This window comes from Balaenoptera musculus, chromosome 10, assembly GCF_009873245.2.
Source record: "Balaenoptera musculus isolate JJ_BM4_2016_0621 chromosome 10, mBalMus1.pri.v3, whole genome shotgun sequence".
Taxonomy (NCBI): Eukaryota; Metazoa; Chordata; class Mammalia; order Artiodactyla; family Balaenopteridae; genus Balaenoptera; species Balaenoptera musculus.
In genome coordinates this window covers 39,354,071-39,482,589 of record NC_045794.1, presented here as the reverse complement: position 1 = coordinate 39,482,589, position 128,519 = coordinate 39,354,071, and the positions used below count along the sequence as shown (strand labels likewise).

At 52.0% G+C, this 128,519-nt stretch overlaps 7 protein-coding genes and 1 non-coding gene across 16 annotated transcripts in view; 6 read left to right on the top strand and 2 right to left on the bottom strand.

The window, feature by feature from the left end:
* The first annotated feature begins 11,497 nt into the window (after positions 1-11,497).
* RHEBL1 (RHEB like 1) lies at positions 11,498-14,347 on the top strand. Of its 2 annotated transcripts, XM_036866728.1 has the most exons (8): positions 11,498-11,694; positions 12,308-12,379; positions 12,711-12,778; positions 13,055-13,137; positions 13,227-13,283; positions 13,486-13,533; positions 13,796-13,877; positions 14,037-14,347. In XM_036866728.1, exons 1-8 carry the CDS (start codon positions 11,643-11,645, stop codon positions 14,124-14,126), a joined length of 552 nt encoding a protein of 183 aa, XP_036722623.1. In that variant the 5' UTR covers positions 11,498-11,642; the 3' UTR covers positions 14,127-14,347. The 2 variants fall into 2 exon arrangements, with proteins under 2 accessions (XP_036722623.1, XP_036722624.1); XM_036866729.1 differs by lacking the exon at positions 13,227-13,283.
* Positions 14,348-18,644: 4,297 nt separating this feature from the next.
* KMT2D (lysine methyltransferase 2D) lies at positions 18,645-57,126 on the top strand. Of its 4 annotated transcripts, none has more exons than XM_036866802.1 (55): positions 18,645-18,775; positions 23,009-23,094; positions 23,364-23,490; positions 23,671-23,894; positions 24,009-24,118; positions 24,294-24,456; positions 24,787-24,952; positions 25,052-25,166; positions 25,313-25,470; positions 25,678-25,823; positions 25,962-27,419; positions 27,514-28,622; positions 29,095-29,208; positions 29,559-29,669; positions 30,204-30,308; positions 31,056-31,237; positions 31,387-31,551; positions 31,647-31,756; positions 31,856-31,903; positions 32,580-32,801; positions 33,031-33,150; positions 33,240-33,353; positions 33,542-33,702; positions 33,787-33,934; positions 34,134-34,199; positions 34,375-34,485; positions 34,687-34,824; positions 34,929-35,013; positions 35,244-35,485; positions 35,583-35,656; positions 35,866-35,916; positions 36,043-37,854; positions 37,961-38,140; positions 38,218-38,354; positions 38,587-40,460; positions 42,001-42,124; positions 42,271-42,355; positions 42,465-42,531; positions 42,632-42,864; positions 42,965-45,811; positions 45,945-46,085; positions 46,209-46,376; positions 46,536-46,695; positions 47,321-47,396; positions 47,568-47,743; positions 47,852-47,982; positions 48,671-48,803; positions 48,882-49,009; positions 49,156-50,296; positions 51,432-51,568; positions 51,667-51,797; positions 53,475-53,760; positions 54,000-54,073; positions 54,201-54,309; positions 54,449-57,126. In XM_036866802.1, the coding sequence occupies exons 2-55, from the start codon at positions 23,046-23,048 to the stop codon at positions 54,539-54,541; spliced, it is 16,635 nt and encodes a 5,544-aa protein (XP_036722697.1). In that variant the 5' UTR covers positions 18,645-18,775; positions 23,009-23,045; the 3' UTR covers positions 54,542-57,126. The 4 variants fall into 4 exon arrangements, with proteins under 4 accessions (XP_036722697.1, XP_036722696.1, XP_036722699.1 ...); XM_036866801.1 differs by having other exon boundaries at positions 42,450-42,531; XM_036866804.1 differs by lacking the exon at positions 18,645-18,775 and having other exon boundaries at positions 23,046-23,094; positions 29,095-29,205; positions 33,240-33,344; positions 33,572-33,702.
* On the bottom strand, positions 50,697-50,822 carry LOC118902938. Its single transcript, XR_005021648.1, has one exon. It is a non-coding gene; the product is annotated as a U6atac minor spliceosomal RNA (small nuclear RNA).
* A 393-nt stretch (positions 57,127-57,519) lies between the features above and the next one.
* PRKAG1 (protein kinase AMP-activated non-catalytic subunit gamma 1) lies at positions 57,520-71,267 on the top strand. Of its 4 annotated transcripts, none has more exons than XM_036866809.1 (13): positions 57,563-57,646; positions 61,617-61,665; positions 63,568-63,659; positions 68,252-68,361; positions 68,561-68,642; positions 68,741-68,799; positions 68,939-68,984; positions 69,087-69,141; positions 69,418-69,544; positions 69,653-69,818; positions 69,977-70,014; positions 70,283-70,429; positions 70,560-71,249. In XM_036866809.1, the coding sequence occupies exons 4-13, from the start codon at positions 68,290-68,292 to the stop codon at positions 70,662-70,664; spliced, it is 897 nt and encodes a 298-aa protein (XP_036722704.1). In that variant the 5' UTR covers positions 57,563-57,646; positions 61,617-61,665; positions 63,568-63,659; positions 68,252-68,289; the 3' UTR covers positions 70,665-71,249. The 4 variants fall into 4 exon arrangements, with proteins under 4 accessions (XP_036722702.1, XP_036722704.1, XP_036722703.1 ...); XM_036866808.1 differs by lacking the exon at positions 63,568-63,659 and adding an exon at positions 66,526-66,708 and having other exon boundaries at positions 57,567-57,646; positions 70,560-71,260; XM_036866807.1 differs by lacking the exon at positions 63,568-63,659 and having other exon boundaries at positions 57,520-57,646; positions 70,560-71,267.
* A 2,935-nt stretch (positions 71,268-74,202) lies between these two features.
* On the top strand, positions 74,203-78,212 carry DDN (dendrin). The gene is made up of 2 exons (XM_036864806.1): positions 74,203-74,411; positions 74,819-78,212. The coding sequence occupies exons 1-2, from the start codon at positions 74,203-74,205 to the stop codon at positions 76,692-76,694; spliced, it is 2,085 nt and encodes a 694-aa protein (XP_036720701.1). The 3' UTR covers positions 76,695-78,212.
* Positions 78,213-88,509: 10,297 nt separating this feature from the next.
* On the bottom strand, positions 88,510-91,587 carry WNT1 (Wnt family member 1). Its single transcript, XM_036867330.1, has 4 exons — positions 91,454-91,587; positions 90,470-90,723; positions 89,518-89,783; positions 88,510-89,032 (listed from the first exon to the last, which is right to left on the bottom strand). The coding sequence occupies exons 1-4, from the start codon at positions 91,555-91,557 to the stop codon at positions 88,544-88,546; spliced, it is 1,113 nt and encodes a 370-aa protein (XP_036723225.1). The 5' UTR covers positions 91,558-91,587; the 3' UTR covers positions 88,510-88,543.
* A 7,324-nt stretch (positions 91,588-98,911) lies between these two features.
* On the top strand, positions 98,912-104,509 carry WNT10B (Wnt family member 10B). The gene is made up of 5 exons (XM_036866404.1): positions 98,912-99,126; positions 100,046-100,165; positions 100,289-100,551; positions 102,321-102,694; positions 103,319-104,509. The coding sequence occupies exons 2-5, from the start codon at positions 100,092-100,094 to the stop codon at positions 103,775-103,777; spliced, it is 1,170 nt and encodes a 389-aa protein (XP_036722299.1). The 5' UTR covers positions 98,912-99,126; positions 100,046-100,091; the 3' UTR covers positions 103,778-104,509.
* A 5,843-nt stretch (positions 104,510-110,352) lies between these two features.
* Positions 110,353-128,519, top strand: part of ARF3 (ADP ribosylation factor 3) — a 20,622-nt gene continuing 2,455 nt past the window's right edge. The window contains exons 1-5 of one of the 2 annotated variants that reach the window (XM_036866296.1): positions 110,360-110,575; positions 125,966-126,205; positions 127,022-127,132; positions 127,368-127,492; positions 128,058-128,519. The exon at positions 128,058-128,519 is cut by the window's right edge and continues 2,455 nt beyond it. In XM_036866296.1, coding sequence (XP_036722191.1) covers positions 126,058-126,205; positions 127,022-127,132; positions 127,368-127,492; positions 128,058-128,219 — 546 coding nt within the window. In that variant the 5' untranslated portion in view covers positions 110,360-110,575; positions 125,966-126,057 and the 3' untranslated portion in view covers positions 128,220-128,519. Of the gene's footprint in view, positions 110,576-125,965; positions 126,206-127,021; positions 127,133-127,347; positions 127,493-128,057 lie in introns of those variants that run through there. The other variant, XM_036866297.1, reaches the window with a different exon arrangement.

Genomic DNA, 128,519 nt, shown 5'->3' with positions numbered 1-128,519 from the left:
CAAGCCAGAAAGCATGAGAAGACTCTCAGCTCTTTTTGAATTAGAGGAGGGGAATGTTGTGCTTTGTTATGGACTGAATGCATGTGTCTCCCCCCAAATTCATATGTTGAAGCCCTCATGCCCATGTGGCTGTATTTGGAGATGGGGCCTCTAAGGAAGTAATTAAGGTTAAATGAGGTCATAAGAGTGGGCCTTGATCTGACAGGATTAGTGTCCTTACAAGAAGACATAGGAGAGAGCTTGCTTTCTCTCCCTTCACATATGCAACGAAAGGCCATGTGAGTCCATAGTGAGAAGGCAGCCGTCTGCAGGCCAGGAAGAGAGCTCTCACCAGAAACCAAATTGGCTGGAACCTTGATCTTGGATTTTTCTAGCTTCCAAAACTATGAGAAAATAAATGTTTGATGTCTAAGCCACCCAGTCTGTGATATTTTGTTATGGCAGCTCTAGCAGAATAATATAAGCTTCCAGAAATCTTTGAAATAAGAAGAGGCCAGTGCTAAGATGGGGTCCTTAGTGAAAATAATCAACTCTGCTTGAAAAATTAGCATTTCTGACCTAGAGCCTTGAGATGTTTATCCCTGACTGTGCTTTTGTGGTCCCTGCTGTATTGGAGGAAGCTTTCTTCGCTGTCTGGGTGACTGAGGCAGCTGTCTATGGGAAGCAGCCTATGGCTGGTTAGGGTATTTTCCTGTGGGGGATTTTGTGGCCAATTAGCACATTCAAACCTTCCTCTCCCTGTTACTGTCTCTATATGTGACTTGGTTAATGATGAACATCTCCCATGAGAAAGTGGTATCTTTAATAAGGGTTTACTGAGTGCCTACTATTTGTCAAATATTGTGTTGTGCCTTGGGCATAGGACAATAAAGTCAGGCATCGCTCTTACAGGTCATCTGGTGAGACAGGCATAAGTGGTTAGAAGGTTGTTGAGTGTGGTAAAGAGATGAGAATTGGCATTTAAGCTGAGACCTGTAAGACAGGTAAGAGTTGTTCAAGCAGAGGGAACAGCATGTGCAAAGTCCTGGAGTTGGGGAGCAACAGTAAGATGAATCTGAGGACCATCGACAAGTTCAGTATAGTGAGAGGGAGATGGGATCGACTTTAAGGATTTTCAGTCCTGTCTGGAAGTTGGAAAGCAATTGCAGGACTTGAAGCAGGTGAGGGGAAAAGTCAAACTTGCATTTTAAAAAAAGGAAATTGCCGGGACTTCCCTGATGGCCCAGTGGTTAGGACTCCGCGCTTCCACTGCAGAGGGCAAGGGTTCCATCCCTGGTCGGGGAAGTAAGATTCCCACATGCCATAAATAAATAAAAAAGGAAATTGCCAATTGGATGGGCTTTTTGGGTCATCTTTATCCCTAAGTAGGTTGGTTCTCATCTGAGCATATGAGTATCGCTAATTCTGATCACAAGTAGGAAATGCCCCCGTCCCCACACAGAGCGTGTTATGGGAACAGATGGTGGTGGGGGCAGCGTAGGGAAACTGGAGCAGGACAGGATAAGATAGGAACAGAACTGAAGGTGGTACCTCCAGCCCTGGCTTTGCTTCTCTCTGAAACCTGAACCCAAACTGTCTCTCAACTTCCCTCCTTGAGGCCACATAACCTAAGAACACAGTGGTCTGCTTTCAAACCACATGGTGTCCAAACAGGATTTATTGGAACTAGGGACTCTTTTTCTGCTATTCTCTTGCTTTCCAGCGATTCTTTCCACGGAGCCTTGACTTTGCTTGGAGCTGATGGCCCTAAGCTGAGACGGAGCTACCACCCCGAGAGCCAGGTCTGGGCTGAACATTGCAGCTGCCCAGGGAACAGCTGGTTAAGCCCTCAGCAGCTGCAGCAGCTGGGATTCCACCCAACATGTGAGCTGGGATTAATCCCATTTCCTCCACACACATCCTTTCCTTGTTCTAGTCCCTGGCTAGTCTATAGTAGCTCGTAGAATCTTTGAGGCTAGATCTCATGAATCTCTCCCTGAACTAAGCTGGAGTCAAAGTCACCCACCTTCCTCTTCTCTTGGAGGCAGCTGGCCCAAAGCACCTTAGCACCACCACACGAGGGAGGATGTGGGTCTCTCTCTCACACACAACCTCCTTTCCCTCATTATCTCTATCCTTTGATAAACTGGCTAGGATGGAGTCTTCTTTGAAAAGTCTCATTTTCAATAACTTGTAGAATTGTCTAAAGATGAAGGGGCTTCTTTGGTGGGGTAAGAAGGTGGATTTCCTTTATCTTTGAAAGACTCTATACCGAGGCCTGGAAACTTGGTGGGAGTGTTGCAGGAGGATCAAGCATCCTACTGGTGGTTGTCACTTTTGAACTGTGATTGCTTCTCACATAACGGTGGCTCCACAGTGAAGAATAATAGGGCTGTATATTCTATTTGGTGCCTATGCACCAGCTGTGTGACCTTGAGGAAAATCACTTTGTGAGAGATGCCAGAGGCTACTACAATGAGGTGTTTCCAAGAGGTTGGAAATAAGGAGGTGCTCTGAGATTTAAACAAGTCAAATTAACACACAAAGGGACAAGACAGTTCCTCTCAGGTACAGAGACTTGACTCCCTCCCTTCAACAAATATTTATTAAAGCCCCTGCAAATACTATTAGGCATTGTACTATGCTGGGGATTTTTGACAGTTTTCTAAACAGGCAGTTATTTTAATGGATTAAATTAATTAAGTTTTAGCTTAGAGGAGTGGCCTGATCAAATTTGGGTTTTAAAAAGATCACTCTAGCTCCTAAGTGGAGAATGGAGTTAGAAGGGAGTTGGCCCAGGGAGGAGAGCAAGCAAAAAGGATAATGAGATAATGAGAGATGATGTTGGTTGAGATAAAGAGGTGGCAATGGAGATGGAAAGGACAGTTTCAGGAAATATTTGTATTTGCGGGATTGATAGGACTTGGTGGTTGATTGGACAAAGAGGAAGTGAAGAGTAAGGTAGAAGAAGAAAACGATTTCTCTCAACTTTATCGGCTTGCTATTAATGTATCTAAAATGATAGAAAAAGTCATTGATCAACCAGTATCAATCTATTGATCCAAAATGGAATGTGGCAAATGGGCAACTCAGTCAATCAGAATTGTTACCATGTGCCCAGAATTATCTTGGGGAGAGAGGTGCCGAATGTGGTCACTGGTGGGGCAGGGATGGTTCTTTGGGCCTCCACGTGTCCTGGCCAAAATACCTTCACAGAGTTAGTCCTCTTCTTTTATCCTAATGTTCTGCTCATCAGGCAACAAATTGGTACCTCGCTGAAAAGGGAGTGCCCTAGATAGAGGATGCGCCGACTTCCTCGGTAGTGGAAAGGGAAAGCAACGGATACATACATTGGCGTGGTGGGAACCCAAATCAGGCGTTCATGAATTATTGTGAGGCTTCCCTAGCACATGAGCGTTTGGAGGTCCTGAGCAAGTCCAGTTCCCAAGTTGGCTAGACTGAGTGCTCTTCCCAGCATCATCTTTCTCAGTGATGTCCAGGGAGGGAGCCAGACCATCTGCCTCTGGGCATACCTCTCTGGACAAACTGCGAATTCATTTTCAAACTAATAACGATAATTACTGTGATGGCTTCAATATAATGAGTACCAACTATTTTTTAACAGAGTGATAGGGATATCACATACATTATCTCATTTACTTCTCATAACAGTTGTGCAAAATAAGTATTTGGTTCCAGAAAGATTTAAGCAGGTCACAGGAGGGCTGGGGGTCTGGATTCCAAGGTTGTGCAGCCAGAAACAATGCCTCAAATCATAGAACCAAGCCAACAGGGGCACTGTGGCAACTGCCACTAAACACTAGACAGTGCAATTTGCAGACCAATGCCCTGACTGGATGCTGGAAGGCACTGCTGACACCACGGCCACTATCCACCCTGGAACTCAATCTTTCTGTGGCAGCCAGAAAGAATGACAAACATCTACTATCTTGTTGTTCTAACCATTTCATAGAAGAGAAACTGAGGCTCAGAGCAGTTAAGTACCTGACTGAGCTCACATAGTGAGTCAGCCAGGATTTGAAACCAGGTCTGATTGACTGCAAAGTCCATGTTCTTTCCAATATGTTTTGCTGCTAGGATGCACTTTACCTCTCCAGGCTGCAGTTTCTCAGCCTGTAGTCTGGAGAAGTTGTGTTACATCAGTGGTTCTCAAAGTGGAGTCCCCAGACTAGCAACCTCAGTATCACCTGGAAACTTGTTCAAAATGCAAATTCTTGGACCATACCCAGACCTACTGAATCAAAAACTCTGGTGTAGGTCCCAGCAATCTGTGCATTAACAAACCCTCCAGGTGACTCTTATGTGTCCTGACCCTTCAGAATAACTGTACCAGATGATCACCAAGGTCCTCCAGCTCTAATATGTTATCATTCACTTATTTTGGAAGTTGCTGGTTGTGATCCCTGGATCGAGCAAGGTCCCCTGAGAGGAGCTAAGTACTTCTCATTTTCCTGAAATGGGTTGGTGTTTATCAAACTCCATGATAGCAGAATTCAAGAATAAGTGTGAGAGTGAGGAAAGAACTAGACATATGGAACATGTAGGGAACATGCTTGCACGTGTATCCTGGCTATTTTTCTGGGCAGTGCCTAGAGACACATATCCTTAAGTGGCCCATCGACATGTGAATATCTGGGAGGTGCCCCAAAATCCACATGTCAAAAATAAGTGCATTAATTCAATACTCTCCCCATGCCCCCACTAAGCAATTCCTGTTCTTCCCCTGTCCTCTAAATCTATAAATGGCATTTTGCCTCTATTAATCAGGTCATCAACTTTTTAACTTGAATCTGGAGTGCACTTTGTGTGAGTCTTCACCATCCTCTCTGTTGCTACTGTGGTCCAGGCCCTCATCTTTCTCCTCCTGGGTATCAGCTTCCTAACAGTGCTCCTGCCTCCAGCCCCAGTCTCTCTCGGTACATCCTCCTCCACAGGGTCGCCAGCATGATCCTTACAAAGCACAGCTGTCTTCATGGTACTGCCCTCCCCATAACACTCCCACCAAGGAAACATCAAAGGTCCCATTGCTTATTGCAGTGCTTCCCAAACCTTGTACTATTTTCATGACTATGTCCATAGACCCAGTCCACCCATACAATTGTTTAATATTTTTCTCTAATTTCACTGCCTTCTCTTTCTATCAATTTCAGCCTCTTCTAAGCAACAATATTTGTGAACTCAGAGTTTTGGCATTATAGCTCTTGTTTTTCCTACCACATATTAAAAATTACATAGCAAAAAGAAATTTCTGGGGCTTCCCTGGTGGCGCAGTGGTTGAGAATCTGCCTGCCAATGCAGGCGACACGGGTTCGAGCCCTGGTCTGGGAAGATCCCACGTGCCGCGGAGCAACTAAGCCCGTGGGCCACAACTACTGAGCCTGCGCGTCTGGAGCCTGTGCTCTGCAACAAGGGAGGCCGCGATAGTGAGAGGCCCGCGCACCGCGATGAAGAGTGGCCCCCGCTTGCCGCAACTAGAGAAAGCCCTCGCGCAGAAACGAAGACCCAACACAGCCAAAAATAAAAATAAACAAATAAATTTTTTTTAAAAATTTCTTTTGTGTATTACCTAAGTCATCTTACATAGCACTAGTTGTATATTTTGAAAACCCTGCGGTACAGAATAAAGACCAAATTCTTTTTATTTATTTATGTATTTATTTATTTTTGGCTTTGTCGGGTCTTCATTGCTGCGCGCGGGCTTTCTCTAGTTGCGGCGAGCGGGGGACCACTCTTCATCGCGGTGCGCGGGCCTCTCACTATCGCGGCCTCTCTTGTTGCGGAGCACGGGCTCTAGGCACGCGGGCTTCAGTAGTTGTGACACACAGGCTCAGTAGTTGTGGCACACGGGCTTAGCCGCTCCGTGGCATGTGGATCTTCCTGGACCAGGGCTCGAACCTGTGTTCCCTGCACTGGCAGGCGGATTCTTAACCATTTTGCCACCAGGGAAGTCCCGAGACCAAATTCTTAAAGCTAGCATTCAGAGCCCTCCCTGATCTGATCCCAGTCAAATTTCCAGCCTTAATTTCCACACATAGTCCCCCCACACAGAATGCTCCAGGTACAGGGTCCACTCTGTATTTCCAGACACACTGTGCTTTCACTCTTCTCTTAGCATTTTGCCTTAAAAAATTTTTTTTATTGAACTATAGTTGATTTACAATGTTGTGTTAGTTTCAGGAAATCACAGCAAAGTGATTCAGTTGTGTGTGTATATACATACATATATATATATACATATATATATACTGATTCACTTTTTCAGATTCTTTTCCATTATAGGTTACTACAAGATACTGAGTATAGGGATTTCCCTGGTGGCGCAGTGGTTAAGAATCCGCCTGCCAATGGCGGGGACACGGGCTCGGCCCTGGTCCGGGAAGATCCCACATGCTGCAGAGCAACTAAGCCCGTGCGCCACAACTACTGAGCTTGCGCTCTAGAGCCCACGAGCCACAACTACTGAGCCCACGCACCACAACTACTGAAACCCACGCGCCTAGAGCCCGTGCTCCGCAACAAGAGAAGCCACCGCAATGAAAAGCCCGCGCACCACAACGAAGAGTAGCCCCCGCTCGCCGCAAATAGAGAAAGCCCGCAGGCAGCAATGAAGACCCAACACAGCCAAAAAATAAATAAATAAATTTATAAAAAGAAACACACAAGTTATTGAGTATAGTTCCCTGTGCTATACTGTAGGTCCTTGTTGGTTATCTATTTTATATATAGTAGTGTGTATATGTTAATCCCAAACTCCTAATTTATTCCTCACCATCCCAGCATTTTGCTTTTTTGCTTAGGGCCTTCTTGAGCTTTAAGGCTCAGCTCAATTATCATGTGGAATCTCTGATCCTTCCAGACAGAATCAATCAACTTTTCTTTTCTTTCTTTCTTCCTTCCTTTCTTCCTCTCTCTCTCTCTCTCTCTTCTTTTTTGAAGAAAAATTTCTTCCATGCTTCTAGCTACTTATACTGTAATGTGAGATGATATAATTTTGCCTTCTAATCTTTTGCCTGATAATTTTCCCTACTATAACATTCAGAGGTGTATCATTCAGAATCCTTGGAGGAAACAGATTGCATACTCAAATGGGAAACTCAAGATAATATAATGAAAGGGATATTCATAAAGGTGTGGACAGAGTAATGAAGTATCTACAAGCGTGGTGAAGCATTCAGTCTGGCATCAGTGGGGAGTCATCAGAGGTGCTAACCCCTAGGCCTGAAGGGGCAAGGGAAGGAAGGATTACAAGAACTCAAAAGAGCTGCAACTGTATCTAGTTGAAAGAGAGGGCTACCCAACAGGGTCTGTGGCCTCTGGTAGCCCCATGAGTGAGTCCAGGAGAGACGACAGAAGAACTGCCAAGTTAATCCACAAAATCATGAGAAATAATACATTGTTATTGTTTTAAACCACCAAGTTTTGATATAGTTTGTTATGCAACAATCGATAACATACATCAGCAGGGAGGTGAAGCCTTTCTCCACCAAAACCGTGGAAAACCAAGAATCTCTGAAGACCTGTAAAATGGAACCCATCATTTCAATGGAAACATAGTAAAAATGTTTTCACTTTTTTTTTTTTTAAATTTATTTATTTATTTATTTATGGCTGTGTTGGGTCTTTGCTTCTGTGCGAGGGCTTTCTCTACTTGTGGCAAGTGGGAGCCATTCTTCATTGCTGTGCGCGGGCCTCTCACTGTCACGGCCTCTCTTGTTGCGGAGCACAGGCTCCAGACACGCAGGCTCAGTAGTTGTGGCTCACGGGCCCAGTTGCTCCGCGGCATGTGGGATCTTCCCAGACCAGGGCTCGAACCCGCGTCCCCCGCATTGGCAGGCGGACTCCCAACCACTGCACCACCAGGGAAGCCCTTCACTTTTCATAGAGATACTTAAAACAGTTTTCTGGGAGCATTTCATCTTTATTTTATCTCAGTTGTTTGAGACAGAGCAATGTATGATGCTGTCACTAGAAATTTTATTCTAAGCTTATTTACCTAACAAACATTAGGATAGTTTGCTTCCTTTATTTTATCCTATATTGGTGATCTTTGCATATCTGTGATTTTTTAAAATTAATTTATTTTTTATTTATTTATTTTTGGCTGCGTTGGGTCTTCGTTGCTGCGCGCAGGCTTTCTCTAGTTGTGGCTAACAGGGGCTACTCTTCGTTGTGGTGCGCGGGCTTCTCATTGCGGTGGCTTTTCTTGTTGTGGAGCATGGGCTCTAGGCACACAGGCTTCAGTGGTTGTGGCACACGGGCTCAGTAGTTGTGGCTCGCAGGCTCTAGGACTCAGTCTCAGTAGTTGTGGTGCACGGGTTTAGTTTCTCTGTGGCATGTGGCATCTTCCCAGGCCAGGGCTCCAACCCGTGTCCCCTGCATTGGCAGGGGGATTCTTAACCACTGCGCCACCGGGGAAGTCCCTACCTCTGACCTTTACAAAGTAACCGTTTATGCCCTACCTTTTACGGCGACTGATATTTAACAAACAAATATCTTGGTCCCAAGATATGCAGGTCTTGTAGAATGGCTCACTAAACATTTGTTCCTATTCTCTTTTACCTTCCTATACTATAGAGGGTGGAAAAGAAAATGCTAAAATTTCCAGGCTCTTTTGCAGGTAGAGATGATCATATGACACAGTTCTGTTCAAGAAGATATAGGTGAAAATCTTCTGTGAGATCTTCTCATCCAGAAAAAACCACAAGAAAAAGCCCTTTGCCTTAGTCCTTTTGCCTTCTTCTTGATTGAAAACAAGAGAGTTTGAGGATGATTTAATAAAGAGATTATTTACAAAGGTGTGGGCAAGGTGTAGGGAAGCAAAAGGGATAGAACAACACCTCCGGGTGAGTATCAGAGAGGCTGTTATTACTGTAGGCCTGAAGGGTAAGGGGAGGGAATTACTGGAAACAGAACACTGAGAGCTGTCTGTGCTAGGGTTGGGGGAGTGCTTTGAGAGGTGCTGTGACCTTCAGTGTGGGAACAGACCTTCTCTTCCTTCCATTTGATCTTCTGTGAGTATTCCTCTTTGGCTGAACCCCACTGGAATCCAAGGGGCAAGGTCTACCTCCTGGACACAGATCTGGGTGGAAAAGAGTAGAGAGTTGATGTGGAAAGACAAACAGCATAAAAGGCATCTATCAATATTATTTATCTTTATATCCCTAGTGTGCAAAACATGGTAAGACTGCCTGGTACAAAGTAGGAGATGAATAAATTTTTATTGAATTGAATCCAGTTCTTTGTTTTATCCTACAGTGCTTGAAACCTAACCTGGAACTACCGCCAACCTCATTCAAGCCCAATAATCCAGCATAAAATTGCTGGTCTGCAAGGAACTTCCTTTATCCAGTAGAAAAGGTATTTGGGTTCCTTTCTGAGGGCAGATTAAGAAGTGGCTCTTTGGGGACTTCACTGGTGGCGCAGTGGTTAAGAATCCACCTGCCAATGCAGGGGACATCAGGGCCTTCCAAAAGAAACAACTTCTGTGTGCTACCTGTATGACTCTCAGTTTCCACAACTGAAAGAGAACCGTGATAATAGCTACCCACTACTCAAGTCTCAGGCACAAATATTACCTCCTCAGCTTCCTAGGATATCATATAAAAAAAGAGGAGTAACACCCCAGGTTACTCTCTAGCCCACTAATGTCTTGTTTATTTTTTCTCATTGTAGTTATTACTTTTTTTCTTTCTTTCTCTCTGTCTTTCGCTGCGCCAGGTCTTAGTTGCAGCACGCAGGATCTTCATTGCGGCACGCGGGGTCTTTTTTAGTTGCGGCATGCGGGATCTAGTTCCCTGACCAGGGATCAAACTGGGGCCCCCTGCATTGGGAGCATGGAGTCTTAACCACTGGACCACCAGGGAGGTCCCTGCAGTTATTACTTTTTAACTGTAACTCATTTATTGTTTGCTTGTAGATTGTTGGTCTTCTCCCCAAAAATACTTGCTCCTTGTAAGCAAAGACCTTGTCCCTGTTGTTCATGGCTCTATTTTAAGCACCTGGAAGGGTGCCTGGGCCATGGTGGTTGTGCGATATTTGTTGATGAATGAATGAATAATGCCAATTAACAACCTCAGGCCGTGGAGAATATTAAATGAGATGACAATGAAATGCACCTGGCACAAAGTAGCACTCTAAATCTAGGTTTCTTTCCTCTTTATCCTCCCTCACCTCCTGTATCCAATCCTTCAGCAAGCAAGCCAGCTTAACCTCAGCCTCAAAACATACACTGAATTCTCAGCTTCATTCATCTCTACCACTCTAGTCAAGCCACCCTCACCTCTCACCTGGACTACAAGTAACAGCCTCCTAGCTGATCTTCCTGCTTGCTCCACTTGCTCCTGTTTCTCTCAAACCCCCATCCATTCTCCACAGCCAGGGAGATCTTTTAGAAACACAATTCAGATCATGTCATGACCCAACTTACTTAGTAACATAATCAACAGCTTTCTAGGTACTTAGAATTAGTCCAAACTACTCTACATGGCCTGGCCCCTGCCATCCTCTTAAATTTCATCTGCTTTAGGCTAACTGGCTTTCTCTCTCTCTCTCTTTTCTGGATTTTAACAAATTTATTTCCACCCTAGCGCCATAGCACTGATGGATTCTTCTGTCTGAATCTTTTGCTAGCTGGCTCCTTACTGTCATTCAGACTTGAGCTTAAATGGGGCTTCTTTTGAAAGGAAGTGTCACTGATCTAAACTGGTTATTTCTTATCACACTGCTATATATAGCACTTAATACTATCTAATACTTACTTGTTTAAGTTTGTTTCTTCCCAACTAGGTTTTAAGCTTTGTGAGTTCAGAGACCTTATCTGTCATGTTCTTCGCTCTATCTTCAAAGATAGAGAAATGCCTAAAACATATAGTATACGCTTAATAATATTTGTTGAATAAATAAAACACTGTGATAATGATGACAGCTAAACCTCAGAGGACTTGGCCACAAATTCTAACAATTTTCCCAGGAATAAGATTTGCAGTTCCGAAGTTAAATCCTGGAAGACTGTGGAAACCCGACAATAAATATCTGGGGCTGAAGTCTGGGGGAATCGGAGGGAATATATTGCAACTTTGGCCTTTTTTTCCCTACCCAAGGACGCCGGAGACCTTGCAAAAGGGAGGCCTAGAATCTTTTGACCAGAAATTCCAGCCCAGCCACAACGGATATTATCCATCCATGATTCTTTGCAGCCGCTTTTACTAGGTTGCAAAGGCGCAAACACCTCTAGGACCCCGGGTTCCTTTCTGTTTCTTTATGAATGAACCGGGTCTAGTCTGCGCACGCGCAGCTCCTAGTTCTCCCGCTCCACGTGAGGCCCGCCCTTTGCTTCTGCCAACGGCCCCGCCCCTATCGTTTCTAGTGGACCAATGGCGAGCGGCCTGGGGGGCGGAGCCCTGAGCAGCGCGGCAGTGTAGTTCCCCAGTCGGCCGGCTCCCTCGCCTTAGACTTGCTGTGTTGTGATCACGTGGCCAGCTCCGGGCGCGGCGCTTGTTTTGGTTTCCGTCTATCTTGCCCCTGGCAGCTTCAGGGTGAGCGGCTTTCCAGTGCCGGTTGCTACACCTGCCTGCACTCGACTTTCTCTTCTTGGGGCTCTCTCAGCCCCAAGTTCTGCAAGCCCCTCGGGGCCGGCTCCTGCCATGCCGTTAGTTCGCTACAGGAAGGTGGTCATCCTCGGATACCGCTCCGTAGGTGAGTCTCGGTCTTGGGGAGAGCACGGATGCACCGCGGCTTTTTGGCCAGAGGAGGCGCACTGCCGCGGGTACGCGACCCAGGGAGGAATGGTGGCATCCTTAGAACCAGCTTGTAGAGCGAGGATTGAAAGGTTGGAGTTGGAAAGGCTGGGGTGGTGGTAGTGTGGAAGGCTGCAGGAAGCTGGAGCATGTAAGAGTTAACGTGGGCTTTACTGCTGGATCACCGCGGTGGTCCTCAGCGTTACTCTGGGGGGTGGAGGTAGGGTCAGGATTTGATGGCGGGGGCGCGGTCTGGGTGGGGCAAGTCTCAGGTGTCCGGTGCAGGACTGACTGGGTCCTAAGGAATCCTGGATCTTCCCAGGGGTGGGGTGGGGTGGGGAAAGGCGGCGGGAAAGGCTTCCTGCGGCGCTACTGTATGCATCCGGTGGCCAAGGTGCAGAGACCCAGGGCGAAAAGAGGGTGAAGGTAGCCTAAGGGAAAGCATTGCATGGAGCATTCCCAGGCTATGATGCTAATTTGGGGTCCCCTTTAGTCCAGGGCCACAGCCCGAAAGGACAGAGGATGTGAATATGGATGGGTGATTTGGATAAAATTACCTCTGCTTCCCACAGGGAAGACATCTTTAGCACATCAATTTGTGGAGGGCGAGTTCCTGGAAGGCTATGATCCTACTGTGGAGAATAGTGAGTAGACTTCTCCCCTAGGGATTGGGTAGGGAAGGCTTGGGTGCCCCATCCAAGTCCATAGTTTGGGATTTTCCTGGTGCCAGAGGGATGATTTAATTAGACATTAAATCTAATCTCCCCTAGCAATCCTGTTCTGAGTGGAGCTAGAGTGTGGATTTTCCAAGATACTGAGTCCAGGATGGTGTATATGTAGACAATAAGAAGCCTAACATTGTCTCTCCAGTTTCCTGGAGAGCTCTCTAGACCTGGCCCATCTATGTCAATATATAGGGGCACAGATTGCTAGTCCTACAAGGCACCTCACAGTCAAGTTTTCTTTTCTTTTCAGCTTACAGCAAGATAGTGACTCTTGGCAAAGATGAGTTTCACCTACACCTGGTGGACACAGCAGGGCAGGTACCAGTTTGGGGTAGGGTATCTAAATGTGGCAGTTCAGTCCTGGGAGATGAAGTCTGGTAGCCTCTGAGGCTCATCTGTAAAGTAGGATTAAAAGAAAAGCATTTTAGCAGCATTTCAGTGTGCAGTGCTGATTGGAGCTACTCTATTAATACTTGTTGAATAGAAGTGACTGGAGTAGGGAGTGCCACAGGGAGGGTCCCCAGGATACAGCCCACCAACCTTGGCCGTCTGAGTGCTGTGGATCTAGGTATTGATGTTTCTATTTCTTGTCAGGATGAGTACAGCATTCTGCCCTATTCATTCATCATTGGGGTCCATGGTTATGTGCTTGTGTATTCTGTCACCTCTCTGCACAGGTAAGTGACCAAGGTTGTGAGTGGGGGACTTGGGAGGATCTGAGGGCTGTCCCAGAATAAAGTTATAGATTCATTTCTTGTGTTTAAAGTTTCCAAGTCATTGAGAGTCTGTACCAAAAGCTACATGAAGGCCACGGGAAAACCCGGTATGTGGCTCTGGGGGAATAAAGACATAGTGTGGACCCGAGGGGAGAGGGAGGACAGAGGGGAGTATTGATCCAAATTAAGGAGAAAGTCAGGACATAGATCCTGTCTGGTTTGATGGGGAGTTGTCCAGCTCTGATGTGAAGGAGGTTGGGGTCCATGGGGAACAGAGGGGATCCTGTAGTAACTGCTGTTTCCTCCCAGGCTGCCAGTGGTGCTGGTGGGGAACAAGGCAGATCTCTCTCCAGACAGGTATGGAAATCTCTGTAGCTTAAGGCGAAGGAAAGTGAGCTGGACTAGGAATGAGCCAGGCTCTTGTCGTGGCTCTGCCACTGATTTGAACCAGTCATTTTACCTCTTCATTTCTAACTTGAAGGGTAAGATAAAACAACCCTTCTATTTCAAAAACTATCATTTCATATTTCAAGCCTCAGTCCTAGGCTCCTATAAAGATTTTGCAGAGAACATGGGGCCATTGCTGTCCTTCATTTTCATGTCCCAAATTTGCTTCTAGGGAGGTCCAGGCTGTCGAGGGGAAGAAGCTGGCAGAGTCCTGGGGTGCGACATTTATGGAGTCATCTGCTCGAGATAAGCAGGTGCTGGGCCTGAAGATTAGGAAGGTGGTGGGGGTAGCAGTGTTATGGCACTGCTTGGTGGTGGGGATGGTGAGGGAATGGGGTATTCACCTCAGAGTTGGGTGGTATTGGCAGTGAACTAAACAATTTTTTTTTGCCCTGAATCCTTATCCCTTGCAGCTGACTCAAGGCATCTTCACCAAAGTCATCCAGGAGATTGCTCGGGTAGAGAATTCATATGGGCAAGAGCGCCGCTGCCATCTCATGTGAGCCCTTGAGCATGGGGTAGCTGCCTTGATTCTGCCCCTGGCACTTGCCAGGCTCCAGTGGGGGCTTGGGGGGGCAGGCCCTCAGGACTTCACGGGTTTGTTTGGTTGCCAGCTGTGTCCCTGGCCCTCTGGGCACACAGTGTGGTACCCTCATGTTTGCACACTTACCCGGGCTCCAGTGGCCTGGTTCTCGATGTTTACAAAGAGGCAAGGATGTCTCATGGGCACTGTCCTCTAGCTCTGTTTTTGCTAAATAAATGAATTGTTATAACCTATGGAGTTGGGATATGAGTCCTGGGCATTGTTTATTCAGGACCCAGTCTCCTATGTAGGTTTTGGGTGTTGGCTGGGTGAGGGGAGCTGGGGACTCCTGGAGTGGAGCTGGCTCCCTGGAGTGACAATGTATATATGCAAATAAACTGATTAATCTTTTTGTAGTTGACTTCTCTGTATCTGGGGAGAGCTCAGGGCCAATATCTCCTTTTCTAAGGAGTGATGACTATGGCCTTTGGTAGAGAATCAGGGTTAACTCTTTCCTCCTACCTTGTTCCTATTCCTTACCCCTCACTCATTCAGGACCATTACCCTAAGACTTACTACTTATCTTTCCCATCTTTCTTTTCCACTCTTCTCCTATACAGGTAACCTATTGACTGCCACTCCCATCCAAATTTGTAGGCTCTCACAATCCCCTTAACTACAGAAACACCACCCTCTAGTGGCCAGCTGCCACATGCTGACCTAGCTTCCCTTGCGGAGCCTTGGCATTTGCTGGAACTCAGAGAGGATAGGGTTTGGGTGGAGGAAGAAAGACCCTTGTTCCTAATGATGTAAGAATTGTGAAGTAGTGTGAAGGCAGGGACTAAAGTGTTATGATGATTTCAGCTTTATAAGAGTTGAATAAAGTAAGAAATAATGCCCCTGGTCAATCCCCACTCCCCGCTCTCCATCTCCCCAAGTGCCTTCCATTAAAATGGATGTTCTTTGCTCCTTTCATACCTTTCACACCTTTGGAGTTGTGCTACCTTTCTTAGGTGTCAAAGGCTATGGCTTCTGCTCTTTCTTATTGACCTGCCAGCTCGGTAGGAGGATGAGTTTGGCTAGGAAAATTTGGTCCTACCTGCCTCTACGCCCCACCCCTCCCCAGCAGCCCTAGGGCCTAACTGGCCTAATACCTCCTCCAAGGACTTATAAGGGTTACCTGAATGGTATCCTTCACAGGAAGGGCATAGAGTTCTCCTGCCAGCTGGGGATGCACTCCTGCCAACTCTGTCAATGCACTTAGTTGGGGAAAATGGACAAAATTTAGGTGTGATTTTCAGCTGTGACCTTGTTATTGCCTGGCTCCAGGCTAGCTGGGCTTACAGTTGGGGATGACGGTTTGTCATGCTGGTTTTCAAAAGTCCTGCCAGCTGCTTTTGCATCTCTGATCTAGACTCTAAAAAGAAAGAAAGGCTGCAGTAAGGAGCATATTCCAAAGAGCAATCTCTCGGGGGCTTAGGAGTCTCTTTAGGGTTGTAAACACCCTCTCTCCCTACACTAAAATTAGGTCCTTTTGTATATCTGACTTGGAATTCTCATTAAGGGTACCTACACTCCTGCTGTTATTTCCATGAGGTCTGAGATAGATTAACAAATGTCTGAGGTTTTCTAGAAGTGTATCAAACAATCTCAAGCCCTGATAGTAGTAAAGAATAGTGGTTAATGGCTGGGTTAAAAGAGTTACTCTTCCACTTAGCTGTGTGACCTTGGGCAGACACTTAACCTCTCTGAGCCTCTGAACCTCTCTCAGTTTCTCATTTATGAAGTGTAGTTAAACCTTCCTCATAGGACTGATGTGAGAATTAAACTGAAGTGATTTATGAAATGCTTAGCATAGGTCCTCATACATAATAAACCCTTAAGAAATAGTGGCTATTGTGTTATTTGAGGTCTCTCTGGTGAGGGTCTGCCTCTGCCTCTGGGTGCAGAGTAGGGAGAGGCCTTCCATTTTCCAACTTCTGACTCTTGGTGAACTTATTCCACTATAGCTGGGACAGGTGTGGGGTCACTGCTGGACTTTTTTGCTGAAATAGACCTGAATGGTCAGTGAAGAGCATATGTCAGTGTGTGGCTAGCACAGGACATATCTGATCCCTCCTATGACTCTGGCCAGTAGGGATTTAGGTCTCCTGCACTATCCAATATGAAAGCCACAACTCACATATTACTATTTAATTTAGTTTTAAAATTAACTAAAATTAAAAGTTCCTCAGTTGCACCACCTACATTTCAAAGTGCTCAATAGCTACGTGTGGCTAAACCATATTAGATAGTGTATAGTGCATTTCTATCATTGCAGAAAGTTCTATTGGACAGCACTGTAAACCCTTTCCCACAAAACCAGCCCTGCACCTGATTTGCCTGCCTCTTTCTCCACATCTTAAAAATAATAATAATAATAAAATAAATACATATATATGAATACACACACATATCCCAGGAAAAACATGGCCATTGTTTTGCATCATGCATGGCTCAACTTCTCACTTCATGTGGTTTGTTGAGCAATTTTACCTATTTCAGTCTCAATCTTTTCATCTGTAATATGGACATAATTACACGTAATTCATAACGAGGGTGAAGAATAACTAAGAATATATAAAGTATCTAGCACATTTGTTAATTTTTCTCCTCCTGTCCATCCCGTGGATAGAGTTAATGCAGAGAAGTCATTTCCAATCCCTTCTCATCCAGACTAATGGGGGGTGGGGTGCCTGCATGCTGGGATCTTGTCTAGAATAACAGTACTCCGGCCAGGTAGCAGCAAGGCTACAAGTTACATGCTCTCTAAAAAGGGGTTACATGTTTACTAAGAAGGGGGACACAGGCCCTGAAGATTAGGAAAGAAGGACTGGGGCTGGGGGTGGGAGCACCCGGCAAAGGAGGGGAAACTCTACATTTATGTTTTGATGGGGGAGGTGATTGTGGGGGCACTAACAGTCCTCTTTCCTCTCGAGGGGATTTGAGAGCCAGAAGGAACGACTAGGGACTCGTTCCGTTTTTCTTCAGGCCCCCGAACGTGGCAGGAACCCACCCTTTGCAGCGCCAGGCGCCGTGCCTCACTTTCTCCATTTGCGGACTCCAGTTCCCAGGATGCAGAGCAGCGGCCAACCTCCTGGCTCTTCTTCCATCCCCCTCCCGGGAAAGACTGCTGCTGGTCAAGGCAAGGGGCAGCTGGAGTTTCAGGGGCCGATAACTCTAGGGAAACGGAATTAGAAAGTGCCCGGAGTCCTAGTTTTACTAGCCGGGCGGTAAAGGAGGCAGTTCTAGGGCCGGGGCGAAGAGAAGGGGGGCTTCTTTCCCACGTGTCTGCACAGCGGCTGGCCCGGCGCAGTCGGGGTTAACCCGTGGCGGAGGGATCCCTCAGCGTGTGCGTAGAACTGCAAAGTCACAGCCTTTCCTCCGAGAGGGCCGGATCCCTCCGCCGCTCCGCTCCAACACAAAATAGGGCCGCGTCTTCTCCTTTCTCCCCCTTCTGGAGTGGGGTTCACCAGGCAAAAGGGCCACCCGGATCTCGCGCCGGAGGCTTCCTGAATCTCCACGACCATTGCCGAGATCTCGGGCCAGGAAATAGCCCCTTCGCAGGAACCACCCTACCGGCCGAACAGGAGGCGGAGGGGGGGGAGGCGGAGCGGCGCCGCGCTGCACTACTTTCCTCTCCGGTTGCAAATGGCTGCCTCGTTCCCCACTTTCCGCTCAGTTTCCTGACCCCCCGGCGCCGGGAGCCGGGGTTGGGCCATGCACCTCTAAGCCCCCCGCGATCGCAGCCAGCCGGGGGTCGAGGGGGTGCCGCCGATCAGAGCCGGCCAGGCCGGGGGCGGGGCAGCTCCCGAGGCCAGAGGGGAAGGGAGGCGAGCGCAGGGCCTGGAGCGGCCGGAGGGGAGCGGGCAGAGGGCTCGCACCGCCCGCCCCTTCCTCTTCCTCGCCCACCTACCCTCCTCCCTTCCCCGGGGGGAGCAGAAGGTGGGGGGCTCGAAGCCGCCGAGGGCGAGCGCTTGGGGTCGAGGAGCCCGGCGCTGGGGTGTGTGTCAGGTTCAGCTTCGCGGCCCCGCCGGCTCCGTGTCGCCGTAGCTCGCGCGGCCCCGGGGCGCCGGCCCGAGCGGGGAGAGGGGCTCGGCGCTCCTGCGAGGGTCTCACGTTCCATCCGGGCCCGGCGCGGGGCGGCGCGGCATTCCTTCCGGGCTGCTGGGGAGGCGCCTCGACGTTCCATCTGGAGAGCCTCGACGTTCCGCCCGAGCCCGGTGCGGGCGGCCGGGGCGCTGGCCCGGCCCTAGGACTGAGAGGCCGCCCGGCGACGCGGATGCGGATCCTGCTCGCCCAAGATCAAAGCCACCGGTGCTCTCTTTGTGTCCGCTCGGGATTCGCCGCCCAGGGGCTGTCCATGGAAACCTAAACTGCTGGAACCCGAGGCAGAGAACCTTTCTTTGGCTTCTTGCTTTTTTTGGGCGGGGGAGGGTGGCCACTCCGACCTGGATTTACCGTTCTTGGCCCCCCTAAGCCCCCCCGTGCGGGGGGCGGCTGTGATCGCTCTGGCGGTTGGAGGTCGGGGAGCGGCCCGGGCTCTGGCCATGTTCTCGGATGAGGATTTCTGGATCGCCCTGTGAAGAGGTGAGTGAAGTCCGCCCGGCCAGGGCCCAGAAAGGGTTGGACTGGGGGCATAGCCAGATGGACTGTCTTGGCCGGAGCTGGCCTGTAGGTTGGAGAAAGGGGTGCCAGACCTGAAGAGGGTTCCTTTGGCAGGGTCTGTCAAGGGAACCCGAGCCAGTCGCCAGAGCACAACCGAGGCCTGGTGTCCTGGGGTGTGCCTCTTTAAAGACTGGGGGGTTCAGGGAACCACGGGAGTTTGGGAACCTGGCCAGAAAGCCTCTCTGCCTGTTTATTTTTGTGTTGGGGGGAGCTCTACCAAACTAGGACCCAAGCCCTGATGCCAGCACCAATCCCAGTCAGCTGCTTCTCCTTCAGGGTTCCTTGTGGGCCTTGGGAATAGAACAACTTGGGAGCGGGGGTAGGGTGGCACTGCCAGGTCCGATTTACTGCCAGGTTGGACTTTAAGGTTGCTCTTGCCCATCCGGGCACCCAGAGCAGTCTTTGGGAGACTCAGGGAACCCTAGATCCTTCACTAGGCCTTATTTCACTGTGCAAAGGGGAGAGTGTGTGGAAACTGACCATTGTGATGAAGGGGTGGCCGGGGCAAGAAGGAGGCGGGGCTGGGGGCAGCTGTGGCCTTGCTGTTCAACTTTCAACTACCCCTGCCTGGCAGAGTGACCCCAGCGAGGCCTAGTGCCATCTTAGCCTGCTTTGCCTTCCCTCCTCTCCGGATGGACATAATCTCTAGGGGATTATAGAGGAGGCCGTTGAGATTTGCTCCCTGCGAATGTGGGCTGCAAAAAAATGGCTTTTGTCTCCCGCTTTCTCTGGGCCTGGTGTGGAGAGCTGGTTGCCCATAAGTCCCTGGCCAATCTTGCAGGCCCCTCCCAGACCTCTCCAACCTTTTTCAATCAGGGAATGTTAACTGGTCCTCTGATCCTGTCCCAACTCTGCAGAATAGGGGGGCCTATATCTCTTTGGAGGAGAAGTGACTTGATCAGAGCTGTGTCTGCTGAAGCCAGTGTTTTCAGCCCTGGCAGGAGGTGTTGGGGAGAAGTGGTGTGTATGTGACTGCATGAAGGGTGCAGCATGAGCCTCATGCCTCTGACCCTGGGCTGGGACAGCCCCTCTCACAGCTGTCATGCTGCCCAGCAGGGATTTGGCTGGTGTATTTTGCTCCCTCACTCTACTCCCTCCACCATACATAGGCTAGACCTCTTTGAGCCTGGTCTTGGAAAGGAGAAAATAGGGGTTTGCCCTTGAAAGATTTCTGGGTGGTAATCCTGAGGTGAGAGGTGGCACAGGGGCGCCGGAATGAGGCTAGCTGTCGCCCATGCTGTCTGCCCTTGCCTCCTGTGGAGGGCCTCTCCTGTTGTCTGTCCCTGAAGAACTTCCTTAGGAGAGACCTCTCCTTGTTAGCTGTGGCTGACCCTAGCATGACCCAGGGGGTAGTCCGGAGGGTCTACAGGGCCACTGTTGCCATTTGGATTCTTCCCTGGAGGGCCAACCCAAAATGGGGGTGGGGAGAGGTGTGGTTTGAGTCTCAGGCTGGGAACCAGGAAGTCCTGAGTCCTACAGAAGAGCTGTTCACTCAAGGGCCTGCTTCAGCCTTTCACCTCTCCAAGCCTCCATTTCCCCTTTGGCTGGGAAAATGGAGTTAAAGCTTTTGGTCTGGGATGGAGGCAGGGAGGAAAGTGGGTTGAGATGAATCCCTGCTTTTTTCCTTGCTGTTCTGGGCCTCTTCGGCCTAGGATTAAGGGGACCCACCACAGTTTTACTCCCTAGATCTGTATTTCTCTGGGATCCCTAGTTCCCCTGAGGAAGCCTGGCCAGGCATTACCCCAGTTTAGATCCAGGGAAAAAACCCTTGGTGTGTATGTGTGGTTTCTGGCTGTGAATGATGGGACAGGGGAACCTATGGTCTTTATTTGTTTAGATCTGTTTAAGGAGGGGCCTGACAACTGGCACTCAGCATTGGGGTGCAGGCGCTAGACTGCAGGGGAGTGAAATGGGGCTTCTTGGAAGTGCCTCTAGATTCTTTTTCCTCAGCTTGGAGGACACTCAACCCTTTGCTTATCTCTCATCTTCCATGGTGCCATGAATGAGGCTGCAGCTTTGGAGGATGTTGGTACTGTTTCCCAAGGCTAGACGAAGGTGGTTTCTGTAGCTCCCCAAGCAGTGCCAGCACCAGCTTGAGAGGGCTGCGCTTGGGGGAGGGCGGAGGAATTTGTCCCTCTGGCCTTGTGTGAGGCAGTCCTCCTCCCACCCACTGTACTATCACTGTTGCTTTTCATTTCTTGCTGTTTGTGACTCCTTTAGCCTTAACTTTGAGAGCACAACAGTTGGAAGATCTTGGCGGCATTTAGTGGTAAGGTACAGCAAAAGTTGCACACATTTAGGAAACTTTGAAGCCTTCTGGGTGTGGTCAGGCCTTGAATGACTGAATGGTAAGAGGAGCCTGGCTGGTGCCCTGGCCTCCAACCCCTAATTCACATAGGAGGCTTCTAGGTGGCCCCTTGGAGTTCCAGAGCAGCTTTTCTGTGGGCTGGCTAGATGACCACCCTGCTTTCCTTTCAGGTGTGATTGTGTGGGTGGCAGGTTTGGGAAAGAGGTGATCTGGGAATAGAGGTAACAGGTATCAGGTGATATTTCACTTTCCCAATCTAGTAGAATCTAATAGTGTGAGAGGAAAAAAGTGAAATAAAATTTCCCTTCCTGTGACATGCTACATGAGGCCCAATGCCAGTCTCTGGAAATGGAGTGTTGGCTCAGGGAAAGAGGACTGATAATGTGGTTCTTAGGTAATTGATTTATGGATCCTGGGCACCTTTGAGGGATCCCCCCTGTCTCATCTGCCCCAGTCACTCAACCCCAAGTGGCTGACTGGGGTATTTGGTTTGGGAAGAGAGGCTTGTCCTTACTAAGGTTGGTGTGGTCCCTCTGGTTAAACAAGAGGAGTGGAGAAGGTGAGAGATACAGTTCTCAAACTTTTATTTAGAGTTTTGTTTTAGGGATTCCCCTCTACCTTCTGTAGGAAAACTATACTCTGTTTCTCTGCTTAAGCCCCTACCCTTCCCACTAAGAGCTGTTTACACCTGTCCTTTTCTCCCTTCTTCTATAGGACCTCTTTCCTCTTCCTCAGCTCTGTAATTCTTATTCTTTACTTCTCTCTTTTTTGTACTGTGTTTAGTTTTATCTGAGGTTTAGGAAAATATACCCAAAGGCGTGGGTCTTGACCTTCTTAGGTATAACTTTAATATGTTTCATTTGGCTCTGGGATAGGCAGGCATATCTTAGAAGAGGGGACCGTTACCCGCCACCCCCATAGTGTGTGTGGAAACCCTGCTTGACGGAAGAGGAAGGAAGCTACTTTGCTCTGTCCTGCCCTGTTTAGAACAGCTCCAAGTGGTGGTGTGCTTCCTGAGACTACAACTCCCAGCATGCCTAGCCTCAGGCCTGGCTACACATGCTCAGTAACTCTTAAGGCCCACTTCTGTTAACTACTAGGGACATCTGAGGAGGAAGGGCTGTTGGCGTTGCTAAGGGCAACGACCTGAGGCCTTCAGGCTGGGTGAGATCCTGAGCTCAGTCATGGCAGGGGCCAGGGGGTGGGCCTGAGCTGGATTTAGATGGGCAGTGGGTGGAAATTGGGGAGTTTCTTCTGTTGTGATTGGGATGTTCTGGTTGAAACCAGTGGAGATGGGGGAGATCCATTCGGAGATGGGCTTTAGTTCCAGTTATGTGTTCTACGTCCTGCACGACCCCAGGGAGAGGGATTTCGGCTGGACTCAGGCTTCTTGTTATGACTGCCCCTGGGTTGGCTCTGAAAGGCCTCTAGGATGGTAGCTGACTTAAGACCTGAGGAAAAAGTCCAAGGGATAGGTCCCACCAGAAGCCAAGAACTCAGTCATGAGGCAAAGAGTGATACTAGATGTAGATTGTATGTGCTTCTAGTTGGATGCTATTGTCCTGGGAACTCTTGGACAGGAGGTGGGAAGTGGGAAAGGGGAGTGGATCCTCTCAGAATTCAGAGTAGGAGAAGATGGTATGTGTTTATCTGGGGAGGAAGTAGGCAGTGGGACAACTGTTGGGGAGAGGGACTTTCCTTGTCATTAGTGCAGGAATTTGTAGGTATGGCTTTACTCTGATTTCTGTAGGGTCTAGATAACATTAGCTGCCTTCTTCCTAGGATTTGGGGGAAAGTGTTTAGTGGGAAGACTTACTAGACAAATAGATATCTCTTGGGTCTGACAGGTCTCCCCGAGAGGGCCCTGCCCAGTCGGAGAGAGGGATGGACAGCCCGAAGCCGCCTGGTGAGGATAAAGATTCAGAACCAGCAGGTGAGTAGGGCACATTCTGGGTTTGCTTGGCAGCTTTCTGTTCTACCCAGACAATCTTAGGACCAGACAATTTCTGGTCCTAGCACAAGGACAGGAGCTAAGTCCATCTAATAGAAAGGTAATGGAAGGACTTTGTTCTTTGGGACAAAAGTTGAAATGCCGTCACTGTTATCCACCAAGGGTTTTGGATAATCTCTTGGGTCTGATGAGTGGACTAGTATTAAATGGAGGATAATGGCTGATGCACACTTCTCTGTCTGTTCATTCAGCTGATGGACCTGCAGCCTCCGAAGAGTCAGGTGCCACTGAGCCAGACCTTCCCAAACCACATGTGGGGGAGGGCTCTGTGCCCAGTTCTGGGGGTCCCAGGCTTCAGGAGCCTCCCCAGGACTGCAGGTAACTAGTTTGGGGAAATGAGGATGTAAGGACATACGAGGATTTGATTTGAGAGTCTGGGGCTTTCAAGGTGGAAAATTTAGGAAAATGAGTGGGAAGCATAGGTGTGCAAGTCATGGGGTTGTTTAGGGGTACCTGTGGGCAGGGGCCAGCGTGGTGCTGATGCTTGTGTGTTCACAGTGGGGGTCCAATGCGGCGTTGTGCTCTCTGTAACTGCGGGGAGCCCAGTCTACATGGGCAGCGGGAGCTACGGCGCTTTGAGTTGCCATTTGACTGGCCCCGGTGTCCAGTGGTATCCCCTGGGGGGAACCCAGGGCCCAGTGAGGCAGCGCTGCCCAGTGAGGACCTATCACAGATTGGTTTCCCTGAGGGCCTGACACCTGCCCACCTGGGAGAACCTGGAGGTAAGTGAAGAGAAGTGGGGTAGCTGACTTGAGCAGGAAACGGGGAAGGGGCTGAGTGGTCCTGAAGCAGTGATCACGTTCTTGTTAACTCTTTCCCCCTTTCCCCTTATGCAGGGTCCTGCTGGGCTCACCACTGGTGTGCTGCGTGGTCGGCAGGCGTGTGGGGGCAGGAGGGCCCAGAACTATGTGGTGTGGACAAGGCCATCTTCTCAGGGATCTCACAGGTGGGGCCGGGCCAGGGGATTGTGTAGGCCCAGGGCAGGGTGGGCAGGGCTGGTGGGCTTCCTAGAGTCAGGGTGGAATGAGAAGGGCAGGGGGCATACTGGGACAGAGCCAGTGCCTGACGCGTTGCTCTGGAGAGAGCTGGCTAGCACTGAGCCTTTGTCTCCACCCTGGCAGCGCTGTTCCCACTGCACCAGACTCGGTGCCTCCATCCCTTGCCGCTCACCTGGATGTCCACGTCTTTACCACTTCCCTTGTGCAACTGCCAGCGGTTCCTTCTTATCCATGAAAACACTGCAGCTGCTATGCCCGGAGCACAGTGAGGGGGCCACACATCTGGGTGAGAAGTCCTGCCCTTTGGACGTAGGGCAAATGAGGGTCCAGGGGTGCTGGGGGTTTTGTACTCTGCAGAGCACTCAGAAGTCATACTGTCAGTCTGCCCCACTAAAATACGTGTGGACTTTGTGAGTGCCGGGGCTTTGCCTGTCTTGTTTAGCATGGTGTCTGCAGTGCCTAGAGCAGTGCCTGGCATATATTAGGCAGACACCTAGTAACTATTTGTTATTCGTTCATTCTGTGTCTGTGGAATGCCTGTTATGTAGACAGCACTGTGCCGAGTCCTGTAAGGAATCCATAGCTGACCTGTGTCCTCTGTCCCTTCCCACTGCAGAGGAGGCTCGCTGTGCAGTATGTGAGGGGCCAGGGGAATTGTGTGACCTGTTCTTCTGTACCAGCTGTGGGCATCACTATCACGGGGCCTGCCTGGACACTGCTCTGACTGCCCGCAAGCGTGCTGGCTGGCAGTGCCCTGAGTGCAAAGTGTGCCAAGCTTGCAGGTAAGAGTGGGAGGGCAGGAGAGAACCTTAGGCGAAGCACAGGTTAAGATTGAAAATGAGGGCAAGGAGGACCCTGTTATGTGCCCTGTGCCCCTGCAGGAAACCTGGGAATGACTCTAAGATGTTGGTCTGTGAGACGTGTGACAAAGGATACCATACCTTCTGCCTGAAACCACCTATGGAGGAACTGCCTGCTCACTCTTGGAAGTGCAAGGTGAGTGTCCCCTCATCCTCCTGCCTTACTCTCCCTAAGTCTGCCTCCTACAGCATCCCGAGTTTCTCTGTTGTGACGAGTCCCGTGCTCTCCTCCAGTCTCTGGCTGTCTGACAAGTGCCCGTTTTGCCCGTTCCCTTCCCCTAGGCATGCCGGGTATGCCGGGCCTGTGGGGCAGGCTCAGCAGAGCTGAACCCCAACTCTGAGTGGTTTGAGAACTACTCGCTCTGTCACCGCTGTCACAAAGCCCAGGGAGGACAGCCTGTCAGTTCTGTTGCTGAGCAGCACCCCCCGGTCTGTGGCAGGTAAGTGGTGTGGACTGGCAGAGATCGGGCTGGGGGATCGGAAGTACTGAGATTGGCAGGGCTCGTGTTAAAGCAAGCTGACTTTGAGAGGAGGGCCCTCAGGCGGGCACTACAATCCGTAGCATTCGTGCCTCGCCCCAGTGTGCTCTCGTGAGGAGCTGATAGCTGATGAGAGCCGTGGTGCCTGCTCCCCTGTACCCTCTGCAGATTCTCATCCCCAGAGCCCGGCGATACCCCCACTGATGAGCCCGATGCTCTGTACGTTGCATGCCAAGGGCAGCCAAAGGGTGGGCACGTGACCTCTATGCAACCCAAGGAACCGGGGCCCCTGCAATGTGAAGCCAAACCACTAGGTGAGTAGGGTGTGAGGGTCCCTGAAAGTAATCCCCTTCTATCGTGTGGCAAGGGACAGTTTCTGCTTTGCCCCAGACCCTGTACTTTCTGTGGAGTGCATCTGAACTAGGTAGGAGCATGGTGTGTTATGTCTGCAGGTAGAGAAGGGGCCCAACTTGAGCCCCAGTTGGAGGCCTCCCTAAATGAGGAGATGCCACTGCTGCCCCCACCTGAGGAGTCGCCCCTGTCCCCACCGCCTGAGGAATCACCCACATCCCCGCCGCCTGAGGCATCGCGCCTGTCCCCACCGCCTGAGGACTCACCCCTCTCTCCACCGCCTGAGGAGTCTCCTCTGTCTCCCCCACCTGAGGCATCACCTTTTTCTCCACTGGAGGAGTCACCCTTCTCTCCCCCAGAGGAGTCCCCCCCATCTCCCCCGCTTGAGACACCCTTATCCCCACCGCCTGAAGCATCACCTCTGTCACCGCCATTTGAGGAGTCTCCCCTGTCCCCCCCACCGGAGGAATTGCCTACCTCCCCACCACCCGAAGCATCGCGCCTGTTCCCACCGCCTGAGGAGTCACCCATGTCCCCTCCACCTGAAGAGTCACCCATGTCTCCACCACCTGAGGCATCTTGTCTGTTCCCACCATTTGAAGAATCGCCCCTGTCCCCTCCACCAGAGGAGTCTCCTCTCTCCCCACCACCTGAGGCGTCACGCCTGTCCCCACCGCCTGAGGACTCACCCATGTCCCCGCCACCTGAAGACTCGCCCATGTCCCCCCCGCCTGAGGTATCACGCCTGTCTCCCCTGCCTGAGGTGTCACGCCTGTCCCCACCACCTGAGGAATCTCCCCTGTCCCCACCACCTGAGGAGTCTCCCACATCCCCGCCACCTGAGGCTTCACGCCTGTCCCCACCGCCTGAGGACTCACCCGCGTCCCCGCCACCTGAAGACTCACCTGCTTCCCCGCCACCGGAGGACTTGCTTATGTCCCTACCCCTGGAGGAGTCACCCCTGTCGCCACTGCCTGAGGAACTGCGACCCTGCCCCCGGCCCGAGGAGCCACATCTGTCCCCTGCGCCCCAGGAGCCTCGTTTGTCCCCTGTGCCCGAGGAGCCTCGCTTGTCTCCTGCGCCCGAGGAGCCGCGCCTGTCCCCTGTGTCCGAGGAGCCGTGCCTGTCCCCTGCGCCCCAGGAGCCGCGCCCGTCCCCTGTGTCCGAGGAGCCTCGTCTGTCCCCTGCGCCCCAGGAGCCGCGCCCGTCCCCTGCACCTGAGGAGCTGCATCTGTCCTCCCAGCCTGAGGAGCCACGCCTGTCCCCCACGGCCGAGGAGCCGCAGTTGTCCCCAGTCCCCGAGGAGCCGCGCCTGTCCCCTCGACCTGAGGAGCCGCACCTGTCCCCTCGCCCTGAAGAGCACCCTGAGGAGCCAGGCCTGTGCCCTGCACCTGAGGAATTGCCCTCGTTCCTCCCACCTGGGGAGCCACCCTTATCCCCTTTGCTTGGAGAGCCGGCCCTGTCTGAGCCTGGGGAGCCACCTCTGTCCCCTCTGCCGGAGGAGCTGCCGTTGTCCCCATCTGGGGAGCCATCTTTGTCACCTCAGCTGATGCCACCAGGTACGGGGATGTTAGTACCCTCTTACTCTGGGACAGTCTTAACTCTTTATGGCACATCTAATCTAAGAGCCTCTCTTTTTTTCTTTCTCTCCAGATCCTCTTCCTCCTCCGCTCTCACCCATTATCACAGCTGTGGCCCCGCCGGCCCTGTCTCCTTTGGGAGAGTTAGAGTACCCCTTTGGTGCCAAAGGGGACAGTGACCCTGAGTCGCCATTGGCTGCCCCCATCCTAGAGACACCTATCAGCCCTCCACCAGAAGCTAACTGCACTGACCCTGAGCCTGTACCCCCTATGATCCTTCCCCCATCTCCAGGCTCCCCGGTAGGACCGGCCTCTCCCATGCTGATGGAGCCCCTTCCCCCTCGTTGTTCCCCACTCCTCCAGCATTCCCTGCCTCCCCCAAACTCCCCTCCTTCCCATTGCTCTCCCCCTGCTCTGCCACTGTCTATTCCTTCCCCACTGAGTCCCATGCAGAAGGCAGTGCAGGTCTCAGATGAGGCTGAGCCACATGAGATGGAGACTGAGAAAGCCCCAGAACCTGAGTGCCCAGCCTTGGAACCCAGCCCTACTAGTCCTCTCCCCTCTCCCATGGGGAACCTTTCCTGCCCTGCACCCAGCCCTGCCCCAGCCCTGGATGACTTCTCTGGCCTGGGGGAAGATACAGCCCCTCTGGATGGGACTGACACTCCTGGATCACAGCCAGAGGCCGGACAGACCCCTGGCAGTTTGGCTAGTGAACTTAAGGGTTCCCCTGTGCTCCTGGACCCCGAGGAGCTGGCCCCTGTGACCCCTATGGAGGTCTATGGCCCAGAATGCAAGCAGGCAGAGCAGGGCTCACCCTGTGAAGAGCAAGAGGAGCCACGTGCACCAGTGGCTCCTACCCCACCTACTCTCATCAAATCTGACATCGTTAATGAGATCTCCAATCTGAGCCAGGGCGATGCCAGTGCCAGTTTTCCTGGTTCAGAGCCCCTGCTGGGCTCTCCCGACCCCGAGGGGGGTGGCTCCTTGTCCATGGAGCTGGGGGTATCTACAGACGTTAGTCCAGCCCGAGATGAGGGCTCCCTGCGGCTTTGTACGGATTCGCTGCCAGAGACAGATGACTCGCTGTTGTGTGATGCCGGGACGGCTATCGGAGGAGGCAAAGCGGAGGGGGACAAGGGGAGGCGGCGCAGCTCCCCGGCTCGTTCCCGCATCAAACAGGTAAGGGGCTATCCAGCCACTGGATGTGCTTGGTGTCATGCCACTGTCAGAGGTATAGTCCTGTGTCACTGATACCTTCCTACCTGGCTTATTGAATCCTGGACTGTCAGAGATCCTTGAGTGCATCTTCTTATTTTATCAAGGAGAATACTGATTCACAGGGGGACGTGACTTGCCCAGGTTCATGGTAACTCAGCCATAGAATCGGGACTAGAAACTCAGGTCTCTCAAGCCAGTATTTTTTCTTGTTGTACCACGTTGACCACTCTTCTTGGAAGATGGTGAGTGGTTTGGACCAGTTACCTACCTGTTGCTATATGAGAGCTTGGCTTTTTCCCTGGCCCTGACTGGGACTTTTGGGCTTTGGTACCTGCCATACTCTGTCCCTTCGTCTCTTCTCTTCCCTCCAAGCCTGTGGATCCAGCATATTAGCCCTCGACTTTTCCTGTAATCGTCCCCTTTCCTCACTCAGGGTCGCAGCAGTAGTTTCCCAGGAAGACGCCGGCCACGCGGAGGAGCACACGGAGGACGTGGCAGAGGACGGGCCCGGCTAAAATCAACTACTTCTTCCATTGAGACTCTGGTAGTAAGGAGAGGCCTCCCATCCCCCAAACATGCTTCAGCTGGCCCCTTCAAGATTAAACACCCTTTAAATCTTGCCAGTCCCCTGCACGCTCACCTGCCTGCCTGCTAGCCTAGGGCCTGTCCAGCTATGTCTGTGCTCCTTCTGTCCTCTTGGCCCTCAGGCTTCTCTGAAATCTGATGTCGGGCTGAGGCCCAGTTTGGGAGCTGGGGTGTTCTTCTGCTTCTTAGTCCTGGCTCCTGGCTTTCATCTTAGCCAGAGGTTTATGCCGCCTTCCCCCAACACCAAAGAGGAAAGCAGCTTAGTTGGGGCAGATTTAGCTGCCTCACTTTCCACAACTCTCTGCCTATAAGGTTGCTGATATCGATAGCTCTCCCAGCAAGGAGGAAGAAGATGATGATGATGACACCATGCAAAATACTGTGGTTCTCTTCTCCAACACAGACAAGTTTGTCCTAATGCAGGTACCATACTTGACTTTTGTAGTCCCATCTTCAGCAGTGAGATCTGGCAGACTGAACAGTTGGATATGTGTGTTTTGGTGGGAGGGTAAATGGGGAGAACCAGGGACCTACTTCTGGCATTCCAGAGAATGAGCTTGACACTGAGCTAGCAGCTAGGGGTGTAGCAGTGAAAAAGGCAGAAATGGTTTCTGCCCTATTGAGGCTTAGAGTCTAGGGAACACGAGTAATCTCAAAGCTGTAGAATTTTGTCGCATATATTACTGTCTCATCCTGACCAGTCTTTACCCATCTTATCTTTTACTTCTCATTACCGTTACCCATGTCAGGCTGTATCATTTCAAATTACCTGATCAGATGAGCAAGGCATGCTAGGAAGGAACGGGGTCCCGTGATGGCTCACCGTGTCCTAATGCTGGGGATAGGCTTCTGGTTCTTTGACTCCCTCCTCTCAGATTAGTGGTGTAGTCAGTTACTGGGACTGAGTGGTACTGAGGATGTGAGGTTGGACATTTGGGTTTCTGTGTGTTTCCCCAGGACATGTGTGTGGTATGTGGCAGCTTTGGCCGGGGGGCAGAGGGCCACCTCCTTGCCTGTTCCCAGTGCTCTCAGTGCTATCACCCTTACTGTGTCAACAGCAAGGTGAGTTCAGGGCCCAAGAGGTCTGGCCTGGGGGATGGGGTCATTACTGCTTATCCTAGTTCCCTGTCCTGGCCACTCTACTTAAAGTGGCCATTGGTCATGGGTGTTGTTCATCAGTTTCCAGTGGTTGTCAAATTCATCTCGGGGAAAAAATACTTTGGAAACCATAGTGGTCTTTACGAGTTTCTTTGTGGTAGACCATGACTTGCTGGTATAATTCAGTCCATCATATAAACTATGAGAACTTTACTAGTAGAAAGCATGATATGGTCTGGATATAAAATGTAAAATCAGAATCAAACACATGTCCACAAAGAGAAAGCAGTGTTTTTTGACTCAAGTATGATCAGTCATTTTGGGGTTTTCATTAATGTTAATTTAGAACTTGTCCACTGCTAACACTCACTAACTTGCAGCAGTAGCAGGTTCTGCATGTTCAGGAAAAACTGGGGGAAATACGACCTAATTCTATCCACGGTCTTTTTGGAGACTTCCCTAGTGAAAGGTCGTAATGAGGCAGTGGCCGGGTGAGGCTGTTCTCTGATCAGCAGAGATCCCTGGAAGCCTAAGTTTAAGATCCACTATTTTTGGGGTGAGGGTGCTCTGTGTCGCTTCCCTGTGCTCAAATGGAGGTCTGGCCTGGGTACTGGGGTCCTCCAGCCTCACCTGTGTAAGTCCCACCCTCCCCTGAGAGGTCTGCCCTGCCCCCCGCATCACCTCCTGAGGAATTGCCATCTTCTGCACCAGATCACCAAGGTGATGCTGCTGAAGGGCTGGCGTTGCGTGGAGTGCATCGTGTGTGAGGTATGCGGCCAGGCCTCAGACCCCTCCCGCCTGCTGCTCTGCGATGACTGTGACATTAGCTACCACACGTACTGCCTGGACCCCCCACTGCTCACCGTGCCCAAGGGTGGCTGGAAGTGCAAGTGGTAAGGAGACTGGGATCTTCAGAGGGGTCTGAAATGTTTGAGTGGGTGTCATGTTGAATACATGGCAGAGGCGGGGTTTAGAAGGCCGGGAGGCTTTGGGTGCTTTGGGTAGGTTAGGTGCTGAGGGTCTGTCTTTCTGCCCCCACCAGGTGTGTGTCCTGTATGCAGTGTGGGGCCGCCTCCCCTGGCTTCCACTGTGAATGGCAGAATAGTTACACGCACTGCGGGCCCTGCGCCAGCCTGGTGACCTGCCCGATCTGTCATGCCCCGTATGTGGAAGAGGACCTCCTGATCCAGTGCCGTCACTGTGAACGGTGAGGGTGCCCCTTGCCCCTCATGTAAGCCCCCTCTTCCCTGTTCTCAGCCTTGCGTTGTCTCAGTTTATCCCCTCCTGTCTCCCTTCTCCCAGGTGGATGCATGCTGGTTGCGAGAGCCTCTTCACAGAGGATGACGTGGAGCAGGCGGCTGACGAGGGCTTTGACTGTGTCTCCTGCCAGCCTTACGTGGTAAAGCCTGCTGGTGAGTACCAGGAGCTGGGGAGAGGGGAGGAGGAGTCGGGGCAGGGGTGCCTTGCTTTGGGACAGGGCCTCTAGCTGCCTTGGTTTGTCCTCTCCGCAGCGCCTGTTGCGCCTCCAGAGTTGGTGCCTATGAAGGCGAAAGAGCCGGGTGAGTCACAGAAATTCTGAACGCCAAAGCCAGAGGAGACCTTAGACACTTAGTCCAGCTCCAGCCCCCCAACTTTATCTCGTTATTTTCAGAGAAGGAAACTAAGACCCAGGGGGGTTGAGTGGCCTGCCCAAGGTCACCCCATAGGTCAGTGATGAAGTTATGACGAGAACCAAGGCATCCAGTTTCCCAGGCAGAGTTCCTTCCGCCAGGCAACACGGCCTTTGTACGGCTAGAATCTCATCTCCAGAGAGCACAGAACACAGCTCTTTCTCCTTAGTGAAGGAGCTGGGGCTCTCCCACCTCCATTGTAATGTGGGCACTGCTCCTGGCATCTGGGGCACTGTGAGCTGGCATTCGGCAAGGAGGGGCCTTCCTGGCCCCAGACAGTTAGAGAATATATTTGGTGAACTGAGGGTTAATCGTGAGCAAAGTCTGGCTTCAGCAGGAGCGGTCTCTCTGATCCCCCTGGTTAACTGAGGGAGCACTCGGGCCTTAGCTGGCGCCCATTGGTGGTCTCTCCTCTCCAGCCCTCAGACCCCAGTCTGGACTTCAGTCTGTCTCTCTCTCGCTCTTCACAGAGCTTTTGTCCCAGCTAGGGACTTAGGCCGAAACTTGGAGTTCTGCCCTCCTTGGGGCCTCCATCAGGGGTCACACGCTCTTCCCCCTTGTGCAGAGCCCCAGTACTTCCGCTTCGAGGGTGTGTGGCTGACAGAAACTGGCATGGCTGTGCTGCGTAACCTGACCATGTCGCCCCTGCACAAGCGGCGCCAGCGGCGAGGACGGCTTGGCCTCCCAGGCGAGGCAGGGCTGGAGGGTTCTGAGCCTTCAGATGCCCTTGGCCCTGATGACAAGAAGGATGGAGACCTGGACACTGATGAGCTGCTCAAGGGTGAAGGTCAGGCTGAGGAATCTCAGGGAGTGCCAGAGTAATGGGAGCATGCCTGTGAGAGTTGAATGTTGGGTAGGAGCTGCATTATCACTCCCAGTCACCCTCAAGCCACTGTTGGTCTTGTCCAGATGGCTCTGTGGCAGGGCACTCAGCTCTGTTCTTAGGTGGCAGGATGACAGGGTTAAAAGGGTCCATGCCTCTGACCTGCTTCCATCTCGTCTGTCCCCGTACACAGGTGGTGTGGAGCACATGGAATGCGAAATTAAACTAGAGGGCCCCGTCAGCCCTGATGGAGAGCCTGGCAAAGAGGAGACCGAGGAAAGCAAAAAACGCAAACGCAAACCCTATCGGCCTGGTGAGGCCCTGGGATGCAGAGGTGGGGTGGTGAAGGGCAGCTCACCAGGTCCCCAGCGGCTTCTCAGCCTCAGCTCTGTCTCCTTATAGGCATCGGTGGTTTCATGGTGCGACAGCGGAAATCCCACACACGTGTGAAAAAGGGGCCTGCTGCACAGGCGGAGGTGTTGAGTGGGGATGGGCAGCCCGACGAGGGTGAGACGGGTGAGGGCTCCAGTGGGGCCTGGGAGAAGGTGGGGATCACAGGACCTGTGGGACACTGCCAGGGAGGCCTGGGGCAGGGGAGTTCACTCAGAGGGCGAAGAGAGTAGTGGGCCCAACTGGTGCTGGGGAGAGAGTAGGCAGAAAGCATCCCCAGGCCAAGTTGGGAGCAGCATGCCCGCTGTCCCCAGAGAGGCAGACACCTCCCATTCGGTCCCCAGTGTTGCCTGCCGACCTGCCTGCAGAGGGCTCTGTGGACCAGAGCTTAGCTGATGGGGATGAGAAGAAGAAGCAGCAGCGGCGAGGGCGCAAGAAGAGCAAACTAGAGGACATGTTCCCTGCTTATCTGCAGGTGGGTCTTAGGCTCCGAGGGGCAAGGGCAGTGTCGGTCCTGCAGGGCATGAAGAAGCCTGTTTCTCCCTGACTCCTCCCACAGGAAGCCTTCTTTGGGAAGGAGCTGCTGGACCTGAGCCGGAAGGCCCTTTTTGCAGTTGGGGTGGGCCGGCCAAGCTTTGGACTAGGAACCCCAAAAGCCAAGGGGGATGGAGGCTCAGATAGGAAGGAGCTCCCGACCTCACAGAAAGGTCAGTCGTGTGGGGGTAAGGTGGTCTGAAGGGGTCCAACTTCACTCTGTGCTTAGAAGCTGGTAAGAGATTTTAGTGGGAAATGGGCTGGTCTCCAGGAGTTGAGGGTGGGCCAAGGGCCCTGGCCTTGGAGCTGGGGTCCTATTCGGGGCATCACATGTAGGGCATCTCTGATTGGAATGGCGACTGTTGCTCGTAGGAGATGATGGTCCGGATGTTGCAGATGAAGAATCCCGTGGTCCTGAGGGCAAGGCTGATACGTCAGGTGAGGGCTGCTGGGACTGTGTGCCATCTTGGTTTTGCTTCTGTCAACCTGTTCTGGCCCTGAGCACTATCAGGGTTGGAGGCTAGAAAGTGTTCAATGCCTTCTGTGGTTCAGGGTGGCCAGTGTGGTACCTCCATACTGGCCTTGGCTGATGGGTTTCTCCTGGCAATTGCAGGACCTGAGGATGGCGGCGTAAAGGCATCCCCAGTGCCTAGTGACCCTGAGAAGCCAGGCACCCCGGGTGAAGGGATGCTTAGCTCTGACTTAGACAGGATTCCCACAGAAGGTGAGGCTGTGACCCGCACTCCTTGCGTATAGGGGTCCTCTGTGGGAGAAGCAGAGCATCCTACCTTTGAGACTCTCATCCGTACAGCTTCTCTAGTGGGGAGTCGTGGGCCCCTTCCCTGGCCGTGACCGTTTGTAGCCCTGTGGTGTCCCTTCAACTCCCCAGTCTTCCTCAGCAGCATCCTTCATCGATCCCTCACAGAACTGCCCAAGATGGAATCCAAGGACCTGCAGCAGCTTTTCAAGGATGTTCTGGGTTCTGAACGAGAGCAACATCTGGGTTGTGGAACCCCTGGCCTCGACGGCAGCCGTACACCGCTACAGAGGCCCTTTCTTCAAGGTGATCCGGATAGGAGTGGTTTGAAAACTGGGTGGGCAGGTATGGCCAAGCCTGCCTCCAGGATGGGCCACTTACTCCTTTCGCTGATCCTGTGCCTCTTGTAGGTGGACTCCCTTTGGGCAGTCTCCCCTCCAGCAGCCCAATGGACTCCTACCCGGGCCTTTGCCAGTCCCCATTCCTGGATTCTAGGTTGGTATTTATGCTTAACCCCTGTGGGCAGTCCCTTCCCTCCAACTGGGGCCATGCCAAGGGAGGGAACCTTGGACTCTTGGGTGCTGCTGTAGCAACACCTCCCTCTGCTCCTTTGTTAGTGACTGTCCTCTGTTGGGGCAGGGCAGTGGCCTGGGGACTCTGGGCAGTTTGTCTGGGGTGGGGCTTGGCGTCCCTGCCCTCTGTGACTCTCCGCCCCTGCGCCCCAGGGAGCGCGGGGGCTTCTTTAGCCCGGAGCCCGGTGAGCCAGACAGCCCCTGGACAGGCTCGGGGGGCACCACGCCCTCCACCCCGACCACGCCCACCACAGAGGGTGAGGGCGACGGGCTCTCCTACAACCAGCGGAGTCTTCAGCGCTGGGAGAAGGACGAGGAGTTGGGCCAGCTCTCTACCATCTCACCTGTGCTCTATGCCAACATTAACTTTCCCAATCTCAAGCAAGATTACCCAGGTACCCGTGGGATGAGGGCAAGGGAGACAACCTGTAACATGGCACGTGCAGGGGTCACCTGCCAGGTCTCCTCTAACACATTCTCTCTGCCCTCCAGACTGGTCTAGCCGCTGCAAACAAATCATGAAGCTCTGGAGAAAAGTTCCAGCTGCTGATAAAGCCCCCTACCTGGTGAGACAGAGGGAGCCTGGGTCAGCATGGGAACTGAGGGTGCGGGGTGACTTTGGGAAGGTCGCCTCAGTTCTTTCCATTCCCCACTCCCAAAGCAGCTGGGCCAGTAGGGATCGGCTTCTGGGTAGGCAGTGTGAGTGACATTGCGAGGGCTGGGGGCTGAGCGTGAGATTGCGTCCTAGCCTAAGGTTGTGTCCTCTATTCCTCAGCAAAAGGCCAAAGATAACCGGGCAGCTCACCGCATCAGCAAGGTGCAAAAGGTGAGTGGGGGCCAGGCTGGGTTGTGCCATCCAAGGCCTGTAGTGGGGCGGGCTCTCTAAGGGTAGGGGGGACATAGGGCCTGCCCACAGCAGCCTGACTGCTCTGTGCCTGGTCTCCCCCTGTAGCAGGCTGAGAGCCAGATCAACAAGCAGACCAAGGTGGGCGACATGGCCCGTAAGACTGACCGACCGGCCCTTCATCTCCGCATTCCCCCCCAGCCAGGGGCACTGGGCAGCCCGCCTCCTGCTGCTGCCCCCACCATTTTCATTGGCAGCCCCACTCCCCCCGCCGGCTTGTCTACCTCTGCGGATGGGTTCCTGAAGCCGCCGGCGGGCACGGTGCCCGGCCCCGACTCGCCCGGTGAGCTCTTCCTCAAGCTCCCACCCCAGGTGCCCGCCCAAGTGCCTTCGCAGGACCCCTTTGGACTGGCCCCCGCCTACGCTCTGGAGCCCCGCTTCCCCACGGCACCACCCACCTATCCTCCCTATCCTAGTCCGACCGGGGCCCCCGCGCAGCCCGCGACGCTGGGCGCCTCATCTCGTCCTGGGACCGGCCAGCCAGGGGAGTTCCACACCACCCCACCTGGCACCCCCCGACACCAGCCCTCCACACCTGACCCCTTCCTCAAACCCCGCTGCCCCTCACTGGACAACCTGGCTGTGCCTGAGAGCCCAGGGGTAGGGGGAGGCAAGGCTTCTGAGCCTCTGCTGTCGCCCCTGCCTTTCGGGGAGTCTCGGAAGGCCCTAGAGGTGAAGAAGGAAGAGCTTGGGGCATCCTCTCCCAGCTATGGGCCCCCAAACCTGGGCTTTGTTGACTCACCCTCCTCAGGCCCCCATCTGGGTGGCCTGGAGTTAAAGGCACCCGACGTCTTCAAAGCCCCCCTGACCCCTCGGGCATCTCAGGTAGAGCCCCAGAGCCCAGGCTTGGGCCTAAGGCCCCAGGAGCCGCCCCCTGCCCAGGCTTTGGCCCCTTCCCCTCCCAGCCACTCGGACATCTTTCGCCCTGGTCCCTACCCTGACCCCTATGCCCAACCGCCGTTGACCCCTCGGCCCCCGCCCCCGCCCCCTGAGAGCTGCTGTGCCCTGCCTCCTCGCTCGCTGCCCTCTGACCCTTTCTCCCGAGTGCCCGCCAGTCCCCAGTCCCAGTCCAGCTCCCAGTCCCCGCTGACACCCCGTCCTCTGTCTGCTGAGGCTTTCTGCCCGTCCCCTGTTACCCCTCGCTTCCAGTCCCCTGACCCCTATTCCCGCCCACCGTCACGCCCTCAGTCCCGGGACCCGTTTGCCCCACTGCATAAGCCACCCCGCCCCCAGCCCCCTGAAGTTGCCTTCAAGGCTGGGCCTCTAGCCCACACTCCGTTGGGGGCTGGGGGTTTCCCAGCAGCCCTGCCCTCAGGGCCGTCAGGTGAGCTCCATGCCAAGGTCCCGAGTGTGCAGCCCCCCAATTTTGCCCGGTCCCCTGGGACTGGTGCATTTGTAGGCACCCCTTCTCCCATGCGTTTCACTTTCCCTCAGGCAGTAGGGGAGCCTTCGCTAAAGCCCCCTGTCCCTCAGCCTGGTCTCCCTCCACCCCATGGGATCAACAGCCATTTTGGGCCCGGCCCTACCTTGGGCAAGCCTCAAAGCACAAACTACACAGTAGCCACAGGGAACTTCCACCCATCGGGCAGCCCTCTGGGACCCAGCAGTGGGTCCACAGGAGAGGGCTATGGGCTGTCCCCACTGCGCCCCCCATCAGTCCTTCCACCACCTGCACCCGATGGATCCCTCCCCTACCTGTCCCATGGAGCCTCACAGCGGGCAGGCATCACCTCTCCAGCTGAGAAGCGAGAAGACCCAGGGGCTGGGATGGGCAGCTCTTTGGCGGCACCTGAACTTCCAGGTACCCAGGACCCAGGCATGTCCAGCCTCAGTCAGACAGAGCTGGAGAAGCAACGACAGGTGAGTCGACATCCTGGACCTGAGCCCCCCACGTCTCCTCTGTTTCTGTGCCAGCCCTTTGGTTCGAGTAGAATGGACTTACCCCTCTTCTCTGTTCTCTGCGCAGCGCCAACGACTACGGGAGCTGCTGATTCGGCAGCAGATCCAGCGCAACACCCTTCGGCAGGAGAAGGAAACTGCGGCAGCTGCCGGAGCAGTGGGGCCCCCGGGCAGCTGGGGTGCTGAGCCTAGTAGCCCTGCCTTTGAGCAGCTGGGTCGAGGCCAGACCCCCTTTGCTGGCACCCAGGTAGGTGGAGTGGCAAGGGGTAGTGGATCCAAGATGCTGAAGGTGGCCCCACCTTCATCTACCCTCATCTCTCCTAGGACAAGAGCAGCCTTGTGGGGCTGCCCCCAAGCAAGCTGGGTGGCCCCATCCTGGGGCCGGGGGCTTTCCCCAGTGATGACCGACTCTCCCGGCCACCTCCACCAGCCACCCCTTCCGCTATGGATGTGAACAGCCGGTGAGGCTCCAGGGGGTGCCCTGGGGGAAAATCAAGGGAACATATTGTACCACCATTGTGTGCTGCCTCTGATTTTCCTGTCTCTCTAATCCTTCTTCAGTATCACTTAACTTCTCTTCCCCATTCCTTCCCCCTCACTGCATTAACTCCAGCCTTCCTTCCTTAGGGCAGCCCGTGTTCTAGCTCTTTTTCATCCTGCTTCCGTCTTACTGACTACTGCATATTCTTCCAGGCAATTGGTGGGAGGCTCCCAAGCCTTCTATCAGCGAGCACCATATCCTGGGTCCCTGCCCTTGCAGCAGCAGCAGCAGCAGCAGCAGCAACTGTGGCAGCAGCAGCAGCAGCAGCAACAGGCAACAGCAGCAACTTCCATGCGACTTGCCATGTCGACACGCTTTCCGTCTACTCCTGGGCCTGAACTTGGCCGCCAAGCCATAGGTTCCCCCTTGGCGGGAATTCCCACCCGCCTGCCTGGCCCTGGTGAGCCAGTGCCTGGTCCAGCTGGTCCTGCCCAGTTCATTGAGTTGCGGCACAATGTACAGAAAGGACTGGGACCGGGGGTGCCTCCGTTTCCTGGTCAGGGCCCCCCTCAGAGACCCCGTTTTTTCCCTGTAACTGAGGATTCTCACCGACTGGCCCCTGAAGGGCTTCGTGGCCTAGCAGTGTCAGGCCTTCCTCCCCAGAAACCCTCAGCCCCGCCGGCCCCTGAACTGAACAACGGCCTGCATCCAACGCCCCATACCAAGGGTCCCAACGCGCCCGCTGGCTTGGAGCTAGTCAGCCGGCCCCCCTCAGGCACTGAGCTTGGCCGCCCTCCTCTGGCCCTGGAAGCTGGGAAGTTACCGTGTGAGGATCCTGAGTTGGACGATGACTTTGATGCCCACAAGGCCCTGGAGGATGATGAGGAGCTTGCTCACCTGGGCCTGGGTGTGGATGTGGCCAAGGGAGATGATGAGCTGGGCACCCTGGAAAACCTGGAGACCAATGATCCCCACCTGGACGACCTGCTCAACGGGGATGAGTTTGACCTGCTGGCCTATACTGACCCTGAGCTGGACACCGGGGACAAGAAGGACATCTTCAATGAGCATCTGAGGCTGGTGGAGTCGGCCAATGAAAAGGCTGAGCGGGAGGCTCTGTTGCGGGGGGTGGAGCCAGGACCCTTGGGCCCTGAGGAGCGCCCTCCCCCGGCTGCTGATGCCTCTGAGCCCCGTCTGGCATCCGTGCTCCCCGAGGTGAAGCCCAAGTTGGAGGAGGGTGGGCGCCACCCTTCCCCTTGCCAGTTTACCATTACCACCCCCAAGGTAGAGCCAGCTCCAGCCACCACTTCCCTAGGCCTGGGGCTGAAGCCAGGACAGAGTGTGGTGGGCAGCCGGGACACTCGAATGGGCCCAGGACCTTTTTCCAGTAGTGGGCACCCAGCTGAGAAGGTCCCCTTTGGGACCACAGGAGGACCACCAGCTCACCTGCTGACCCCCAGCCCACTGAGTGGCCCAGGAGGGTCCTCCCTGCTGGAAAAGTTTGAGCTAGAGAGTGGGGCCCTGACCTTGCCCGGTGGACATGCATCTGGGGATGAGCTGGACAAGATGGAGAGCTCACTGGTAGCCAGTGAGTTGCCCCTGCTCATCGAGGACCTGTTGGAACATGAGAAGAAGGAGCTGCAGAAGAAACAGCAGCTCTCAGCACAGCTGCAGCCTGCCCAGCAGCAGCAGCAACAGCAGCATTCCCTGCTGTCCACCCCAGGCCCTGCCCAGCCTGTGCCTTTGCCACATGAGGGCTCTTCTCCCAGTTTGGCTGGCGCCCAGCAGCAGCTTGCCCTGGGACTTGGAGGTTCCCGACAGCCAGGCTTGGCCCAGCCACTGATGCCCACCCAGCCACCAGCTCATGCCCTCCAGCAGCGCCTGGCCCCATCCATGACCATGGTGTCCAACCAAGGGCATATGCTAAGTGGGCAGCATGGGGGACAGGCAGGCTTGGTGCCCCAGCAGAGCCCGCAGCCAGTGCTGGCACAGAAGCCCATGGGTACCATGCCACCTTCCATGTGCATGAAACCACAGCAGCTGGCAATGCAGCAGCAGCTGGCTAACAGCTTCTTCCCGGATACAGGTAACCTCAGCTGGGGGCGCTGGCTTATCACTTTTACCACTAAATGCTCACTGAGGCTGCAGACGCAAGATCCTCCCTAGTTAAAGGGGATGGGACACAAAGAGCTTTGGCCAGATTCCATACGAGTGGTGTAAGCAGAAGCACTGTAGCTTTTAAGGGAGAATAGTGCCTGGCATACAGCAGGCATTCAAATGTTGAATGAATGAATGGAATAGACGCATGAAGTCTGATTAGCAAAGGCTTTGTAGCTGTGGTGAGACCCAAAGATTAGGACTTGGAGAGAAGTGGTGCAAGAAAACAGCAACCGGGTTGGTGAAAAGACTTAGTGAGACTTAGCAGCAGGAAAGCCCATGGGGTATATTTGGAGACAATGAGTGGAGTGGTTAGGCTGGAGCAGGCTTTGCGGAGGGAAGTGAGGGGGCGCCACCGTAGCTTTGGAGAGGTAAGAAGAGGGCTCAGATTGAAGAAGACCTCAAATTATAATAGCGTCTATTGAATAACGGTTGTTTGCTATGCCAGACACTGTGCTGAGCGCTTTACATTCATTGTATAATTTAATCATCACAACAAACACATTAAATAGGTACTATTATTATCTTGGATTATAGAAAAGGAAACTGAGGCAGAGAGGTTAAGTTAACTTGCCCAAGGTTAAGTTAACTTGCCCAGCACAACTAACAGAGCTGGAATTTGAACCCTGGCCCTCATATCCTCTTAACTGTTTTACTGCCTCAAAATAACCAGGAGAGGGAGTTTGGTTAGTCCTCTTAAAAGTAGGGGGTCAGGGGACTTCCCTGGCAGTGCAGTGGTGAAGACTGCTTCCAATCCAGGGTGCGAGGGTTTGATCCCTGATTGGGGAACTAAGATCCCACATGCAGCTCGGCGGGGCCAAAAAAAGAAAAAAAAGTAGGGAGTCAGTTAAGCTTTCTGAGCAGTGGAGAAATATACAATGTACAGGATTTTAGGAAGATTTAAGTTTTTGGTGGCTGCTAGTTTCTCTTTTCCTACCCAGCATCCTGGACAGGCAGAAGAGTGGTCTGTAGGTGATGCGTGTTGTGCCCAAAACAGCTCTGGCGTTGGGCTTTGGCACAGTGCCCACATCTTGGGTTCTTGGGCTGCACTTAGTTGCCCTAAGAACACTACTTTTGAAGAATGCTTTCTAGGTCATAAAGTGTACTCGTATTCTGGTCACATTTGATCCTCTCAATAGCTCCATGAGGTGAGCAGAATAAGGAATCATGATCTCTGTCAAATAGAAGAGTAAACTGAGGCCCATAGAGGTGAAATGACATTGATATATTGGCTCAACAGATATTTACTGAGTACCTTTTCCTAGCACCGTGCAAGTAAAAACGGAGCCACATGTCCTGTGAATAATAGAACTGAGTCACCTATGCTGCCTGGCTCCTAGTCCAGTGGTCTTTCCACCATGCCATGCCATTGTTCTGCTTGGCTTAGTGGAGGTCAAGGTGTTGGAACAGTAGACATGGAATGGGACATTGACCTCAATGCCCAGCTCACTTGGCTCCTCCCTCTCCAGACCTGGACAAATTTGCTGCAGAAGATATCATTGATCCTATTGCAAAGGCCAAGATGGTTGCTTTGAAAGGCATCAAGAAGGTGATGGCTCAGGGCAGCATTGGAGTGGCACCTGGTATGAACAGGTAAGACTTGCAGGGTGGGAGGGTTGGCCCTTTCTTTTTCCAGTCCTTCCCCTGTTCTTCCTCATCCTACTTCCTTCTTGTCCCACCTCTTTGCCCTTCAACTTTCCCCATCACCGACACATCCTCTTTGCTCTGGCGGACTCCAGGCAGCAAGTGTCCCTGCTAGCCCAGAGACTCTCAGGGGGGCCCGGCAGTGATCTGCAGAACCACGTGGCAGCTGGGAGTGGCCAGGTAAATAAATGGTCAGGTGGGAGTGGGAGCTTGGGTCCTATGGCATCAGGCCACCCTTCTTAGGGCCTGGTACAGAACAGTGACCCTTTAGCAGTCTCTCTCGTCACAGGAGCGGAGTGCCGGTGACCCCTCCCAGCCTCGTCCCAATCCACCCACTTTTGCCCAGGGAGTGATCAGTGAGTATGGGGATGGGGAGGAGTGTGCAAGGAAGTGGCTTGGGGTATGTGGGGAAAGAGGGATTTGGATCACCTGACACCCGCCCGCTTCCTTTCCCAGATGAGGCTGACCAGCGGCAGTATGAGGAGTGGCTGTTCCATACCCAGCAGCTCCTACAGATGCAACTGAAGGTGCTAGAGGAGCAGATCGGGGTGCACCGCAAGTCCCGGAAAGCTCTGTGCGCCAAGCAGCGCACTGCCAAAAAGGCTGGCCGTGAGTTCCCAGAGGCTGATGCTGAGAAGCTCAAGCTGGTTACAGAACAACAGAGCAAGATCCAGAAACAGCTGGATCAGGTGGGGAAGGCAGACTTCAGCCTAGCAACCAGGAGCCTGGGAAGAGGGATGGCATGGGTGGGCAGGCTCCAGGCTGACCTCCCTGACCCTTCCATGTTAGGTCCGGAAGCAGCAGAAGGAGCACACTAATCTCATGGCAGAATATCGGAATAAGCAGCAGCAGCAGCAGCAGCAACAGCAGCAGCACTCAGCTGTATTGGCCCTTAGCCCTTCCCAGAGTCCCCGGCTACTCACCAAGCTTCCTGGTCAGCTGCTCCCCGGCCATGGGCTGCAGCCACCGCAGGGGCCCCCCGGTGGGCAAGCTGCAGGTCTTCGCCTGCCCCCCGGGGGCATGGCACTACCTGGACAGCCTGGTGGCCCCTTCCTCAACACCACCCTGGCCCAGCAGCAGCAACAGCAACATTCTGGTGGGGCTGGGGCCCTGGCTGGCCCCTCAGGGAGCTTTTTCCCTGGCAACCTTGCTCTTCGAGGCCTAGGACCTGACTCGAGGCTTTTACAGGAGAGGCAGCTGCAGCTACAGCAGCAACGCCTGCAGCTTGCCCAGAAACTGCAACAGCAGCAGCACCTCCTAGGACAGGTGGCAATCCAGCAGCAACAGCAACAGGGCCCAGGGGTACCGGCAAACCAGGGTCTGGGTCCCAAGCCCCAAGGGCTTCTGCCTCCCAGCAGCCATCAGGGCCTCTTGGTCCAGCAGCTGTCCCCCCAGCCACCCCAGGGGCCCCAGGGCATGCTGGGCCCTGCCCAGGTGGCAGTGTTGCAGCAGCAGCAGCAGCAGCAGCAGCAACAGCACCCTGGAGCTCTGGGCCCCCAGGGCCCTCACAGACAGGTGATCCTGACCCAGCCCCGGGTGCTAAGTTCCCCCCAGCTGGCACAGCAGGGTCAGGGCCTTATGGGACACAGGCTGGTCACATCCCAGCAGCAGCAGCAGCAGCAGCAGCAGCAGCAGCAGCAGCACCAACAGCAGGGATCCATGGCAGGGCTTTCCCATCTTCAGCAGGGTCTGATGCCACACAGTGGGCAGCCCAAACTGAGTGCTCAGCCCATGGCCTCCTTGCAGCAGCAACAGCTGCAGCAGCAGCAGCTACAACAGCAGCAGCAGCAGCAGCTACAACAGCAGCAGCAGCAGCAGCTACAACAGCAGCAGCAGCAGCAGCTACAACAGCAGCAGCAGCAGCTTCAACAACAGCAGCAGCAGCAGCAGCTACAACAGCAGCAGCAGCAGCAGCAGCAGCAGCAGCTACAACAGCAGCAGCAGCAGCAGCAGCTTCAACAACAGCAGCAGCAGATGGGCCTCTTGAGCCAGAGTCGAACTTTACTGTCTCCTCAACAGCAGCAGCAGCAGCAGCAGCAGCAGCAACAGCAGCAGCAGCAACAGCAACAGCAACAGCAGCAAGTGACACTCGGCCCTGGCATGCCAGCCAAGCCTCTGCAACACTTTTCTAGCCCCGGAGCCCTGGGCCCAACCCTCATCCTAACGGGCAAGGAACAAAACATTGTAGAGGCGGCTCTTCCTCCAGAGGCCACTGAGGGGCCCTCCACGCATCAGGGAGGGCCGTTAGCTGTAGGGACTGTACCAGAGTCAGTGGCCACTGAACCAGGGGAGGTAAAGCCCTCACTCTCCGGGGACTCACAGCTCCTCCTTGTCCAACCCCAGGCCCAGGCTCAGCCCAGCTCTGTGCAGCTGCAGCCACCTCTGAGGCTCCCAGGACAACAGCAGCAGCAAGTTAACTTGCTCCACACAGCGGGTGTGGGAAGCCATGGGCAACCAGGCAGTGGATCATCTTCTGAGGCCTCATCTATGCCCCACGTGCTGGCCCAATCCTCTGTTTCCTTAGGGGAGCAGCCTGGACCCATGACCCAGAATCTTCTGAGCTCCCAACAGCCCCCTGGACTAGAGCGGCCCATGCAAAATAATGCAGGGCCACAGCCTGCCAAACCAGGGTCTGTCCCCCAGTCTGGGCAGAGCCTGCCTGGAGCTGGGGTCATGCCTACAGTGGGTCAGCTTCGAGCACAGCTTCAAGGAGTCCTGGCCAAAAACCCACAGCTGCGGCACTTGAGTCCTCAGCAGCAGCAGCAGCTACAGGCACTCCTCATGCAGCGGCAGCTACAGCAGAGTCAGGCAGTACGCCAGGCCCCACCCTACCAGGAGCCTGGGACCCAGCCCTCTCCCCTCCAGGGCCTCCTGGGCCGCCAACCCCAACTTGGGGGCTTCCCTGGATCCCAGACAGGCCCTCTTCAGGAGCTGGGGGCAGGGATTCGACCTCAGGGCCCACCCCGGCTCCCCGCCCCACAAGGAGCCTTATCCACAGGACCAGTCCTTGGCCCTGTCCTTCCCACACCTCCACCATCCAGCCCCCAAGAGCCAAAGAGACCTTCCTCACAGTTACCTTCCCCCAGCTCCCAGCTTCCCTCTGAGGCCCAGCTCCCTACCACCCAACCAGGAACCCCAAAACCCCAGGGGCCACCCTTGGAGCTGCCTCCTGGGAGGGTCTCACCTGCTGCTGCCCAGCTTGCAGATACCTTCTTTGGCAAGGGGCTGGGACCTTGGGACCCCCCAGACAACCTAGCGGAAGCCCAGAAGCCGGACCAAAGCAGCCTGGTACCTGGGCACCTGGAGCAGGTGAATGGGCAGGTGGTACCTGAGCCACCCCATCTCAGCATCAAGCAGGAGCCTCGGGAAGAGCCATGTGCCCTGGGAGCCCAGGCAGTGAAGAGGGAGGCCAACGGGGAGCCAATAGGGGCACCAGGTACCAGCAACCACCTCCTGCTGGCAGGCCCTCGCTCAGAGGCCGGGCATCTGCTCTTGCAGAAGCTTCTACGAGCAAAGAATGTGCAACTCAGCACTGGGCGGGGGCCCGAGGGGCTGCGAGCTGAGATCAACGGGCACATTGACAGCAAGCTGGCTGGGCTGGAGCAGAAACTACAGGCTACCCCCAGCAACAAGGAGGTGAGTACTGTAGCTGGAGTGGAGCAGACAGTGCGGGGCCTGGAGCCCGGGGGCAGAGTGAACAGGTCTGGGTGAAATGCGGTGAGGGCTCCGAGGGGGACAGCGGCCTTCACTGTGGGTTTATCTGGCTTAGGATACAGCAGCAAGGAAGCCTTTGACACCGAAGCCCAAGAGGGTACAGAAGGCAAGCGACAGGTTGGTGAGCTCCCGAAAGAAGCTGCGGAAGGAGGACGGGGTCAGGGCCAGCGAGGCCTTGCTGAAACAGCTGAAACAGGTGACCCCCAGGAGCCAGTCCCCTGGTCCCATCCCAGGTTAGGGGGCAGCCTGGCCCCCAACTGTGCAGTAGCAGAGATGTACACGCTGCAGGTTTCCAACCTTGTCATCTTGCCCCTCCTAGGAGCTGTCCCTGCTGCCCCTCACGGAGCCTACCATCACCGCCAATTTTAGCCTCTTTGCTCCCTTTGGCAGCGGCTGCCCAATCAATGGGCAGTGCCAGCTGAGGGGGGCCTTTGGAAGTGGGGCGCTGCCCACGGGCCCTGACTACTATTCCCAGCTGCTTACCAAGGTCAGAAAAATGGCAATACCTTTTGGGGACGATGAGGTTCCTGGGGCGGGTGGAGATGGGGGTGGCAGACTTGTGGAAATTGCTGGTATAGTGTAGGGCCAGGAGATCATGTCAGTCTCCCTATGCCATCTTGCACACAACACCCCACCCCACCCCCAGAATAACCTGAGTAACCCGCCGACACCACCCTCGTCGCTGCCCCCCACCCCACCCCCATCGGTGCAGCAGAAGATGGTGAATGGCGTCACTCCATCTGAAGAGCTGGGGGAGCACCCCAAGGATGCCACCTCTGCCCGGGATGCTGAAGGGACGCTGAGGGGTAAGTCAGGAACGGAGTGAGCTTCTCCTTCTCCGCTAGGTCTTGGTGGCTGGGGTCATGTGGTACAGTTTAAGATAGGAGTGGGTTGCGTGTTGCTCTGTGTGCATACACGACAGGGTCCTTGAGATAAGAAGGGCCTCTTTAGGACTGATTTGTTGGAGGCAAGGGTTGGCTTCTGGAGTCTAGAGCAAAGGCAACAGGACAGGGAGAGTATTTATGAAGCTTTCGCTTACAGGGAATAGCCCAGCTTCCTTACCCAGTGGGTACGAACTACAGTCAGATCTGGATTTGAATTCTGGCTCCTGCATTTATTTAGCTGTGTTACTGCAGCCAAATTGATTGACTTGTGTGAGCCTCAGTTTCCTCACTGTGGAATAAAAATAGTGCTCGCCTAATGGAGTCGCTAAAAAACTATAAACAAAGAATGTACTTACAGAGTACCTCTTTAGAAAGGCTCAATAAATATAGGTTGTGTGCCCTAAACTGGTAGGTGGGTGGATGGGTAAACAGTGGTCATGATAGCTAAGCTAGGTCTTGTACTAGTTAGGCCTGAAACATATGGGAGAAAGCACCATTGGCTCTGGCCACCCTCAACCTGACTTTTCTTCTCCCACCTACCCCTCAGATGCTTCAGAGGTGAAGAGTCTAGACCTGCTGGCCGCCTTGCCTACGCCCCCTCACAATCAGACTGAGGATGTCAGGTGCGGGTGGGGCCAGAAATGGGGATGAGGAATTGGGGTGCGGGCAGGTCGCCTTATTTTTCCCTTGGACGGCGGCAGATTTCAAGCAGGGCTGTGACATCTACTAATCTCTAGATTTGGGAGGTGGCATCTGTAGGGCCTTAGGAATGGATGTCTACTTTTGGCCCACAGGATGGAGAGTGACGAGGACAGCGATTCTCCTGACAGCATTGTGCCAGCTTCGTCCCCCGAGAGCATCCTGGGGGAGGAAGCCCCTCGTTTCCCTCAGCTGGGCTCAGGCCGGTGGGAGCAGGACGACCGGGCTCTCTCCCCCGTCATCCCCATCATTCCTCGGGCCAGCATCCCAGGTAGAGGTTGCTCTGGGCATGGACCAGTCCTGGCCAGGCTGGGCTGCATTGTCAGAGGTTGGGGAGAGAGGCAGCTGGAGCTTACACAGGTCCCTCTTTCTCATTCAGTCTTCCCAGATAGCAAACCTTATGGGGCCCTGGATCTGGAGGCCCCTGGGAAGCTGCCTGCCACAACTTGGGAAAAGGGCAAAGGAAGCGAGGTGTCAGTCATGCTGACAGTTTCTGCCGCTGCTGCCAAGGTATGTTCCTGGGGGTGCCTCGGAGGCCAAGGGGATGCTGGTCAGTGGGCAGTCCTGGGAGCTTCTCTGGATAAATCCAATCATTTAAAACTAGGTATTGAGGACCTACTGTGTATGAAAGCCTGAGCTGGACTGTGGGATTAGGAAAAATGTAGCACAAGGGGTCCCTGCCCTCAAGGGGCTCACAGTTCAGTGGTAAAGACACAAGTCAACAAATAGGAGAGTGTGTATAATGTGACGAGTGCTACAAAACAGCATGTCCCCAGTCACGCTGGGTGGAATTCTGATTTTTTGAAAATGTTATCAGGGTTTTGTGGTCAAAGGAAACTGGAAATCCCAGTTAAAACAGCAAAACAGGTTTGTTTATTACAAGACTCTTCAGATCCTTTACTTTGCTAATGTGTATTGTGAATTTCCAAGTAGTGGATGTAGTGTGTGTCATTTCCCAAACCCAGTAGACACAGGTCTCTTTCTGTGGAGCTCCCGTTAATGCCCACAGTGGTTTGGGAAAGGCTGCCCATAAAGGAAACGCGTGAGAAGAGCTGGACGGCACAGGGGCAAGACTGATGGCACATGGCCACTTGGGGAGTTGCCTTCTGAGTGTCCTTGTCCCTACCAAGCTGGTGGTAGTTCTCACTCCACGCACTCTGCTGACACGGCTGTTCCATCCCCTTTCCTGCCCTGGCAGAACCTGAATGGTGTGATGGTGGCAGTGGCAGAGCTACTAAGCATGAAGATCCCCAACTCCTATGAGGTGCTGTTCCCAGAGAGCCCTGCCCGGGCAGGCATTGAGCCTAAGAAGGGGGAAGCTGAGGGCCCTGGTGAGTTTGGCAGGAAAACTCCTTGGGACCTGCAGGGAATGATGCTGGTGGGAGGCTCTGACCCCTTCCTTCCTGCAGGTGGGAAAGAAAAGGGTTTGGGAGGCAAGAGCCCAGAAGCTGGCCCTGATTGGCTGAAGCAGTTTGATGCTGTGTTGCCCGGCTATACCCTCAAGAGCCAGTTAGACATCTTGAGTCTCCTCAAACAGGTGGGTCTGTTGGCAGGAAAGGGGTGGGTATCTGGCTAGGACCGAGAAGGCACAGGGCTTTTGGGCAAGTGGAATCTGGGTGGGAGGAGAGAGGTGACTAGTTCAGCGAGGAGCTGGCACTAATGGTACAGGGCGTCTTCCCATAGGAGAGCCCCGCCCCAGAGCCACCCATCCAGCATGGCTACACCTACAACGTCTCCAACCTGGACGTGCGGCAGCTCTCGGCGCCGCCTCCTGAAGCACCCTCCCCACCCCCTTCCCCTTTGGCACCCTCTCCTGCCAGCCCCCCTGCTGAACCCTTGGCTGAACTTCCAGCTGAACCCTCAGCTGAGCCACCAGTCCCCTCGCCTCTGCCACTTGCCTCGTCCCCTGAATCAGCCCGGCCCAAGCCCCGAGCCCGGCCTTCTGAAGAAGGTGAAGATTCCCGGCCCCCTCGCCTCAAGAAGTGGAAGGGGGTGCGCTGGAAGCGTCTCCGGCTGCTGCTGACCATCCAGAAGGGTGGTGTGCGGCAGGAGGATGAGCGGGAAGTGGCAGAGTTTATGGAGCAGCTTGGCACAGCCCTGCGACCTGACAAGGTGCCTCGAGACATGCGGCGCTGCTGCTTCTGTCATGAGGAGGGGGATGGGGCCACGGATGGGCCCGCTCGCCTGCTGAACCTGGACCTGGACTTGTGGGTGCACCTCAACTGTGCCCTGTGGTCCACGGAGGTATATGAGACCCAGGGTGGGGCACTGATGAACGTGGAGGTTGCCCTGCACCGAGGACTGCTCACCAAGTGCTCCCTGTGCCAGCGCACTGGTGCCACCAGCAGCTGCAATCGCATGCGTTGCCCCAACGTCTACCATTTTGCCTGCGCCATCCGCGCCAAGTGCATGTTCTTCAAAGACAAGACCATGCTGTGTCCGATGCATAAGATCAAGGGGCCCTGCGAGCAGGAGCTGAGCTCTTTTGCTGTCTTCCGGCGGGTCTACATTGAGCGAGATGAGGTGAAGCAAATCGCCAGCATCATCCAGCGGGGAGAGCGGCTGCACATGTTCCGTGTGGGGGGCCTTGTGTTCCACGCCATCGGACAGCTGCTCCCCCACCAGATGGCCGACTTCCACAGTGCCACCGCTCTCTATCCCGTGGGCTACGAGGCCACGCGCATCTACTGGAGCCTCCGTACTAACAACCGCCGCTGCTGCTACCGCTGCTCCATCGGCGAGAACAACGGGCGGCCGGAGTTTGTGATCAAAGTCATGGAGCAGGGCCTGGAGGACCTGGTCTTCACTGACGCCTCTCCCCAGGGTGAGCACGGGGCCCTTGAAGTGGTAATACGGAATTGGGCAAGCGTCTCTCAGCGTCCCCTTTACGATGTTGAGAAGAGACCTGCAGGCTCCTCATGGGTGATCTTTCTTCCCCACTTAGGGCAGGCAGAGGTCTCTTGACGATCTCCAGAGAAAGTGTTTTGACCGCTCAGTCACCTTGAATTCCCTTGTAATTGAGGATATTTTGCTTGTCTGACGACACGTATGTCAGCTCCTTTTCCTAACTCAGTGGATCTAAAGGATACAGTTCTTTTTTTTTTTTTTTTAAACATCTTTATTGGAGTATAATTGCTTTACAATGGTGTGTTAGTTTCTGCTCCACAACAAAGTGAATCAGTTATACATATACATATGTTCCCATATCTCTTCCCTCTTGCATCTAAAAACAGTGGTTCGATGCCACGAAGTAAGTGGCAATGCCTTAACCGTATGCGTGTTGTTAGGCCCGAAGGCCTCTTCCATCCTTGTCAAGGGGAGTGCTAACCTTCTCTCCTTTCATACAACACAAGGATACAGTTCTGAGACTTCGTCTTCCAGCTCACCCAATCTGATTCTAGCCTTGAGTTCCTTATGGTTGCTTTTCCCTGGATAAAATCTTGATCTTAGTTTCAGTGTTACTGATAAAAGTAACAGTAAGAGTTACATTGTAGTGAGCATATGCTATGTGCCACAAACTAAGCTGAGTCATTTATATAAGTTATTTTGTTCACACAAAACCCTGCAAGCTGAGTACTATTACTATGCCAAGTTTTACACATAGAGAAACTGAGTAGTGGAGAGATTTAGGTATTTGCCTTAAGGTCCCATGGCCAGTATTAGAACTTGAACCCAAGTCTTCTCAACTCCAAAACATGCCTGTGCTGGGTATCCTGGGCCCTGGGTTCATGTTTCTGTGTCACAAGGCTCTCTGATGCCCCTCCAGGGTGGGAAGCCTCCTGGCTTGTTGAGGGAGACTGAGATTGGGAGGCCAAGAGGGGCTCCTGAAGAACCACACACCCTCTTGACAGCAAGGTGGGCAGGCTACAGAAAACAAATGTAGCTTCAGATGGAGGTTAGGGCTGAGGTCAGCGAGCAGAAGTTGCCTCTGAGGGCTGCTCTCTTTCCTTGCCTCTTAGCTGTGTGGAATCGCATCATTGAGCCTGTGGCTGCCATGAGAAAAGAGGCTGACATGCTGCGGCTCTTCCCTGAGTACCTGAAAGGCGAGGAGCTCTTTGGGCTGACGGTGCACGCCGTGCTGCGCATAGCTGAATCAGTAAGGAAGGGGCCAGGGGTGGGGCCCGGTGGGCACGGGGAAGGTTGGTTCTGCCCCAGAAGTGCTCAGGCTAAAGTGAGCATGACCTGTGCCCACAGCTGCCTGGAGTGGAAAGCTGTCAAAATTATTTATTCCGCTATGGACGCCACCCCCTGATGGAGCTGCCACTCATGATCAACCCCACTGGTTGTGCTCGATCAGAGCCTAAAATCCTCACACACTACAAACGGTGAGCTTGTGGGGGTTGGTAGGGACCCTCTGGCCAATTACAAGTGTTTGGGGTTACAGATCAGAGTTCCCTTGGAGAGACTGGGGGTTCACTCTAGGCCTCCTGATTAGAGGGTGTGCAGGTATCACTAGGGTGTCCCTTTCCTCCCCCAGCCTGCTCAGGTATTCTGGGTTGACCTGCCGTCTAGAGATAGACTTATCTTGGGCACCCGGGGGATGGCCACTGGGGAGGTTCTGGGTAGACAGTGGTGAAGTCATATGAAATGTATAAAGGACCCAGTCACCACCTTCCTTTCCTGTTTTGCTTCTAGGGGGCCTGTGATTCTCCCAAACCTCAGACAGACGCCCCCTGAGTGCTAGGTTCACCTTCCCTTCCCCAGGCTGAGTTGGTGTCAAAAATATATAATTAGGAATATAATAGGAAAAATAATAAAACCTTACATTTGTATAGCACTTTATACTTTTTTTTTCAAAGCGTTTTCACATCCATTATCTCATTTGATCCTCACAACAACCTTATGAGGTAGGTAGGGCAGGTGGTATGATCCCCATTTTACAGCTGAGAAAACTGAGACCCAGAAAGATTAAGTGACTAGACAAAGGTCACAGCTGGGACCAGAGCCTTATCTCTTGACTTGTGGTCCACTGTTCTTGCTGTGTACCACAGTAGGCTGACCTTGGTCCCTGGGTAGAGGGAGGCAAAATCCACGCTAGGAGGGCTTTCTTGAAGGCCTTCGGTTGCTCCTCAGGCTGTCGTAGAGCGTCAAACTCTACCCCAGCCAGCCCTGGTCCTTGATGCTCTACAACAGTGGTTTTCAAACTGTGTGTGTTCCAGAAAGCCCTGGAATGCATAAACTGAGTAGGCAGAACTTGGCCCTCTCCATGCATAACTCCCCCTTCCCCAAATTGGATTCAACCAGAAGAGTTCCGTTTCCATCTAGTTTATGTATGGGAGTTCCGGTAATGTTTTGTTAAAGAAAAAAACAAAAAGATTTCTGCTGTATAAAAAAGAATCAGTTTGAAAACCACTGCTCTGGGATGGGCAAGAATTTGGCTGGTGCCCTAGGGTGGTGAAAAGGCATCCTCCTAGGCAGCAGTCATTCCCCTGCACTGAGCCACCTGCACAGAGCCCAATGTTACATCAGAGAAGAGGACAGTCTAAAGAAAGGAAAGGATACTACCTTTTGGCTATGAATTCAGAGCCAATTTTAATTAAAATCCAGCCCAATGTGGTAGACATGGCCCCCATTTTCAGAGCTTCCAGTATGAGCAGGAAGTAGGACTCAGATATTTGAACAAACCATGAGCTTAAATTCCAGGCCTGGGCTGCTTGGGGAAGACCTCCCAGAGGTCTTGAGCATGGCCTTGAGTCTGGTTTGGCAGGAGGGTGGTAGAAGGTGGGGAGATGGGAGAGCAGGCTCAGTGTAGGGGAATCAGTGCCCCTTCCCTTCCTCCATGCCCCACCCCCCCATCCTGGGCTTTCTTTGCCACCCAGGCTGTTGGAAGGGTCCCCATAGCTAGTTGCTGCCTCACCAAAGCCAAGACTCAGATGCCTCTACTCCATTCCCAAGGCAGCACATGCCCCTAACTGGAGCGTTGCACATCCCAGGGAGGAAGCGGGTGGCGTGTGCCTGGTCTGGGGGAGAGCTGTCTTGTCATGGACTATATCACCTCCCAGGCCCCACACTCTGAACAGCACCAGCATGTCCAAGGCATATCAGAGCACCTTCACAGGCGAGACCAACACCCCGTACAGCAAGCAGTTTGTGCACTCGAAGTCATCTCAGTACCGGCGGCTCCGCACTGAGTGGAAGAACAATGTATATCTGGCTCGCTCCCGTATCCAGGGCCTGGGGCTCTATGCAGCCAAGGACCTAGAAAAGCACACAATGGTCATTGAGTACATTGGCACCATCATTCGCAATGAGGTGGCCAACCGGCGGGAGAAAATCTATGAGGAGCAGGTATGGGCTGGCAGAGGGGCCATCATGGTGTGTGGTCCACACTTAGCCAAGGGGCAAGGGGCAGGATTGGGGCCAGAGGAGCAGGTGGAAAGCTGTGGGAAGAGGAGGGGAGAGGCAGGAGAACGGAAGAATGAGAAATGAAGATAAGCCCACTGCCCAAGTCCACTCCTTGATCTCGCCACCACCGCTGCCATTCTCTGATATTCTTGCCCCTTCCTCTGCAACCTCTGCCTTTCTAGAATCGAGGCATCTACATGTTTCGAATAAACAACGAACATGTCATTGATGCTACGTTGACCGGAGGCCCTGCCAGGTGAGAGAGGGATGAGTAAGAAGGGATTTAAGAGTCCCTGAGGGTGGCATTCTGGGGGTGGGCCAACAAGGAACCAGAATCATCCAACCCAGTTGCTCGGCGTTTCTGACTTTGTCCCACTGCCTAGGTACATTAACCATTCCTGTGCCCCTAACTGTGTGGCAGAAGTTGTGACATTTGACAAGGAGGACAAAATCATCATCATCTCCAGCCGGCGAATCCCCAAAGGAGAGGAGGTAAGAGGAAGCATCCCTCAGTGAGTGACAAAGCAGCTCCCTCTTCTCTGCCATTTGCCGGAAGTCAAAATCCAAGGCCACTGCCCTCCCCCACTTCCTCTGGGGGGCTGGCATTGATTCTGCCCTCTTCTCTTTCCAGCTGACATATGACTATCAGTTTGATTTTGAGGACGATCAGCACAAGATCCCCTGCCACTGTGGAGCCTGGAATTGTCGGAAATGGATGAACTAAGAAGCTTTGAGGCTACCAGGCAGGGGAGTCCCCCACCCCAACCTCTTCCCTGAAAGGGATGAGGGGGAAGAGAGGTAGCAGCCAGAGCCAGGACCCAGGGCTGGGGCTGCCGGCTGACCGGAGCCCCTGGAGCAGGAGGCTGGGGCAGAGGGCCCTAGGCCAAGCCCACCCTGGGCACCAGGGATGACCCTCTTCCCCGCCACTGGCCCCCAGGCTGGCATCTCTGCCCCCAGCTCCAGGAGGGGTCAGACAGAAGCAGCCATTGGGCATCTCAGGTTTGAGGGGGATATGGGCTGGGAACTACCCAGAAGCATCTGGGAGGCAGCAGGGAGGGGGGAGGAGGATGTGTGGCCGGGCCTCACAGCCCTGCTGCTCCCACCGACCTCTCTGGCCCAACTCGAGGCTGCAAAGAGACTTGACTAAGCTTGACAATCCCAAAGGCCGGGTCCCACACCTGGCCCTGCCTGCCGGGTCCTGCCCCCACCCTCACCCCCATCCCCTTCCCTCTCAATCTGTCTCTGTCTCCCTCTTCTCCTCTGTGTTTCTGTCTCTCTATGGGTTGTGTTTCCTTGTTTTCCACTCTGACAAAATGCACATGAACGGGAAAGAGGCGCCCCGCTGCCCAGGAGGGCAAGCCAGGCAAGCCGGGCAAGGAGACCCCGCACCCACACCTACCTCATTTAAGTGTTGGATTTTTTGCTGTTTTGAAATGTGAGACCCTCTCCAAGCCCCCTACTGCCCCAACCCTCTCCCCCACCTCACTGCCCTCTTCTGAGTGGGTGGAAGGGGGGTAGGAGGAAGAAGAAAAAACAACAACAAAAAATCCATCTTTGTTTTTAATTACGGGCATGGGATGGTGGTTGAGGCTAATGATGATGAAGATTGGGGATGACTGGCCCCTAGTTGCTCTAGGACTTCCTTCTCCATCTGGACATGGGGGCAGGAGGGGTGTGCTAAACTTAGGACCAGGATATCTCCCTCCGGTTTTCCCAACCCCATCATGAGCCCATTTGCCCTCCAGCCCCTGGATAGGGTGGGTGGGTGGTAGGGTGAGGGCTATCCCTGAGTGGCATGCCCATACCCAGTGAGGCAGGGTGTGGCCCGGAGCTCCCACTTTCCCTCCGTCACCAAACTGCTGCTGGTCTGGTGGGAAGGGGTGGTGATGTGGGGCTGGGGGAGCTTAGTGTCAGCGCGGGGAGGGTGGGGGGTATTTATCTATTTATACATGGGATTGTACATAGTCTTGTGGGGCATGGGGGAGCCGGCTGGAGGTGAGAACCCTCCCCTCTCCCCCCACCCCCGGGGAGAGCAAATGTAAAACTACTAATTTTTGTGCTTTATATATTCTATATAAATATATCTATTTTCTTTTTACAAAACCAGTTTATAAATGGTAGGGGGGCGTGGGGCGGACACATGGAGCTCCCCTTGTGGGGGAGCCCCCTCCATTACCCAACCTACCGCCCTTTTCCTCACCCCCTCCTCCCCACCCCCTGGCTGTGACTGCTGTAAGGGGGGGGTATAGAGGCTGGGCGATTCCCACCCCCTTTTGTATAGTTGGACTATGTTATAACGCACAAAAGTGAGCTGGCCCCAGGGGGAGCCAGAGGGTAATGGGTTCCCCTGCCTCCTCCCTTGTCCTTCCCTTTTCTGCCCAAGCTTGTGCTGCAGTTGAACCTCTTCCTGGGGGTAGGGTTAGGTCAGGGGGTGGGTGAGGCCCCAGACCCCTCTCTGGTAGGGAGCCATGGGGATGAAGATGAAGCTTATATGCAGTTCTCTCCTAGGGGCTGTGGGCAAAGGGCATTTTGTAATTAATATTTTCAAGAATCAAATGTCTGGAGTGTAGGGGTGGGCTTGGTGGTGGTGTATGGGCGGGCCTGCTGGAGGGGGAGCACGGTTGCTGTTGTGATTTTAGGTTTGTTTTCGTTTGTTTTCGAATTTGGGGGGTTGCGGATTGATGGGGGTAGGGAGATTTTTTTTTTTTTTTAAGCTGCTTCCTCAACTGTTTCAAGCTGCAAATGTTTAAGAGAAATAACATCCCTTCACCCCCACAGAAACCACTGTAATTAAATCAGACAGTGGGGAGACTGGGCTGCTGCCCCCAAAGCCATTGGATGTTCCTTTTCCAAGAGCAAAAAAAGGTCTAGGCTACAGGGAGGGGGAGATTGGCTCCTGCGAGTCAGGCTCTGGTTGGGGCTTGGGCCCTGGGATTGGGAAAAGGGGATGGGGCAGACTTTGTAAGCATATGCTAGGTATCTGATAGTCCTGTAGAATTTAGTGAAGAAACCTTATACAGTTTTTAATTTTTATATAAACTAACTCAGACCCAAGCTACAAGGTTGGAATTTTGGTTGTTGGTTTTTTTTTTTTTTTTTTTTTTTTTTTTTTAAAGTACCCCGCCTGTATAATTGCATCAGAATTCCCTCTCCCCCGCCCCGCCCTTCCCCGTGCCCCATGTTTGTATTTTGGGTTGGTTTACACTTGCACATATTCAATTTTCAGTTTTTCCCCTCTACAGTCTTCTCCCCTCACCTCCAGGACCCTCCCTCCCCCTTTTTAAAAAATAAATCTCTGACAAGTGTGAATCCCGTGAAGACTTTATTTTGTGTTGTGTGTATCCTGTACAGCAAGGTTGGTCCTTCGTAACAACGGATGAAATGATTCCCTTTTTTAAAGCGCCCTCTCTCCCTCCACCCCCAGCGCCCCCGTCCTTGGCATGTTTTGTATCAGCGATCATTCTGAACTGTACATAATTTATGTTGCAAGAGGCAAAGGGCAAGTTTTGGATTTTGCTTCTTCCAAGTTTGTTTTTAAACGACAAATAAAAAAAGAACATTTTAAATACAAGCGGCTCCGTCCCGTCACCCTCGCCGTCGGTGGGATCCGTCCGTGAGGTGCGGGAGGACCGGGAGGAGGGCGGTTTCGGAGGCCAGGCCACGCCGGAAGGGTCAGCTCCCCGCCTTCCGCCCTTGGCTTGCGTCAGTCCTGACGTAGCCGGAAGTGGCGTCGCGGTACCGGACGTGGGGCGGGACCTTCCCTGCCTCCCGCCCCGGGCAAGCTTCCTAAAGCGAACGAACCCAGCCGGCGTCTCTCGCGATGGAGGCGGTGAGGAGCGCGGGAGGGCTGCGGGAGGGCGCTGTGGAGCTTGAGACCCCCGTCAGGGGATGGGGAGGCCGGGGCCGGCGCTGGTGCCCAGTAAACGAGAAGCAGGGTGTCTGTCCTATCCCGTGACCCTGCCCCTCCGCTCCTTCGCTGAGTGCATCTCCTAGGACTGGGCCGCGCCCGTGCCTGCCTTCGGTCCGTGGTACTTTTAGCCCGAGCGGGCAATGACTCCTAGCTCCCTCCTTGGAACCTACGCACGCCTTGGCGATGTCGGGCCTCCTTTCCTTTTAGCGCCTCGAGCCCTTCAGAGGTTTGCCTGAGAGAGAAGGGTTGTGAGCCAGCTTTCCTGGGTGAAGCAGGGGGTTCCGAGGGACCCCCGCTTGCAGGTAGCACCTGGTCCCCAGTTGTGTGAGTGTGATTCATGCACTCCTTGGCAGGAGGGACGTCTGAAAGACTTTTATACTGCATTGAGGTGTCCAGCGAGGTAACATACCCTTAATGAGACTGAAAAGTGGGCTTTCCCTGAAGGAGGGAATCTTTCAGTGTTAGAGGCCACTGTGTCCCTGATCTAGTTTAGGTCATGCCCTGCTCTGCGATTCTAAGCAGGTGTGTTGGCATAGCTCCTTCTTGGCAGGCAGGCATTGACGGATTGTGGCAGGTCCCTGTCATCCTCCCAGAGTTGCTGCAGGTTGCCTACTACCTGTTTGGACCCATCCTCACTCTCAGGAGCCTTTGTCTAGTACTCTGGAACCCTTCCCATTCACTTCCCTCCATGTATCCTTTGTCAGGCAGAGTAACTCTAACTACCTTGGTTTTTATCATCTGCTACTGTAGTTGTGTGAGGGCTGCAGGTTCACCTTTCTTTGGATCAGTTACATGCCCAGGGTCATTCCCTTACTGTACCCTTTGTTTGCCTGCAGAGAGGTCATGTCCCTAACGTTATAAAGAAGAAACCAGACCAAAGTGGTAAAATGATTTGCAGCTGGTCACCCAGGCAAGGGAGTAAGTTCTTACAGATTAAGAGAATTTTGAGCAAGAATAAAAGGTCTGATTCCATTAAATTCAAAATAACATTATTTTTTACTTACTTATAAATGTATTATGGTTTACAAAGCATTTTAATATAGGTTTTCTAATTTAGCCCTCATACTTTATGTACTGGATTAGGTTTTTGGAATAGAAATAGTTTTGAAAAGAAAAAAAAAAGGGAGTTCCCTGGCGGTCCAGTGGTTAGGACTCAGCCTTTTCACTGCCAGGCCTGGGTTTGATCCCTGGTGGGGGGACTAAGATACCACAGGCCACGCATCTTGGCCAATAAATAAATTAATTAATTGAATAAAATAAAGAAAAAAGAAAACTCCTGCTTTGAAAATGCTTAGCCTAACTGGAGTGGGGGTGAGGGTGAGGGCAAGTCAGTGACAGCTGTTATTTAAGGTAGACTGTAATAAATGCTAGCATCAAGATGCAGAAAAAGGACCGTGGCAGCATAGAGGAGGGAGAAACTGCTGTCAGCCCACGAGAGGGCATTGCAGGTTGAGAGAACAGTGAGAGCAAGGGCATAGAAACTGGGGCATGTAGAGATTAATTGGGGTGAGCCAGTGGCTTGATGTTGCTGGAGCTTTGGATTTTGGTCACAGTTGGAGAAATGACTGGAAAATGGAAAAGTAGGCTGGGGTCAGGTTGAAGATATTGCATACCACGTTAAGTTTGAACTTTGTTTTGTAATAAGAGGACCCATGGAAGATTCATGAGCAAGGTAGTGAGTGTACTTTAGGAATATTCCTAACGGCTTTCTGTAAATGGATGAAGCTGCTTCAGAAAGTAGTGAGTTCTTGGTTGCTGGAGTTGAAAGTCCCTTCCAAACCTGAGATGCTTGGTGAGAGAACTTGGTGACAGCATGAAAGACAAATTGAAGAGGAAATAGACTTCCTCTTCTCTAAACTGGCAGGGAGACCAGCTTAGAGAATGCTATAGAAGTGGGATGTAAAAGGCTAAGTTAAAGCTGTGAAAGTGGAAAGGAGAGAGATGGCTTTGAGGCATTTCTAACATAGCAGCTTAGCTGAGAGATGTTAAGGACAAGTTTAGGTCATGCCCTGCTCTGTCATTCTAAGCAGACATGTTGGCATAGGTCGTTATTGGAGGAATCAAGACCACAGTTCTAGGCATCAGGGAAGACAGCAATGCAAAAACAAAGGTGGGACCCACAGTAAGAATAATAGGATTGGAGGGACAGATGCTGTTCTGTTTTGTATTGAAGCATTTGAGGAGTCTCTGTGACATCTGTGGTGGTCCAGCAAACAACTGAAAATGTGGATCAGGAGTTTGGAAGAAATTGTGAGTCTATGTGTCAGATCTAGGGTGTGTCTCTGAAAATAGTATTTTGCACAAGTCCCCTATGTTATTAAATGTAGAGAGAGTGGACATAATTACCCCACTCCTGTGTGGAGAAACAGGCAGAAAGATAAAGTCATATTCAGTTGTGTCTGACTCTCTTATGTAGGTATCTGTGTCTCTGTTTAGCTGTGTGTCTCTTTTCTCTCTCTCTAACTTCATCTTAGGTCTCTCTGTTCACATCAGTGTGTATCATTATCAATTTGAGAGTTAAAAAACAAAACAGTTGAGAGTTCTATGCAAACCCCCATGCTAGGTGGTATGAGGGAGTGATACAAAGAAGTATATGATAGTTCCAGGCTGCCAGGAATTTACAGTCTGTTTGGATAGATAATGAACAACATAACTGTAGCACAGTGCAGTAAATAAGTATCATACGCTGGGTACGATAATTTCTACAGAAGTAGCTGTTGCTGTGTCTCTGTATAGATCTGTGTAAGGCTGCTTTACTGCTAAACAGACCTCTTTCCCACTTAGAAGTGATGAGGCTGTTTTTCCGATAGTTTTGCCAGAATGCCAGGCCGTGCTGATAGCCTCATGCTGCCCAGACAGAAGAGAGGGAGATTATCCCCTGCCTACACCCTGGCCCGTTAGAGGAGGGAAGTTTAGCGCTGTCCTGCCAACTTGACCCTGTTTACCAGCCAACCTCCCAGGTTCAAGCCAAGGCCTTTAACTTCATGTTACTACAGCAGCTGTGGAGGTGAAGTATGACTTTAAGTTAGTTTGGGGATATTACCCAGACAGAGCAAAATAGAGCCAAAACTGTTGATTCCAGCCGACAAAAATTATCACTATCTCTCCTGGGTTCCTAGATAACAATGAAATTTCCAAATGTTCCCACTTGAGGGAGCACAGAGATGGTTCTGAAGGTTTCTCTATATTCAAAGCACTTTCTAATCTCAGACTGTCATGAACAAGGAAGCTTGGAAAACCAGCACCCTCTGGGCTGTAGCAGCCTTTGACTCACAAGGGTGCTGAGAGGACTCGGTTCCCTAGTTTCAGAACATTTATCCTTCTCATCTACCCCTCAGTCATTCAAACTTTGACTCTCTCTGGTAGTCAGCTTCTGGGATCCGCCCCAGATGTGGCCCCCTCTCATGGTAAGGGGTACGTCAGTGACTCAGGTGCCCACAACTACGCTTAGTGACTGTTTGGGGGAAAGCAGTATTGTCTCTCTGGCTTCCATATTTTTATAAAATAGGTCTGTGAGAGTCTTGTGGGGCCAACTTTAAGCTCATATTTTCTAGTCTCAGCTTTTAAGACCTAATGTTTCATTAGGCAAGGTAGTATATAAGGGCATGAGCTTTGGAACAGCACAGGTCTGTATTCAAATCCCCATTCCACCCTTTGCCAGCCATGCGACCTTGGGCAGGTTGCTTAATATTTCTTGAACCTAAGTTTCCTAATCTGTGAAAATAAGGCTAATAATAGTATCCACCTCAGGGTTATTATAAAGATTAAATGAGATAGTATTTCTGAAGGACAAGGAAGTCATTCGTTAACCAGCCCTTTCCCTAATGTTGCTAGGCTCAAATGGATGGAGCCTAAGATAGGCTGAATCTTTGTTCCTCTGTCTCTCCAGGTCACTTCTTCAGATAACTACTCAGCTCTGGAAAATGAGCATCCTCAAGGTAAGTTTACTGAAGAAAGGAAACTGGTATGAAAAACCAGTTTCATACCAGTAGCCCGATCCTGATTTGTCTTCAGCAGTGCTTTTGAATTTCTCCCAGAGTCTTCCCTGGGAAGATCAAAGCTGGGCCAGATAATGTGCCAAACCACATAAATCAGGAACAATGATTTGGCAAGATCACCTAGGAATAAATCTTGGGCAGGGTGAGGATGATTAATATCTTCAGTTGTCAAACCACTTGAGAGAAACTTTTGAGGTACAGGGAAAACTTCCATAGGCAACTCTGGGCTGGCTAACCATGGTTTAGAAGTCCCCGGTAGGGACTTCCCTGGTGGTCCAGTGATTAAGACTCTGTGCTTCCAATGCAGGGGGTGCAGGTTCCATCCCTGGTTGGGGAACTAAGGTCCCACATGCCGTGTGGCCAAAAAAGAAAGAAAGAAAGAATAGTGAATGAATAAATGAGTTGATACTGCAAAAAAAAAAAAAAAAAAAAAAGTCCCTGGTATGTTCTGAGTAGCCCAGAAACAAAGCCACTAGGATTTTATCATACAGCGATCTCACTAAAACCACTGAGTATACACAAGAAATTATAGAAAGGATTTGAAACCCTTAGAACTAATCTAGAAATAGAGGCACTAAACCCTAAAATTCAGGGCACAGGAGAAGGCAATTCCAGCACCTGCCCAAATACTTGGTTAGAATGGAATGGTCCAACCCTAGGTCATCTAGAAAGAAGCAAAATTTATAGGCATCTCTGGTAAAGAATTTTGCCCAGGAACACTCCTAGTCTTCCTAGGACATGTTTATGGCATTAGGAGTACACACTTTCTCAGAGGATTGAAATATGGGATGAGATCCTAGAACATATTATTAAAGGTCCGTGAGTTCTCCACAAGAATTTTTTAAATGTTCTGTTTTCATGTTGGTATCCAAAAAAGTTAATATAGTCATATTTTGAATTACCTAGATGATTCTTCATAATTGAGTACTGCCCCATGATATCAGTGCTTATTTTGTGTTTCTGAGTGCTTTCGCGTTAGCACCAACTGAGGCAGGGGTAAGAAACTCAAATTGTCTCCATGGATCAAGCAGTGACATGAGCTGCGTATGACTACAATAACCTGTAGATCTCGTTGCATCTAAAAGGAGGCAGCAACTATCCAGGTCTGGTCAATTGCTACTATTCGGGAATTCACAACCTACTTTTGTCAGATCTTCTGATTATGAAAAGAAACCGAGAGTTTGGATTTTTATGTAAATCTCCAGATTTTTTTAATTGGGCAACTGATTTTAAAATTATTTTAAAAATCCTGGGAAAACCAAGTCAAATATGTTTGTAGTCCTGTAGCCTGGAATGATAGTATTTAACTATCAGTGTAGCATGTCTTAAACTGGTGTCAAAAGACATGTTCTTGGGAATCTGTGAGTTTTCAAATTTGAAGAACAATGGTGGCCTTCCAGTTAAAGATGGTGGATTGAATACATGCATCTACTTTTGCTCCTTCACAAAAAGCCACTAAAACCATGAAGGAATTTTTTTAAAAAGGTACAAAACCACCAGAATAGGGAGAACAAGAGAGGAGATAATAGCAATGAATTTTTGGAAGCTGGAACGCAGACAGAAGTGTGGTAAGTGACTTAGCAGACCTGAGAAAACTGAATTATAAACTAGCAGTGAGGAAAGTCCAAAAGCATTGAAGGTCTAAGAAGCAGTCAGATCCCAAGACTCCCTACCCCACTGAGTGCAGCTGGGAAACTCCTATCCCAACTTTGGCAGAGACTGGAGGTATGGAAAGGGGCGCCGGCCCAGTTGAAGGCAGAGGTACTGTGCTGAAAACAGGAGCATGAAGTGAACTATACTGGATGCTGAGACCCCAGCCCTTTTCCCCCATTCGGTTTTCAGAGTGCTAATAGAAAAGACTTCATCCTCCAAGCACAAAATTGCATGAATAATCCTTCTCTTCAGAATCCCATTGAGGGGAAAGCACTAAAAATGTAAGTATTGAGTGTTCCCCATCTAAATGGTTCACCATCAACAAGGTTCATTTACAGACATAAAGCTTCTAATCAGCTTTAAAGACTCCACTCTTAAAATATGGTTTGAATCCTCTTTTAAACCAAGGATTACCAGACATCTAAAGAAAGCCTGTAACATGAAAAAAGTGATCCAAACTGCCCCCCACAAATGGAAAAAAACAAACAAACAGGAAAAAAAGCAACAGAGGGGAAAAGTCAATGCATAGAGAAGAGAACTTTAAAAATTAACGTTAATGGACTTCCCTGGTGGCACAGTGATTAAGAATCCGCCTGCCAGTGCAGGGGACACGGGTTCGATCCCTGGTCCGGGAAGATCCCACATGCCGCAGAGCAGATAAGCCCGTGCGCCACAACTACTGAGCCTGTGCTCTAGAGCCTGTGAGTCACAACTACTGAGCCAGCGCGCCGCAACTACTGAAGCCTGCGTGCCTAGAGCCCATGCTTCGCAACAAGAGAAGCCACTACAATGAGAAGCCCGCGCACCGCAATGAAGAGTAGCCCTTGCTCACCACGACTAGAGAAAGCCCGCGCGCAGCAACAAAGACCCAACGCAGCCAAAAATAAATAAATAAATTTATTAAAAATAAAATTTCAAAATATTAATGCATACTCAGATAAAGAATATTTCCACCATGAAACAAGTATAGGAAGTAATTTTTTTAAGAAAAGCAGTTTTCAGAAAACAAAAAAGGAGCTCTTGGAAATTAAAAATATAATAGCAAAAATGTTAAACTAAGTAGGAGGTGTGGAAAATCAAGTTGAAGAAATCTCTCATAAAGTAGAATTAAAAATCAAAGAAGTGGACTCACAGACATAGAAAACAAACTTATGGTTACCAAAGGAGAAAGGAGGGGGATAAATTAGGAGTATGGGATTAACAGATATAAACTACTATATATAAAATAGATAAACAACAGAGTCCTACTGTATAGCACAAGGAACTGTATTCAATATCTTGTAATAAACTATAATGGAAAAGAAAAAAAAATCAGAAGAGGAAAGTAGGAGAGAAAAGATACAGTAGTTAGTACCTCCTTATCCTCGGGGGATACATTCTAAGACTCCCAGTGGATGCCTGAAACCGCAGATACTATGAAACCCTGTATATATTATGGTTTTTTCCTATACATACATACATACCTATGAAAGTTTAATTTACAAATTAGGCACAGTAAGAGGTTAACAACAGTAACTAATAATAAAATAGAACAGTTATAACATATATTAAGAGTTATGTGAATGGGGTTGGTCGGTCTGTCTGCCTCTAAATATCTTATTGTACAAATTTAATGCCTTTTCCATCTTGACTAAGCCCTTATCACACACTGACCCCATAACTTTTGCAGTTGGAGGTGCAACAGCAAAACTAGCATGAATTCCTTTTTCATTCTTCACAGTTTCACAGAAGATTCATTCTTTTTTCTTTTTTAATCAGTGAATTGTGTTTATGCTGATTCTTTTTTTTTTAATTTAACATTTTATCTTTATTTATTTATTTTTGGCTGCGTTGGGTCTTCGTTGCTGCATGCAGGCTTTCTCTAGTTGCGGTGAGCGGGGGCTACTCTTCATTGCAGTATGTGGGCTTCTCATTGCGGTGGCTTGTCTTGGTGCTGAGCACAGGCTCTAGGTGTGCGGGCTTCATTGCAGGCTTCAGCCCATTGCGGTGCATGAGCTCAGTAGTTGTGGCTCATGGGCTCTAGAGCGCAGGCTCAGTAGTTGTGGCACACAGGCTTAGTTGCTCCGTGGCATGTGGGGTCTTCCCAGACCAGGGATTGAACCCATGTCCCGGCCTTGGCAGGCGGATTCTTAACCACTGCGCCACCAGGGGCGTCCAGAGGTTCATTCTTATCATAGATCTCAGCATATGATTTTTTTTCTTTCCCTTATTAAGTCAAGAACTTTCACCTTTTCACTTATAGGAAGCACTTTGGGGCTTCAGTTTTACATATCCAAATTGCCAGCCTCACTATTCTTGTGCTCTGTGGCCATTATTAAGTAAAATAAGGGTTACTTGAACATAAACACTGTGATACAGTGACAGTCAATCTGATAACTGAGAGGGCTACTAAGTGACTAACGGGCGGGATATGCTGGACAAAGGGACGATTGACGCCCAGGGCTGGAACTGAGCTTAATGGCAAGAGATTTCATCATGTTGCTCAGAATGCCGTGCAATTTAAAACTTATGAATTGTTTATTTCTGGAATTTTCCATTTAATATTCAGACTAGGGTTGACCACGAGTAACTGAGACCGTGGAAAGTGAAACCTTGGATAACGGGGGGACTACTGTATTTTAAAAACAACAACAACAACAAAAACAAACCTTAAAGGGTCAGTTTTGGAATAATATCTAAATATCTAAATAATATCTAAATAATAGGAGTTACAGAAAGAGAAAAATGACAACACAGAGGGAAGGAAACAGTCAAGGAAGTAATTCAAGAACATTTCCTGGAACTGAAGAACATTAGTTTTCATGTTGAAAGGACTCATTGAATATTCAGCACAATGGGTGAAATTGTCCCACCCAAAGCACAATCATCATGAGATTTCAGAACACTGGGAACAAAGAGAAGATCCTGAGTTTCCAAAGAGAAAAAAACAAGTCACATATAGAATCAGAATTGCCTGGGACTCCGGACTCTCAACAACACCAGAAGCTGGAAGGCAATGAAGCAGTGCCTTCAATATTCTGCAGGAAAATAAATTCCAACCTAGAATTCTATATCCAGCCAAATTATAATTCAAAGATGAGGGTAAAATAAAGATATCTGCAGGCTACAAGGTCTCAAAAAATTTACTTCCCATGCACCCTTTCTCAGGAAGCTACTGGAAGATGTGCTCCACCAAAACAAGGGAGTAATCAAAAAAGATGAAAACATGGGATACAGGACACAGGAGTGCCAATACAGGAGAGACGTGAAAGGGCTCCCCTGGATGGTGATGAAGGAAGATCTAAGGATGACAGCAGTGCACACCAGGCATACCAGCCCAGATCTGAGCAGGTCAGAAGGCTCCAGAGAGACTTCTTTGGGTAGTTTAAATTGTTAGACTGTCTCATGCTTCTGAACTTCTTGAAAGGAGATTTAAACAATTGGTAAAGAGTTTGGGGATTGAATTAGTTATAAGTACTATGCATAGAGAACTAAGCAAACAAAAAGACAAGACAATTATTAACTCCAAGGAAAACAAAAAGTTGTGAAAGAAAAAAAAAAATCAGACTTTACTACTTGACTTAGCTCTGAATAATGAATATTTAGTCAAAATTATTTAAATACTGATGTAACCAACCTTACAGTTTAACTTCTGGGAGAACGGAGTGATGGGAGGTGCATGTTTATAATGGGGTCCTGGTAGGAAAGAGAATTGAAAATTCTCATCTTCCTTGCATGATAATAGATAATGCCTCTCATCTTCCTTGCATGATAATAGTTAATGCCTAAAAGTGAACAAAAAATGTAGCAATATAAGCATGTTATTTATAGACATAGAAATAAGTACCAAAATACTCAGCTAAAAGAGGTCTCATCTCTGGGGAGGGGTAGTACAGGGAGGTGGGTGCTAGGGACTGCAGTTTTTCTTAACAAAATTTGTAGAACTGTTTGACTCTTTAAACTGTGTACCTGTATAACTTTGGTAAAAAATTAAAAACAAACAACTGGCGTAGGATTTAAGAGCGTGAACTTTGGAATCAGGTAGATCCATGTTTGAGTCTTTCTTGTTACTAATGGTATGACCTTGAGCAGGTTGGTTTTTTGTTTTTTTGGGTTTTTTTCGCTGCTTTCCACCTGTTTTCTCAGCTGAAAAATGAGGGCAATATTTATTTGCCTTGCAGATTAAATGGTGTAATATTTTTAAGTACACATAGCATACTATGTAGCACATTTGGGCTATTATTTTGGGGCTTGCTTCTCCAGTTGAGAGCAAGCAGTTAAAATCAGGGGAATGGAAAGGTAAACCCAGCCAGGGTCTCTCATTTGTCTAGAGTAGGTGGGATGATTTCTGAATCACAGGGTCATCCCAAGATGGACTCTCAGGTTGTTTTGGGCCAGATTGATTGAGCACTGGGCTTGAACTTAGTGTTGTTCTGAAATGGCCCAACTTGGACCATGACTTTCTCATCTGTGGGTCTTAGAAGAATTTTAAGAAGTTTACTTGGATTTTAAGAAGCTTAATTACATCTTAATTGAGAGAAGAGAACAAGTGAAAATGTGCTAAATATATGAAAAGGACAATGAGTTAAAGATGAGAAAAAAAGCTTTTAGACTAGAATAGGTTAGTGAAAGTATTACAGACTTTCTGTTTTAGTCAGCCATCTTTTGGCTAAGGAGCCAATAGATATAGTTCTACCTGGGGGTGGGGTTGGATGAAATGGTTTCTAAGGGGTTTATCCAGGTTTTGTGGGAACAATAGGAACAAAACAGAATAGGGGGCCTTATAAAATCATGCTGTAAATATTTGAGCAACTACAACACTTTTATTTTCTGCCTCTTTTGATTGTGAGTTGTTGCATTGGAAGGAAGCTACTAACTATCCCACCCTATGCAGAGACTCCAGAATCCAACAATAGCGTGTATACTTCCTTCATGAAGTCTCATCGCTGCTATGACCTGATTCCCACAAGCTCAAAATTGGTTGTATTTGATACTTCCCTTCAGGTAGGTGAAATCCTCTTTTCCCTTCCCCCTTCCTTGGAGCCTCTGGTTCAATACCTCTCATCCTACCTCATCCCAAAGGGTAATACCCTTGTCCTTCTATGGGGTTAGGCTCGTGTTTTCCCAGCATACCCAATTCCTATTCTTTTAAAGTCCTGCCCCCTGCAAATTTTCCTTTGTGACTGTTACTCTTTCACTACAGGTGAAGAAAGCTTTCTTTGCTTTGGTGACTAATGGTGTCCGAGCTGCCCCTTTGTGGGATAGTAAGAAGCAAAGTTTTGTGGGTAAGCAGAAGTTGTTGGAACACAGTTTTACTGGCATCTTGTGCTGGGCAGGGAGAGAAGCTTTGAGCAGTGCTGAGGGCTCTTATCTTGGCCTCTAGGCATGCTGACCATCACTGATTTCATCAATATTCTGCACCGCTACTATAAATCAGCCCTGGTAAGGAGCCTTAGCTCAATGACCAAAACCACTTTCCCTGCCCAGAGTCCCTCATTCTCATTTCCTTTCTTCCAAACAAACTACAGGGGGTTAATGAAGCAGGGAGATAAGTCTCAAGTTCTGTTGCTTCTGCTTTCAGGTACAGATCTATGAGCTGGAAGAACACAAGATAGAAACTTGGAGAGGTATGTAGAGAACTGGGGGTTGTAAAAGGATAAAGGGATGGAAAGTTTCCTGGGAAACAGTTTTTCATGGTGGTATTTTGTGAACCTCCCTTTTCCCTTCAGAGGTGTACCTACAGGATTCCTTTAAACCACTTGTCTGCATTTCTCCTAATGCCAGGTGAGTTCCAGCTAACCATTTGTCCAGAGGGGAAAGAGCCTTGCCATTATCATAGCTAAGGCCCTAGATACACAAAGATCCGAGGGCAGAAGAGAGGCAAGACACTCCTCTCTCTCTGTCACACACACACACACACAGAGACACACACATTTAGGTCTAGTCTGAACACTGCTCCTCTCCCCCAACCACCTTTTTATAAACAAACTCTAAGGAGCTATTTAACCACCCTCAGGCCCAGCACTGTGGAACTTATCATTATCCCCTACCTTCCCACAGCTTGTTTGATGCTGTCTCTTCATTAATTCGAAACAAGATCCACAGGCTGCCAGTTATTGACCCGGAATCAGGCAACACCTTGTACATCCTCACCCACAAGCGCATCCTCAAATTCCTCAAGTTGTTTGTAAGTGCTCCTCAGCCCAGTTTTTACTTCTTACATACTTGTCGGAGGGGTATCCAAAGGTGGTTTGAGGGGCCTTGAAAAAAATCAAGATGATGGTAATTTCCTCAGATCACTGAGTTCCCCAAGCCAGCGTTCATGTCTAAGTCTCTGGAAGTACTACAGATTGGCACCTATGCTAACATTGCTATGGTCCGCACTACTACCCCCGTCTACGTGGCTCTGGGCATCTTTGTACAGCACCGAGTCTCAGCCCTGCCAGTGGTGGATGAGAAAGGTGAGAGATTGGGCAAAAGGAGAGGGAGGGCTCCAGGGAAGCCAGGGAGGCTGTGGGAAAATCTGCTGTCCCCTCAGCTCAGCCCGGAGGGTGATTCTATAGGCAGGGGGAGCCTTGGATACCAGATCCTCCTTGCTGAGCTGCCTCTGTCCCCCTAGGGCGTGTGGTGGACATCTACTCCAAGTTTGATGTTATCGTGAGTGATTGTGGAGGTGCTGGGAGGCAGGGAGAGGGGTGGGGTGTTGGATGTGGAGAGGGAGAAGAAGAGAGTCTCTTCTGGGACCTGAGGGTTTTAGAAGCTTCCAAGCTTTCAAATCCTACTTGAAAAGGAATTGAATGAGCTGGGTGTGGCTTGTGGGCATGGCTGACAGCTACCCTAAATCACTCTGGTGAGGTTGGGTGGGCTCGGAGTTTGCGGGCTGGCTCCCTTGCTTCCCTGCATGAATGTTTCTCTCTCTCCCCAGAATCTGGCAGCAGAAAAGACCTACAACAACCTAGATGTGTCAGTGACCAAAGCCCTGCAACATCGATCACATTACTTTGAGGGTGTCCTCAAGTGCTACCTGCATGAGACTCTGGAAACCATCATCAACAGGCTGGTAGAAGCAGAGGTAGGGGAGCCAGCAACCCAAAAGGTGCTGGGGGTAGCAGCTTTGGTTTGGCATGGAGGGTAGGGGCTGAGGGCTCACCTTAACTGAGGCTGGCACTAAACATCCCTTTCTCCCTTATTGCTCTGTGCAGGTTCACCGACTTGTAGTGGTGGATGAGAATGATGTGGTCAAGGGAATTGTATCACTATCTGACATCTTGCAGGCCCTGGTGCTCACAGGCGGAGAGAAGCCCTGAGCCGGGGGAAGGGGTCATGCAGCACCAGGGGTTATGCCCCACTCACTGCCTGCCCAAAGCTCTGGGAACCAGAGACGAGAACTTTAGAGAATTGTGACTCTGTTCCCTGCCCGGGAGCCCCCTACCCTTCTACATGGGAGTGAGGGAAGGTGTTGGGGGGGAAGGAGAATGGATTTTTAGCTGTCCTTATCCTCACCCTTGAGGAAAACTTTCCGCCTAGTCCCTGTCCGCTTAGACATAGCCCCCCCTTCTGTGCTCCTCAGGCAAATTCTGATCTCTGAGAGATCCCCAGACCTCACCCAGCCTTTGCCTCTATCTCTGCCCCTGACTCCACCCTAAGATAATGGACACAACAAGACTCTTCATAAAGATATTTTTATTCATCCTGTTTCCTGCTGTATGGAGGAGGCTGAGTCCATTTAATGGCATTTCTTCCCATAATGGGAGTGGGGAGGATCATGGGGAGGAGGGCCTTTGGGTTCCTGTGCTGTACGCATGTGAAGGGAGATGAGACGTAGGTGGAGGGGGAGGGCAGAGTGGTTAGCTGAGGTTATTGCTTTTTGTGGCAAACCTAATTAAAATGACAGGAGCCTCTTCATGGTATTTCAGTGTTTGATTCTGGAGCTGGTAGACACTACTACTCCAGCCCTCCTACTTCATATGGCTTCTTCAGCTTATCATTAACAGCAACAATAATAGCACCCACGCATATGTATAAAGCTGTGTGCCAGGCACCATTCTCAGTGCTTTACATATATTCAACTAATCCTCAGAACAATAGTAGATACTATTTCAGTTTTACAGATCTTTTTTTCTTTTAACTGAGGCACAGAGAGGCCAAGTAACTAGCCTAGGGCCACACCGTTAATAAAAAGTAGAGCTAGGATTTGAGCCGAAATAGTCTTGCCTTAGAGCTCATGCACTTCACCACTACACTAGATTTACTGCCTTTCTAATTCTCTGTTAATAACTATTCCCCACCCTATTCCCTGCAGTCTCCTTATCACCTCACTTTCTCCTCTGCCTGGACCATAGCTGGCACCCAAGGAAAATCCCATAACAGACCGAGGATCTCCTTTAGGTAGGCAGAGAGACCTGCCACTATCAACTTTTCTTAGAGAAGGTGGGACTCTTTGGATTTTGCTGAGCTGGCACTGTCTTTGAACTCACAAATCCCTTTCTTCCAAGGTAGATACGAGCTGGAGAGTGGGGGGTGGGGAGCAGCAGGATTATGGTCACCCCATCAGACCCTTTCCCTGTGCTGAAACCATGTGGACCAAAACAGTAGTCAGCACCGAGCACCGTAAGGACTGCTAGATTGTTCGCTATGAACCACATTCTGGGTACCATCTCACCACTGCCTTACAGGTATGATAACCATTTCCTATCCAAGATTTGAAAGAATTTCAGAGTAACTCCTGTGTGTATCCCTACCCACACTGTGCCTAAGAACTGGGATGAACCCAGCCATACCATACTGGTTCCTCCAAACCAGGCTTCTTGATGGAACACAGAGAAGCATCAGGGCACTGGTCAGAGGTCAGCTTTCAGTGCTGCATCATGGCTTTGGAGAAGCCCCTGCTTCTGCATTCATCCCTTCACAGCTCTCATAGCACATTCCCAGACTTGAGGGAGGGAGGCTTCCAAGTTATTAGAATCAGGGTATGTTTGTGTGGGCGTGGGTGAATGATGGAAAGGACAGATGTCTCCTTATGTCACATTCATCATGGTCTAGGGAGGAGGCAAGGACCTTTAAAGCCTTAGGGCTCTGTTGGGACCTGGGTGGAAGGAAGCACCTTCAAGCAGAGAGACATCTGTGCACCTGGGTAGGTGTAAAGTGGGTCGACTGGATGGGATAGGGGATGTTTGGGTTCTCTCTAAAGGTCCATGTTAGGGAGCAGGAGGCCTGGGTTTTGTTTCTCTGTTCTCAGTAAGTCAGCTCTCGTCCTAAAAACAACCTCCTGGCTCATCACCTTAAAATGAAGGGTCTGTGCCCAAGGGCTGCATATACTTCGGTGGAAACAAATTGGGATCTGCTTCTGCCGTTGCCCCCTAAAAACCCTAACCAGTCAGTCTCAGAGTCTGAGGATGGAGCAGAAAGAAAGACTAGGGACAAAATTTGGGAGCTTCATAGCCTTCTATTCTTACCTGTTCCTCTCAGGAGAGGCGAATTATCCCTTCTTCAGGAACCATTGCCATACACACTCTTTTCTCCCACCTCCCTGCACCCCTCCTCTCCACTGGAACTGCTGCCATGGTTGCCAGGCATGGTTGCTAAGTCTCTGCATGGAAGGGTTGGCGTGGGCTGTGCTGCCACTAACATTACCATGGTGAATCAGGGGACACCTGGTATAGGCTTGGGGGGAGGGATCATGTAGATACAAGCAACAACCCCCCTGGGACAGAATGAGCCTAAAAGGTGATGGTCTTGAGCACAACTTCAGGTGGGGGTTGAGTCAGCCAGGCATTGTGGTAGTGGTGATGGAGAGATCTACACTGGGAAATAGGGGCCACTTCTATCATTTCAGTTGCTAGGGGATTAGTTTTGCCAAGGGAGCACGCCATTCCTCCTCTATACTCTCTGAGAGGGTGCAAGTGGGTATGCACCCTAGTCTGTCCTCCATAAAGCTGAGCAGAGCTCAGGCTGAGAACATTATGACCACTAAATCCAGGCTTCTGGACTGGGGGAGAGAGCCTGCCTCAGGGAGAGGGCTCCATGAGTGCCCAAGGACAAACATCTTAGAATGAGAGTGTGGGCAGCTTCGATGGCTAAGACAGACTCCTGTCATGCTGCACCAGCAGCCCTGAGCACAGCACTGAGAGGGTAAGGAGTTAATGGTGTGTGTGTTGGGGGGGTGACCCTTTTTGAGCTTGGAGGCAGCTCTCCCCCAGAGTCGCACAAAGGCTGCGTGAAAGCCACCGCCTCCTCCCTCCACCGCGTGGAAGCTGGTTACTCATCTCCTCTCTGCGCCCGAACGCCACTGCCGCTAAAAATAACCCCCCCAGCCGTGGGCCAGCCCCTCCTGCACCCCAACCCCATGGAAACCAGCAGAGAGTGGCAGGCGGAGACCTTGAGTTCCATTCCCATCACCTCCCTGTCGGAGAAAACAAAGTCCGAGGCAGGAAGTCAGGGGCAGAACGCTGCTGGTCAGGCACCCTGACAAGCAGGAGAATGAAGGGTTAAAACGGCGGGAAGGTTGAAGAAATGGGGGCGGGCGCTGTCAGCTTGGCGAGAACAAGAAATCCCCTGCCCACTCGTGCAGGTCCCATCAGGCTTGGGGGACAAGAGCAGTGGGAAGGGGCGCCCAATCCCGGGCCCTAGGAGGCGGTCGTGCACGTGGGGGAGGTAGCAGCGAGGAGCCGTCCTCGCCGTGTCACATGCGCGCGCACACACACAGACAGGCACACACGTGTGCCTGGGTATATATAGTCCCCAGTCGCTGGGCCCGCCGCTCTGCAGTGGGCGCCGGCTCCCCGGGCTGGGAGGGGGCTTTCGGGGCGGGTGGGAGGGTGGGGGGCCGGGGTGGGGTGGGGCAGGATGCTGGATGGCCAGCTATTCTCCGAGGGGCCCGATAGCCCCCGGGAGCTCCAGGATGAGGAGTCTGGCAGCTGCCTCTGGGTGCAGAAATCAAAGCTGCTGGTGATCGAAGTGAAGACTATTTCCTGTCATTATAGTCGCCGCGCCCCTCCTCGACAGCTCATGGACTTCCAGGCCAGCCACTGGGCCCGCGGGCCCCAGAGCCGCACGTGAGTGAAGGAGGGGTAAGGGGAAGAGAGTGGTGGGGCAGGGATTGGGGTCTGGACCTTCCCGTGGGCACCAGCCAGGGCTGCTGTTCCCCCTTCTCTTTCCCACGCCTCCCCCCACCCCATCCCGAGGGCTGGGGCTTGACTCATCCCGTTTGTTTGGGGGGACAGGAGTGGGCGTGAGAAAGGGCAGGTGAGATGGGGCAGATGCTGTTAAAGTGTGTATGGAGAGATGGTGAGGAGTCCCGCTTCGACTTCAACCCTAACATATACGCACGTGCACACGTGCACCCACTCACACACTCCCCTCCACAAGGCGGCCCCAAGTGGTCTGCAGCGCTCCCAGCTCCCCGGACCTCGGCTCCCTTCCCCCACAAACTGCTCACCTGGGTTCCTGCTCATTGTCCCAGGTGTGGGCCGCGCCCGGGATCCCCTGAGCCGCCGCCCCGCCGGCCCTGGGCCTCCAGGGTGCTGCAGGAGGCGACCAACTGGCGGGCGGGGCCCCCGGCCGAGGCCCGAGCCCGGGAGCAAGAGAAAAGGAAAGCGGCATCGCAGGAGCGGGAGGCCAAGGAGACTGAGCGAAAAAGGCGCAAGGCTGGTGGGGCCCGAAGGAGTCCCCCTGGTCGGCCCCGCCCGGAGCCTCGGAACGCCCCTCGGGTGGCCCAGCCTGCAGGGCTCCCAGCTCTCTCACGGCCGGAGCGCCTGGGGTCCGTGGGGCGACCGCCCCGTCCATCCGCGCAGCCGCAGAGCAATCCAGGGGCGGCGTGGGCGGGGCCCTGGGGAGGTCGGCGGCCAGGGCCCCCCAGCTACGAAGCTCACCTGCTGCTGAGAGGTGCTGCCGGAATGGCCCCGCGACGCCGCTGGGACCGGCCGCCACCCTACGTGGCTCCACCCTCTTACGAAGGCCCCCACAGGACCCTGGGGACTAAGCGAGGACCCGAGCCCTCGCAGGCGCCCGCCTCTTCAACTCCTGCGCCGACCAGGACAGAGGGAGGGTGCGCAAAGAAGAGGCTAGATCCTCGGATCTACCGGGACGTCCTAGGGGCCTGGGGTCTCCGTCAGGGCCGGGGTCTCCTGGGGGGATCCCCAGGCTGTGGAACAGCCAGGCCAAGGCTGGAGTCCGGTAAGGGGGCCGCGGAGAGAAGCCTGAGGCTGGCTGCTGCTGCTGGCCTGAAGAGTGGTAGCGACGGCCATCCCCAAGCCGAAGCTACTGGGAACCCAGGCACGGAGACAGTTGCTGCGGGGTCTGCACCTGCCACGCCCAGCCCCCCGCGCCCTGCTCCCAGGTCCAGGCCCCATCCCAGGGGCTCCGGGGAAGGGAGAGAAGGGAGAGAACAGAGCTGGCTCCCCAAGTGCTGGATGCCCTCCGTTAAAAAGCAGCCGCCCCGACATAGCCAGACCCTCCCCAGACCCTGGGCTCCGGGAGGCACGGGATGGAGGGAGTCCCTGGGTCATAGAGAGGAGGCAGGACCCGAGACCTTGGAGGGTGGGAAGGCGACCCGCCGCCCCCACACCCTGCCCCGAAGTTCCCGTGGCCCGGCTCGTGGGGAAGGCGTCTTTGTCATTGACGCCACTTGCGTGGTGATACGGTCCCAGTATGTTCCGACCCCTCGAACCCAGCATGTGCAGCTTTTGCCCGCTGGGGTGCCGCGCCTTGTGGGGAATGCCCCCACCCAACTGAAGCCCAACAAGGAGGAGGGAGAGGGGGCCGCGGTCCTTCCCTCCCCTTGCCGAAAGCTGCCGTTGAGCAGTCGCCCTTCACACCGGCCCGGTGGGGGACGTGGGCTCGAAGCTGAGGGCGGGAAGTCCGCGGACTCCTCACTGGAGGAGCGCGCCTCCCGCATCTTGGGGCTCCCGGTCGGCGAAGTAAACCTGCAGGATGCCCCCACGCAGCCAGGTAGCCCAGAGCATTCAGCCTTAGGCCCAGCGGCTTCGGGAGGCGCGCGCGGTGCCGAGGGCTCGGAGGAAGTGGCGGCGGTCCCGCGGCGCGCAGGCCGGGGCTGGGCGCGGACCCCGGGGCCCTATGCCGGGGCCCTGCGGGAAGCCGTGTCCCGCATCCGCCGCCACACCGCCCCGGACTCCGACTCCGACGAAGCTGCGGAGCTCAGCGTCCATAGCAGCTCTTCTGATGGAAGCGACACAGAAGCCTCGGGCGCCTCCTGGCGGAACGAGCGGACCGGGCCCCCGGAAGGCGGGAAGGCAGCCGAGCTGACCGACAATATCCGAGAGATTCTGGATGTCATCAGCCGAACCGAGGAGGTCCTCTTCGGGGGCGAGGGACACTAAGGGGACCCCACAGGGAAATAGGGAGCGACAGTGAGAGGCCCTTTATTGTATTTGTGTCCCCTTTCTTCTTCACAGACTTCCTTGTACCTCTTACCTATACCCGTTCCCATACTCAAAATAGAAGGCGCACAGATGAAAGGAAAGGGAGCATATGTCAATTAATGATTTTTTTTTTTTCAGGAGAGATGAGGGTGCGCAGTAGACTTTAACTTTTGCTCCATTCAGGGCACTCGGGTAAGGTCTTCAGCAGGGGCCGACGCACTAGGCATGGAGTTGAGCAGAGAGGCCTAGCCAGGATAAGGCAGGAGAACAGGGATGAGATAGTCATAGGGCAATTTCAGGGCAGGGCCTCTGGGCAGGAGGGGGAAAGTGATGGAGAGGCTTCGGACTGAGGTGACCAGGTGATGGAGAGGCCCTTGGCAGAAGAGGAGGGGCTCTTGGCAGAAGCCACCAGCAAAGCAGAAAGAGGACTCACTTTGGTGTCACAGGTTTTGGCTCCCAATCCCAACTCTGACACTTGTTTGCTGGGTGACCTTAGGCAAGTCGCCTCCCCTCTCCAGGCCCTATAGTATGTAAATCAGGGGAGTTCTAACGTCCATCCCTGATGTTTTGGAGTCCTTGGGGAGGCGTTTATCTACTCCTCGCCTCCACAAGCCAAGACAGTTAGGAATAAGTGAACAGAGTCTGAGGGTCCCTGGGTGGCTTCTATGACACCTGCATTCACTCTCAATTCAAGAGACTGTGCAGTGTTTGCAGAAGAGCCGAGTAAGTGGGCAAGGGCTTCTATTCCAGTCTCAGGTTTAGGCGTAGGACCCCCAAGGCAGTGCAGGGTGGTGGCCTTGTCACTGTCCCTGGCTTGTGGTGGTCTGAGCTGAGCGGCTTGGGACTTTTTTAGGCCTTCCCCTTTTCCTCCTCCCCGGTGTTCCTTAGCGATGCTCTGAATAGTTACCACGATTTCCCACTCAGGTGGTATCACCCATCTGAAAGAACCCTGAGAATGTCTTGCATGTCTGCCTCTTCCAGAAACCAGCCAGGGAAGGAAGAGGGAGGCTGGTCCCCAAAAGCCTGTAGGTGTGGGGTGTGATACTCGCTGTAGCCACTACGGGGCGCGCGCAGGTCGCGGATTTCCCTGGTAGCTAGTCCGCGAGTCCCTCCAACCCCGGCACTGCCAGTTAATCAATTGCTCCCGAGTTACTGCGCGCGTGTCCCCCGCCTTGCTGTCTCCAGTCTTGCGAGATCGGGAGCAGGCCTCTGGCCTTGCAGACCTCTGGAGCGCGCGGAGCCCCTCTTTGTACTATCCACACCAAACGGCTTGGGACCCAGACATTGAAGTATTTTTTTTTTTCTTCGATCTCGGGCACCTCTTCTGTCTCTATTTACTAGCCATGTGAACTTGGTCAAATCACTTCACCTCCCTGAGCCTCAGTTTCCTCATCCGTCAAATGGGGGTTTATAAACACCTACCTCGCAGGGTTGTTGTGAGGACTTAATGCGATAATGTATGTAAAGCGCCTTGCACAGTGCCTGGTACACAGTAGGCGCTCAATAAATCTAAGCTTCCCTTTGTCCAGCCTTGACATCTTCTTCCTTTCACCGACCTATTCCCCATAGTGTCCCTCCCCCAGGGCTCCTGCGCTTCTTCCCGCCTGGTGGGCGGTGGAGGAGACTCCTTTATTGGATGGAAACTCCCTGCCCACCCCTGTCTCCCCCAGGCCGGACTCTCTGTTCCTTGCCCCCAACCCCACCCCCGCTGGCTCTTCCCATTGCCCCGATGCCCTCCCCCCACCCCCCATTCCGGGCAAGGGCTGAGTCAGCCTGGGTAAATTTAGCCGCCGACACGGCAGGCGCGGGGGCTTCGCTCAGACTCAGTCTCCGAGTCCTGGCCCGGCCCTCGGCCCCGCCTCTGCCCCCCACCCCCACGGAGTCCTGCCAACTCCAACTCAGGCTCAGCGTTCAGATCCCAAGCCCCGCTCTCAAACCGCGTATAGTTTTGGTCTCCAATTATCTCAGTGTCACTCCCCACCCGCACCAGGAGAGGCTGGGCAGGACGGGGAGGGGGCAGGGTAGGGAGGCCGCTGGACCGGACCCTAAGCCGGGCCTTGGTTCAGTGGAATGGGGCGGGGGGAGGGTGTCCTCTTTGGGCTTTGAACCTAAATGGAGAACCTCGGTCAGAGTCACCCAGGAAGGTCCTTCCATCCCAGAAGCTGCCTGGAACCCACACTGCCAGGTTTCAAGTTAGCTCTTGCTGGAGGAAGTAAAGTAATTGGGGTTCACCTTGGGCAGAGATCAAAGGTTCCTGAGTTCTGTCTCCCTTCCACCTACAATTCTAACTTCTACCGATTATAACTACTGAGCATTTACTGAGCACCTGAGGGGAACCAGGCACTAAGCTGGGTTCCAGGAAAGAGATGAGTAACACCTGCCTGACAATGGGGTGAAGAGGAAAACACACAAATAATGATAGATTGAGCAGTGGGTGTTAAGTACTCTAAGGAATCAAACAAGGCAGATTGTATGGATTTTATGAGATCAGGAAAGGCTCCGTGGAGGAGGTGGCATCTGAGATAGAATTCGGGGAAAGAGATTCCAAGTAGAGGGAAGAGCAAAAATAGAGGCATGGACATAGGGGAACAGGGTATGTTTAGGAAATTATCAAATGGTCTGGTTTGACTGGAGTTGAGGATACATTCAGAGGAGTTGTGGAAGATAAAGGCAGGAGTGAAACCTGAGGCCAGGCTGGAGTGAGCCTGGTCCAGCTGAGGGGGTGTGTGCCTTTGACCTCTGGGCCTGAGAAGAGGATGGACTTCAGGCTAGGAGGAAGACTGAGGAAGGCCAGGGCAGTGGCGAGAGCATCTGCCTGGAATTTGCTGTAGCCCAGGGGCTCCAGGGCTCTGGGGCTGGCAGGAGAGGTGAGCTGCATGGGAAAGTGGAGGGGCTGGCCTTGTGGAGGTGGGCTCCACTATGCTGCCTGGGCCTCTTTGAGGCTGAGCACACAGGAGGCCAGTTTCTAAGAGCTTACCCACACTGCTATCATTGTTAGAGAACTATGGTAGTGTTGTGTTCAGAACACGGACTCTGGGACCTGGCAGCCTGGGTTTAAATCTTGTACCTACCTCATACTAGCTGTATGACCTTGGGCAATTACTCAACCTCTCTGTGCCTTGGTATCCTCAGTTATAAAATGAGGTTATTAATAGTGCTTTTTCATAGGCTTGTTGGGAGGATGAAATGATTCAATATGTAAAGCACTTGGAACAACGCCTGGTACATAGTAAGTGATATATGTGTTAAGCTCTGATTATTATTTCTCTCTAGGGCTATGTCATTAGTGTTGGGGTATCGGGCTAGGAGATGGGAAGAGAGAAGTAGAGGTAAGGGAAGAGGAGGAACAGGCAGCAGAGGCGGAGAGTAGAGGGGATCCCTGGGGTGGAGACAAACAGCCCCTTGAACGGATGAATGGTGTACTGGGAGCGCTTGGGTGGTTAAGATGCCAGTGCACTAGTCCCCCCCACCCCCCACCCAGGACTCCCTTTATCTTTGCCTAAGGGTGGAATCAGCAACAGCTGCTAAAGATCTGGGGAGAAAGGGAGAGAGAGGAGAAGAGGAGGAGCTAGTGCAGGTCTCCGGGCCAGCCCTTGGTGAGCCATATCTCAGACTGGCCCTGCAGGGCCCTGTGGGTGGGAGGCTGGAGACTCCCTGCTGTGAAAATGACTTCTAAATCTGGCTGTGTCTGCCAGCCAGCCAGCCTCAAGACAGAGGCCACAACTACCTCTCTCCTCCCACCCCCACCTTGGGACAGCCTCACAGGTCAGGAGTAGGACAGCAAAGCTGGAGGGTGTGGTCAGGTGGGGGCAGCAGCCCTCAGGTCAGCGCAGGATGCTCCTACCCTCCCAATAGCCAGGTTCTTCTCAGGGAAGCCCTTTTCTGAATGGGTCCCGGTTAATATGGCCTTAGAGGAGCTAAGAGCCCCCTCCCCCTTCAGACTTTCAGGAGAGCCCTGGGACTTCCCTAGATCGGCCACAAATGGGTAATGAAACAAAGAACCAGGCCATAACTCTGGCGTGTGTGGAAGTGTGTGAGGAGGAGAGGACAAGCCAAGATGGCTGAACATGAATAGTAGTGGTAGTGTGCAAAATGTGTCTGTGGGGAAGAGAGTCGGCATTCACTCAGTTATTCATTTGTTCACACACCCATTAAACCTGCATGCCAGGCCCTAGGGACACACAAGAGACTCAGACATGTTACCTATCTTCAGGGAGCTCACAAATCTAGGGTGTGTGTGAGACAGGGTAAGTAAGGGATGTGGAAGTGGAAACTACAGAGTCATCACCGTGCAGGCGGTACAATATAATATATGTTGATGAAGACATTCCAGAGGGTCTACGTGAGCATGAAGGAAGGAACAGCTCCCAAACTATGACTTCTGGGGAGTCAAAATATACCCAGGCCTCTGGGAGACCAGTCACTGAGGGTGCACCGGTTAGTGAAGGAAGGCTCGGCCTGGACACTCTTCTCTCTTCTGTGTGTCCTGGCATGGGGTAGGCTCCCTCCCTTGAAGCCCCTGGTACTACATAGCCTTTGTGAATCCTTTTTAGAGAAGACTTGCTTCATCCATCCATCTATCTATGCATGCATGCGTCCATCTATACATCCCACCCATCCATTTATCCATTCAGCCACCAACTCATCTGTCATCCTTCCATCCATTTATCCATCTATCCATTCATTCATCCATCCATCCATCTATCTTAACGAGGGCATATGATGTGCCTAGCTCAGTGTTGCAAGAGATGCCAAGATGAACAAAACACAGAGTCCATGTCCTCAGAAAGCTAGAAGCCAATAGGAAACTGAATAACATACACAGATCACCACCCATGGAACAGCCAGTATGTGCTGTTAATGAAAGTCCTGCCAAGAAGGTGCTTCAGGAGGCAGGGCCACTTTGCCAAGGGAAATTAGAAGAGCTTCAAGAGGAAGGAAGCTTTGAGGTGGATTTCAGCAGGGGGAGATGGGGAAGAGGTTCATTCCAAGGTGTGAGTGAAGGTAGAGAGGTGGGAAAGCGCACAGATTTCACTGGGAGCAAGGGCACTGGGGAAGGCAGAGCTGCAGAGGGATGGGATCCTGGAATGATGTGTGGGAGCCAAATCATGAAGTGTCCCTGGGAAGCAAGGATAAAACATTTGAGCTTTAGTGAGAGGAATTGACGGAGAGGTGAGGGGCAGAGAGTTTTTGTAGAATTCCCTACTGGACCATGAGCTACTCAAGAGTAGTGCCTTTGATTTAGCTTCATATCACCTACGAGCTTGGCCTGGAGCAGGCTCTCAGCAAATGCTGGCAGAAGGAAGGAACAAATGATAAAACTGTGCCACAGGAACACTGGCACAGCAATTCAGGGTCAACATATAGGGGGAGGGGTGGCTGCTGCCTGATGTGACCACCCCCTGCTGGGAGGGATGACCCTGTTTCCTTTGCTGGGGTCTCGCAGGAGCTCTCCCAAGAGGCACCACAAGGTGGCGCTGTTCCAACTGTAGCACTGAGTTCTGCCAAGGTCCTTGACACCGGCAGCTGGTGAACTGCCTGTTCAAGAACTGTCCGGGGATGGTCAGAACTTCTTTTCAGCAAGTCCTGAGGCAGAATGAAGAGTCTGCGTGCAGCTCTGCAAGAGAAGAGTCGACAGATCTTAACCCCAATGAAAGTACAGGCCTCACCCATCCATTCATCTGACAGGATCTACTATGTGCCAGGTACAATGTTAGGCTCTTGGAAAACAACAGTGACGAAGACACAGTCTCTGCCCTCCAGGAGCTCACCATCCAGTCCTGTCCAAATCTTCCTTTGCTATCTTTCTCTATCTCTCTCTTTTACACACACACAGACACACACACACACCTGTTCCCCAGGGCCAATCCCCTTGACCTGGGAAGCCATCTCCATGTGAAATCTACTCTTCGGCACTGCTCACCCCTTCAAATCCAAGTTTCTCCCTATGGTTACTGCATGGCCTCATTAGCGTGAGCCCTGGATGCTCCTTCCTGGGATGGCTCCTCTGGCTCTTCCCCTGAGCTCCCTCACGAGCCCTTTCCTATTCTTTCTCCCCACCTCCCCCATCATACCCACACTACTCTGCCAGCCCTGAAAGCTTTAGGGACCTCCCTAAAGTACACCTGGTATGGGATGGGGCCTCCTAATACCCTAGAGCTCAGGAGGCTACAGGGACATGAAGGTGGATCCACAGAAGGGCCCTGGGAGACCCTGGCACCACAAACCCAGAGATGGGGCGTTGGAGAGTCCAGAAAACCAAATACCTCAAGACATGCCCCTCCGTGGCTTGAGGGCTCTGCCTGCCAAACCTGTCCCCAGACAGGCTGCCTTCTCTTCTCACCTGCTTTGGAGGCACCAGGCCTCTCCCTGGCTGCAACTCCATACTGGTGGGGAGGTGAAGCATTATGGGACATTGTCCACTTTCCCATCATGCTCCAGGGCTCCACTCAGCCCTTGGCGGGTTTGGGAGAGGAGAGGAGGGAGGGTTGGTGCTGAGAGTGGGAGCCAGGCCCATCGAGGTCCCGGGAGTGAATGCCGCATTGTTGGCCAGGCCAGAGTCACAGATAATTACCTCAATTAGTGACAATGGGAGAGTAATAAATACAGGCTTAGTGTCTCCTACCCCACCAGGGCTCCAAAGATTAATCCAGGCTGACGGGCGGGCCCTGAAAGGCATGATGGACAATTCATTAAACTCCCCAAATGCCGCACAACCTGGGCGTGAAGGCTGAGTTAGCCCCCTGGGGGCTGCGCCTTTGTCCCGATTGTGTGTCTCCGCCACAGCAGAGCCGGGCAGCCCCCAGAGAGCGGGGAGGTGAGTGGGGCTCCCCGAGCCGGGCCAGGCGGCGGGGGGATTAGGCCTCGGTCCGGCCTTGGTTGCCCTGGCACACCAGCCCGGCCGGGCTGGAATGTCCGTGGGGGGGAGCCGGCCGAGCGGAGGGGCGGGGCCGACAAGGTGGGGTAAGGGGGGCGCACAAAACCGGGGGCAGGAGGAGTTAATTAGACGCCAGCCGAGGAGGGCGAGGGGCCACAATAGGGCTGAGGGTCCGCCAGGGCCGGCCCCTTCACTTCCGAGGATTAATAGGGAGGAGAGAAAAGGGAGGGGTTTGGCTCTGGGGGAGGAGAGCTGGGAGCTTTCCAGGATGGCACTGCCCCCTCTTGCCCAGCTTGCTACCTACTTGGCAAGTGGCTGGGAAGCAGGAGGCTCTGGCAGCCTGGGCAGGTGCCCCCCAGCATCCTACAGAGTGGCTCTTTCTTCCTTGTGTGGCACCTACGTTGGTAGGATGATTGGACAGGGAGGAGCGAAAGGACCCTCTCATTTATCAGGGAAGTAGTAGAAGCAGGAATGTTTAGGGGCCCTGTTCTCAATGGCCCCCCTTCCCCCTGCCCAACCTACTCTGAGACAGGACCAGGAGCCTGAAGATTTACCGTTCCTGATGAGGCTGCCAGGTTAAAGCCAAGAAGTCTGTAGGAGGGGCTGGAGCTGGTGTGAGCGCATGGGAGTAGGGGCTGCTGTGTGCGTGTACATACACGGGCATGTGCTTGTATGTGCAGACATGCTTGTGCACAGGGCATTCAGCAGGCCCTCTGTTAATGTCTGTTGAGTGAATGAATGAATTTTGGTGTTGGGTGTGAGGAGGAGAAGTGGCGCTGGGCTCCACCGTGACACACAGTGAATGGACTTGGGCCCTTTCATTCTGAGCTTCCAGCCATGGTCCAAGGAGGATGGGGACCCCACCTCTGAGCAGATGAGCAAATGTCCAGGAAAAATGAAGTGGCAGTGGCTCCTTCCCTTTGAAAAGGGCAAAAAAAAAAAAAAAGCAGTAGCCTCTTGGAAGCCCCACTTCCTCCTGGGCCCCAGGGAACAGGGCAGCCCTGGCTCCTCCCTAGGAGCCACCCCACCCTATACCCTCCCAGGGGATGACAAGGGAGCGAGTTGGCGGCAGTTCCCTGGGCATATTTATAACCTGCTGCTCGCTCACCAGCGTCTGCTTTTAGCCCAGACGGGGGAGGGGGCAGGGGGGTGGTCTGTCTCATGCTGGGCGCCCTGGCTGGGTGTGGAAAGAGTGAGTAAGGGTGAGTGGTGGGCAGCTCTGCATGGATATTCCTGCTCACACCACAGCCAAACAGCTTATTTTCTCCTCATTTTGTTATTTTTCTCCCTCTGGCCTGGAGAGGAGGACTGAGCCAGCCTGAGGTTGGGGGGTGGGTGCTAGACCCTGGGGTATTTGCAGCCCCACTGACAGGATTTTTCCAGGGTGCGTGTGGCAGGGTGTGTGTGGTGCCAGCTTGCTGACCCTCCGGGGACTGTGCAGGCTCAGTCCTCTCAGCTTTTCCGCCCTCCCCCCGCCCAGGATATTTCAGGACGAGTGCCTCCCTCACTCACTGAGGCCGACCCTGCATCCGGGGTCCCTGCCTGTCTCAGATCCCACCTGAAGATCAGAGGTGGGTGGGAGGATAGCCTGGGTAGATAGGGCTAGCTGGGGCATTAGGCCCATTCCTGATAGCACTAGCCTATGGTGACCCCCCTGAGCCCGCTCTGGGCCCTAAGACCTTTGTGAGGCCTCTCTCTAGGCACAGCTGCTTTCCTCCCCAGGATTTACCTGCCCGGTGTGAGGATGGCACAGATGATCATAATAAATAATTAGCTCCTATGTAGTGCTTTGCAGATCCTACAGCCCTTTTGCTTGCTTTTTTCCTTTTTATCATTGCACGCCCCCTTGAGGGCCCAGCCCCATTCTGTACTTCCCTACCCCCTCCCTTGAAGTCCCAGTGCCTGGAAGTGAAGGGCCTCCATGCTGAGGACTTGAGTATGGGAGTCTGTCCTTCAACCTCATGCATGTTCAGAGGGCTTTACACTTCACTGAGCTCTCACTGCACTGCTCCCATTATCGTGACAACATCTGTTGATGTGCTTGATTCCCTGGCCAGACTGTAAACTTCTCCAGGCAGGCTCTATGGCTCATATATCACTATATCCCCAGCATTTGGCATATATGCCTGGCACAGAAGAGGTGTCAGCAAGTGCTCAAACGACACGAGGTTTCACATACATGGTCTCATCTGAACTTTATCACCTTCCTGAAGAAGACTAAGTACCTAATAACCATCCCTGTTGAATAGACAAAGCCACTGAGGCTGAGAAAAGAACGGAATTTTTGAAAGTCCAGTTAGGACCAGAACAGGATTCACTTTTTCCCTTGCTCTTCTTCCAGCTCCTATGTGTCAGCTCAGCTCAGAGCCTCCCAGCTTCCAGGCCTGAAAGCAGATATTGATTCTAGTTTTTAGAGTTAGAAATTAGGCAAGAGTGGTTGGGTACAGCTGCGAACCTTTCGACTCCCCACCATGCTGCTCCTCCCCGAATCTGGGTATTGTCTAGCAGGGTCCCAAGCCCCCCTCCTGCCTCTGGCAGCCCATTAACTTCATGCTTTGGGATCTGGGCGATCTAATAACTCGTTGGATTATAGACTGGACATTCTTTGCAGGGGGTTCTTTACTGGAAACCAAGGCCTGTCAGGTGCCTTCTACCCAGGATCAATAAGATTTCTATTCCTCCCCCTCCACTGCCCATCAGAGCTGAGCTGATGCTAGCTTGCTGGATGGAGAGAAAGGAAAAGGGATGTCATTGCAGGGTTGAGCAGCTCCTGGCTCCACTTCCCTACCCCCACACATATCCCAAAGGCCAACAGGGGTCAGAGTTCACACAGCCAGGGAGAGGTGGGAGGCAGCAACAACAGCAAGAGTCCTGGGGAGAGGGGGAAATGCTCTAGTAGGCTGGGATCAGTTGTTGCCCTTGGGGGTGCGGTGCTTCATAGCTCCCCCCTGCTCTTTGGGTCCTCCCCTAGGGGGAAGTGTTAGGATGAGGGACAGGCATTAGAGCTTAGGAAGCGGTTGGTGTTTGTCTGAAGTAAGGTTAAGGCTAAGGGTGGACCTAGACCTAGGGAAAGGGAGTGGATTAGAGTTAGAGGTAGGTTTCAGGCTGTGGGCAGGATTAGTACTCCCCTCCAATCTGGTGAAATGCACACAGAGGTCTCATACTGGTGTTGTTACTAACAGAATCCTCATTTGGGCTCTTTATGGGAATGGCTAGCTTCATGGTTTGGTTATGGACCACACTTGGGTTTCCTTTCGGTAACACTGGTTTAAGTCTAGCCTCTATTTGAATTCTAACCCTACTGCTCCTTTCTTCTCCCCCATCATCATCTCTGAGCTTTTGGGTCCAGGAATAGAGCCTATCACCTGTTACCTGGATCCTACTTAGCCCAAGGTTTGGAAGCTGGCATCCTAATATGGCATTTCCTTGTCTTGGGAAGGGGAGTGGCTTCCCCATTGCCCAACACCCTGACCACAGCTGGCCCAGATAGGCTTTGGGGTCCAAAAGCTGTACACCAGGAGCAGCAGCACCCTTTCTGTTTGGGGTTTCTCTTTCTCTTTCTTCTTTGGTTTCTTTTCAGAACACCATCATAGCTGTCACTCAGTTAGAGCGATTTTCACAGCAGCTCATCTGCATAGGAAAGGCAGGCTCCAAGTTTGTTTGTTTCATCCCCTCTCAGCAAGGGAAGAAACTGAGGAAGTTATGAACTTGCCTAATATCACAGAGCCAGTTGGTGTTCAAAGAGGAAGAAGGACCTCGCAGCATCTTTTGATTCCTGACCGGGTTCTTCTGGGGATCTGGATACCTAGTGGCCTCATTAGGGTCATCCAAGGGACAGAATCTCAGAGTCCTCTTATAGGGTCAGGAAACCAGTTCCCCAACAATGTATCCTATTTGTTTAAAGGAGGTAAGCAATAGTGTGTTCTGGATTCAAGGAAAAGCCACCAAGTCATTGATAAAAATAGAGATTTTATTCTGCAGAGGAAGATACTACATGGGTGGGGGCGAGGAGCCACTAATAGCTACAGTGGAAGGAAATACTGATTCCGGTATGCAAAGGCATCTTTGAGAAAGTGGGGAGAGGAAAAGAGGGGTCAGAAAAGGCTGGAGGGCAAAAGGAGAAAAGAATGGAGAGGATTGGGTTGGGTGGAGGTGGTCTCTGCAAACCAGGCTGGAACCCAGCACAATAAATAGTTTTATTTACAACAACCAAACTTGTGGCTTTTTATCCACGTTTCAGTGCAAATTATTTACACACTGATGAGGAGGCAGGACAGGAAGGGGGTAGGAGGTGGCTGAGGGAGGCATGGCTGGCAGCTGTTCAATGGCTCCACGACAGAGGCTGGAAGAATGGGGATATTTCTGCGGGGTCCCCCAACCTCATGTTCCACATCACCACAGCTGCCCTTTCACCCTGAACCTCCCGCTTCAGCTGTAGGTGGGGAGGACAAAGGCCCTGGTGCTCCGGTGTGTGTTCAGGGTCTGCACCCTTGGCAGGAGAATGGGAAGGGCATGTGGGGACCTGGAAAAAACGGAGGATAAAGGAGAGGGAGAGAGGCAGGCAGATTGCTGGCGCGGTGGAGGAGACAGAGCTACACGTCAGGAGCTGACCCTGATGGAGGAGGGGACGAATCCTTCTCCCACCTCCTGGCCAAGCAGGGGGCAGTGCAACAAGGGGTCTCCTGCGGAGATGGAGGGAGGTAGGTCCGGGGCAGGTCAGTCAGGATGGCAAGAGGGTTCATGCCGCCCCAGGCAAGTGGTTTCAGGAGTCCCCAGGTAGGAGGAGGTGGGAGAAATGATCGGATACGTAGCAGTCGCGGAGTGTGGCTGAAGGGGCTGGGTGGGCGAGGATCTGGGTCTTAGGTGCCAGCGAATCTGTTTGGGGGTGGGCTTGCCGAGAACGCTCCTAGGGATGAGTCCGCGCAGCGCCTCACAGGCACTCGTGCAGTACGCGAGTGTGCGTGCAGTTGCGGCAGCTGACGTGGCAGCACCAGTGGAAGGTGCAGTTGCAGCGCTCGGTGACGCGCTGCGTGCGCGTGCGGTGGCCCCGGCCACAGCAGAGCAGCTCGCAGCCGTCCAGCGCGGGCGACGAGCTGTTGCAGGCGCGCCCTGCCGTGCCCGCTGTACCCAGCCGTCCGCTGTATGTGCAGAAGTTGGGCGATTTCTCGAAGTAGACGAGATCGTGGGGGGAGGGAGGCTTGTGAGCGGGGTCCTCGGGCTCGAGGCGCAGCAGTTCCGCCCGCGAGGCACGGTTGTTGCCGCGATTGCCGTACAGGACGCGCGAGGCGCCGTCGAAGCGGTCCCGCAGCACGTCGCCCACGGCGCGCAGCGTGGGCAGCCGCATCCAGCACGTGCGCACCGTGCACGAGCCGGACATCCCGTGGCACTTGCACTCCTGGCGCATCTCGGAGAACACGGTCTGGGGGAAACGGAGAAGAAAGGGTGTTCCAGGGCACTGTCAGAGTCAGGGCCACCTTCCCAGATACCGCCCCCTCCCGGACGTCGCCGGAACCTCAGCAAAGGCCCAGGCCTAGCCGCGCACAGAGGAAGGGAGGCGCGAAATGTCTTGCAGAGATTTGGACACTAAGCCCAACTCTGCTCCACCCGGCGAATCTGTCTCTGCCTCTCAACCTGGTTTTTTGAACCTGTACAGTGGAGTGGCTGTAGGCAATACAGTCTATGGGTTACATGACTTCCAACGTCTCCGTTGTCAGCCACTATCTCTTTCATTCTCTGGCTTCCTTCCAAGCCTCCGCGCCCTCCGAACGCCCTCGCCTGGCTCCTTACCCTAACCCCTGACCTTATCACCGACCGTTACTTCCCAAGTTCGAGGTTAGCCTCTGCGAGGGACTCCGAGAACCCTGCCATTCTGTTTCGGGTGCGGTTACCCTCAAGCCCGCTCACCGTGCGGCCCGCCTCGTTGTTGTGAAGGTTCATGAGGAAGCGCAGGTCCCGCCCCTTCTCCCCGGAGTCCACAAACTCCCGGCCAAAGAGGCGGCCGAAGTCGATGTTGTCGCTGCAGCCCCCCCAGTGCCAGTCGGGGCCCCCAGGACCGCGCCGCCGGTAGTCGCACGTGCAGGACTCGATGGAGCCCTCCGAGCAGGAGCGCGCCACCGAATGGGTGACCCCGGCCGAGGTGATGGCGAAGATAAATGCTGTTTCCCGACAGCCTGTTGGGGAAGGGAGCGGGGATCAGCTAGGGGGCACGCGGGGGTGCAGCAGGCACCTTCAGTGGAGGGCTTGGGACCCTTGAGTCCCACGCCCCAAATCCTTCCTTAGATTCCTGAAAGCCCGGCGACCGGCTGTGTTGGGAAGCTGGTCTCACGGAGAAAGCAAGTGCGTGGGCACGCAACCACGTCCACGCTTGTAATCACACGTTACTGAGACTCAGGGAGCATTTTGGCTTCTCGGTGGAAGTGGGGCAGCCCCAGAGGGAAAAGCCGAAAAGAGGGGAGTGGAAGAATTCTGCACCGCCAGGACTTCTCCGCAGCCCAAACTTTCGGCCCGGCCCTCGTCAGCGATGCAAGACTTGCTGGGCTGGAGGTAAGAGACGCCCGCAGAGACCAGCTTTGAGAGGGGCTGACGGACAGCAGTGGCCAGGCAGCGTGCACGACTCAGACTCCCTTTCTCTGGGGCAGTGGCTCAGAAAGGTTAGCTTCGTTCCCGAGGTGCACGGCTTGAAAGCCCCTGGTAGAACGAGTCTGGCCCAGAGCTAGGGCTGGCATGAAGCTCTTGGCGGGTGGATCGTGTGACCCTGCAGGCGCCCCGCACATCTTCCCTGCACTTGCCCGCCCCTGCCCTGAGGGTGACCGTGCATTGCCCTGGTCCAGGAAGCCTCATCTTCCTGGGTACCCACCTCGGTTGACGATCTTGCCGAAGAGGTGGGGCCCCGAAGCTGTGGGACAGTTCCAGCGGCGGTTCCGGAACTGCCACTTGCACTCTCGCACAGCGCTCTGCAGTCCCCCACTCACACTGTGCAGGATCCCCGGGTTCTGGCGGATCAGCCGCCGCTGTTTGCGGCTCAGCAGCTGCAGACTGGGCTCGAGTACCAGTTGCAGACTCTTGGAGTCGGTCAGCAGGTTCGTGGAGGAGGCTACGTTCACGATGCCCCTGGTGAGACGCATGATAGGAGCTCAAGCTCTGGAAGGGGACCTGCACCCTAACCAGAAAGGTCATGCCCACCCTGTCCTCTTCCTGGAGCTATTTGCCGGCGAGAGCGGCGGGAGATCAATAGTAAGGTAACAGTTCCGCGCTCCTGGGCTCACTAGTTTGAAAGGACTTGGCGTCCAGAGTTTTGTGTTCCCAGGAATCTTAGGGCTGCTCGGGGGCCCTGCGCCCGGAGCTGGACAGCAGAGGCATGGAGAACCGGAGACTAGATATTCACCTTGGCTCTCAGAGCCTGCTTCCGGGCAGCCTGGCGAGCAAACCCTGACCTGCCATCCATGCCCACACAAGGCGTGAAATGCTTGGGAGTTCCGCCCTCTACTTGGCTTCCTTCTGAGTGCACGCCTGCCCTTTTTCTCCCGAGGCTGGGAAACCTGTGGTGTGACTACCGCCGTGAGGCTCGGTTTGGGGCTCTTGGAAGAAGGGCGGTGCTAGATGGGAGTGGGCTCCCTGGCTGGGGTATCGTGGGCCACCGGGCGGACCATTCACCCCACTTAAGCAGAGCTGGATACGCTGGAGCAGCTCCGCCCCAGAGCGCCCCTCGGTGTCTCCAAGGGAAGTCAGAGCGCTGGAGGGAGCCTGTCTGCGGACGGATCCCAGAGCGTGGGAGCTGGATGGGGCTGGCCCCTGGCTCTGTGCCCCGAGACAAGTGGCGACCCCGCACCAGCTCACTTACCACCATCGGCCACTGCTGTTGGCGGCCAGGGCTGCAGGCAGAGCGGCCAGCGCCAGCAACAGCGTAGCGGAAACCCAGCCAGGCAGCAGCGCCCAGTGCCCCATGGCCTGCCCGGCCTTGCCCGCTCTGTGCTGCAGTTGGGGCGGCTTTGGCTGCTGCCCGCGGCGGTGGGACGGGACGCGGCGGTGGCGGCTGTGGCGAGAGTCCGCAGTCTGGCTCTAACAGCCCCGGGGGCGGGCGACGGGCTGCATGGCTCGCGGTCCCAGCTGGTGGGCTGAGGCAGCCACGGCGGGCGGCACCGCCTCTTATAGTTGCGGCGCTGGCTGAAGTGACGATAGGAGGCTGCCCCGCCGGACCGCACTGTGGCACCAGGGCACACCGGTCAGGGGCGCAGACAATGGGCAGCGAGCGGGGCCGTGGCTCCCGCCCGTCTGAGCCGAGAGCTGACGGGCTGGCCGTCGGGGCTCACCCCCGCCCCCTACCCGCTGGCTCCCGCCTCCGGACCTGCACTGGCCGCCGACCCCTCCCCTTGGGACGCCCTCCCACGCGCGCCCGCCTCACTCCTCTCCGCGTCCGGAGCCCGTCGGGGACCAGCGTCCGCCAGGGGGCGCGGCGACCAGTGTGCTGCAGGGACAAACTGCCAGGAGCTCAACCGCTTCGCTGCCCGCTGTGGGGCTGTCCCCTCGACGTCACCCCGGTCCCCGCCGGCGTCTCCTCTCTCCCCCATCCTGAGTGGAAGAAGGAAAGCTGTGGTTCTGGGCAGCGGCTCTGGGGAGACACCTCCTCTCCCAGGAACCCCCGACGGCTGGACAGGGAAGGAAAAGGGGGAGACTGGGGTGGGGCTGGGACTGTGGTCAGGGAAATCCCAGGGGTGGGTTGGGGGATGCGCTGACCACACAGAGCCCCACCATGGAGAGGGGCCTGAGGCAGCGGCAGTCTGTGCTTGTGGGGTGGGCTGGAAGGAGTGCACAAGTGGCTGTGTGTGTGCGCGCGCTAAGTGGGACAGTGCAAATGAGACTGAGGGTGAGAATATGCGTGAGTGTGTTCTGAGAGCGCACACTCCCGGGTGTCCTCGTGCACAGAAAATCCATGTTCTGAAGAGGGATGTTAGGAGCCTTTCCCAGGAATCTTGGAACTTAGCTCAGGTCAGAAAGGGTCATCTAGTCGTCTTGTCACCACCTGGGGCAGTGCATCATCTCCTAGGTGTCGGGAAGGAGGTGGCAGCTACGTCAGGAGAGACCCAGAAGGTTGGCCGAGGAACAGAGAGTGTCTGGAACTGTGTGCGGAGGTGGGTGGATGAGTGGGAGATTAAATATGCATAGGTGTGTCACTCTCACCCGGTGTACCTTGTGTCATCCTATAGTGTGTCACCCTGTGGCATGTGTCAGCCTGTGCGTGTCACTGGGGGAGGGGCGACTAAGCCTGTAACCAAGGTGGTATCAAGATGGATGAGGCCTGGAGTGGCAGCGTCCCTGAGGACTAGGCTCAGAAAGGAAGGGCAGTGGAGCAGACGTCAGGGGTGTGCATGGAGGCGCTGGGAAGAGAAGGGCTGCTGGCTAAACTGAACCCAGAAGAGGGAACTTGTGTCTCCAAGTTTCTGCTTCTTTCTGAATTTTTCTGCCAGGTTTCTGTCTTCTCCCCCAAAACTCTGGCTCTCTTCACTCTCACCATGCCAGGATACCTAGAGCACCTGCGACCATCTCTACGAGTCCTGGGAGTCGCTCCTCCTAGGACTCTATCTCAGCCTCAAGGCCACCTCTGCCTCCTATCGAAGAAGTGGCAGCTGTTCCCTATATGGGGCATAGGGGGCACTGCCAGCCTGGTTATCATGCCCCACCACCACACACAGATGGCCCCTGGAAGAGGGAGGATCCCCTCCTTTACATCTCTCCTCTCTCTCCATTTTACGGAGGAAAAACTACATTGGGCAGTTATCCAAGGGCCACACAGCTAACGAGGGAATAAATGGCAGAGCCAGGTTAAAACCCAGACTGTTTTGACTCAAAGCCCATGCTCTTTCCACCTTACTGGTTGCTTGTGACCATGCAGCAATAGCAGGCCGGGAGCTCTTCCCGAAATTGGCAGATAAATAAAAATGGTCTTTAGGATCTTCCTGCCTCTCCTTTTTTTAAAAAAAAATTATTTATTTATCTGGCTGCATCAGATCTTAGTTGCGGCACGCGGGATCTAGTTCCCTGACCAGGGATCAAACCCGGGCCCCTGCATGTGGAGCGTGGAGTCTTAACCACTGGACCACCAGGGAAGTCCCCTGCCTCCCCCCCCTTTTTTTTTAACATCTTTATTGGAGTACAATTGCTTTACAGTGTTGTGTTAGTTTCTGCTTCATAACAAAGTGAATCAGCTATACATATACCTATATCCCCATATCTCCTCCCTCTTGCGTCTCCCTCCCATCCTCCCTATCCCACCCCTCTAGGTGGTCACAAAGCACCGAGCTGACTGCCTCCCTTTTTGATCCTCTCTTTTTCATCTCCTCTGCCTTTAGGATGCTTTTTGACTGAGCAATGTACCCAGGCCTGTTCCTAAAGGGTTCCAAGTCCCAGAAATGATCAGGCCTCCCCTCCAATGCAGGGAAATCACTCTAAGAAATAAATGCCTGATAAGTTTAATTAATCTTCCTGGGGCACTTGCATTTTAAAAGAGATGCATATTAACCCAAATGAAGCCTGATGGAGGTTATTTTTGAGGGGAATATATTTTCCAGGCCCTTTTGCCCAGTCCAGCATGCTTGGCCCCTCCAAGGATTTGACCCTGAGGGACAAGGTGTACTGGCCCAGCATCTTCCACAGGTCTAAAAGCCAGTGGCCTCTGCAGAGGCCACCCAGCACAGATGGCTCAAGTAAACAGTGTACCATGGGCAGCTTGTCCTTTGTCCCTTAGGAGTTTCTTCCCACTGGGGCCTGGGTCACATCTTTTGGCTTGGTGGGTTGATAAAACCCCATGGAGGAGGGAGCTGGGCTCAAAGACAGGGCAGTCCTGTCTGTGGCCACTGGTGACAAGCAGAGGTGGGAAGAGAGGAAAGAAGGATTCAGTATCCTTTGTTTCACCATTCCACCCGCCAGGAATAGTGGGGAAGAGTGGGAGGGCTCTAGGTCTGGTCACACTCTGTATGATCTGGCCCAAATTTCTATTTAGATCAAATCATCGCTCTATCAATTGTCCTCTCTTTCTTTCCTGCATCATCAATCTACCTCTCTACTGGATCATACCCATCAGCATACAAACATGCTGTAATGTCTCCCATCTAAAAAACCCCAAAACTTTGTTTGACTTCACATTACCACCCAAGGTTGCCCCGTTTCTCTGCTGTCCTTTACTGCAGAACTCAAAAGCGTTGCTTTAATCACCAGTACCAGTTTCTTTTCTTTATTCTCTCTTTCCACCACCCTAATCACACCGTCTAACCCAATACATTTCCTTATCACAATCATCCATGACCTCCATTTTGCTCTACAGTCAAATCTCAGTTCTCTCCTAACAAACTTTTTAGGAATAGCAGACAAAGTTGAACACTTCCTCCTTGAAATATTCTCTCTTGATTTCTGGAACACCGTTCCTACCTCCCTGGCTGCTCACCTTCTCAGTCTCTTTATCTGGTTCCACCTTTGTACCCAATTTCTACATAACTCATTGGACTGCACCCCAGTTCAATCTGGAGCTTCTTCTCAGTCTACACTCACTCCTTTGGTGAACTATCCAGTCTCATGTTCCCTACTTTTATCTCCGGCCCTGAACTCTGGACTTGCATATCTAACACTTGAATAAACACCTCAAAATGTACAATGTCCAAAACTGAACTCCCAATTCTTCCCTTGCACCTGCTCTTTTTTCAGTCATCCCCATCCCAGTAAATGGCAACTCCATCCTTTCAGTTGCTCAGGACAAGAATCTTAGAGCCATCCTTGACTCATCTGTTTTCTTATAATCTGTGTCAAATCAGTAAAAAAAGAAAAGAAAAAAGAAAAAAAAAGTCCTGCCCTTCTGTCTTCAAAATGTATGTAGAACCTGATCCATTCTTACTATTTCACTTCTACAACACTGGTCAGAGCCACCATCATATCTCTCTCCTGTACTACTGCAATAGCCTCCTAACAGTTCTCCCTGCCCCAGTCCTTGGGCCCCATAGTCTATTTTCCACACAGCAGCCAGAGCCATTCTTTCTAAAACAAAGTGAGATCGTTTCATTCTCTGCTCAGAATTTTCCAGTGATTCCCTATCTCACTCAAAGGAAAAGGCAAAATCTTTATTTTGCCTACAAGGCCCTATATAATCTGACCCTGCTCCTTCCTTGTCTTCTAACTTCATTGCCTACCACTCTCTCCGCTGTGGGTTCCTCCCTCCAGCCACACCGGCCTCCTTGCTAATTCCTTGAATGTACCAAGTAAGTGTCTGTCCCAAGATCTTTGCACCTGCTTTTCTGTCTTCTGGAATGCCCTTCCTCAGCTATCTCCATGAATTTGTTCCTTCCCTTTTCCTCCTCCCGTATAAAATGTAATCCCACTACCTATTTTCTTTACCCTGCTTTATTTTTCTTTGTATCACTTTTGACCATGGATAACTTTAAAGGCTTAAAGTAGAAAATTAATAGCAAGCCACCGCCCCCCTTGAAATAGAAATGAGAGAGATATGTCAGAGGGGAGAGAGGCTTTACCTAGATGGGGTCTGGGGAGGAAGCAGGGGACCAGGGCTGAGAGTTATGGGCAGAGGAGCCTACCTTCCTTTGAAGCACCAGCAGGTGGCACTATCTCCTTGGGCTGGGAAGGCATCAGTCTCTGGTAGAGAAGGGGGCAAAGTTCTGTCGAGGGTAATCTCACAGATATGTTGGGGCCAACTGCTGAATGTGGGGGAGTTTCTTGGGAGTCCAGCGTAGTCGGGCTCCGGAACCTCTGGTGCCTCCGGGTGGTGGCCTACGGTGCTGCAGCAGAAGGCGTGAGAGGCGGAGGGTGGGCAGCGCAGCTGAGCTCACCGCCGCCGCGGGCGCATCCATCCCTCCAGGGCCTATAATTTGGGTTCCCCGGGCCTGGCCGCCCCTATCAGCGGCTCAGCAATAGATGAGTCACCCGGGACCCTGGGCCAAGGCAAACACGGGGTGGGGGGAGGAGGGGGAGGAAGAGGAGGAGGCTTTCGAGACTGTACTCAGCTTTAGCCGACGCCTCAGTTGCTTGATCCCCCAATCTCTCTTTTCTTTGACCCCCGCCCTATAGGGCCCCAGTGTTCTTCTCAGATTGCTCTCGGTGCGTCCGTCCCCATGATGGGAAGGCAGCCCCCTACCCTTCCCATTGAGGGGAAGGGGGACCAGCTTGCTCCCATTTCCCTCCCTGAAGCAATGACAGTCCCTCACTTTCCCCCTGCTGTCATGGCCCCAACCCTTGTCAAGGTCTCTCTGGTTCCCGCCCCTCTCCTTTCCTGGAGCTGGCCGCGTGCTTGGGGTATTAGGCAATGGGTGTGTACCCACAGCCCTCTCCAGGCCCCGCCTGCCACACCACCCTCCAGCCGCCTGCGGGTCAGTGCTCAGGCCAGCCGGTCGGGCCGAGGGCACTGGGGGCCAGCTCAGGCCACCCAGTCTGCCTGCCTGTGGACTCAGGTCCCAGAGCTGGGCTTCTGCAGGGAAAGGGAACAGGAGTATGCGTCCTTGGACTTGGGATAGGCCAGCTTGGGGAGCCCTGGGGTCACTAAGAAGATGGAATCTGTGGCAGTAGTTCTGACCCTGGCCCTTCCTTGGCACCTGACTATACTGCAGCCCAGCAAGGGTAGAATAAGAAGGAACAGTCTGAAACCTGAGGGAGACCTGGAGACACATGGAGAAATACGAGTGTCCAAGAGGTCCCCCTGTGGGAGAAGAGGGGCATAGGAAACCTCGTCCCCCCCTCCAGGGACCCAGGTAAACTTCCAGGCTGACATCCAGGGAGAAGGACAAGGACACTGAATGCAGGTGTAAGGACAAAAGCTACTGAGACAGGGTGCAGATTCTGGTGGCCTCAAAAGCCACACACGGTTTGGTTCTTGGCCCCTAAACAGGAAGGAGGGGCAAGAGCTCTAGGGCTCCTTCTCCTATACTCCCCTCTCCCCCAGAGGTAGGAAAGCAGAGAAAAGCAAGCAACCCTCTGTGGTCACAGCTGTCCAGTGTCAGGACCATGGCGCTTTCACCTCCCTAGCCTGCTTGAGGCCTGGCACATAAAGGTGATTAATACATATCCCAACAGATGAAAGTCACTAATCTCTCTCAGACAGCTTCGCCCCCTAGACAGCAATGCCCCCTGCAGCACGGGGCAGGACCTGCAGCCACACAGAGTGGAGGCTGGCTGCCCAGCAGAGCTGCATGGCCACTACCAAGGAAGCGATGACTGGGGCTGTGGGTTTCAGCCCCGTGGCTCTGCTTCCCCGGGGGGCCTGTCTCTGAGTCAACGTGCCAGCCTTGGGCGCGCGGGGCCAGCGGTGCCTCGGGCTGCGGTCTGGCAGGGGCGGGGGGCGGCTGGGAAGCCGGGGGCCCCTCTCTGGCAAAAATAGCCCACAGTGGTTATAGCTGGGAGGGTGAGTCAGGCAGGAGCGCAGTGGCGCCTAACCCCTTCGCTGCCGCTGGAGCTCCCTAAGGTGGTTTGCCTCTGTATGTGCAACCCAGGATCAGGCTGTTTCCCTGGCTGTCCTTGGGCTGGGCTCAGCTTGGGATCCCGAGGCCCTCCTCATTCCACGTGAAGCAAGTCTGAGAGTCTGGAGCAGGAATATGGGCTACCCGGAGTGCAGACCCGGGATCCTAGGAAGGGCAGGAGACCTCTGCTGGCAAGGATGCCTGTAAGCCAAGGGAAGCATTGGGGGCAGGCTGAAGATCTCTGGAGCTACCCGAGCCGCTGCTAAAGCCAAGCTCTGAGGCCAGAGCTGACCCCTCCCAAGAGGCAGGCGTAGGGCTCGGAGGTGGGCGGAAGCCAAGCCACCCAGAAGGGAGCTGCTCCTGCCGGCGGCTCCGATTGCCCTGCAGTGTGCTCTCTCTGAGGGCTCTACCCAAGACTGTCTGTCCAGCGACAAAACTTCCATCTCAGCTCCATCTTCATCTTCTCAAGGGCACCTTGCAACCATCCAGCTATCAGTGGGGAAACTGAGGCAAAGAGAAATGACCACTTGGGACCAGGGTCCTGGCTCCCTAGACTGGGTCACTGCACCCTCCTTGCAGCCTGGGCGGTCCCAGAGCAGGTGAGCGGAACTCTGACCACCTCCCCCTTCAGCGGGGCCAAGCCTGAACCCAGGCGTCGGGGGAGAGGGTGTGTGTGTTCGCTGGGAGGAGGGGGAGCGGCTGGGCTCCCCGGGTCATGGCGGGGGGTGCGAGGAGTGGGGTGGGGATGCCCCGGGCTCGGGGAGGGGCCGCAGCTCTGTCAGCCGCGGCAGAGCCGCCGGTGAGCTCGGCGCGAGTAGAGCCAGAGCCCCCAGTTCTTTGCTCGCCCGCCTGCTAGCTTTCTCGATCACTCCCTCCCTTCCTCCCTCCCTTCCTCCCGGCGGCCGCGGCGGCGCTGGGGAAGCGGCGAAGAGGAGTGGCCCTGCCCTGGAAGAATGCGGCTCTGCCGAGGGGGCAGAACCCGACGCAGTCTCCCCACGGTTTGAACAGCCCGAGCCCAGGCTACCCAACCGCGCCGGTGGCGGACTCCGCACCAGAGCAGCTGGAGGTAATCGGGACCGGGAAAGCAGGGAGGGCAGGGACTCGCACACGGGGACGAGACAGGCACAGTGGCAGTCAGACAGACAGACACGCATCCGCCCACGGGGGCACAGAGATGCGGAGAGAGCCGGGGATATCGCCAGAGATAAAGACACAGCAAATAAAGGAGTGGCCCCAGATTTGGAGGGCAATGAACGGGAGCAAAGGGGTGGGGACTGAGACTGGGGACCTGGCGGGGACCAGACGGGCGATGCTAGGAGGAGGGGAACATGTAGTTAGGGAAGGTGGCAGATGAGGAAGAGGTCTCAGCTTGCTCCATGGTCCCTTTCAGGAGGGAACCAAGGTCCCCTCCCTGACTTTGCCGCACCTGGAGCCTCCCCTCGCTCCCTACTGGGGCTGAAGGGGGCAGAGTGGGATGGGGAGCCCATTTCTCCACCCTTTTCAGAGAAGCTGCTGGCCTTAGACGGCACCTGGAGGCGACACTCCCCCACCCCCGCCCTGCCAGCTGGGGGTGGTGGGGAACCCCCTCCCAATCCTGCCCAGCATCCCAGTGAGAGGGTGAAGCTGTGCTGGGCAGGGGAAGCCAGTCTTGGGGCCCTTGAAAAGGGAGCGGTGGGCAAGGTAGTGGAGAGCTGTTTGTGAGTCTACACATCTGTTTGCACGTGAGTGTGCCTGTGTGCCAGGCATTGTGTCTGGCTAGATGGGCTCCAGAGCACTAGCGTAAGTCCCAGCTTCTAGGCAGGGACTTCCTCCAGGGCCCAGGTACTCTGGGAATCAAGGCGTGATCTTTATTGTTTTGTTTGAGGGGGGTGAGAACGGTCGGTGGGGTGGCACTGGTGAGTTAGGAGCCCGAAGTTGGGCATTCTTTGGTTGCCCAGGCGAGCCACCCTATTCCGGAGCCATCCTTAAGTCTCCCTGTCCCGCAGGCCCTGATCGATCTGCCCACCGGGGCCTTCGGGCCCGGGATTCGACATGCGGGAGGAGCCGCGGCCGCGGCCTCCGCCCTCGGGCCTCGCGGGTCTCCTGTTCCTGGCTTTGTGCAGTCGGTGAGCAGTTCCCCTGTCACCCAGCCCACGAGAGAAAGCCCTGGGCTAGAGGCGGGGCGGGAGGAGTCAGAGGGGGCGCGAGGCCTTGGACCACAGACCCTCAAATGCCTTCTCGGTTCCCAGGGCCCTAAGCAATGAGATTCTGGGTCTGAAGCTGCCCGGCGAGCCGCCGCTGACCGCCAACACCGTATGCTTGACGCTGTCGGGCCTGAGCAAGCGGCAGTTAGGCCTGTGCCTGCGCAGCCCCGACGTGACGGCGTCCGCGCTTCAGGGCCTGCACATCGCGGTCCACGAGTGTCAGCACCAGCTGCGTGACCAGCGCTGGAACTGCTCGGCGCTCGAGGGCGGCGGCCGCCTGCCGCACCACAGCGCCATCCTCAAGCGCGGTGAGCCTTACGGGGCGGGTCTGCGCCGCCGCCGGGGCTGGGGGGCGGGGGGCAGGCCGAGGCGAGCGGAGGCGGGAAGGGACGAGTTCACGACTCCGGGAGGGGCCTCTCCGGGAATTCCCCCCGGAGCCGCGCGCGGAGTAGGGTCTGGCCACCCGTCTGGGGCCCCGTGCTTCTGACTTCCACCTGCGCACTGCCGGCAAGGCAGCTGGGTCCCTGCTCCCCTACCTTAGGGCCCCCCCTTTCCTGCCTCCGCCCAGCTGATCTGGGCTGCACCTGCGAGCAAGAGATGCCCCCAGCCCTGGAAACTTCAAATGCCCCCCTTCTTCCCCTCCCCCAGTTTTCTGTCCCTCCCTCGCCATGGGACAAGCCCAGGCTGGTGTCCCCAGAGCCTCAGCGGGGGTGGGGTGACGCCCCCAACCGTTTAAGGGTTAAACCTACTCCCCTAATTACTGGGGTTCCCAGGAGCAGAAGGTGGGAACAAAGACCCTGATGGCTTTGAAGCCGGGGAGCGTCCCCCTCCTCTGTGCTGTGAGGGCCCCAGGTGGCTCTCACCTGAGCAGGTGAGGAGCGGCTGGAGGGGTGGAGAACAGGTCACTTCGGGGCCTGGTCCGGGGGCCCCGGTCTGAGAGGCAGCCCTGTCTCTTGCCAGGCCATGCCCGAGTTTACTCCCTAGAGGAGTAAACATCCATCTCAGGCTCAGCCCAAGGGTGGGGGCAATACTTTGGGGACCACAGGGTTAATAGGCAGCTGCCATCTTCAGGGGAATTCCCAAGACTTGTGCAAACAGCTTCCCCCCTGGAGGGTTGGGGTTGGAGGATCAGGAGGCTGGGCCAGGAGCCCTGCGTCCTGGGGTGGGAGAGGCCTGGCCCCTAGAGAGGTGCTGTCTCTCATCCAGTCAGGGCTCCAGAGAGCCCCTGCCTAGAAGGAAGTGAGGGACCCCCTCCATTTCCACAGGGCCTGGTGTTGGCGAAGGCTTTGATGCCCAAATGAAAAGCGTGTCTATCTAAGCCCGGGAAAGGCTTGTCATCCTAAGCCTCTGTGACCCCCAAAACATAACAAAGAAGCCAACATTTTAAGAGGGCCTTAGGGAGAATCACCCCCACCTCTCTCCCTCTCCCAGTGTTTTATAGAGTAATAGCAGGTTAGGATAAACATAAAGGGCAGTCTTCATGGGCAAATATAAAACTAGAAGCTGGAAAAAGGAAGGACAGCTCCACAGCTCCCGTACTTTGGGGATGTTGGAGTGGTGGAGGGTAGGTTGGTTAAAAGGCTGATTAAAATAATCTTGAATTACACACACACACACACACACACACACACACACACACACACACAACCAAAGGACTCTGCTTCCACCCCACCTGCAGGGCTGGGGAATTTCTAAGGCTTTCAGATGTAGAACTAAGTGAACACATCTTCAAAGACCTCAGGGACTCTCTCTTAGTCATCTCTCATCCCCAGGGGTCTTTCCCTTTAGGCTAGCTCTTTCATCCATACCTGAAAATCCCAGACTTAACAGAGCAAGAATGGGCCTCAGGGATGATCTCAAACCATCCTCTCCCTTTAAAGATGAGGAAACTGAGGCTCTGTGCTTTCGGTTCCCTTACTTCCCGTGTGACTTGCTCCCAAATTACTCAGCTGGTAAATGGCAGGATCAGGAGTCAGGAGTTTCTGGAATTGGAGTGTGGCTGTTTATTTCCTTTGGCCTCCTTACTCTCAGCTGCCTGTCAGACTTACCCCTACCATCATAACCTTTTCATCCCCAGGTTTCCGAGAGAGCGCTTTTTCCTTCTCCATGCTGGCTGCTGGGGTCATGCATGCGGTAGCCACAGCCTGCAGCCTGGGCAAGCTGGTGAGCTGCAGCTGCGGCTGGAAGGGCAGTGGCGAGCAGGATCGGCTGAGGGCCAAACTGCTGCAGCTGCAGGCTCTGTCCCGGGGCAAGAGTTTTCCCCACTCCCTGCCCAGCCCGGGCCCTGGCTCAGGCCCCAGCCCTGGCCCCCAGGACACATGGGAATGGGGTGGCTGTAACCATGACATGGACTTTGGAGAGAAGTTCTCTCGGGATTTCTTGGATTCCAGGGAAGCTCCCCGGGACATCCAGGCACGAATGCGAATCCACAACAACAGGGTGGGGCGTCAGGTATGTGTGTGCAACTTGCCCTCCGTCTCCCTAGCTTTCGTCGAGGCCTGGCTAGATCTTGGGAGGCACAGCATAGCAAGAGGATGTGGTGGGTGATTGTCACTCACCAGCTGGGTGGCCTGGAGCAGAGCAAGTCACTTAACCTCAGTTTTGCATCTGTAAAAAGAGTCTAATGATACCTACCTTACAGTGTCATTAAGAGTGAGCTAGCAAATAGAGCACCCAGAATAGTGCCTAGTCCTTGGCGGGTGCTCATTACATGGTAGCTATTATTATAGCTGTCTTCCCTACAGAATTTAGGGGTGCTAGACTCCCTGGTTTGGCAGTGCTCACTCTGGAAAGAGCACTGGACTGGAAGTCAGGACAACTGGAGCTGAGTCCTGTTGCCAGCTAGTTATTGAAGATGGGCAAATTATACTCTGCTCCGGCTTCAGTTCTCCAACCATAAAATGAGGGAGTTGGGCTATTACCTAGCCTCGAAGTGCCCTTTCTCTTCTGATGTTTCCTTGTCATTCTTGCCTCTGTTTGTCCCTCTGTGCCCTCTGTTCCCTCCCCTCTCCTGTGCCTCTGTGCTCTGTCCGTTTGCTGCCCTCCCCTTTCACCTCTTCCCTGCTGATGCTCTAGGTGGTAACTGAAAACCTGAAGCGGAAATGCAAGTGCCATGGCACATCAGGCAGCTGCCAGTTCAAGACGTGCTGGAGGTCAGCCCCAGAGTTCCGGGTGGTAGGGGCAGCCTTGAGGGAGCGGCTGGGCCGGGCCATCTTCATTGATACTCACAACCGCAACTCTGGAGCCTTCCAACCCCGCCTTCGTCCCCGTCGCCTCTCAGGAGAACTGGTCTACTTTGAGAAGTCTCCTGACTTCTGTGAGCGAGACCCCACCATGGGCTCCCCAGGCACGCGGGGCCGGGCCTGCAACAAGACCAGCCGCCTGCTGGATGGCTGTGGCAGCCTGTGCTGTGGCCGCGGCCACAACGTGCTCCGGCAGACACGAGTTGAGCGCTGTCATTGCCGCTTCCACTGGTGCTGCTACGTGCTATGTGATGAGTGCAAGGTCACAGAGTGGGTCAACGTGTGTAAGTGAGGGTCCGCCTCACCGAGGGGCTGGGGAAGGGGAGGGGCACCTTTGCAGCCTTTTGCTCTGATTTCTGTCCAGGGTCAATCTTGGCCCCTGGAAGCTCAAAGTATCTACCTGGAAACAGCTTTGGGGGTGGTAGGGGTCAGGTGGAGTCTGTGATGTGTGGCCTTCTCCCCCACAGTAGGAGGGCTTGAGGGGGAGCTGTCACCCTCTTCTGCTCCTTGAACATCTGAATGGACTAAGATGAAATGAACTGTATTGCCCCCCTCTACCCAACCTGGGGTCCCTTTAACTCTCATTCACACTTCTTTCGGCTGGGGAGTCCCTATAGTTTGACCACTCTTTTCTTTTGAGGGATAGCCCCAGGCATTGTGTGGAGCCATAAGACCTGTATCCAGAAGGAGACCACTCACTCCTATTTGCTGTTCCCAAACTCCTTTACTGCAGCCTGGGCCCCCTCTTAGGGAGTAATGGGAGATGGTTGTAGAGAGGTTTTTCTTAGGGAAGGGACAGAGTACAGGGCACTCAAAAGCCCTGAAAGTTGTCTGTCTAGGCCCTTAGGGAAGCTGCCCCCCCAATTCAGATATTAAAGGGAACCCTCCAAAGGAAGAATTTTACCTAAGATTCTCTGAGCCTCTTTTTCTTTCTTCAGCAGGGGGGGTGGGAATGGATAATTTATTGTACTGAGACTTGTTCTTGGTTCTTGTTTGTAACAAAAATAAATTAAGTTACTGGACCAGTGAATACAGATGGTGATATTTCTACCCACATTTGGGATCCCAGTCCTGGATTCTTTGACGGGTGAATTCTCCTACCCTCTCACACTCAATGACTTTTTGTATATAATGCCTGGTTCCACAAAGGATTTCAGATGGTCTTCAGGTGACCTGGCGACTTTTAGTGTGGAAAAACCTGGGCAGGGCGGGGGGACTTCTAGGTGTGAGGGACTAGAGATGTAAACATAGGCCCTATTTACATTCTCTGTGCCTCAACTCCAAATTTTGCCTTGGTCACTGCCCTAAAACAGGGGTTGGCTTTTTTTTTTTTTCCCCTGTAAAGGGCTTGATGGTAGATACATTAGACTTTCGGACTTTGTCGAAACTACTCAACTCTGCCATAATTACTCAAAAGCAGCCATAGACCATACATAAACAAATGGGCATGGCTATGTCCAATAAAACTTAATTCACAGAAATGGACTGCGGGACCAGATTTGGTCCTCTGGCTGTGGTTTGTTTCGACCCCTACCCTACATACCATGAGGTCACCTCCTTTCTGGGGTTTTCATGTCCTGAAGATGTCCCAGCATTGAACCTGGACCCAAAAGGGCAGGTTCTTTTCTCTCTGGATCCAAATCAGAGAACTTGGAGATAGATGCAAGACTAATGGGAAACATATATAAAGGATTCCTACGCTCAAAATTGGAGTTTTTTACTTTGGAAACCAGAAACACCAGCATGCTCTCTCACTGAATTATTTGCCTATGTAGTTTGTCTTTCCTTATTCAGAGCTCTTCTGCATTTAATCTCAATAAAACAATGCCTTTATCTTTCAGGAGATAACCATAACTAGAGAAAACAGAATTTCTTTTATTTCAATTCCGATTTCTTTCTATTCCTAGCCCAGTATCATTGAAAACAAACAATTAGGGCTTCCCTGGTGGCACAGTGGTTGAGAATCCACCTGCCAATGCAGGGGACACGGGTTCGATCCCTGGTCCCGGAAGATCCCACGTGCCACGGAGCAACTAAGCCCATGCGCCACAGCTACTGAGCCTGCGCTCTAGAGCCCGCAAGCCACAACTACTGAGCCTGCATGCCACAACTACTGAAGCCTGCGCGCCTAGAGCCTGTGCTCCGCTCCGCAACAAGAGAAACCACCACAATGAGAAGCCCGCACACCACAACGAAGAGTAACCCCTACTCGCCGCAACTAGAGAAAGCCCGTGCGCAGCAACGAAGACCCAACGCAGCCAAAAATTTAAAAATAAATAAATAAATAAATGCAATAAATAAATTTATTAAAAAAAAGAAAAGAAAAGAAACAATTATCTTTCAATTCAGAAAAGGAATCTGCATCACAAATTTAGAACTTTACAAATAACAATATTTATGGAGTTGCAAGATGCTGACTCTATCAGGTCATCTCCTTGGCTAGGGGATGTAGAAATAGTCCTTTTCACTCCTCTAGGCAATAGCTATATCTGCTACCCAAATTACCCTCAAAATCAGTTGAAATGACGGTAGCATCAGGGTAGCAAGAACCACAAGGGGTGTTGGTTTAGGGCAGTAGTTTATGGCAAAACTTTATGTCCTGAATTTCTGCTTGTGCACTGAGAATTCTTGATTTGGAAATTAGATGGAGGTAGGCTTTAGGCACTGACTGAGCCTAACATATGTATGGGATAGTTGGGGAGAGAGGGATGCAGCTAGAATACACACAGGATATGAGAGAATAATGATAAGGAATATCCAGAATGGGAATTTCTCACACTCAGGAAGAGGGAGGAGAATGTCCAATGAAATCACAGCAGGAATATTTCAGTTTTTCCCCTATTTCCTTCCTCTGTGCTCTCTTTGGCTCCCTTTCTCTTTCTAGCGTTCTCTCTTCTTTCGTCAGACACACTCTGTGGCAAACTTAAGCCCCAAACCACAACCTTGAGAAATTCCAAATGGATTTTGTCAGCAAGGCCAACACCCCCCTCCCCACCCCTGCTCCCGGCACACGCTCTGGGCTCAGGCCCAGGCCTGGGGTCAGTGACGGGAGTGGGAGTGTGCAACCCACAGAGCGGGTGGCTAAAATTTCAGCTTTAGTTAGCGCCAATGGCAGCCAGAGGGAGGGAGAAAGACTGATGAGCTGTAAGTCAGGCCTCTTGGCCTCCTTCAGCTCTGGACAGAGCTCTTCTTCCCTTAGCTTTTCAAGTGGCTGGGGAGCTGGGGAGTGGCATTGGCTGGCTTATTGCCAGATGAGCAGCACCCCTCCTGTCTGTGCTCCTCTTTGCTCCATGGGAAGTGCCCAGTAATGCTGCAACAGACACTTTCCTCTCCAGACTCTAGACGGTGAAGGATAGAAGGGCTGGGAGATTCTCCAGTTCCATTCAACAGTTCTGACTCAAATTCATGATACTTGCTGCTAACCATACTAGACTGTCACCATTTCCATCCTTCTGTCACACCCGGACCCAACCTTGAGAGGATCTGAAGACTTCGGCAGGAACATTGACAGGTGTCACCTCCTGTCAGAGTCCCACAAGGCATGTTGGTATGGTTGAGGCACTAGCAAGGGCAGTGGCAAAGCATAATTTTGGTGATCAGTGTGTGGGCATAACCTGGTGGGGTGTGCCTAGAAAATTCTAGGAAAAGAAATGAAAAGAGTAATCATGTGGAGGTATCACAGGGCCCACTCTAGGAGTCTGTAATAACACTGGAGGAGTCTTCTGCCATTTAAAACAGAGAGCTTAGGAGGGCAAAGGCCCTTAATGGCAATAACCCAGGATGGATACAACTCTCTTTGCTATAAACATGATCCTTGTTATCCATCTCACCCTTCACCATCTTTTCTTTTCTTTTATTGGAGTATAGTTGATTTACACTGTTGTGTTAGTTTCAAGTGTACAGCAAAGTGATTCAGTTATATGTATACATATATTCATTATTTTTCAGATTCTTTTCTCATATAGGTTATCACAGAATATTGAGTAGAGTTCCCTATGCTATACATTAGGTCCTTGTTGGTTACCTATCTTACATATAGTAGTGTGGGGACTCCCCTGGTGGTGCAGTTGTTAAGAATCCGCCTGCCAAGGCAGGGGACACAGGTTCAATCCCTGGTCCAGGAAGATCCCACATGCCACGGAGCAGCTAAGCCCGTGCGCCACAACTACTGAGCCTGCGCTCTAGAGCCCGCGAGCCACAACTATGGAGACCGTGTGCCACAACTACTGAAGCCTGTGCGCCTAGAGCTTGTGCTCTGCAACAAGAGAAGCCACCACAATGAGAAGCACGCACACCACAACGAAGAGTAGCCCCCGCTCGCCACAACTAGAGACAGCCCACTTGCAGCAACGAAGACCCAATGCAGCCAAAAATAAATAAAATAAATAAATTTATTAAAAAAAAATATAGTAGTGTCTGTATGTTAATCCCAAGCTCCTGATTTATCCCTCCTCCTCCCCCGCCCCCACCCCCCGCCCCACACATTTCCCCTTTGGTAACCATAAGTTTGTTTTCAATCATCCTTCACCATCCTTTTTCTGTTTTTAAATAGTATCTTAATTTTATTGGAGTATAGTTGATTTACAATGTTGTATTAGTTTCAGGTGTACAGCAAAGTGATTCAGTTATACATATACATATATGCATTCTTTTTTGGATTCTTTTCTCATGTAGGTTATCACTCATCCTTCACCATCTTAAATTAAGGGCCTCTTGACTTCACATTCTAGGGTTGTGTTATTCTTCAGGTTAAAATAAGAGAGAAAACAAACTGGGGGGACTTCCCTGGCGGTCCGGTGGTTAAGACTTTGTCTTCCAATGCAGGGGGTGTGGGTTCCATCCCTGGTTGGGGAGCTAAGATCCCACATGCTTTGCAGCCAAAAAACCAAAACATAAAACAATGTTGTAACAAAGCAATATTGTAACAGAGTCAATACAAGACAATATTGTAACAAAGTCAATAAAGGCTTTAAAACAAAAAAAAAAAAAACCCAAACTGGAATAAGAGGAAGGGACTGGTGAATTCATACACCAGGGATTGATGGGGATAAGGGGTAGACAGAGTGTAGCTATCTACCAGTCTAGTTCTTCTTGGAAGGAGACAAGAAACAAGGTAAAAAAAACCAAAAAAAAAAAAACAAATTAAAAAAGCAACAATTTTGGCTCAAGCTTTAGGGAAGAGCCATGTGTTCCCTTGTACAGATGGTCCCAACTTACAATGGTTCAACTTACGATTTTTTTACTTTATGATGGTGCAAAAGTGATATGCCTCGAGTAGAAACTGTAAATTAATTTTGAATTTTGATCTTTTCCCAGGCTATTTGGTATGAGGTTCTGTTGTGATGCTAGGCAGTGGCAGTGAGTTGCAGCTCCCAGTCAGCCATGCCATCACAAGGGTAAACAACTGATACACTTACAACCATTCTGTGCCCATAAAAGCATTCTGTTTTCCACCTTCAGTATAGTATAGTATTCAATAGATTACATAAGATATTCAACACTTTATTATAAAATAGGCTTTGTGTTAGATTATTTTGCCCAATTGTAGACTAATGTAAGTGTTCTGAACATGTTTAAGGCAGGCTAGGCTAAGCTACTATGTTCGGTAGGTTAGGTGCAAACGCATTTTTGACTTAAGATGTTTTAACTTACGATGGGTTTATTGGGATGTAACCCCATTGTACGCTGAGGAGGATCTGTACTGCTGTAAATGAGGAGAAAGGGCACTTCAAGAACCTTTTTCCATTCTTAGCATTACTAGCGCCCTTCTTGTATCACAGCTGTGACTGTTCCAAGGCAGCTCTGCATGTCTAGACCAGCTGCAGAAATGAGTGTGAGGAAAGTGGGGGTTGGCAGGAATAGAGAAACACGGGTGCAAAATCCCCCACTTTCCTTGTAATCCTAAAATTCATACTCATCTAGGTATACTTCCTCAAACCATACCTCTGAATACTGGTCTTCAACCGTTTGTATTTCAAGTCCCAACTTCCTAACTGGCCCAGTGTCCAGCTGTTTCCTTCAGTCTCTTCAATTCATCACTCTCCCTTTTCCCTATGGAAAAGATCTCTTGATTCTCACCCCCGAGCAACTTAGCCTTAGTAGTGAGTAGAAACACTGGTGCAGTGAGGGCTCTCAGGGGGTGCACGTAGCCCTGATTAAGAAATGAAGCTGAGGACTTCCCTGGTGGTGCAATGGTTAAGAATCCGCCTGCCAATGCAGGGGACACGGGTTCAAACCCTGGCCCGGGAAGATCCCACATGCCGCGGAGCAACTAAGCCCGTGCGCCACTACTACTGAGCCTGCGCTCTACAGCCCGCGAGCCACAACTACTGAAGCCCGCGCGCCTACAGCCCGTGCTCCGCAACAAGAGAAGCCACCGCAATGAGAAGACTGTGCACCGCAACGAACAGTAGCTCCCGTTTGCCGCAACTAGAGAAAGCCCGCGCACAGCAACGAAGATCCAACGCAGCCAAAAATAAATAAATAAATGTATATATAAAAAAAGGTTAAAAAAAAAATGAAGATGAGAGCTAAGGGGTAAGGTCCAAAGCAAGGGCTGTTCACTCATACTCTGCTCCTTCCTGACTTTGCCCAAGGAGTCCCAGTCTCCAGTGTGCCCACTATGCGGCCCAGTCCTTAAATAACAGACATGGCTCTGAGGCTTGGGATTCTCACCTCTGTGCCCACTGTCTCACCCCCATTTCCTAGCTTCCGCCTCCGCCGCCCGCAGTTTCCAGCCCCCACATCAGCCCCCGCCAGGTCTTCCACTCAGGCGCCCGCTGCCTCTGCTGCAGCAGCTGCCATGGTGATGGATCTCGCGAGAACTGCCGCTCGCCGCCGCGCAGTTCTCGCGCGATCGGGGAGGTGGGAAGTATCCTGGTCTGGGGGTGAGGGTGCGCCGCACAGCTCCTGTAGCCGTCGCGGTTTCCGGTGCTAGGTGGAGGGAAGGAAGGAGGGAGCCGGGAGCGGGGCCAGGGGAGCAGCCGCGCTGAAATCGGCGGAGGGAGCCGGAGAGAGTGGAGCGAGAGCCGAGCGGAACCTGCGGGGGCGGAGGCGGCGGCCGCAGCGGCGGAGCTGGGAGCAGGAACAGGTGAGGGGCTGGGGAGGAGGGAAGGCGGGTCCCGGTAGAGGAGAGACTCGGGGTGGGAGCTGAGAAGATAGACCCCCACCCCCACCCCCGCTCGCTCGCCCGCCCGCCCGGCACTGCTTGGCATGGGCCGGTGTGGTCCTTCCCACCAGAGAGCTCGGAGAGGGGGCGCCGGGCCAGCCACACGCCTGCCCCCGCATTTGAAGGACACGGAGCTGGGGTGGGGGTGGAGGGCGCACATGGATTTGTCCTCCGCCTCGCACAAGGGGGCGACCTGGGCTGCGGTTAGGTTCCCCTCGCCTGCAGGAGGTGGGCTTTTGAAGGGTTGGGGTTAAGGGGGAGCAAAGCAGTCCAAGGTGAGGTGACGCGGAGGCGGTGATGGCTGTTTTGTATCCTTTTCTTATTAAAGGGCTAGGGAATGTCGCTTTTTCCTACCCCTTCTCCCCCTCCACCTGAGTAATAGACCAGAGAGAAGCCTTGCTATGGTGACACCCCCTCCCCCCATCGTGGCGCAGGGGTGCTTAGGGGGTTTAGGGATTAACCGGGAACACAGGCTAGTGGGGCACCCCAGGGGCACTATTCTGGTGGAGGCTGAGCTTTCGGGTCTTGGGGACCGCACGTCGGGAAGAGGGCAGCAGGTGGGGAGCAAGAGGAGAGGAGGCAGGAGGAGGGGGAGGGGATCTGATCTTGCTTGGAGAAGAGAGGTGGTGCCTTCCTCCCCCAGGCGAAGCGGGGGCGGTCTCACAGGAGGAGGGAGCATCTTGTCACTGGCTCTGAGTTTCTGTCTTCCAATCCGCTTTCTTTCTTTAGGAAGTACCAGGATTCCCGGAACAGAAAATGGAGCCATTGCTTATACCAATGTCTGCGGGAAGGGGGCGGGGGTGTGTGGAATTCCCTGCTGAAAACGGACCACTTGATTAGCAAAGTGGTAGCTCCTCTTTTGGGGGAGTTGCCTTCTTTCTGGGTTGTATTACTGCTGGTCTCTCTCTGGCCAGGCCAGGAGGAGTGTGGTATGTGGTCAGGAGTGAGAAGAAATAGTGAGGTCATCGGGTGAGGGAGAAATGTAACTTAAAACCTGTCTCTGCCGCGGTTGGATTGGGTCACCCCTGGTCTATGGCATGAAAGTTTTATTTGGTAGGAGATCTGCTGCAGGAGTCTGATTGCTTGGGTCAGTGCAACAGGGCAGAATCTAGTCTCTGCATACTTCCTTCCGTGTCCCTAATCAGGTGTTGACAGTCTTTGCTGCCATTTTGTCTTGAGCTTGTTGTTGGGGGGTCTCCACTTGCTATGACTGGAATGGGTCAGTGAATTGGTCATTGTACCTTAGACCCGAGTTTGAATAACACGTCTAGAAAAGCTCACTCTAAGAAAGAAGCTGATCCACCTTTTCACAGAATGGATCATTGACCATGGATTCAGCTGGGAAGGGTCCTCCTGTATCCCATATACACATGCCTCCTGCCTCCCAGCATAGAGTTATTACCTTGCGTAGTCAAAATTTTTATGTGTATGTCTTGCTTTTCCAAAGAGAAGCTTTTTGAGTGCAGGAATTGGATCTCATCTTGTATCTCCCACACTGTCTGTGCACACTGTAGGCACTCATGATGAATACAGGATGTGAATGAATAGAACTCAGGTTTTCTGACCACAGTTTAAGGAAAGAGGAGAGGGCTTGGCTGTCAGGGAGAGTGCCTGAAGATAGCTGAGTGAGGGTGTAAAGATCCTTAGCCTTTGTAATTAAGATGTCTTGGTCTCTCCACCTTCCTAAGAGGCACAAAACAGTCATGGATAATGAAAGTAAGACCCCAAAAGAAAAATATTAGAACACAGTCATTATTTATCAGAAATCCCAGATCTCCTGCTTCCCCATTGTGGGCAAAGGGGTCTCTCCATTAGACCTAAGTCCTTCAGAGTGTTGTCTGTAGATTGGGATCCTGGTAATTATGGAGAAGGGAGCCAGTGTATGTATGTGGTGCCTGGCATAGAATTGGTGCCAGTGAATGGTAGCTGCTATTATTAAACTGAATGCAAGTGTAAAGGAGAGCAGACAGCAGGCTAGAAAGAGTGGAAGTGAAGTCTTAAGTGCACAAAGGGTCATAAAGTGTGTTTACCTCTGCTAGTCTCTTCCACTGCAGTCATAATAGAGAAAATGGACTCAGAGGACAGTGGGTGGGATTTGTTGGTCAGAAGGAGGAAGTTCTTTAAAACCAGGTTTGTTCAAGCTGAATCAGTAACTGAGGGAAATTGTGGAATCTGCTTCCTCATATACCTTTAGAAATGGATGTCAAGAGGCTTGAGACTCAAAACATGTCACTGTATTTGGCTCTCCTCACCATTTTTTTTTTTTAATTGAGGTATGGTTGATTTACAATATTGTTTTAGTTTCAGGTGTACGCATAGTTCCCTTCACCATTTTTGTTTCAAGTGAATTTAGAGGCAAAATGGTATGGTAATTAAGAGTGTGGACCTTGGAATCAGACAAAATTGAGTTCAAATCCTGCCTCTGCTAATTACTAGTTGTGTGATTTTGGCGAAATTATTTGTCCTCTTTTAGCTTCATTTTCCTCATCTGTAAAGAGTATGATAATGATGGTACCTATTCATAGTGTTGGCATGAGAATTAAATGAGGTAATACATGTAAAGCACTTAGTATTATACAAAGTACACATAGTAAGCCTCAAGTAAATGTTAGCTGCTATTAATAATCACCATCATCATAGAAATAATAACATGAGCACTCAGGGCTGCCTTAAAGAGGAGGTTTACAAAAGAACAACTTGCCGCCTGAAGCGCCTGTGTAGAGGGATGATTGTTACCATGACTTTCTGTGCTGGTCGTAGGCTTACGAGCAATGAAATCTTTTTTTCAGCATCAGCCTCACAGAGGCAGCTCCTGTTGCCTGAGTGGGAGGTGAAGCTGGAGCAAGGCAGGGGCCCTGAACTATCAACTTGGATGTAGGGTGAGGATATGGGGGCTCAAAAAATAGTGTTCATGTTAGAAAGGTCAGTGTGACTCTGAGGTAATGGTTGACTCTTCCATAAAAGAGCACCCTGATTGTCCTAGGTTGGGCATTTAGTTTCCTGGCTCCCATTATTTTAGATTTCAGTTAGTATTTCAGCATCCTCCATTTCCTGGGCCACTCTTTTCACTTAGTCATATCTCCTTTAAATGTCTGCCTTTGTTTCAGAATGTACTGTATTAAGATCCAGAGTTGCGATATCTGTAATTCTGTCTACTGTACCTTTTCCAACATCTATTGCAAATATAGGTAGAATGCTAATAAAGCTTTTTGATAATGAAAGGACATGGGGAGCTTTTGGAGAAAGTTCTACAAATGTTTGAAGGCTTTGTATTGTAGTCTAGGAAAGAACTGACTGAGGTAGGGAGTCTATGAAGGTGTTAAGAGATTTGGCATGGACTTCTGCAAAGGATCTGCTTGCACCATATGGACCAGAAGGGAAATGGCTCAAGATTTCAGGGATCCACCATTAGCACCATATTCCTGAAGAAAGGTGAAATGCCTGGGTGTGGCAGATCTTAGTTCCCTGACAACCAGGGATTGAACCCGGGCCCTCGGCAGTGAAAGCGCGGAGTCCTAACCACTGGACCTCCAGGGAATTCCCATAACCTGTCCTTTATGAGCTTAAACACAAGAGTGTCAAGCATAAATGTTTAAATTTCAATATGATTTAGGATGCAGAAGTACATTTGCTCTCTATTGGAGTGGTTTTGTCCCCTATCCTCCACTTTAAAAAAAAAAAAGCAATTGAACTTTACCTTATATAAAATCTTATTTGAAGTCTGATACGTAAAATGCATAAAAGTGCTGCTGCTGTGGTAGTGGTGGAGAGTGGCGGAACATAATTAGAGCCTCTCATATAGTTCTCCCTTTCCCCCAGGCAGGCTCTGAATCCCATCCAGGGAACCCTAGGGCTCTGAGAACGTGGAAGCCACTTCTCCAGTTTGTCAGATACAGGAAAAGGATTGGAGATCACCTAAAGAATACTGTCTTCCTCAACCTCACAGACGTTTGCCATCATCAGTAGAACCGTGTTCAGCAACAAGCATATCAGTCACTAGCTACAGATCAGTCATGGAGCTGGGTGCTGGGAACATGAAACATGAATAAGGCATGGTCCCTGCTGGCAAGGGACTGAGAGTCTAGTGAAGTACTTCCCAAACTTTTTCCCACCATGGCATACAGAGAAAATGGTAATAGTGAAACAGGCATAGCTGCTTGCAACCTGAGATGACTGGCCCATGGGCTCTAGCCACCCTAAGCCCTGCCTAGCTGTCCAGTATTGACGGGATCAGTATCTCCAGCTGACCTGTATTGCATTAAAGGCACATTATTTGGGAAGTTCCAGCTCTGGGAAGCAAAACACACAAAGGTGAATAAAACATTCTGTGGTAAGTCCTAGAGTAGAAGTGTGTTTGAAGTACTAAGGGATCACAGATGGCTCTTATCGCTCAAGGCAGGTGATTCCCTGTCTTCTGTATCCTTAGGCTGCTCTATGATGGGTGGCCTTGTCCAAATCATGGCCTCCTGTTTCACCTGTTCACTGGCAAGTCCATCTTTTTTTTTTTTTTTTTTAAAGCAGGAGCTCTTTTTTTTTTTTTAATCTCCTTTTTAATTTTTATTTATTTATTTATGGCTGAGTTGGGTCTTCGTTTCTGTGTGAGGGCTTTCTCTAGTTGCGGCAAGTGGGGGCCACTCTTCATCGCGGTGCGCGGGCCTCTCACTATCGCGGCCTCTCTTGTTGCGGAGCACAGGCTCCAGATGCGCAGGCTCAGTAGTTGTGGCTCACGGGCCCAGCTGCTCCGCGGCATGTGGGATCTTCCCAAACCAGGGCTCGAACCCGTGTCCCCTGCATTGGCAGGCGGATTCTCAACCACTGCGCCACCAGGGAAGCCCCATCTTTTTTTTTTTTTAATTTTTAAATTTAATTTTATTTTTTTATACAGCAGGTTCTTATTAGTCATCCATTTTATACCCATCAGTGTATACATGTCAATCCCAATCTCCCAATTCATCACACCACCACCACCCCTGCCCCCACCCGCCGCTTTCCCCCCTTGATGTCCATACATTTGTTCTCTACATCTGTGTCTCAGTTTTTGCCCTGCAAACCGGTTCATCTGCACCATTTTTCTAGGTTCCACATATATGCGTTAATATATGATATTTGTTTTTCTCTTTCTGACTTACTTCACTCTGTATGACAGTCTCTAGATCCATCCACGTCTCAACAAATGACCCAATTTCAGTCCTTTTTATGGCTGAGTAATATTCCATTGTATATATGTACCACCTCTTCTTTATCCATTCGTCTGTCAATGGGCATTTAAGTCGCTTCCATGAACTGGCTGTTGTAAATAGTGCTGCAGTGAACATTGGGGTGCATGTGTCTTTTTGAATTATGGTTTCCTCTGGGTATATGGCCAGTAGTGGGATTGCTAGGTCATATGGTAATTCCAGTTTTAGTTTTTTAAGGAACCTCCATACTGTTCTCCATAGTGGCTGTATCAATTTACATTCCCACCAACAGTGCAAGAGGGTTCCCTTTTCTCCACACCCTCTCCAGCATTTGTTGTTTGTAGATTTTCTGATGATGCCCATTGTAACTGGTGTGAGGTGATACCTCATTGTAGTTTTGATTTGCATTTCTCTAATAATTAGTGATGTTGAGTAGCTTTTCATATGCTTCTTGGCCATCTGTATGTCTTCTTTGGAGAAATGTCTGTTTAGGTCTTCTGCCCATTTTTGGATTGGGTTATTTGTTTTTTTAATATTGAGCTGCATGAGCTGTTTATATATTTGGGGGATTAATCCTTTGTCCGTTGATTCGTTTGCAAATATTTTCTCCCATTCTGAGGGTTGTCTTTTCGTCTTGTTTATGGTTTTCTTTGCTGTGCAAAAGCTTTGAAGTTTCATTAGGTCCCATTTGTTTATTTTTGTTTTTATTTCCATTACTCTAGGAGGTGGATCAAAAAAGATCTTGCTGTGATTTATGTCAAAGAGTGTTCTTCCTATGTTTTCCTCTAAGAGTTTTATAGTGTCCGGTCTTACATTTAGGTCTCTAATCTATTTTGAGTTTATTTTTGTGTATGGTGTTAGGGAGTGTTCTAATTTCATTCTTTTACATGTAGCTGTCCAGTTTTCCCAGCACCACTTATTGAAGAGACTGTCTTTTCTCCATTGTATATCCTTGCCTCCTTTGTCATAGATTAGTTGACCATAGGTGCATGGGTTTATCTCTGGGCTTTCTATCTTGTTCCATTGATCTATATTTCTATTTTTGTGCCAGTATCATATTGTCTTGATTACTGTAGCTTTGTAGTATAGTCTGAAGTCAGGGAGTCTGATTCCTCCAGCTCTGTTTTTTTCCCTCAAGACTGCTTTGGCTATTCGGGGTCTTTTGTGTCTCCACACAAATTTTAAGATTGGCAATTCCATCTTGACCTGCATAGTGGGACCAGATTGGGGCAAAGATTTACTAGGGCTTTAGGCTGATTACTCATGGAATTTAAGTGATTTTGTAATTAGCAAAGTACAGTATTCTGGATATCCAAGGCTATCGATGTGGGCATTGGAGCAGCCATTGAATATCAGGAGATGGTGCAGTTGTAAACTGGTCAGATTCTAAGAATAGGGCAAGCTGAAAGCTTTGGTGAGAGGATAGTGCCACAGAATGTTCCAAGGAAACAAATGAGTCTAGTTTTTATCCAGTCACTGTTTTATCTAGCGAAGTCATGTATTCTGAAGCAGACTTAATGCTCTGCTCTGACTAACTTGCTGAGGGTTGTCCGTAGGAAAAGCCATACCCTTTCTCGGTGTTTGGGTCTTTATCAGGGCAATTTAGAATCCTTCTTCACTTGGTGTTGTGGCCTCCTTCAGGTCATCCTGTACTGGAGTCTTCCTTTCGGACTAGAAGGGAAACTGGCGTAGGATTCTGGCTTGAGTCTAAATGCTGCTAGTTGAGTTAAATGGAGGCTAATTTTAGTTAGATATGTTCTAATTTATAACAAGGTCATCACTGATTGCCTAGTAGCTAGGTTCAGTAGGTATTTTTCAGGCCTTATCTTAATTTGACCTTTCTACAGCCTTTGACCCTCCTTTTTTTTTTTAATGTTCTCTCCTCATTGGTGTCTCTGATGTCTCACTCTCTTGATTTCCTTTCTACTCTTTTGGTTGCTTCCTACTTTCTTTCCTGGCCTTCTTTTTTGCCCGTTGCTTTAAATGTTGATGTGCCCTAGGTTTCTGCCTTTGGCCTTTTCTCCTGTCTCACTGTACACGCTCTCCCTAGATATATCAATTAAGATGTATCAGTTGCAAAAGATAGAAAACACACCTGTGGCTCAAACAATCAAAGGATTTATTAAACATATAGCAAGAAGTCTAGGTGACATAAGCCAGACACAAAAGGACAAATATTGTTTGATTCCACATTTATGAGATATCTAGAATAGTCAAATTCAGAAACAGAAAGTAGAGTGGTTGTTTCCAGGGGCTGGGGAGAGGGGGATTATTGTCTAATAGGTACAGAGTTTCAGTTTGAGAAGATGAAAAAGTTCTGGAGATGCGTGGTGGTGATGGTTGCACAATAGTGTGAGTGTACTTAATGCCACTGAACTGTACACTTAAAAATGGTTAAAATGGTAAATTTTTTTTTTTTAAAGATCTATTTATTTAATTAATTTATTTTTGGCTGCATTGGGTCTTCGTTACTGCACACAGGCTTTCTCTAGTTGCGGCGAGTGGGGACTACTCTTTGTTGAGGTGCGGGGGCTTCTCATTGTGGTGGCTTCTCTTGTTGTGGAGCACGGGCTCTAGGCACGCGAGCTTCAGTAGTTGCGGCACGTGGACTCAGTAGTTGTGGCTCGCAGGCTGTAGAGCGCAGGCTCAGTAGTTGTGGCGCACAGGCTTAGTTGCTCCGTGGCATGCGGGATCTTCCTGGACCAGGGCTCGAACCTGTGTCCCCTGCATTGGCAGGCAGATTCTTAACCACTGGACCACCAGGGAAGTCCCTAAAATGGTAAATTTTATGTTATGTATATTCTACCACACACAGAAGTAGTCCAGGGGTAGAACACTTATTTTTTTTTTTAACTTTTTATTTTATATCGGAGTATAGCCGATTAACAATGTTAATCGTTAATTTCAGTGTTAATCGTTGCTGTGTTTCAGGTGCACAGTGAAGTGACTCAGCCATACATATACATGTATCCATTCTCCTCCAAACTCCCCTCCCTTCCAGGCTGCCACATAACTTTTTATTTATTTTTTTAATCCAGCAACTTAACAGTGTTATTAAGGACCCAAGTTTTCTCAGTTTTTCTGCTCTGATATCCTAGTGTTCTTATGTCTGTCACTTCATGTACCCAAGATACTCCAGCATCTCACCCTTCTACATTAACATCCAAAGGCTGGACAAGAGAGCATTGACATATGTTCTTTTTTAAGACTGAGGAAAACTTTCCCAGATACTCCCAGCAGACTTTCCTTACATCTTATTGCCCAGAATTAGTACGTAACCATTCGTGACTCAGTCACTGGCAAGAGAAATGGAATGCCCACATCCCTTCAGCTGATCAGTTTTCATACCCTAGGGCTGGTGAGGGGTAGTTCATACCCACTCCCTGCCAACATCTGAACAAAGTAGGGGTTCTGTTAGCAGAAAGAAGGGGAAGGTGGCTGTTGGTAGGCAGTCGGTAACTGCTGTCATACTGGATCATCTTGGTTCCTCTTGGGGCTTCAGTTACTATCTATGCAGATGAGTCTGTATACCCAGACCAGACTTTTCTCCTGAGCTTCATACCTTAGCACCTGAAACTTCACGTTAATCTAAAAACAAACATCTTCACTCTCAGATCTGTTCCTCTTATGTTTTCTGCCTAAAGAATTGCCACTGAATCACACAGGCCAGAAACCTGGGAATCATCTTTGACTCTTCTCCTCTTCCTTCCTACGTTTAATTAGTCATTAAATCCTGTGGATTTTACTATTTTGTTGTTTCAAATCTGTCCTGTCCTCTCTATTGCCACCTCTGTTTCAGAACTTTTCTTATCTGTATTACTGTACCTCCCAAGTGGTCTCTATGCTTCCAGTCTTTCCCCCTTTTAACGTATTCCCTAAACTGCTGTCAGAATGGTCTTTCTGGGGCTTCCCTGGTGGCGCAGTGGTTGAGAGTCTGCCTGCCAATGCAGGGGACACGGGTTCGAGCCCTGGTCTGGGAAGATCCCACATGCCATGGAGCAACTAGGCCCGTGAGCCACAACTACTGAGCCTGCGCGTCTGGAGCCTGTGCTCCGCAACAAGAGAGGCCGCGATAGTGAGAGGCCCGCGCACCACGATGAAGAGTGGCCCCCACTTGCTGCAACTAGAGAAAGCCCTCGCACAGAAACGAAGACCCAACACAGCCAAAAATAAATATATATAAAAAAATTAATCAGTTAATTAAAAAAAAAAAAAAGAATGGTCTTTCTTTTTGTTTGTTTGTTGTTTATTTATTTATTTATTTATTTATTTATTTATTTATGGCTGAGTTGGGTCTTTGTTGCTGCGCGCGGGCTTTCTCTAGTTGCGGCAAGCGGGGGCTACTCTTCGTTGCAGTGCGCCGGCTTCTCATTACAGTGGCTTCTCTTGTTGCGGAGCACGGGCTCTAGGCGTGCGGGCTTCAGTAGTTGTGGCTTGCGGGCTCAGTAGTTGTGGCTCGCGGGCTCTAGAGCACAGGCTCAGTAGTTGTGGTGCATGGGCTTAGTTGCTCCGTGGCATGTGGGATCTTCCCGGACCAGGGCTCGTGTCCCCTGCATTGGCAGGCGGATTCTTTTTTTTTTTTTTTTTTTTAGAATTTTGGTAGGAACTTTATAAATTTATTTATTTAGTTATTTTTGGCTGTGTTGGGTCTTCGTTTCTGTGCGAGGGCTTTCTCTAGTTGCGGCAAGCGGGGGCCACTCTTCATCACGGTGCGCGGGGCTCTCATTACCGAGACCTCTCTTGTTGTGGAGCACAGGCTCCAGATGCGCAGGCTCAGTAGTTGTGGCTCACGGGCCTAGTTGCTCCGCGGCATGTGGGATCTTCCCAGACCAGGGCTCGAACCCGTGTCCCCTGCATTAGCAGGCAGACTCTCAACCACTGCACCACCAGGGAAGCCCAACAGGCGGATTCTTAACCACTGCGCCACCAGGGAAGCCCCAGAATGATCTTTATTTTTTAATTTATTTTTTATTTTTTAATTTTGGCTGCGTTGGGTCTTCGTTGCTGTGCGCGGGCTTTCTCTGGTTGTGGCGAGCGGGGGCTACTCTTCGTTGTGGTGCGCGGGCTTCTCATTGCAGTGGCTTCTCTTGTTGCGGAGCACGGGCTCTAGGTGCGCGGGCTTCAGTAGTTGTGGCTCGCGGGCTCTAGAGCGCAGGCTCAGTAGTTGCGGCGCACGGGCTTAGTTGCTCCGCGGCATGTGGGATCTTCCCGGGCCAGGGCTTGAAGCCGTGCCCCCCCGCATTGGCAGGCGGATTCTTAACCACTGCGCCACCCGGGAAGCCCAGAATGGTCTCTAAAGCACGTATCTGATCATGTTACTCAGTATGACCTTTAAGGCCCTTCATGATCTAGCTCCTGCTTCTCACTCCAGCCCCATCCCTTCCTTTTACTCACCATGCTGCATCCACATAAACGACCTCCCAGTTGCACCTGGCTTTGGCTAATAAATGCTCTCTCTAACTCAAGTCTTTGTGCCTGTGCACACTCTGTTCCCTCTCCCACCTTCCCTATTCCTTAGTGTCTGATTATTTCCTATTCTTCCTTTAAGAGTCAGCTCAGGTGTGACCTGAGAATCATGTCTGGGAATCGTCCTTTATCCTCCAGTCTTGATTAACTGCTCCAGCTTTCTGTCCCCATAAAACTATGTGCTTATCCCACTCTTATCCTCACACAGTAATCCTCTGTTTCCTAGTCTTTCTCTCCCATTGACTGAGTTTCATGAAGGCAGAAACTGTCTTCCTCTGTATCCCTGGTTCATTATACTCAATAAATGTTTAATGAATAGATGGAAGCTGACATCAGAAGCTGTTTCTTGGCTTTGGGAAATCTTTGAGTCTAATAGAATTCATTGAGATACTAATCTAGGAGTTCTTGTGTGCTGATTACAGTGCTCTTGAGGCAAAAATTTGGAAAGTTTACAGAGGTCACAAGCCAGCTGCACTAAGGAAACTAAATACAGGCAGACCCTGCTTTGGTTTTCTTAAATTTTTTGGTCTGCTCCATTGGCTGTGCTAAAAATAGCATCTCTATTAGTGATATCTCAATTTGAAGATTGTTTGGGAATAAAGCTGCACCCTGCAGTTTAGTGCACCCTGCCTGGGCAGCACAGGATTTGGGAGGCTCTGGTCGTCCTTTCCCTGGGCCCATGCAGCCTGAAGAGGAGGTGCTGGATCAGGAGTCCCCTCGGGGTGTCTCAGGACACACGCCTGCTTCAGGAGTGGGCAGTGTGTGTGGCAGACTGAGCTGTGACTCTCAGAATCCCCTGGAGGGTGAGGCAGGCATGCCTCAAGTCCAGATAACTGAACAGTCAGTGACAGCAACGGCCTGCCCCTCCTGGAGGGTGGGAGAGAGGGATTGGGGGCAGTAAGTGATTGTCAGTGAGGACATCCTCAGGTGAGGCTTAAATCAGCCAATGTGCTTGGTTGAACTCCTGCAGTGTCGCACACGGAGGAGATAACAAAGTTTGTAACTGTAAAATAGAATGTTGAGACATACTCTTTGTTAATAGAGATATGACTATATTCCATTTTTCACCTTGAGCCACTCACCTTTAGTTTTAACTGCTTCCTGTTTCTACCAGCCCATAGAACCCTGGTATTTTGCCCTGTTGACACAGGAGTGCCATCTGTGGCAAAAGAGAATGACTACAGGCAGTACAGTATATAGGGATACAATCCAGGGTTTGTTTGTTTGTTTGCCATCTGCTTCCCAGAGCTTTCTCTAGGAATGCATTATGGTGAAAGTGAGAATTGGCTATATAGCCATAGATTTGTATTCATGGCACAAAGCTGAAAGTTGCCACCATCCTGATGGTAGGGGCAGTATGCTATCTGGAAACAGGCAGGGACAGGGAAAGCCAAGACAAGAAAGCCAACACCCCGTTTGGAATGTTCATCTGAGTCAAGCTCCTGATTATATTAAAGAAGAGTTGTAATGTCCATTAATTTCAAGGGTTTGGGCTGCCATGGGGGACACATGGTAACTACTTGAATATTTCGTTTGTTATCTATCAGCCCCACTGAGTATTAAATGGCAAGAGAAAATTTTACCAATTTTAGTCTTCTAATCCTTTCATGGCTTTCCCAAACCAGTCTTGGGGTCAGTATGTGTGGAAAATGGCCAAGAATTGACAGGAAAGCTAAGCAACCATCTGTGCATTACACGGAGATAACTGCTAGGACAGAAGAAATGATATAAGGACATCCTCAGATGAGGCTAAAATTAGCCAGTGTGCTTGATTAAACTCCTACTGTGGGCTTGGCACTGGGAGCAAGGAAAGATCCAAAATAAATAAAAGGCATAGTCCTTGCCCATGGTGAGTACACAGTTAAATTGGGGAGACAGTAAATATACAGACTTATAAAAGAAGAAAAAACTCCATAACATAGTGCCACTTGAGTGGTTCAGATAATTCAGGGTGCTTTATGTAGCATGCCAGAAAATAGAAATAAGTGTAACACTGGGATCAGATTTTGAACCAAGACTTTAGCATGATAGCTTAGCAAAGGAGCAAACCAAAGGACAGTGTATGCCATGTTCTGGGGCAAGGGATATCTTTCAGCCACTACTCGACTCACAGTTGGTAATCATTTAGCCAGCAACAGTTCCAGTCATGAAGGAAAGCAAGATAAATGTATGGTATAAATTCAATTCAGAGTCTGGGCCAAAGCCTGTTACTTAAGCTTTAAAGCAAAGTATCATCTGGAGCTGAAGGAGATGACACCTGAGCTGGAGACAAGATAAAAACTAGGAAGACTTGGGGAAGGTCTAAATTTCTGGAAGTGACGGCAGCAGAACCAGAAGTCTGACTACCACAGATTACCAAGGTTGGTGGGATCTGATCTTATTAGCTGGGCAGGTGTCCCCCTCCTGCCTCAGGAAATCTTCGGGAATCTGTCTGCCTGGGTGGTTGAGGCAGGATGAGCAGGGAGGATGGCTAGTGGGCGACTTGGCTGAAGTTGAGGCCAAAGTTGAGCCAGGCCCTCCCCCTGGGGTGTGAGCGCTCTGGGTCAGGGGCAGGGCTCATCTGCGGAACCTACCCGGAGCACCACGCCTGGCTCATTAGTGGATGTCTGGGGAGGTCTTTGAAGATGAAACACTCCATAAGCACTCATTGTTTCTGTTTTTTGGAAAAACTAGTACTTTGGTCTCCAGGGACTGTTGATCTGGCTCCTTTGTACTAGTCTGGAATTCGCTGCAAACTGAGGAGAGTAGGAAACAAACAAAAAAAAACCTGAAATCGTTTTTGAAAAAACAACTAAACTCCCACCAAACCCCGCCATGCTTTAGCTTGTAAATAGGATTCCTCCCCATCCACCTTTCACATACTTGGGTTTGTGTGCACTCTGTCTTGACCTGTTCTTTCGCCTGCTGGGTTTGGGGGTGTGCGTGTGTATATCTCTGGTTCCTAGACTCTGTAGAGAATGCCAGCAGCTGGCATATGGTGACTGCTGAATAAGCTGCCCGCTGATGCATGTCTCCCGCAGGCCCAGAGAACTGGCTGGCACGGGTGATTCTGAACCCCCGTTTCATTGTTGTTTCAAAGATTCATTTCTGTGGCTGTCCTGAGCCATAGAGAAGGGAGGGAAGAAGAGAGGGAATGAATGACTCTGATTCTGTCTGTCGGGGGCAGTGGATGGGGTGGGCAGATAGGCATTTTGTACTTTTGTAGTGTTCTAACTGCTCCCTTCATTTTTCCCTATTATGTAGCAGGCAGAAATGTCTAACCTGAGTGAACTGCTAGTCAGGTCAGTAGAGACCTGGGAGTTAGTTCAGTTATTCAACTACTGTGTGCCAGGTACTAGTCAACGTAGGGAACACAGCAGGGAACAAAATAGATAAGGAGCTGACATTACAGTAGGAGGGAAAAACAGTACAGCAGGAAACAAATACGTAACATGTCAGATGGTGATAAATGCTATGAAGAAAAATAAAGTGGGATAAATGGTGTAGAGAGTGGTGTGTGTGTGTTATAGGTGGTTATGGAAGGCCTCTTTGATAAAGTGACGGTCGAACAGATGCCTGAAGGAAGTGAGGGAGTGCTGCATGAAGGCTGTCTGGGAGAGGAGCATTCCAGGCAGAGTGAATAGCAAGGACAAAAGCTTTGAGGCAAGAAAGTATTGGGGAACTGAAGTGGAGTACGCACAGGGGAGAGTAGATCTGATGAGAGAAACGGGAATGCAGATTGTGCCGGACTTTATAGGCCTTGGTATGGCTTTGGGTTTTACTGAAAAGGAGCTATGAAGCCCAGAGAGGGTTTTGAATAGAGGAGCAACATGACCTGGTTTCGTCTTTAAAATCAGTCTGGCTGCTCTGTGGAGAATAGACCGAAGGGGGTTAGGGCAGAAGCAGAGGATGAGCTGACTGCCTCACTGCAGGTGGCCATGTGGAGCAGCTGTCCTGGGATGGGCCACGGCGAGCCTAGGACCTACCTGGCTGAGGAATGAGGGGCAGCCTCTCGCCACCCTGTCTCCCAGCTCTCAGTGCACTATTGTAGGAACAGGGCACGACGTTAGCAGCTGGCATTTCACAGAGTGGAAAAGATCAGCCTCTTTTAGGAGCGCTGCTTTCTTATTTCTTCCTCAGTAATTTTGGTGTGTAAAAGGACGGTGTAGAAATATAGGAAGGGAAGAAGCAGAGTGTCTTGATTAGAGCTGAGAGCATAAACCTTGGGAACCTGGCAAGCCTGAACCTCGTTAGGAGTCACTAAGAGCCACTCCTCATTCCACTCCCTCCTCTCCCACCCTTTCCAGAAGTCTCAGGGTAAGGTTGGGGGAGGGAGAGGCATTAATGATCTCCCAATGCCTTGGGGTATAGTGTAGAATGTCAGGACTGAAGGGACTTTAGAAATCATCTAGTTCAACCCCCTCCATTTACAGGTGCAGATAAGGACAGGTGAAACAACTCATCCAAAGTCACATGGGTAGATTACTGGCAGAAACAGGGGTCGTGAATGTTCACTGCTTTATCTCTGCTCCCAAAGGCTCAGGATGTGTCTGAGTGGGCCTTGATCTTCTTAGTACCCTCAGGCTCTCAGTTTGTCATGAAAGAGCTCCAGCCATGACTTTAGCCGGTGTCATTAATGTGAAATCCTGACAAGCAGATGGTGGTAATAAGTTTGCATTTCTTTGCCTAGGATCAAGTCCTCCATACCACGGACCAAGCCAAAACCAGACTGCCACTGCCCTCACTGCGCCCTACTGTCCTCAGAAAGCGGCTGCTGTGATCATGGGTAATATCTTTGGAAACCTTCTCAAGAGCCTGATTGGGAAGAAGGAGATGCGCATCCTGATGGTGGGCCTGGATGCCGCAGGAAAGACCACCATCCTGTACAAGCTAAAACTGGGCGAGATCGTCACCACCATCCCCACCATTGGTAAGGGCACAGCTTGGCTGTAGGCTTTCATGCCAACCGCTGAGCCAGACAGGGGGCCTATCCCTAGATCCCCCATCTGGCCACCAGGCAAGTCCTTGCAGTTTGTGGGGTTCAGGGAAGAATGGTTATTTAGCTTACTGGCAGGTGCTGGGGCTGCTGTTTGCCTATCTACCCTGACCCTCTCTAATGCGGGAACTTCAGCCTGGCACCCAACAGCGGCCCTCAGGCACTGAGCTGGTTTGTTCTCTGTTGTTTGAAAAGCAGGTGAAGGGCTTTGATGTTCCTGCCAGAGGCCTGGAATTGCTTCAGTTTAGATCCTTGGTGGCCCTGATCCCGGTTAAGACCTGTCTGCGGGAGAGAGAACATTTGCCTTGTAAAGGCGGCTCCAGATCGTCATCAGCAGCTGGTTCTGTATTTGGGGCTCCAGGACTATAGCTCACTTCCTGTTCTTCACTCTGCCTCACAGGCCCCACTTCTTAGCTGAGGCAGACTCTGGTGGCCAAGGTACAGGAGTGGGGCTGAGTCATTTCTTTTGCAGGAGGGAGAGTCAAAAACTGAGAGAATGAATGGGGAAGGTTGTCTCACCAAGGTGATTGTGAACTTCCTGACTGGCCCTCTTCGTCCTCTTCCACTTCTCTTAGGTTTTCTTTTTGGCCTTCACACTACTAAGTCAAGGAACACCAGGTCTGAGGAAGCCTTAGCTTTCTTTCCCTTGCTAGGACATGGCCATGGCTGGGGGAAACAAACAACCCACTGGGGCATCGTGTGCAGGCCTGGTGTTTCAGGCCAAGTGACCATTGTCTGTTTTTGCCAAAGGGTTCAACGTGGAGACAGTGGAGTACAAGAACATCAGCTTCACAGTTTGGGATGTGGGTGGCCAGGACAAGATTCGGCCTCTCTGGAGACACTACTTCCAGAACACCCAAGGTAGGGCATGTGAATTGCCTATGGACTGGCATGGGTTGGTTGGGTGTGAGCAGAGAGTATGGCTATTGTTCTTGGTTATCGGTAACCAACTCTTGCCCTGCTGCAGTTACTAGGGGTGGAAGACAAGGAGAAAAGGGAGCAGATATTTGGAGGGTATAGGAGGGTGTTTTCTTTTGGTGGTGGGGGAGGGGAGTTGATCTGCCGTCTCTGTGCAGCCCATGTTCTGCCTCCCTAGGGTTGATATTTGTGGTCGACAGCAATGATCGGGAGCGAGTAAATGAGGCCCGGGAGGAGCTGATGAGGATGCTGGCAGAGGATGAGCTCCGGGACGCTGTGCTCCTTGTCTTTGCAAACAAACAGGTGTGACATCTTCCTACCCCTGGGTTTGAGAGAGGGCAGCCTGGCCGTGGAAATCATGGGGTCTTGGGGCCCATTGTGTGGGAAGCCCCATGACCATGCTCTCAATTTTGAAAGTGTGGGAAATATGATTAGTTGGCTTCTTTATGCTCTTCTTCTTGTCCCCACCCCATCCCAGCTTTAATTAGCAACATTTCTGTCCAGAGGGACTGGTGTGGTTCACCTTCACCTCCTGTCCCTCTTTTATCTTACCTATTGTCTACTTTAGTGGAACTGCCCTCACTCTTACGGTCAGACAGACCTGATTGTACGCCCAGTCTGAATCACCTCTCCACTTCCCTGCCAACCCATGTTTGGTTTCCAACTCCTCAGTGGAATGACCTTTAGTGCCTTGGATGCGGAGTTCTAGGATGATTAAATCCAAAGTAGTTCTTTAGGATCTTGCTCTGGGTTCCTACACTGAAGGAGGCGGAGAGGGTGCTAGTCTACAAGTCTTTGGTAGATGGTTGCTCTAGAAGCCTTCGAAAGATCCTGAAGCTCCTTTTTGTTTGTCTCCCTTGTGCTCCAGGATTTGCCTAATGCTATGAATGCTGCTGAGATCACAGACAAGTTGGGCCTGCATTCCCTGCGTCACCGCAACTGGTACATTCAGGCCACCTGTGCCACCAGCGGGGACGGGCTGTACGAAGGCCTGGACTGGCTGGCCAATCAGCTCAAAAACAAGAAGTGAGAGCCAGACAGCCCTATCTGACCACCCCACCCACCCCTACTGTCTCCCTGCCCCAGCCCTACCCTTTCCTTCCTGTTGCCAGTGTGGCCAGGGCCCTGGGTTTCATGTCCGCATGCCCAACAAGAGCCTTGCCGCCCCTTCCCTCCCCTCCCCCATCCATGACCAGTCCCCAGTTGCTGTCCTAATGATGAATCATTCCAATTTACCGGATTTAAAACAAAAACAAGGTTGTTATGGTTTCATGGGGTGCCCCCCTCCCCAAGCTCTGGGGTTGGGAGGTGGGATGTGGTATTCTCTCCA

Excerpts from the sequence above, each read along its gene's own strand:
- RHEBL1 (XM_036866728.1), top strand. The coding sequence starts at position 11,643 with ATGCCGTTAGTTCGCTACAGGAAGGTGGTCATCCTCGGATACCGCTCC. Across the intron at positions 11,695-12,307 it reads CCTCGGATACCGCTCCGTAG|GGAAGACATCTTTAGCACAT; the intron begins GTGAGTCTCGGT and ends TGCTTCCCACAG. Across the intron at positions 13,878-14,036 it reads CATCTGCTCGAGATAAGCAG|CTGACTCAAGGCATCTTCAC; the intron begins GTGCTGGGCCTG and ends TATCCCTTGCAG.
- KMT2D (XM_036866801.1), top strand. The coding sequence starts at position 23,046 with ATGGACAGCCCGAAGCCGCCTGGTGAGGATAAAGATTCAGAACCAGCA. Across the intron at positions 24,457-24,786 it reads TGAGGGGGCCACACATCTGG|AGGAGGCTCGCTGTGCAGTA; the intron begins GTGAGAAGTCCT and ends TTCCCACTGCAG. Across the intron at positions 31,904-32,579 it reads TATGAAGGCGAAAGAGCCGG|AGCCCCAGTACTTCCGCTTC; the intron begins GTGAGTCACAGA and ends CCCCTTGTGCAG.
- PRKAG1 (XM_036866806.1), top strand. The coding sequence starts at position 59,951 with ATGTGGATCAGGAGTTTGGAAGAAATT. Across the intron at positions 68,643-68,740 it reads TAAGAAGCAAAGTTTTGTGG|GCATGCTGACCATCACTGAT; the intron begins GTAAGCAGAAGT and ends CTTGGCCTCTAG. Across the intron at positions 69,545-69,652 it reads TCAAATTCCTCAAGTTGTTT|ATCACTGAGTTCCCCAAGCC; the intron begins GTAAGTGCTCCT and ends TAATTTCCTCAG.
- DDN (XM_036864806.1), top strand. The coding sequence starts at position 74,203 with ATGCTGGATGGCCAGCTATTCTCCGAGGGGCCCGATAGCCCCCGGGAG. Across the intron at positions 74,412-74,818 it reads CGCGGGCCCCAGAGCCGCAC|GTGTGGGCCGCGCCCGGGAT; the intron begins GTGAGTGAAGGA and ends TCATTGTCCCAG.
- WNT1 (XM_036867330.1), bottom strand. The coding sequence starts at position 91,557 with ATGGGGCACTGGGCGCTGCTGCCTGGCTGGGTTTCCGCTACGCTGTTG. Across the intron at positions 89,784-90,469 it reads CGGCAAGATCGTCAACCGAG|GCTGTCGGGAAACAGCATTT; the intron begins GTGGGTACCCAG and ends CTTCCCCAACAG. Across the intron at positions 89,033-89,517 it reads ACAACGAGGCGGGCCGCACG|ACCGTGTTCTCCGAGATGCG; the intron begins GTGAGCGGGCTT and ends CGTTTCCCCCAG.
- WNT10B (XM_036866404.1), top strand. The coding sequence starts at position 100,092 with ATGCGGGAGGAGCCGCGGCCGCGGCCTCCGCCCTCGGGCCTCGCGGGT. Across the intron at positions 100,166-100,288 it reads TTCCTGGCTTTGTGCAGTCG|GGCCCTAAGCAATGAGATTC; the intron begins GTGAGCAGTTCC and ends CTCGGTTCCCAG. Across the intron at positions 102,695-103,318 it reads ACAACAGGGTGGGGCGTCAG|GTGGTAACTGAAAACCTGAA; the intron begins GTATGTGTGTGC and ends CTGATGCTCTAG.